This window comes from Geotrypetes seraphini, chromosome 10 (assembly GCF_902459505.1).
Source record: "Geotrypetes seraphini chromosome 10, aGeoSer1.1, whole genome shotgun sequence".
NCBI classification, from domain to species: Eukaryota; Metazoa; Chordata; class Amphibia; order Gymnophiona; family Dermophiidae; genus Geotrypetes; species Geotrypetes seraphini.
The window spans coordinates 27407479-27529374 of record NC_047093.1 but is presented as its reverse complement, the minus strand read 5'-3'; the positions used below and the strand labels follow the sequence as shown (position 1 = coordinate 27529374).

At 45.2% G+C, this 121896-nt stretch overlaps 1 protein-coding gene across 1 annotated transcript; it reads left to right on the top strand.

Moving 5' to 3' along the window:
• The first annotated feature begins 7374 nt into the window (after window positions 1-7374).
• GRIN2C (glutamate ionotropic receptor NMDA type subunit 2C) lies at window positions 7375-89346 on the top strand. The gene is made up of 13 exons (XM_033960984.1): window positions 7375-7506; window positions 17867-18292; window positions 27593-28185; window positions 48708-48822; window positions 49250-49452; window positions 53972-54152; window positions 56148-56301; window positions 66666-66791; window positions 78305-78534; window positions 79796-79956; window positions 82067-82254; window positions 84640-84872; window positions 87853-89346. Exons 2-13 carry the CDS (start codon window positions 17885-17887, stop codon window positions 89344-89346), a joined length of 4086 nt encoding a protein of 1361 aa, XP_033816875.1. The 5' UTR covers window positions 7375-7506; window positions 17867-17884.
• Window positions 89347-121896: the final 32550 nt, after the last annotated feature.

The window sequence follows — 121896 nt, the reverse complement described above, 5'->3', positions numbered from 1 at the left end:
ATAATAAAATTAACCCCCTCTTTTACTAAGGCATGCTAGCCGATTTAGCACACGCTAAATATTAGTGCGTGCTAAATGTTAACGCTTCCGTATAATATAATGGACGCATTAGCATTTAGCACACGCTGTTATTTGGTGTGCGCAAAATCAGCTAGCGCGCCTTAGTAAAAGGACCCCTAAATAAATAAATTTCCCATTTTATTCCAATTTGCACCTATTCCAAAACAAACACAAGATTGCTCATTTCGGCCATGGTTTAATACGAGGCATTGATAGGGTTGATGCCTTAATCTGCAAAGTACAAAAAAGATCCATTTGCAGCTTCCCTTGTTAATTGATGTCATTTATATGTATATTTTTATTTATAACTAGGCCAATTATATATATATATATATATTTTTTTTTGCCAGCATTTAATAATAATAATAACTTTATTCTTCTATACCGCCACAGTCGAATGACTTCTAGGCAGTTCACATCGAAGAAGGCTGGACAATCAGCGAATTACAGAATGCAAGAAGTGGGGATACAACTTATTACATAAGAAGTAGATAAAAGGACAGCATATTACACCGAGATTAACATGGGAAAAATAACATTGTAAGTAGTGAGGCTTCTGTTTAGGAGATGAATTTATCAAACAGTACGGTTTTGGTTGATTTCCGGAATGCACCTTAGGTCAGTCTGGCTCCATTGATGTAATTGCCCAGCCGGGACTGCTGTTTGTTTGCCTGGCAAAAATGGAACCCTAAATCGAGGAGGTACACAAACAAGATAACAAATAAAGAACCTCCCACACCCCAAGAAGTCTCCAAAGCTTAGGGGAAGGAGATGAAGTCCAACTCCAAACTAAGTAAAAATAAGGAAAAATCTATAAATTGAAGAGTATTAAACGGACAAGCCCTCAGTCACACAGCAACCTCTGGAATCTCCAGGGAAAAGCTGTCGCTGGTTTACACCCAGAAAGGTGTTAACTGCGAAACATCCCCGGGCTTGCTCCGGATAATATTTCTAGTGCCTAAATAGTGCAAATGTGCAATGTGTGAAAAACTCAAATGAAAAAAACACACATTATCAAAATGAAGACGGAGTTCATCTCTTACCCCTAAGCTGGGGGCCACGCTGGAAAGTTAGTGTCCAAATCCAACCAAACTCAAAAATGCACAGCCTGAAAGAACTTAGCTTCTCCGTGTGCAGTGGAGGTGATGATCCACAAGCAGTAAGCAAAATAAAGTAAACGGGGATGTTTCGCAGTTAACACCTTTCTGGGTGTAAACCAGCGACAGCTTTTCCCTGGGGATTCCAGAGGTTGCTGTGTGACTGAGGGCTTGTCCGTTTAATACTCTTCAATTTATAGATTTTTCCTTATTTTTACTTAGTTTGGAGTTGGACTTCATCTCCTTCCCCTAAGCTTTGGAGACTTCTTGGGGTGTGGGAGGTTCTTTATTTGTTAGTTTGTTTGCCTGGAACCTGAAGGATCTGTCCAAAAAGGATTTGTACTTGCAGCTTGTGATCTTTGGATATGTAAATAGGTTTCGGTTTCTGGTTGGTCGTGCGGGGTTGTGTAGTATGAAATGTGGTAGTAGGTAAGAAGGTGCTAGGCCCCAGACCTGCTTGAAACAAACACAGGCAAAGTTGAACAATATTCGCGCCTCCATTGGCAGCCAGTGCAACCTTCTATAGTAAGGGCTAATGTGGTCGTTTTCCCTCAATCCGAAGATCAAGCGAACTGCAGTGTTTTGTACTATCCTTAATTTTTGTACCGTTTTCTTTGGGATACCTAGATGAACAATATTGCAGTAGTCCAGTATACACATGGAAGCTGCCAAATGAGGTCGCTCCCTTTTTCTAAGTTTATTTTGCCCATTGGATGTGCTGGTAAATCCTCTTGCGATTGCTGGAATTTGTTATAGGAAATGAACAAAAGACTTGCATTTGGCAGAGCCTTTTATTAAACACTGAAGGCCTGATGCTATACATAGCACCCCAAAATAATTGACACCAACTTAGCGTGATTCTATAAGGTGCGCGTAGCTTTTATAGAATTGCGCTTAGCACCTGTGCGTTGCATAATTTTTAGGCGCTCCCATTTAGGCTAGCTCAAAGCAGACCTAAATGCCCATGCCTAAGTTGTACGTGGATCGGGCGTAAGGGGGTTAAGGGGAGAGTGTGGCGCAGGGGTTAAGGTTTCAGCCTCAGCACCCTGGGGTTGGGGGTTCAAACCCACATTGCTCCTTGTGACCCTGGGTAAGTCATTTAATTCCTCCATTGCCCCAGGTACATTAGATAGATTGTGAGCCCACCGGGACAGACAGGGGAAAATGCTTGAGTACCTGAATAAACTCATGTAAACCATTCTAAGCTCTCCTGGGAGGATGGTATAGAAAATTGAATAAATAGTGTGAAAAGCTTCAGCCTTAGCTGCTATTGTGACATCACAATGCCTCATTCCACCAATGCCTAAGAGCCAACTTCATGAGTGATGTCACAATGGCTAGATTATTCTTTACTTGGCTCACTATTATTACATTTTGATTTCTAGAGTGGAGCAGTGGTTAAAGCTACAACCTCAGCACCCTGAGGTTGGGGGTTCAAACCCACGCTGCTCCTTGTGACCCTGGGCAAGTCACTTAATTCCCCCATTGTCCCAGGTACATTAGATAGATTGTGAGCCCACCGGGACAGACAGGGAAAAATGCTTGAATCCCTGAATAAATTCATGTAAACCATTCTGAGCTCCCTTGGAAGAACAGTATAGAAAATTGAATAAATAGTGTGAAAAGTTTCAGCCTCTGATAACCACAGCTGCTATTGTGACATCACAATGCCGCATTCCACCAATGCCTAAGAGCCAACTTCATGAGTGATGTCACAATGGCTTGATTGTCCTATACTTGGCTCACTTTTACTACATTTTGATTTCTAGAGTGATGCAGTGGTTAATGCTATAGCCTCAGCACCCTAAGGTTGTGGGTTCAAACCCACGCTGCTCCTTGTGACCCTGGGTAAGTCACTTAATCCCCCCCATTGCCCCAGGTACATTAGATAGATTGTGAGCCCACCGGGACAGACAGGGAAAAATGCTTGAGTACCTGAATAAACTCATGTAAACCATTCTCAGCTCTCCTGGGAGAACGGTATAAAAAAATTGAACAAATAAATCGATTAGCATGCACTAAATCAGTTAGTGCACCTTACTCAAAGGACCCCTATGTTTCTTCATAGTATGCACTGGTTTGCAATTGTGTCTTCATCTGTGTGCTTTATGAGCATTGATCATTCCTGTCAGTCAGGTCTTGCCTCTCTTGTCCATATTTAACATTCATTAAATGTCAAGACATACTGAACTTGCCATCCTGGATCTATAATATGTGGATTAATGGTACGTTCCATCCTCCTTTCGTCGTTAAGTGCTATGGTGGGGTTTTGTTTTGTTTTTTATATATCACTCTGGTGATAAAAGTAACTCTATAAAAATGAGGCCTTGTTTCAGGGGATCAGGTTAGTGATTAAAAGGCTTGTTTACACATCTAATTACTGTAGACTGAAGATAGGATAATATGCTCCAGATGTGTTCATTTCATACCAGATACCACTAATCAGCTGACATTATTAGCTGAAGACTCTCCTATTTTTAGCTGCAAGAAGAACCCAGCTTGAACTTTCCATTCCATTCTCCCCACGCCAGGACAAAGCATTTTTTTTTTTTTTGTAACGATGGAAAATTTAATTAAAAAATTGTTGTAAACATAAAAATAAATTTTACCTGAATACTAAGCGTATCCTGGTTGTCAAAGCTGCTACACTTGAGCAATGATAGTTAAGCTCTGGAATGCATTTGTTAGAGGATGTGGTAAGAGCAGTTAATGTAGCTGTTTTTTTTTTTTAAAGTATGGACAAGTTCCCGGAGGAAAAGTCTATAATCTGCTAGTGAGGCAAACATGGGGAAGCCACTGCTTGCCTGGATAGGTAGCATTGAATGTTGCAACCATTTGGGGCTTTGCCAGGTACTTGTGGCCTGGCAAAACCTGTGAAGACTGGTTTCCGTGACGATGGGATACTGGATTAAATGGACCATTGGTCTGATCCAGTAAGGCTAGTCTTATGTTCTTATCACTTTGATGGTATCAGTTCAGAAAGGCCTTAATTGATTTATACTTTTCTCTGATCTCAACCTGTGATTCAGAGGTGTCAGGTCAAAAGCGTGCCGGGACAAAGGTGCGCCCAGACAAGTGAGCGCAGTGCGGAGGTGCGCGCCGCAGAAAATTACTGTTTTTACGGCTCCGACGGGGGGGGGGGGGTGTCGTGGGGGGGAACCCCCCCACTTTACTTAATAGAGATTGTGCCGCATTGTGGGGGTGTTGTGGGGGGTGTGGGGGGGTGTAACTCCCCACATTTTACTGAAAACTTCACTTTTTCCCTGTTTTTAGGGAAAAAGTGAAGTTTACAGTAAAATGTGGAGGGTTACAACCCCCCAAACCCCCCACAACGCCGGTGCGATCTCTATTAAGTAAACTGGGGGGGCTCCCCAACAAAACCCCCCCGTCGGAGCACCTAAAAACTGTAATTTTCTTAGGCGCATGCCTCCGTCTTGTGCTCAGTTGTCGGCGCGCACCTTTGTCTTTCGTGGGGTTGTCTATGAACCGATTCAGAAGCCCTTCACTGGAAAAGATTTGATTCTATATTAATAGCTTTCAAGTATTTAAATATCTGCATCATACCACCCCTGTGCCTCCTCGTACCCACACAATAGAAAATAACCCTGCATTTGAACTGTTTTACTGGAACGGTCAATCGATTTGTACCTTTCTCTGATCTCAACCTGTGTCTCTTTTTGCACCACAGAACCCAAGACATCTCACTGTGGCTCTTTAAGGTCTGCTTCTCCCTCTCACTGACAGAAGTGGAACATGGCAGATCCATAAGGACTATGAGGGGGGTGCTGAAAAGTTCTCAGCCCAACCATCCCACTTCCTAAATTCTGAGCGTTATTTTGCTACTGTAGCTGAAAAGAGTGTTATCTTATTTTGTTAAGTGCCAATTTGCAGAAACAAAATTCTCTGTTTTGATACTTTTTCATATCATTGATTGAACCATATCCATTTCATTCTCTTCTTGGTTGGGGGTGCTGGTTAGCAACATTCCAGAGCTGAGATTATGATGTCATAATGCCTCATTCCACCAATGTCTAAGAGCCAACCTCACCAGTGATGTCACAATGGCTTATCCTATACTTGGCTCACTTTTATTACATATGAGGGGGTGCTGAAAAGTTCTCAGCCCAACCAACCAACTTCCTAAATTCTGAACGTTATTTTGCTACTGTAGCTGAAAAAGAGTGTTATCTTATTTTGTTAAGTGCCAATTTGCAGAAACAAAATTAGGTTTTTGGGGTTATTGGGACTGTCCAGCTACTGTGTTTGATTCCTGTTGGCTTGTATTTGTTTGCCTTTTCTCAATAAAATTTTGAAACTTATTTTTCCGAAATTCAAGCTTTTCTTGCGGGTTTAGAAAATTCCCCAATTTGTATTAAATGTGATAAGGATCTTAGCACATTATCTCTTGCTTTTTGGCTGTGCCCTTTAATCGAGTCTTTCTGGTCTGCCATCCTATTATATTTGGGTTCTTTATGGGGTAGTCCTGTTGTGGGTTCTCCAAGGGGAGTAATTTTTGGTAAAGCAGCAACTTGTGGGGTATTTGGCCAAGGGAAATGTCTTTTATTTCAGAAGGCATGTATAATTGGGCATAAATGTATTATGCAATTTTGGTTACAGAAAGAATCTCCAAGCTTTTGGTACTGGAGGAACCAGTTGCATCGTTTACTTTTATTTGAGATTTGGGAGTTTCGGCGATCATCTAGAAGAACTTGTCTTTTTATGGAAGTTTGGGATCCTTATATTCAAAATCTTTCACCTAGACCTAGAGCAAGAAGTTTAATTCTCAATGATTTACGATGAAGCTAAGGTTGTCTAAATTACATTCCAGATCTTTATTTGATTTCTTTATTTTTGTCAACTTTCATCTTGAGAGGGGGACTTGATTAGGGGGGAGGGGAAGGGGGGAGGGGATGGAATCAAGGGGGGAGGGTGTTGTAAGGAATGGATTAGCTCATATGGAAATTTAATTTGGAGGAATGATATAAATATGTATGGAAATATAATTATTGTGAATCTAATTGTAATGAATATTTCTTTGTATTATATTATTGTATTTTTACTTGATTCCTTCAATAAAATTGTTATAAATTAAATAAATTAATGCAGTTGATGAATGGATACGAAGACAGGACGAAAACAACAAGTTGACTGACTGACAGTGGGGAGGTGGAAGGTGATGCAGAGAAAGGGAGTGGGGAGAGACTTTAAGCCCCCTGACCCCTGGAGGCTGGAACAGACAAAACAGAAGCAGAATCCGATAAAGATCAGAAAAAAAGGAGCTTCTGAGAGAGCTCCAAGCTGGAGCAAAGAGATGAAAATACAGGGAGAAAGATAATGGGAAGACGAGACGGCTATATATAGAAGTGTGTGTATATATAGCTATAAATCTATAAAAAAGGAGAGATTTAAAAATAGAGCCATCAACACAGAGAGAAAGCAGATGACGGGGAGAAGGGAAAGAGAGAGTGGCTGAACCACATGGAGCAAGCACCTTCCGTTTTCAATCTGGGTCTGGCTTCCACACTGCCTAAGCAGGGACAGGGAGGTTTCATAGGAGCCCCCTGTCACAGATGCTAGCAGGGAAGTTAGAAGGCAAAACAGAGCAGCTCCTTTAGGAGCTTGGACAGGGGGGAGAGAGAAAAAGCAGCTATCTTCTTCTGATGTGACAATGTGACTCTTTATATTAGGTTTGGGTTGTGACAGGTGTCCCCTGTATCCTCAGAAGGGGGATGGCTTCTCTAGACAGGGAGGAAGAGGATTGAGAAGGGTCTTGGTGCAAAAGATGATGTGCTGAAATTCAGGGCTACAGACTGTCACCTCCCCATCACTTCTCATCGGCTCTTCAACCTCTCCCCCCCCCCCCAAAAAAAAAATAAATAAATAAATCTGTAATCAAGGAATTTTAATTAAAAATGCTTTCTAAAAATAGATAAAACCTGGAACTAATGCTGACTGTTGTCTCTGGGATTGGATGTTCTGGGACCCCTCCCTTCCCGAAGTGTGGAGACCTGGAGGATGTGCCAAGCCTGCAGGACTGCTGTGACTCTTCCGAGAACTCACGCTCCTTTGACCACCTGTCTGCCAACTGAGGAATTCTTGACTTTGCACAGTAAAAGAGGTTTTGTGTTTATCCTTGTATCTTGTGGGTTTTTTGGTGTGTGTTTTTTTTTTTTTGGGGGGGGGAGATATTTTCCTCCAAAATGGAGCAAAGGAACAGCAGCTGAGCTCCAACATCTCAGAAAGCAATATTTTCAACCTCTGAGGTTCTGTCCCTTGCATGCTAAGCAGTCCAGGTTTTTACACCCCTCTCTGCAACATGGAATGAGAATCCAGCTACATCTGCCCACTGGTAAGTAACAAAGCTGTGTCTCTTGTTTTTCTCTTTACCATCAGGACATGTCTTCGGATTCTGTGGCATTCATGTATTTCTCTAGTTTGCACAAGGCATTTTCAGTTCTCTCCAAACCAGATAACTTTCTTCATCCGAATACTGGTAAAATTAGTTCATCTATGGTGGAACCCCTCCCCCCCTCCACCCCCCCCCCCCCCCCAGTAACCCAGCCTGAATCGATTCTGCTGGAAATGTGCATGTGATAAGGAACCTGGTGGCCGGATAAAAATAGTTTTCAGACTGCTACTTTTCCCATTTCCTTTGCCTAATACGACTTGTTTTCTGTGATGGGAAATTGGGTGGTTGTTTTTTTTTTTATTGTTTTTACTATTCTTAGTTTATGCAAGAACTGTTTTTGTACTAAGACATTTAGTTTATAACATTTTATTGAAGGAATCAAATAAATATGCAATAAAATAAAACAATAAGATATTCATTACAATTATATTCACAATTCTAATTTTTCCATACAAATTTCTATCATTCCTCCAAAATATATTTCCATACTGAGACATTTAGGGCTCCTTTTACAAAGGTGCACTAGCGTTTTTAGCGCACGCTACCCGAAAAACTACTTCCTGCTCAAGAGGAGGTGGTAGTGGCTAGCGTGCTTGGCATTTTAGCACACGTTATTCCGCGCGTTACGGCCCTAACGCACTTTTGTAAAAGGAGCCCTTAAAGTGCGTTGTGTTATTTTTGTGTTAGGATTTGTTTGTGCATTTTGAATTATGAATGTTATTTTTTGTAACCTGCATGGATTTTGGGTATGCAGGGTATAAATGTTTTAAATAAATAAATTGTTTAATGTTGAAATTTGTTTCCCCAATTTCTAATGATTCCAAAGAAACAAACGCTGGGTTTTACTAAACGACGATAGAGGTTACTACCGCAGGCCGGCGAGTTAAATGCTCCGAAGCTCATAGAATTCCTTTGAGCGTTGGAGCCTTTACCTCGCTGGCCTGTGGTAGAAACCTCTACCGCCGTTTAGTAAAAAGAGCCCTAAATTTCTTTTGCTCCATGGACCTTGCTCTGACTCAGCCTGGCTTATGTTTCTAGGTTCTGGGCCAGCCCTACGGCTCTGGCTGTGGAATTGTGCATCAGGGCAGACCCAGGGTTCGGGTCTGCTCTTTGGGAACAGCAGGCTTGGAGTTGATTTGCACAACCCTAGTGAAAGAGGGAAGATAACTGCTTCCAATACACTGACCCCTACTGGTCAACACTTAGCACTGAGAGGTTAGTTTCTAAGCCACCTGGGTATTCTGTGTGAGGTGAGAGCAGTTCAAAAATGGAGGAATGAGCCTCTTTCTGGCATTCCTACTGACATGACATGCTAGGAATAAAATGTGACGCTGTTCCACAATACTCTCTTCTCTAGGGTTACCATATGGCTCCAGAATAAGGACAGATTGAGACATATGGATTTTACTTCCATTGCTTTCAATGAAAGTAAAACCCAGATGTCTCAATCCATCCTCCTCCCTTCCATTGCTTTCAATGAAAGTAAAACCCAGATGTCTCAATCCATCCTCCTCCCTTCCATTGCTTTCAATGAAAGTAATACCCAGATGTCTCAATCCATCCTCCTTACTTCCATTGCTTTCAATGAAAGTAAAACCCAGAAGTCTCAATCCATCCTCCTCACTTCCATTGCTTTCAATGAAAGTAAAACCCAGATGTCTCAATCCATCCTCCTCACTTCCATTGCTTTCAATGAAAGTAAAACCCAGATGTCTCAATCCATCCTCCTCCCTTCCATTGCTTTCAATGAAAGTAAAACCCAAATGTCTCAATCCATCCTCCTCACTTCCATTGTTTTCAATGAAAGTAAAACCCAGATGTCTCAATCCATCCTCCCCACTTCCATTGCTTTCAATGAAAGTAAAACCCAGATGTCTCAATCCATCCTCCTCCCTTCCATTGCTTTCAATGAAAGTAATACCCAGATGTCTCAATCCATCCTCCTTACTTCCATTGCTTTCAATGAAAGTAAAACCCAGAAGTCTCAATCCATCCTCCTCACTTCCATTGCTTTCAATGAAAGTAAAACCCAGATGTCTCAATCCATCCTCCTCACTTCCATTGCTTTCAATGAAAGTAAAACCCAAATGTCTCAATCCATCCTCCTCACTTCCATTGCTTTCAATGAAAGTAAAACCCAAATGTCTCAATCCATCCTCCTCACTTCCATTGTTTTCAATGAAAGTAAAACCCAGATGTCTCAATCCATCCTCCTCACTTCCATTGCTTTCAATGAAAGTAAAACCCAGATGTCTCAATCCATCCTCCCCACTTCCATTGCTTTCAATGAAAGTAAAACCCAGATGTCTCAATCCATCCTCCTCACTTCCATTGCTTTCAATGAAAGTAAAACCCAGATGTCTCAATCCGTCCTCCTTACTTCCTTTGTTTTCAATGAAAGTAAAACCCAGATGTCTCAATCCGTCCTCCTCACTTCCATTGCTTTCAATGAAAGTAAAACCCAGATGTCTCAATCCATCCTCCTTGCTTCCATTGCTTTCAATGAAAGTAAAACCCAGATGTCTCAATCCATCCTCCTTGCTTCCATTGCTTTCAATGAAAGTAAAACCCAGATGGCTCAATCTATCCTCCTTTCCATTTGCTTTCAATAAAGGTAATACCCGAATGTCTCAATCCATCCTCCTCACTTCCATTGCTTTCAATGAAAGTAAAACCCAGATGTCTCTATCCATCCTCCTTACTTCCATTGCTTCCAATGAAAGTAAAACCTGGATGTCTCAATCCATCCTCCTTTTTCTGGAGCCATATGGTAACCCTACTCTTCTCTTCCTTGTGTCTTTCCTTCTCTTGTTCTCGTTCCACATTCTGATCTTTTTCTCTTTCCCCCTCCCTTCCATATCCCTCTTTCTCTCTCTCTGATCATGTTTCATCCTTTTTTTGTATGCTTTCTCTTCTCTTTCTATCCCTGTTTCTCCCCTGTCCCTCTCCATTTCTCTGTTTATTCTTTTCCCTCCTTTTCTTTCTCCTATTTCTCTCGCCCTGTCTTGGCAGATTAGTTTCTCTTTCCTTCCACTTCTCTCTTCTCCTTTTGCTTTATAGATCTCCCTACACTCCCCAGGGTATTTATTTATTTGGAAAGCAAAAATTGTTTACTTTGTACCCTATCCAGACTTTTGGACATAAGATATTATGATTAGGGTGGCTCTACTCGAGGGTTTCTTCCACTTGCACCTATGGGAAATTTAGTCTGACCCCGCATTTTGAACGCAAAAAGCCACTCTGCGAAGCCCTGGGCTTTGGGAAAGTGAACCATCTGTGTTTTTTTAGGACAGCTGAAATGCTGCTTGCTCTCTCCCTCTCTGTATCCGCCACCGAGGCATTTTCAGCTCTGGCCCTTTCAAGGTCTGTTTCTCATTCACCTGAAGACTGATTTATTGGCTGTAAATGTCTCCTGAAAAATAACTGCAGAACCTTTCCTGGCTGAACTCCAAGGTATAAAAGGAAACATTTCTGCCTTTCTCTGTGGGAGGCGTTCAGGGATTGGGAGAATTCACAGAATGAGCAGATGAGGGTTGGGAAAGGTGAACGATGTGCTTTTCTCAGTTTATGGCCTGTCACCCGTATTTAACCTTATTGTGCTGCACCGTTTGTGGGCTGGACCTGACCTGTGGTTGTTCTTCAGGAAAAGGCTTACAAGTATCTTTAGAGACAGTCTTTCTTCCTAATGGTGCTCTATAAGTTATCGTATTGGTTGTAATTGTTATCGATATACTTCATTCTTCGATTATTTTTTTTTTCTTCAAGAGAAGGCAGAAATGATAGCAAGGTTCGATGGAGAGACTGAGGTTGTAAGTGTGTGAGATAAAAGGAGAGATTGAGTCTAGCAAGGAATGGGATAATAGGGAGGCTGATAGAGAGCGGAGAAAGACTGAAAATTAGATTGGATGGAGACTGAGGCTGGCGGAGTGTGAGGCACGAGGAGAGAATAAGGCTGTCAGGGAGTGGGTTGAGAGGCTGAGGCTGACGAGGAACGAGTAACAGGACAGACTGAACATTGGATAGGAAGAAGACTGGATAAGTGTCAGGCATGGGGAAACATAGAAACATGACGCCAGATAAAGGCCAAATGGCCCATCTAGTCTGCCCATCCACAGTAACCATTATCTCTTTCTCTCTCTCTAAGAGATCCCACTGCCTATCTCAGGCCCTCTTGAATTCAGACACAGTCTGAGGCTGGCACTTCTCTGTCTAGTTCAGAGTTATCTTTTTCGAGAGGTGAAAACTGAAACTTCAAGCAGTATTCATGTTCCCTGCTGGGGCACTGCAGAGAACCCAATCCTAAACACTCTTGTGTAAGTCAAAGATAGGTAATTAAAACAGAGGACAAAGAGTCTCAGTAACCCCCCGAACCATCCACCAGGGATCTGTGTTCGCATCAATATGGGGTTCTGGTGTCTATCATTGACTCAAAAAAACTCCAAATAATTCACTATTTTTAACATATAATTTTTATATTTTTTCTATCGATTTTTTAACTTTGTTTTGTCAATAAATATGCTCATTATTATTTTTCATATAAAACTTTTCATTGTGCAAGTTATTCAAAAAACAGTAGGACTTATCTTAGTCTACAGTTGTGACTGTTCAATCAATCTCCATCCCCTACGGGACCCATTTTGCCTGAATCTCCGGCTTTATCAAGGGTCAAAAATACAGGGGAACCCTCACCGTTCCCCATCAATCCTCATCATCTGTTTTACATTTGGTTTTCTGTTCTCTAAATGGATAGAGAGGGTTGAATCTCCTTCCTTTCTTCACTCTGATTCTCTGCAGCGAGCCATGGCAGGTGCTTGCACCTTTTCTGTAGTCTGTATTCGGCTCAGAGTTTAGCACAGTGGCTAGTCCATACCATCGGCAGGGTCCAGGAGTCCTGTTAGGAACCTGTTGCTGGCCTCCACTGCATCATGCAACACATTCTCTGCTCCTGATGTACGCAATAATGCGCACACCACAAAAGAACGAGGAAAACAACCCCACATAGAGCAGACTAAAACAAGTGGGGAATGGGACTGTACACATCAGCCTTGGCAACAATAAAATTTATTAATTGTAATCACAAATAAATATTCAATAAATATATAGGTGCATGAATATAATATCCTTTAAAAGTACATGTTCAGGATATAATGTCCTTTTTCGTTTTGACCCAATACGGTCTGGGTTTCGGCCTCCGGGGGGAGGCCTGCCTCAAGGGTAAAGGAGTCAATCCAGTAGATGGCGCTATAGCACAGAAATGAAAAAGCTCCGGACTTCCCAGCATTCTACTTTCTTTTAAGAACCTCATCTCAAGTCTGCAGCTTTTAAAGGACATTATATTCATGTACCTAAAATTGAAGAAAGAAGAATTGTATATAAATTTTAAAAGACATTTAAAAGCTCTTTTTTTTCCAGTTGGCTTTTTTAAATTGATGAAATGAGTTTGGGACTGCAGTCTGTACTTATGCATTTATTTTTAATAAAACTTTTGGCTTGTATTAATTTTTTTTTAAGTTTATAACATTTTATTGAAGGAATCATACAAATATGCAAGTATACAAAAATATAATATATATTAAACTCATAACAATTAAATTCATAAAAATATTTATCAAAGTTCTATTATTCCTCCAAAATATATTTCTATATTATCTACTATAAATCTCTATACATTCCCAAATTCAAACCCTCTTTTTTCAATTCCATCCTCCTCCCTTTCTTACCCCCCTTTATTATGTGTAAACCTTTTATTAAAGAAATAAAATAACCCCAAAACTAAACCCCACAAACCAAATGAAAGTTGACAAAAATAAAGAATAATAAAATAAAGAACTGGAATTTTAAGTAAATAATCATAACTTCAATATAAATCATTAAGAATTAAACTTCTTGTCTTAGGTGAAAGATATTGAATATATGGATCCCAAATTTCCATAAAAAGGCCAAGAATCTCAGAGAGAGCGAGAACCAGAAGGCCTTGAGCATGCGCAGATGCTCAAGGCCCAGGCAAGAGGCAGGAACTTCTTTCACCAGCACCGGTACGTCCTGTGGGCTGCTTGCCGGTGCTAGATAGGGTAAGGATGAATGCTGTTCGGTCGGGCGGTGCTGGTTCGTGCGGGGGGGGGGGACGGACATTCGCGAGCGGGGTTCTCGGGGGGGGGGGGGGTGGAGCAGCACTGCTGGCCTCGTGGGATGGGAGTGGGTGGGAACATATCAAGCAAGTTTCCCTTACTTCCTATGGGGAAACTCGCTTTGATATACAAGTAATTTGGTTTACGAGCATGCTTCTGGAACGAATTATGCTCGTAAACCAAGGTTCCACTGTAAATGCTGTGTAAGATACATGCATGTTTATAAAATAGAACCTAGACTTGTATTCTAATCAAATACACACATCTGGCAAATAACTCTTAGAACTTTCAAAAAGTACAAAAACCAGGGGACACTCAATGAAATTACATGGGAATACTTTTAAAACTAACAGGAGGAAATATTTTTTTCACTCAGAGAATAGTGAAACTCTGGAACTCGTTGCCAGATGATGTGATTATAGCAGTTAGTATAGTTGGGTTTAAGAAAGATTTGGACAAGTTCCTGGAGGAAAAGTCCATCATCTGCTATTGAGAAAGACAACCTTGCCCTGGATCGGTATCAAGGAATGAACATAAGAACATAAGAATTGCTGCTGCTGGGTCAGACCAGTGGTCCATCATGTCCAGCAGTCCGTTCACGTGGTGGCCCTCTGGTCAAAGACCAGTGCCCTAACTGAGACTAGCCCTACCAGCGCACATTCTTGTTCAGCAGGAACTTGTCTAACTTTTTCTTGAATCCCTGGAGGGTGTTTTTCCCTATGACAGACTCTAGAAGAGCGTTCCAGCTACTACTATTTGGGTTTCTGCCAGGTACTTGTGACCTGAATTGGCCACTGTTGGAAACAGGAAGCAGGGCTAGATGGACCATAGGTCTGGCCCAGTTTGACTTTTCTTATGTTCTAACCTATTTTATAGAATTACCCCCAAAGTGCTGAAAGGGCTTCAGAAAAGTAACTGACAGGCTTCTTGTATGGGGAATATTCACTTTCTGTTTACTTTTCATCATGGATATTTACCAGCTCATCTCTCTCCTGGTTAACAAATGGAACCAGTAGAAAAACAAGCCAATATTAGCCAGCAGAGGGCACTAGAAGTCTGCACTTTGAACTCTCTGGGGAATAAGTATCAATGCGTTAGTACATTCACAGGTAGAAAGGCTTTTCTACTCCAGAGATGTAAGGTGCTTAGTAATTGAACAGTAGGGGGTGCTGTTTGTTAAGCGTAAGACAGAGTTTCCAGAGTCGTGTGTTTGCAATCCTGGAATAACACAACACACATGCTAGAGATGTGTTGAATGTGCCAATAATATTCTGCAGTTTCTACCAGAGGGTCTAGCCTGCACCATCAGTGTCTTTTGTGAGCATTTCAATTTAAACAGCAACATTAGCATGCGTTTAAATGTCAACAAAATAAAATCAATAACATCCCCCCTCCATATAGGGGGGAAATCATCAAAAGGCACTACCGCATTAGTGCATGCTAATTGTATTAGCACACGCTAAGGATTAACATGTGCTAAATGCTAAAGATGTCCTTAGGAATATAATGGTTGTGTTTAGCATTAAGCGTGTGCTAATGAGGTAGCATGCTTTGATGAATCTCCCCTCCCCCCCCAATGTACTTACTTCCTGAGCAGACTGTATTTAATGGGACCAATATTTACAACAACAACAAAAAAAAGCTGAACTCCTAAATTAGGTGCTTAAATTTATACCTTGTTTTCACCTGAAAACCTAACTTTATACCCTGAAGGTCATAATCTTAAAATTTTGCGCTGCCATTCATTTGTTGATGGCCTCTGTTTTTAAATCATCTTCATTGAAAGGGGATAGATTCTGTACGAACGCAAGGAAGTTCTTCTTCACCCAGAGAGTGGTGGAAAACTGGAACGCTCTTCCGGAGACTGTCATAGGGGAAAACACCCTCCAGGGATTCAAGACAAAGTTCGACAAGTTCCTGCTGAACCGGAATGTGCTCAGGTAGGGCTAGTCTCAGGGCACTGATCTTTGATCAGAGGGCTGCCACGGGGTCGGACTGCTGGGCACGATGGACCACTGGTCTGACCCAGCAGCGGCAATTCTTATGTTCTTATGTGTAAACAGCAGCATTTGCATATAAAGATTAGATGCACATGGAAATGCCAGTTCCAGAAAGCTGCTATTTACTTATGGAGATTGCCAGGATGCAGTTTTCAATAGGGGTGTAGCTTAGGTGAGTAAAAATCTATATGTGAAGTCATCATCTTAATAGGAAATATGAACATAAGAATAGCCTCTTACTGGGTCAGACCAATGGTCCATCAATCCCAGTAGCCCGTTCTCACGATGGCCAATCCAGGATCCCTAGTACCTGGCCAAAACCCAAAGAGTAGCAACATTCCATGCAAAATCCCCAAAGAGTAGCAAGATTCTAGAATTCCAAAGTATAGCAACATTCCATACAGAATCTCAAAGAATAGCAAGATTCCGGAATCCCAGAGAGTAACAAGATTCTAGAATCCCAAAGTATAGCAACATTCCATGCTACCGATCCAGGGCAAGCAGTGGCTTCCCCCATGTCTTTCTCAATAACAGACTATGGACTTTTCCTCCAGGAATTTTTCCAAACCCTTCTTAAAACCAGCTACGCTATTCACTCTTACCAAAACCTCTGGCAACGCGTTCCAGAGCTTAACTATTCTCTGAGTAAAAAAATATTTCCTCCTATTAGTTTTAAAAATATCTCCCTGCGTCTATGTTATAATTTTTTTGTATTCAGTATTTCAAATACATCAGAAAATATGTGTAGGGCATATGCAAGAAACAATATGATATAAATTTTAACTGTCAGATTTTGCACCAGCTCAGAGGCATGTACAGATTTTTTTTTAAAGTGCTTGTTTTGCCCAGGGCTTTACATGTGAGATTAACGAAGTAATTCTTAATTTCCCATTAAGTTCCAGCAAATACAAGTGGAAAATTTCAAGTTTTTGTGGTTTATTTTGTGTGTAAAGTTGTAAAATGTCTACTCTTGCTGTGTATGCCAACTAATACACCTGTATTTCATTATGTATATTTTACAAAAGGTTCCGCATTCAACAATCTTTTGTAAAATACTGCTGGAATTGAACATGTCTCAGCCTGGATGACTCAGTTCCAATTAGAGAATGACACGGGGAAAAAAGTTATCACCGTTCCCGCGAGCTCAGTCCCCATCTCTGCCCCGCAAGCTCGGTCCCCATCCCCGCCCTGTAAATTGTCAGATCCCACCCGCACAAGCCTCGAATAGTTATGATTTTATACTGAACTTATTTTATTAAAGTATAAAAAGAGACTATTCTGTACAATTGTCATTTTATAAACAAATAATACAGAGCAAGGATCAACAACACCCCTTTCTCCCCTCCCTTTCACAAATATTACCTCCACTATTGTGAAAACTGAAGAAACCAAATTACTACAGAATGCTACATAGAAAAACCAAGCTAACAGAATACTTCAGTCACACATGGCAGGAATAGTATTAGGGGAGAGCAACTAGGGCAACTGCCCCCTCGTCAGAGAGAGAGCCCTAAGCCAGCTGGAAGCTAAAGAAGCACAGTCTAAGCTTTGCGGTCCCCAGTTATGTCTAATACCAGCTCTAGCAGGATACATATTTCAAATCTGAAATAGTCTAATCACAAAATATAAAATAAATTAATTTTTTTCTACCTTTTGTTGTCTGGTAATTTTATTTTTCAAATCACATTGGTCTCAGGCTTGCACCGAAGTAAAAGCCAGCTATTTTGAGGGAGTTCCCGATATTTAGCACTTAAGCAGCCAGAGTAACCACATCAATGGGTATTTACGAAAGGCAGTTCTATCTACATGTGGCAACGCACAGCCAGTTAAGCTCTTCATACTGAATTAACCAACCATGTGTTAGTTGACGCCACATAAACTGGATATTTAATGCTGACGCCTGAACATGGTTTGGCATTGAATATCCTGCAAAATGTTCACTGCCACCGACTGGATATTGATCCCAATAATTTCAAAATTTCTTGAAGGAAACAAGTAAATATACAATAATATAATACAAATATATATGCATTACTCTTTTTAATGCCAAGAATCTGATGCATTTTATCTTCAGTTAGGTTCTGTATAACTGGATCTAAAGAGAACTCTGATATCCTATTGTGTTTTCTACTGTTGAGTTTTATATTTATACCTGACTTCTTTGTCTTCTAGGCACAGTGCTGGTTGGATATGGACAGAGTGCTAAGGTTGGCTTTGGTGCTGTCCATGGTGCTGAGCTGTGCAGCGGTGTTGATGGATACGTTATTTCCACAAACTGGGGGTCCAGTGGTAAATGTAGCAATGGTATTCGGAAGCTCTTCCTACCAAGTGCAGATCCGGCGCCGTCTGACCCACGAGAGCTTCCTGGACCTGCCCCTGGATATTAACCCCATCACAGTGATTGTGAACGACACCAACCCCAGCACCCTCTTGACCCAGATCTGTGATGTGTTCTCCAGCACCAAAGTCCATGGTGTCATCTTTGAAGACAATGTGGGCACCGAGGCCGTAGCTCAGATCTTGGATTTCATCTCTTCTCAGACATTCATACCCATAATCAGCATCAGTGGCGGCTCTGCTATGGTGCTGACTACAAAGGTGAAATACTTTCCATTTCTATTTCTTTACATCAACCATGTGCTAGATCAGTGACCTCAAACTCAAACCCTTTGCGGGGCCACATTTTGGATTTATAGGTACTTGGAGGGCCGCAGAAAAAAATAGTTAATGTCTTATTAAAGAAATGACAATTTTTCATGAGGTTAAACTCTTTATAGTTTATAAAACTTTCCTTTAACAGTTTTACCTTATGCAAAATTGTCATTTCTTTAATAAGACAACTATTTTTTCTGCAGCCCTCCAAGTACTTTATTTTTTCTGCAGCACTCACATTTAAAGTTTAATATCTTTTCTTTCTTTCTTTCTCAAAACTGGCACATTTCAATCAGTCTCTGGTTGCACTTTATTCTTCTGACTGTGCATCCAATATTTCTTCCCTTCTTTCAGCCTCCTGTATGCTTCCTCTCCTCCAGACCTCATTCCCTCCCCCAACTTTTTCTTTCTTTCTCTATGTCTGTATTTCTCTGATTCTGTGTCCCATTTTTTGCTTTGTCTTTGGCTCTCTGTCCCCCCCCCCCTTCTTTCTTTCTTTCTTTCTTCCTTCCTTCCTGCCCTCCCCCATGCCACCGCCGCGAGGGAATAGGCTGCTGCCACTGCCGCCATCGGGAACAGGCCGAGATCTCCCTCCTTCTCTTTTCCACGGGGCCAACCAACTCTCGCCGCCCGACGTCAATTCTAACGTTGGAAAGGACGTTCCGGGCAGCCAGACAGCGATTGGCTAGCCAGAACGTCCTCTCGACGTCAGAATTGACATTGGGCGGCGAGAGTTGGTCGGCCCCGAAGAGAAGAGAAGCAGGGAGATCAAAGAACATGGTGCCGGCCTGAGAAGGGAAGGGAAGCAGGTTGGGCACCACTGCTCTAGACGAGCCGCACTCTAGGGAGAGCAGTGGACCCCCCCCCTTGGTACGCCACTGGAGCAGCAGCGTGTCTGGCTGGCTCTTCTGTGGATAGCACAAGGAGCCACCAACCTGCGGCTTTGAACTGAACAAGCCGGCCAGAAACGCTGCTGCTCCAAAAGGAAGATAATGATCTAGTCCAGACCGCGGGCCGCAAATAAAATCTGGAGAGCCACATGCGGCCCATGGGCCGCGTGTTTGAGACCGCTGTGCTTGATAGTTTGTCAGTATCAACAAAGAATCCTTACTCTAGATCTTCAGATTATCTGCAATAAGGTTGAAAGGACTAGGAATAATAAAGAAAAAGAATCTCATAACTGCACAATTCCTATACAATCCAAAATGGTTTGGCTTTATAAGAACATAAGAACATAAGAATAGCCTTACTGGGTCAGACCAATGGTCCGTCAAGCCTAGTAGCCCGTTCTCATGGTTGCCAATCCAGGTCACTAGTACCTGGCCAAAACCCAAGAAGTATCAATATTCCATGCTACTGATCCAGGGCAAGCAGTGGCTTCCACCGTGTCTTTCTCAATAATCGACTATGGACTTTTCTTCCAGGAACTTGTCCAAACCTTTCTATGCTCTCTACTCTTACCACATCCCCTGGCAATGCGTTCCAGAGCTTAACTATTCTCTGAGTGAAAAAATTTTTCCTCCAATTAGTTTTAAAAGTATTTCCCTGTAATTTCATCGAGTGTCCCCTAGTCTTTGTAATTTTTGATGGAGTGAAAAATTGATCCACTTGTACCCGTTCTACTCCATTCAGGATTTTGTAGTCTTCAATCATATCTCCCCTCAGCTGTCTCTTTTCGAAGCTGAAGAGCCCTAACTGTTTTAGTCTTTCCTCATACGAGAGGAGTTCCATCCCCTTTATCATCTTGGTCGCTCTTCTTTGAACCTTTTCTAGTGCTGCTATATCTTTCTTGAGATAAGGAGACCAGAATTGAATGCAATAATTCATATGAGGTTGCACCATGGAGCGATACAGGGGCATTATAACATTCTTAGTTTTGTTAACCATCCCTTTTTTAATAATTCCTAGCATTCTGTTTGCTTTTGTGGCCGCCGCCACACATTAGGTGGAAGGTTTCATCGTATTGTCTATGATGACATCCAGATCCTTTTCTTGGGCGCTAACCCCCAAGGTGAATCCTAGCATCCGGTAACTGTGATTTGGGTTATTCTTCCCAATGTGCATCCATATTTTTCCACATTAAATTTCATCTGCCACTTGGACGCCCAGTCTTCCAATTTTTCACAATCCGCATGTGTTTAAACAACTTTGAACAGTTTAGTGTCATCTGCACATTTAATCACCTCACTCGTCGTTCCACTTTCCAGATCATTTATAAATAGGTTAAATAGCACCGGTCCCAGTACAGACCCCTGTGGCACTCCACTGTTTACTCTCCTCCAATTCCTAATCCACAACTGAACTTTGCTACCCATCCCATGACTCTTTAATTTTCTCAGGAACCTCTCATGAGGTACTTTATCAAAAGCTTTCTGAAAATCTAGATACACTACATCAACCCGCTCACCTTTATCCACATGTTTATTCACACCTTCAAAGAAGTCAAGCAAATTGGTGAGGCAAGACCTTCCTTGGCTGAACCCATGCTGACTCCGTCTCATTAAATCTGGTGAATAGGAAATGACATCAGAAGGAGAGCTGAGGTCGGTAGGGGATGCTGCTGGTTCCCAGCAAAGATTTGAGCAGGTGGATGGGAAGAGGAGAGGTGCCTGTGTTCCCGCAAAGACAGCGCCTGGTTTGGTTTGCCCCTCCTTGCTACACCACTCCACATAGGTCTAGTAAGTGGTGGTCCTGCAGGTTAGCTATGGGTACTTTTTATAATATGTTTGCTTGTGTGAGTTTTAAAACATTTTTGGTGTTTGACTTGGGATGGGATTGCAACTGTACTGGGTATTCTGATTGGATTAAGTCATAAAATAGTAGTTATGCGATCGGCAGTCTTGACTCTTCTTTTAAGCAAGGATACAGCTGGTTTTTGAAAGATAATATTGCTTTGTCAAAGAATGCCTGGTGGAATGTTGTATATTTGGTTCGTCACAGCAAAACACTTTCGTCAAATAAAGTGCAGTGGACGGAAACTTCACCAAGAGCCAGCAAACATAAACCAATCAAGCCTGCACAAGTTAAATGCAAAAAAGGAAGAAAAAGCCTCAGAAAATGTAGCACAAGCCAGCCACCACAGCGGCTTAAGGCCTGTCCCATCAAAACCTCATGGGCATAAAAAAAACCCTCCTTTTTGCCAAATTCAAAATGACTCCGTGCAATGCAGTGAATAGTCCCAAAACTACTTATCTTGTCTTATGTAGAGGATGGGCTGTATATTTGGTTTGTAACATTCAACAGTTTAAAAGGGAATGGCTACCACTGGATGCTTTTTTTCCCAACTTGATAATGTTAATGTTTAAGTGTTCTGGGGACTCAATCATTTGAGGATGACGTCCTGCTAGTTGGGGATTGTATGTATTTGAATTTTTCAATAACAATGTTAAACTTTAAAAAAAATGTGTCGGTTCAGCGAATGGCTACCAGGATGGTCTTGGGGCTCAGGGATCTAACGTATGAAGAAAGGCTAAAAAAAACTACGGATGTACTCACTGGAGGAACGAAGAGAGAGGGGAGACATGATTGAGACCTTTAAGTATATCACGGGACGTATAGAGGTGAAAGATGATATCTTCTGTCTTACAGGGCCCTCGGTGACCAGAGGGCACTCGCTGAAAGTCAGGGGAGGGAAATTTCAAGGTGATGCCAGGAAGTACTTCTTCACCGAAAGGGTAGTCGATCATTGGAACGAGCTACCTCAGCAGGTGATTGAGGCCAACAGCATGTCAGATTTTAAGAGAAAATGGGATATTCACGTGGGATCTATAGGGGAGTAAAAGTCAGGGAGTGGGTCATTGGTATGGGCAGACTCGATGGGCTGTGGCCCTTTTCTGCCGTCAATTTCTATGTTTCTATGTTTCTAAATCTGGTCTCAGCACATGGGAAAGTCCTGTGTTGTTTCTGTGCAATTTAGTAAAAGGGCCCCAAAAAATCATTCTGGCATGCAGCTTCCTACCTGTAAGGCAGTTCACGCAATAGCCTCGCCAATAACTTAACCAAGAGATCATAGATGCAAATAGGCTTATATTCATTATTTATTTTTAAAATTTATGAATTGCTTAAATCTAAGATTAAATCCACAATTTCAAACACAAACATCATAAAATGCAATAAACAAACAAGTCAATCTTCCCCACTAATTCCCCTAATGCAGAATTCTCTAAATCAGGGGTGTCAAAGTCCCTCCTCGAGGGCCGCCATCCAGTCGGGTTTTTAGGATTTCCCCAATGAATATGCATGAGATCTATTTGCATGCACTGCTTTCATTGTAGGCTAATAGATCTCATGCATATTCGTTGGGGAAATCCTGAAAACCCGACTGGATTGCGGCCCTCGAGGAGGGACTTTGACACCCCTGCTCTAAATCCAAAATAAACCACCACCACAGGGTTAGAGAAAGGAGTCCACAAATAATGGTGTTTTTAACAATTTCTTGAAAGACACACGATCTTTGCATAATCTCATTTATACCTGGAATTGAATTCCAGAGATTCTTACCGGCAAGTGAGAAAATAGATATTCTAGATTTAACATAACGAATCCCATTTTCTTTTAAACTGATGAGCAACATCCCTCCCTCAGATCTCAAACATCTTGTGGGTCGATAGATTTCTGACAAGTTTAATTCATTAATTTATTCCGTTTTCTATACTGTTCTCTTCCCGGGAGAGCTCAGAACGGTTTACATGAATTTATTCAGGTACTCAAGCATTTTCCCTGTCTGTCCTGCTGGGCTCACAGTCTATCTAATGTATCTGGGGTAATGGAGGGGTTAAGTGACTTGCCCAGGGTCACAAGGAGCAGTATGGGTTTGAACCCACAACCTCAGGGTGCTGAGGCTGTAACTTTAACCACTGCGCCACACTCCCCAGTGGTGCAGCAAGGGTGAGAGGCGCTCGGGGTGGTGGCACCCCTCCCCCACCCTCATCTCCGCCCCCCTCCCCCCTGCCATGCACGTCCCCCTTCCCTTCCCCCTTCCCTCTAGTTGAAGTTGTTGCTCGCAGCGATCAACAGCGTGCTCCTCGCGACCCCGTCAGCTCTCCCTCTGACATCACTTCCTATGAGCGGCACCCGGAAGTCACGTCAGCAGGAGAGCCGACGGGGTCGCGAAGAGCACCTTGTCGACCACCCCAAACAACTTTCAACTAGAGCAGTGGCTCCCAAACCCTGTCTTGGGGGATCCCCTGCCAGTCGGGTTTTCAAGATATCCCTAATGAATATGCATGAGAGAGATTTGCATACCTGTCTCTTCCATTATATGCAAATCTCTCTCATGCATATTCATTAGGGATATCTTGAAAACCCGACTGGCTGGGGGTCCCCCAGGATAGGGTTTGGGAACCACTGAACTAGAAGTATGGGGTGAGGGACGCATGCGAAGAGCAGAGAAATGGGAAGAGGCGGGGTGGAGAGAGGGAGGGGTGCTGAAGCCCCCACCAACATTGCGCCCAGGGCGGACCGCCCCCACCTTACTACGCCACTGCCTCTCCCCATTTGATAGCCAGGTCAGCAGCTGGTATAATTGATTTCACAGATCTGTCTCTGCTCAATGCGCATCTATCTACAGCCATGCTAATGGCCCCCATGGAAACTGTAGCAACAGCCTTGATTCCCTATTATTAATGTGCGCTGACTGTGCTTTTCCAGTTGTCACCCCCCCCCATGGACACCCGCCTCCATCTCCTTTGGTTCTCTGGGAGTCAGTGTTTGGAAGAATCAAGCGCCGTGTCGGCTTCTGCATGCCTGGTGGCCCTTTATTTAGTTTCTCATGTTCTGAAAAGCAGCGTGTTATTTAGCACTTGATTTTGTCGGGGAATAAAACTGCGTTTCTCAGAGGAGTGCAGAGGGAAACTGAGCAATTTGCAGTGGCAATCGGCGTGCCTGACTGTGACCTTCCAGAAATGTAACGATGTAATTCATTTAAGGTGGAATTAGTTGGAGTTATGTCGGTTAACAAGAGGAACAGATGGTTAGGAGGGAGGGGGGGAAGGAAGAGAGATCCCAGAGGGTCTTCGGAAAAGAGAGGTTGATTGCAGGCAGGTGGAGATTCGGAAAATACACCGATAAATTAGACAAACTGTCTTCCTGATCCTCACAATTTAATGATTCCCAGGAAGCAATGGATCTTTCTGAAAACTAGGCTTTAGCATAACTCTGTTTATCCCAAAGCACCCTGTACCGCCTATCTTGTCCCCATCTAATATCTGCGTTGGACTTATAAGATATAGGATAAGCTGTATTACAGAAAAGCGTCAGCGTCATATCTATGTTATATGAATGTTCTAATTTGTGCTTATTAGATGATTCATATGAGTATTATGTCTCCCTTTTAGTATGTATTATAGCTCTCTTATTTGAATTTCAGTGCTATTAATAAGTATATCTTTGAAATTGTTTCATGGTAGTCCTATTTTTAAGTTTCAGTTTACTGATTTTAACTCTACTTCGTTCATTGTATTTATTTATTTAAAAATTTCTATACCACATATAACTATGCGGTTTCCATATCACATACATAAAATTTTGTTTCCCTGCGATTACCACATATCACATAGACATGTAATTTACTTAGATTTCAGCAAAGCCTGGAAAAGAGGAGACTTAGAGGGGGCATGATAGAAACCTTCAAAATCCTAAAGGGCATAGAGAAAGTGGATAAGGACAGATGCTAAGGCCACTTCATAGAAACATAGAAACATAGAAGATGACGGCAGAAAAGGGCTACAGCCCATCAAGTCTGCCCACTCTGCTTACCCACCCCCTGTCTATGCCCTAATGACCCAATTTCCTTATATTGACCCTCGTAGGGATCCCACATGGGTATCCCATTTATTCTTAAAGTCTGGCACGCTGTCTGCCTTGATCACCTGCACTGGAAGCTTGTTCCAATGATCAACCACTCTCTCTGTGAAGAAATACTTTCTGGTGTCGCCATGAAATTTTCCGCCCCTGAGTTTGAGCGGGTGCCCTCTTGTGGCCGAGGGTCCCTTAAGAAAGAAAATATCATCTTCCACTTCGACACGTCCCGTGAGGTACTTAAATGTTTCAATCATGTCTCCCCTCTCCCTACGTTCCTCAAGAGTGTAGAGCTGCAATTTGTTCAGTCTCTCTTCGTACGAGAGACCCTTGAGCCCCGAGATCATCCTGGTGGCCGTCCGTTGAACCGATTCAATTCTGCGCACATCTTTACTGTAATGTGGCCTCCAGAATTGCACACAGTACTCCAGATGAGGTCTCACCATGGCCCTGTACAACGGCATTATGACTTCAGGCTTTCGGCTGACGAAACTTCTATTGATACAACCCAATATCTGCCTTGCCTTAGATGAAGCCTTCTCCACTTGATTGGCAGTTTTCATGTCTGCACTGATGATTACTCCTAAATCTCGTTCTGCTGAAGTCCTAGTTAAAGTTTCTCCGTTCAAGAAGTACGTCCTGCATGGATTTCCGCTTCCGAGGTGCATGACCTTACATTTCTTAGCATTGAAGCCTAGCTGCCAGGTTGAGGACCAACTTTCCAATGTAAGCAGGTCCTGCGCCATATAATTCTGTAAACTGCATTCACTTACTATATTACATAGTTTGGCGTCATCGGCGAATAGTGTTATTTTACCTTGAAGTAGAGAATGACACGGTGGCGGTTTACCCGCGGCCACCGCATTTTAGCCGCGGGTCACCCGCCGAAAACGGGGAAGAAAACTAGCAGTCGCTGCGGCGACGGGGACAAGGCCATTCACCGCCCGCGGGGCGGTGAATGGTCTTGTCCCCCGCAGTGAGGCATGAAGGATCGCGCGGTCCCCGCAGCTCACACCCGCCCGCCCAGTCGATTCCAGTGTCCAGCCAGCTCTCTCCCCTCTCCTCACCCCAGTCCGCAGATCCTCCTCCTCGGCGACCCGCACGCTACCAGAGAGCCGCGCACACCCGCCGCTGCTCAGCCTCGATCTTCTGCTCTGACGCAACCGGAAACAGGAAGTTGCAGCAGAGCAGAAGATCGAACACTGAGCAGCCGCGCGTGTGCGGCTCCCTGGGAAAGCGCGCAGGTTGCCGAAAAAGAAAACCCACAAACCAAGGTGAGGAGAAGGGAGAGAGCCGGCCAAACACCAGGATCGACCGGGCAGGCAGGTAGTGGCCGCGGGGACCGTGCGATCGCTAGTGTTCCCGGCTCAAATTGGAAGGAGGGAGTGAAAGGAAAAAGGCTTATATGGATGCAGCGGGGACGGTGACGGGGCGGTGAATGGGATGGCAGTGGCGGTGACGGGGCGGTGAAAGGGATGGCGGTGACGGTGACGGGGCGGTGAAGGGATCGGCAGTGACGGGGCGGTGCAGAGGATGGTGGGCCGGTGACGGGGCGGTGACGGGGACAGATTTTTTCCCCGTGTCATTCTCTACCTTGAAGCTCTTGAGTCAGATCCCCTACACCAGCCTTAGGCATCTGTACGCATGCATAACTACTTCTGATCAAGGGAAAATAAAAACTAATAAATAGAGAACCGCTTTTAGGAAGCGACACCCCCTTTTTTCCTCCTGTTTTAACCTCCCCCTCTTCCCTTCCTTTTATTTTTATTTTCTCAATGTAATTAAAATCTCCCTTCTCCCCCCTGCGCCTCTCGTATCCAACTTGTCTTAATTTTGTCCTTGTCCTGGTCTCAGTCTCCCCCATTTTTATGTGTATTTTATTTTATTTTATTTTTTTACTATTTTAAATTCTTAACATTGTCAACCGGCTGGATACCTGTGATGGTCGGTATATCAAGCTATAAATAAACTTGAAACTTTAGGCATGAGTCAGATGCCTACATTGATTGGTCTGTTAGATGGTGGTAGGATGTCTACCGCTGCCTACAAGCAGGACACCATTTTGAGAATCAGGCCCTAACTGCCTAGATTGGGGGGGTCCAGGGGTGGAATGTAGGTGAAGTTGGCACTTAACCGATTAGCATTGATATTTAGTCAGCTAATTGGTTAAGTTAGTGGATAGAGTTAGGACAGCTGAAAGGCTGTCCTAACTGGGCACCAGTTTCAATATCAGTCAGTCCCTAGTCAACTTCCGAGTTGCCATGCATACCAAGATATTCAATGCCATTGGCCAAATATGCCCCATCATTGAAAATCTGTGGTTAACTCAACCAATGGCTATGAGTGGCTTACAAGCTGTTTACCACTTCGGGCTGAATGGCAACCCCCTATCTATTCTCACTCATATAACTGGCTTTAACTTGCATTATTTTTCTGTTTGTTCCTCAGGAACCTGGATCTGCTTTCCTGCAACTGGGAGCTTCTATTGAGCAGCAGATTCAAGTCATCTTCAAGGTTCTAGAGGAGTACGACTGGAACGCCTTTGCCGTTATCACCAGCTTATACCCTGGCTATGGTATCTTCCTGGATGTTATCCGTTCGTTTACCGATGCAAGCTACTTTGGCTGGGAGATGCAAACGACCTTGACCTTTGAGATGACCCAGGGTGGAAGTAACTCCAAAATCCAGCGGCTGTTGCGGCAAATTGATGCCCAGGTGATGATTGTCTACTGTTCCAGGGAGGAGGCAGAGTATCTCTTCATGGTGGCAGAAGAGGCCGGTTTGATTGGACCTGGTTATATCTGGATAGTACCCAGCCTCACCATTGGGAACAGGGAGGACCCTGCTACCACCTTCCCGGTTGGCCTAATTAGTGTGGTAACAGACAGTTGGAAGTTGACTTTAAGGCAGAAGGTTCGGGATGGTGTGGCTATCATCGCCACGGGAGCTAAAACCTACTTCAGAAAGCATGGGGAACTCCCAGAAGTGAGTCAGGATTGCATGAGCCAACCAAGTATCACTGGGAACGTCACCTTCCACAGGTCAGAACAAAAAGCAGCTTTCAAGATAGAAAAAAACAAGCTTATATCATCAGGGCAGGATTAACACTGGGCCCCCTGCCCTGCCCCACCCCACCATGTGCCCAGGCGGAAACAGGAAGCTGCGCCAAAGGGAAGCTTTGGGCAAGTAGCACCGCTTGCACAATTACAGCTCCCGTTGCCTTTCTTACCCACGTTGCTTGCTTATCTTACTTTCCGACGATGGGGGGGGGGGGGGGGGGGCATTGCCGATTGATGCTGGAGGGGCCCATCGCCATTTGGAAAAAACAATGTTGATGCCCTCCTTCATCGGGCCCCCCTGACCATTTCGGGCCCTAGGCACGTGCCTACTTGGCCTATTGATTAATCCTGCCCTGTGTATCATCAAAATGTGATTCAATTGGTCAGGAATTCTCCAGGCTTGCACAGAATTGCAGGGCTCAGTACAAATACTCAACGGGCCTGATCGTCAGCGGCAGTTATGTGCTGTTGACTGTACAGAGGCCCAGATTCTATAAAAGCCACCTAAAATTAGACCCTTTAATCCGTGCACCTAGTCGATTTAGGCGCCTAACTTAATTACTTAATTGTCTATTTTATCCCCCCTTTTACAAAAATGTAGAGCATTTTTTTTAGCATGGGCCGTGGCTAAAAACCATACTACAGTTTTGTAAAAGGGGGGGGGGAGAGGTTAGTTTGTGATCACATATTCCATACTAGGTGAAGGTGTTTTCTGTGACCTGTTTGTATGAAAGACATGGTTTTTTTGTTAGCGTTGACTAGCCTTGTTTGGCGAAATGCATTAGGCATGGTTCTTGGGAGCACCTTGAATTAACCCGATTTGAATCTCCTTATTTTTCTGCCAATCTTCTTTTGTTTCATGTTGGATTCTTTGGTGGACTGCTTGCCTTGTTTTGTTGCAAGTTAACATACATGGAGTGGAACGTACTAGAGGAGTTACAGATTTGGTTGTTTATACATACATATGGGTTGCAGTTGGTTGATGTAGAGTGAGTCAGTTGAGAGGCGTTGTAAACTTGGTTATTAACATAGACTTATATTTCAGATAGTATTACTGCTTTACAAATATTTTAACACTTTCATATATGCATGAAGGGGTTCAGAGTTAAATTCCTGGATAAGTAGGTGGGAAGGGAAGGAAGGAGGATTTGTTCAGAGATGTTTGGGGGTTGCAGAGAAGAAAAGCTGTGCACTGGCATACTAATCTTTGTTTTGAATTTTTTTAAAAAAAGGGAAATACAAGTGTAAATAAAGAAGTAAAGAAGAAAACAGATAAATGGGGCCGGGACATGGGCGAGGTGGGGGCGGGACATGGGAGGGGCATTGGGTGGGTTAGGGGCGGAGCAGGGCCAGGGGGGGCCCAATGTACTTGGTGCCTAGGGGCCCTTGAAGAATTAATCCTGCCCTGCTTATACTCTTGTTTCATCCTGGTAGAGCAATCAATTAGAATGGAATTCAACCATATCTAAGGAACTAAAGGGCTGCACGCTGTCACACCTGCCCAGCTCCTGTTCACGGCAGCGAGCTGGAACCCTGTGACTGTTCCTGTCCATACGTGTACCCTTTAACCAGGGTACCCTTCAGGCCTTCTTAGGCGTCTGTCTAAGGTATAATATCAGATTCCCTGACATTACCAAAAGAAAAACAGGCAAGGGAAAAGAAACTCACACCTCAAAATCCAGTATAGTAGAATAATCAAACAAAGGTTTTATTATGTTCACTGGTTGCATTGAACAAAAGGAAAAATGCTTCAGTTTAGCAGACCTCAAAACAAGCACTCAAAACTATGAGGCAAAACACAAGCTGTTCAAACAGAGCAAAACTTTCAAAGAAATCCAGTGTCCAGGTTTTTGGGTGTGTCTCATCTTAACCTATCGTTCCACAGCCTCTGGACTTTGTTAGCACATCTATAAACAGTCCTGTTCACCAGAGTAGTTTGGATTTAGTAACTTTCCCTAAGCTGCTTCAGCTCTGTAAACCGTATTCTCTTCTTTAGCACAGAATTCACAAGGTCCGTGCAGGCTCTCAGCACAGCTCCCTGCTGTGCCTTTCAGGTAATTAATTATGCACAGCTGTGAGGAAGAACGCTCTCGGCTCAGCTTGGCTGCTAGCAGAGAGAACAAAAAAATGCCAAAACATTTGCTAGCTTTACAACTAAAGCTTTCAAGCAGCAATTAACAGTTCATTATCAGCAGGGAGAGAAAGTGTAGTTACTTACCTGTAACGTAGGTTCTCCGTGGACAGCAGGATAGTCAGCCACATATGGGTGTTGTCCCAACACCTCCCAATTTGCGGATAAGCTCTCCAATAGCTCAGAGAGATTTTTTTTTTTTTTTTTTTTTTCTCTGAGCACATACAGTGCCCGGGCCCCACTGGGCATGCCCGAGCCCTACCCATTTCCCTCTGCTTCCCCCTAATCCCCAGGATGTTCCTAGCTGTGGCCGGGTCGGCCGTATGGGGAGGCGGGTGGGTTGTGTGGCTGACTATCCTGCTGTCCACGGAGAACCTACGTTACAGGTAAGTAACTACACTTTCTCCTAGGACAAGCAGGATGAGTCAGCCACATATGGGTGACTCCCTAGCCGAGGGATGTACCGACTGGACCTGCGCCTTAGCGCTTTGTGCATCCCTCGCCTGGCTGTGGAGGCCGAGCCGGGCAGGGTAATCAGGCAAAGCAGGTAAGGTTGTGGAAACAAGGTTTTAGATAAAGTGCTGTGTTAACTGAGCAATAATACTCACAGAACAGTGAACTGGTCAATGACAATCAATGAACAGTGAGAAACCAACTGGTCCAAAGTGACAATTCGTACTTGCATGTGAGAATTCATACTTGCCTATTCCACATTCAGTCTAGACAGGAGTGCTGGAAGACCTACTTAACTCACAGAACAGCGAAACTGGTCAATGACAATCAATGAACAGTGAGAAAACCAACTGGTCAACAGTGACAATTCTTAACTGGTCAACAGTGACAATTCGTACTTGCATATGAGAATTCATACTTGCCTATTCCACATTCAGACTAGACAGGAGTGCTGGAAGACCTACTTAACTCACAGAACGGCGAAAACTGGTCAATGACAATGAATGAACAGTGAGAAAACCAACTGGTCAACGGTGACAATTCATAACTGGTCAATAGTGACAATTCGTACTTGCATATGAGAATTCATACTTGCCTATTCCACCTTCAGACTAGACAGGATTGCTGGAAGACCTACTTAACTCACAGAACAGTGAAATTGGTCAATGACAATCAATGAACAGTGAGAAACCAACTGGTCAGCAGTGACAAATCGTACTTGCATGTGAGAATTCATACTTGCCTATTCCACATTCAGTCTAGAAGGAGTGCTGGAAGACCTACTTAATCAATATCTATAACACCCTACTTGAACAGTGTTTGTCGATATTTATAACACCCTACTTGATCAGTGTTTGTCAAGGCTGTGCTAGTGGTTGCTGTCCCTCCTGGGAGTGAACCTGTGCTTGGTGAAGGTGTGCATGGAGGACCAAGTGGCTGCATCGCAGATGTCCCCTATTGGTGTGTGGTGCAGATGTGCCGTTGTGTTGGCTATGGTTCTGCGCTGGTGGGCGTTGGCTCCCACCTGCGGTTGATGCTGCGCTTTTCTATAGGTGAAGGGGATGCACTCTTATATCCAGCGCGCGCGCCTGCGTTTGGTGGCCGGAAGTCCCGGTCTGTTTTGGTCGTAGGAGACGAACAATTGAGGCTTGTCTAATCTGCTGCATAGTCAGGGCCCGCACACAGTCCAGGAGGTGTTGCTGAGGTGGCAGTGTGCCTCCCTGTGGGGAGATGTAGAGTGCCAGGAGACCCGTTGAAGCCGCCTTCGGCAAGAATCGGGGAAGGGTACTGGGTACCACCCTGTTCTCATGAGGGAGTGTGTCGGTAGACACGATGATCAGGGTTTTCCCAGCCAGGAATACGGGATCTGCCTCCCCCAAAGGTTTGAAGGGGTCGAGGTGAGATGATGCGGCACTAAGTTGAGGTCCCATCCGGGCGGTGGTGGTCTGACCGGTGGGTGCAGATTGGACAGTCCCTTCATGAAATTTTGTGATTACTGGATGCCTCGACACTGGTTTGCTGTCTAGGCCAGCGTGGTATGCCGTGATTGCACTTAGGTGGACCTTGATGGAAGTGGGTTTTAGGTCCCCCTGAGATAAGCTCAGTATGTACTGCAGGATGTCCGGTATGGGGCAGTTGTAGGGGTCTCGCTGCGTGTCTGTGCACTGGTAGCGGAACCTTCTCACTTTCAACCCATAGCGTTTTCTGGTTGAAGGTCTTCTGGCTGCCATAAGAGTGTGCTCCACGTCTTGTGGTAGGTTCATCCTCTCATCATACATGCGGTCAGGGCTAAGGAACGCAGGTCGTGGTGGAGGGGGTAATGAGAACTGCACTGATCTGGAGCGGGGAGAGGTGGGTGAACCGCTATCCCTTGCCAGAACGGGAACCATGGTTGCAGGAGCCCGATCAGGGCAATCATGATCACCGTTGCTCTGTCCTGAAGAATCTTCTGCAGGACTTAGGGTGTTCCAACTCACAGACAGACCGTCGGGGCTGAGATGGCGATGGGTTGATCTCTTTGCGCAGAAGGTCGAGTATTTTGAGTTCGGTTCGGTTGCAAACAGGTCGATGCTCGGTGTGCCCCAGGTGCTGAAGATCTTCTTAATCGCCGCTGGGTTGAGACACCACTCATCGGGATCCAGCTGGTGGCTGAGTCTTTCTGCCAGGTCATTCTGCTCCCACAGGAGGTAAGTTGCCTGGATGGTGCATTGAATGGAGTTGGAGAACTCCCACATGTGGCAAGCTTCCTTGCATAGCGAGGTTGACCCTGTCCCTCCCTGTTTGCTGATATAGTGCGAGGCCACCTGGTTTTCTGTTTGGGTGAGGACTGCCCTGCCTGTTTGAAGGTTTCGAGGGCATTCCCTAAGGCCCTGAGCTCCAGTGGGTGGGTGGTCAGAGGTTGGGTACACTGGTCTCAGTGATGTCTGAGGTGCCCTTTCAGGGATCACATGAGTAGTCTGGTGTGCTGCACAACAAAGACCGGAGCGTGCTGACGATGAGCTGCTGGCAGGGATGCACTGGGCCAGGGATGTCATGGCGTCGATCTGGTAGTCCCGTAGGACGGCCTTGGTCTGCGTGGTGTCGATGACTGCCCAGATGAACGATATCCCCTGGGTGGGTATCAGGTTGGGCTTCATGTAGTTGATGAGGAACCCCAGTTCTTGGAGGAGGGTTATGGTGGTTAACGGGGCTGCCAGCTGTCGAGATAAGATAGGACGCGCACCCCTTGAAGGCGAGGATGTGCCACTGCCACGCACTTTGTGAACGCTCTTGGAGCCGTTGAGAGTCCAAGGGGCAGGACCTTGTACTGGAGGCGTCTGTCTTGGCTTTAGAAGCGACGATGCCTCCTGTGGGCTGGGTGCATGGGATACTAGCCAATACTCGGGCTGTAACAGGGCCAAGACTGTACCCAGAGAGTGCATCTGGACCTTGTGTATGTAACTGTTGAGCTTACAGAGATCCAAGGACGAGCGTTGTCCTTGTCCATGGTGACGCGGGGGTTCCTGGAGTAGAAACCCCTTGGTGAACTCCTCTGTTCGTCACCACATCTATTGATTCTGCCGAAGCAGGTCCTCTCCTTGCTGCAGGAAAGTTGGGTCATCAGATGGAGGGTGCCCCGCCCACTTGGGGGGGGCGGGAGTGGAGATGAATTCGGAATCCCTGCTTGATGATGCTGAGGGCCACTGGTCGATGGTGATCCTGGGCCAAGCCTTCGCAGACAATCTGATCCTGCTGGGCCAGAGGGTGGTCAAGGTTCTATTTTTGTCTTGGGGAGAGGGCTGCCCTTGGATGCCCCTGCCCCTCGGGCGGTGCTTGTTTGCGTAGCAGTTATGTTACTGTTGCGAGTGCTGGGGCACAGACTGCTGCCAGTGTGGACTTGCTCAGTTGTGAGCTGGAGTCTCTATTTTATTTTATTTATTTATTTCCTCTCACTGGCCTCCTGATAAAGCCGCATCTGGAACTGGAGCGCAACAATTCGTGCGCTCAGCATTGCGCCCTCGAAGGTCTTTTTCCCCGTGGAAACCAGGGTTTTTCAAGTCCTTCCCTGACGGGGGTTGGAGGGGGGGGGGTCGTGCTGCCCTGTTTCTCTTAAGCTACCGCAATGTCCATGTATGGCTGCTGCGGGTTGTCGAATCCCTGGGCTGGAAAGATCTGGTACTTCAATCCCAGTCTCCTTGATGTTGGTTGCCCTGAGGAGGGAGTCAGCCAAATCTTGTCTCTGCAGTCCAGGAGGTTCTTGTGGACTGGAATCGCCACTGCCTGCGTGAAGTACTGGTACTGGTAGTTCAGGCCTTGTAGTACTCTGTCTTGGGTACTTGTTGTCCCCCCACGTGGATCTTGAGAAAGGCTGTGAGTTTCTGGAGGGACTTGGGGTGAGTCCTCGTTTTTGTTTTTTTTTTTTAGTAAATATTTATTTATTTTTGTGGGTGGTGACTCGGGGCGTGGCTGGAGGCTGGTGTGTAGCTTGTTCCTCCGTTGCTTGGGTGCATGGCCTGCCGCTGAACCACGCCATGTTGTTGTGCGTGGCTCCCTCTAAAGGGGGGCATTGTGGGGAGTGTAGCCCGCTGAGAGAGGAGTGGGTCAGCAGGAGGATTAACTGTGGCTGCTGGTCCCACCCCTGGTGGTTCGCAGGTTCATGTGCTGCTCCACTTGACTGGTTGGGTGGCTCCATGTACCCCACCACCCTTCTCTGTCCTTCTTGAGAGGGGGGGAGAGCCTGCAGAGAGGGGGCAGGATGCACCCCTTCATCTGTGCCAGTGCTCCTGGCTGCGTTTCCCACTGTGCCTGGAGGCAGAGAAAGAGGAGTGATAATGCCTCTTGAGTGGGCTTCTCCTGCTGTACTGCCTATTGTATATTAAACTGTACAGCGCTGCATATGCCTTTCAGTGCTATAGAAATCATGAATAGTACAGAGTCCCTCATGCTAGCTGGAAAAACACTCTGCCTAGGTTTTATGAAGAGCAAACAGCTTTTTAGACTGAGGAGTTTCAAACCCCCACCCTTGGAGAGGCATGGTCTGACATGCCGCATCTCTGAAGATATCAGCACCCTGCTGAGAAAGGCAGACTCCTCGTTCCCAACCTGAGAGGGGGAGGGGGGAGGGGTGGGAAAGGTGTGAATTGTAGACTCTGCAGGACCCCAAGAGGGAAAGAAACATCGAGTTGGGTTTTTTTTTTGTTTTTTTTCAGCATGTCCTTTATAAGCTGAACTCTGGGGCAGCATGTCTCCTACTGGGGGGAGAGGTCTGCAGGTCCCCTCCAAGGGAAAGAAGCATGGGAGATTCTTTCTCCTTAAATTCAGATTGGGAGGAGGGTGGGGCAGAGCCCTCGGGGCTGCAACAGATTATCAGAGGTTTTCCCAAAAACAAGCAGATAGGACTTACCTTTGAACCCCAATCGGCTCCCTTCAGAGGCCGGCTGTAAGAGGCAGCATGCCGTCTGGAGGGTGAAAGCCCCGATCTGTTGCTTGCAGAGGCTGTGGATTTACGCAGCAGCATGCAAGACTCCTATCGGCTGCCCTGCAGAGGATGGCTGCGTGGCAACATGCAAGGATTCCTGGAGAGATCTCTTGGTCTGGCGAGACTCCTATCGGCTGCCCTGCAGAGGTTGGTTCTAAGCGGCAACATGCAGGGACTCCGGGAGATATTTCTCTACCGGGCCAAGTGCAGGCGGGGGGATTAGCTGAGCCAGGGCATCCTGGAGGCTCCTTGCCACTGTAGCATGTGGATCCCCCGCTGCTGCATTCTGATGAGGATGGCTGCTGGAGGAAGATTCTCGGGCCTCACTTCTCTTCATGCCCTGCGGAGGCTGGCTGTCAGCAGCAACATGCAGGAACTCCTGGAGAGATCTCTCGGTCTGGTGAGACTCCTATCGGCTTCCTGCAGGGGCCGACGGCTAGCGACAGCATGCAGGACTTCCGGGAGAGATTTCTCGACCGGGCAAGTTGCAGTCGGGGGGGTTGACTGAGCCAGGACGTCCTGGAGGCTCCTCACCGGATTCGACTGTGGATCCCCCGCTGCTACGCTCTGATGAGGATGGCTGCTGGAGGGAGATTCTCGGGCCTCACTTCTCTTCATGAAGTCTCTCAGTGCCCTCTTCCTTAGCTTGCGTGCACGTGGTGACATGTGCGCACAATGCAAGCCACACGGAAACCTCGAGCGCCGGATCCAATCAGTGGGCGCACAATTCATGAGGATCCAGTGTGTTCATCCTCCTCCTGCATCCCAGTCGTTTCTTTAGATGATTCAGGCATCTTCAGGTTGAGTAGAAAAGTTGTAATGGAGAGCTGTAGAAAAATCCGACCGATGGGAACGGGCGGAAACTAAAGACTGGGGATTAGGGGGAAGCAGAGGGAAATGGGTAGGGCTCGGGCATGCCCAGTGGGGCCCGGGCACTGTATGTGCTCAGAGAAAAAAAAAAAAAAAAATCTCTCTGAGCTATTGGAGAGCTTATCCGCAAATTGGGAGGTGTTGGGACAACACCCATATGTGGCTGACTCATCCTGCTTGTCCTAGGAGAACTACAACTCCCCTTTAAACTATCACCGGCATAACGGGTAGCTTCACTACTGTGGACACAGGCAATACACATCCCCTTACTGCTTATCAATGTCCATGGACACCTCCTCCGGTCCTACCAGACTCTCCTGGATTTCCATGGGTTCCCCTGGGGTTCCTTCCTCACTCCCTGGGTCAGCAGTAAGCTCTTCTGTGTCCACCATTTGCTAGTCTCCAGCCTCCTCGGGCTGTGGATGAATCTCTCCCGTTTGCCTCCAGGCTGCTTCCCCCCCCCGGAAGCCTCCTCGGCTCCTCCTCCCCTGACTCTCTCTCAGCTGCTCTGTTTTAACCCCCTCTAATTCGCCCCTCCCTGCTCTGAAGATGGGGAAGGGAGAGAAATCTCTCTACAGCTGTGCCTGTCTCAGTCACAGCTTTCTGTGCTGAGACTGGCCTTCTGGGAGCTGTAGTTTCTTAGCTCCTGGGATAGTCCAAGTGAAGTCAGCTTTTCATATTCTGCAGGGCCAACCTGACCAGCTCTCCTGCCTCGGGGACTACCTACCTTCTTCACCACTGTGTCAAAGCTAGGGATAGCGCTAGATTTGTCACAATGGGAACGGAGATCGCGGGAATCCCGCGGGACCCCTGGAGGTCCCGCGGGAATCCACCCCTAACCCACGGAACTCCCACGGGGGCCTCCCTCTGGCCCATGGGACTCCCACAGGGACTCCCCTCTAGCCAACGGGACTCCCACATGGATGGAAGGCTTTGGAAGCAGGGTTCATCCATATAATATAATGGACACATCAGCCTTAGTAAAAGAGGGGGTTTATAAGTTAATTACCTGAACAGAAAACAAAAAAAGGGTTCCACCAAAGAGATTCCACAAGGAAAACAGCAGCGCAAACACAAAAGAAACTGTGGAATTGATAATCCTGTCAGAAATAATTGCTGCTTTTTATGGGGACGGGTGGGGATGGAGGTAATTCCTTGTGGGGATGGGTGAGGACGGAGAGGATCCTGAAGGGGACGGTGGGGACGGAGAGGATCCTGAAGGGGACGGGTGGGGACGGAGAGGATCCTTGCAGGGACGGTTGGGAACGGAGAGGATCCTGGCGGGGACAGGCGGGGATGGGTGGGATTTCTATTCCCGCGCAACTCTCTATAAGGAACTAGAGCTGATGCGATCTATCCAATGCAATTTTCGGAATCAGCGCCCCGAATAACCCCAGGAACAGCTCAAAAAACCAAAGGCACCAAGAAAAATTTTTTTTGTCGGTCTGTGTGATGGTTCTACTTACGATATTTGTGAAAATAACTAGGGAGAATTTTTGATAATGGCCTTCAGAAACTGAACATGACGATGCCTAGAGAATTGGAACTAGCCCATGAAAACCTGATTGCTAGATTTTGACCAACAGTTGTTGTAATAAAATGTGGCCTTTAAAAAAGGAGACAATGCACTGAGCAGAGATATCTGTGAATTCATAGATTAAGGGACTCACTTTCAAGCTAGAAAAATATCCAAAAAGTGGCAGATGGACTTTTTCTCCAAAACGTCCAAATCGCATTTTTTTTTTTTTTTTAAACCCCTTTCCTAGACGGTTTTCTATGTCTGCAGTATGTCTAAATCTCAAGGGGGCATGTTGGAGGTGTGGTTCGGGTGGGTCTAGGGCAGGCTTATGATTTGGATGATTTTTCTGCAATAATTGAACATTGTAGAAAACGTCCAGGGCAAAAATTGGACGTTTGAGGCTAGACCTGTTTCAAACCCTGCTAAGCTAACTGGTTTTATCACATTCTTTGGCAATAAATTCCAGAGCTTAACTGCACATATAGGGGCCCCTGTTACAAAGCCACAGTAGTGAATCCCAGCGCAGCAAATGTGACACAGCCCATAGGAATCGAAGGACTGCGTCACACTTTCCGCACTGGAATCACTATTCAGCTTTGTGAAAGGGGCCCTTAGGGAAGAAGTATTTTCTTTGATTTGTTTTAATTTATAACTTTTTATTGAAGGAATCAAAAAGTATATAATAATATAATACAATAAGATATTCATTACAATTATATTCACAATACTAATTTTTCATACATATTTCTATCATTCCTCCAAAATATATTTCCATATTACCTATTTCATACCTCTATACATTACTCCTATTCCCATCCCCCCTTCCCCCTTCCCCACCCACCCCCATTGTTTTTATTTCAGTTATAACATTGTAATTAGTGAATTAAGCAAATATACAATTCAAGTAAACATAGAAACATAGAAAGTGACGGCAGAAAAGGGCCAAGGCCCATCAAGTCTGCCCACTCTATTGACCCACCCCCCTAGCTACCCTTTGAGAGATCGCACTCTGATGACCCATCCCCTCTTAGAGATCCGAAATGAGCATCCCATCTGTTCTTAAAATCTGGCACGCTGCTGGCCTCGATCACCTGTACCGGAAGCTCATTCCAATTGTATTTCCATACATATTACTATCATCCCCCCTATTCCCTCCCCTCCCCCAGAATGAAAGGTGACACAAATTACCAGGTGTTGAAATGCAATGAATGTTTCTAAAGCTTCATTATAAAACATTAAGAATCATACTTCGTGCTCTAGAGCAGTGGTTCCCAACTCTGTCCTGGAGGACCACTAGGCCATTCGGGTTTTTGGGATAGTCCTAATGAATATGCATGAGAGAGATTTGCATATTATGGAGGTGACAGGCATGCAAATCTGCCCCATTCATATTCATTAGGGCTATCCCAAAAACCCGACTGGCCTGGTGGTCCTCCAGGACAGGGTTGGGAACCACTGGTCTAGAGCACAGGTGTCGAAGTCGGTCCTCGAGGGCCGCAATCCAGTCGGGTTTTCAGAATTTCCCCAATGAATATGCATTGAAAGCAGTGCATGCACATAGATCTCATGCATATTCATTGGGGAAATCTTGAAAACCCGACTGGATTGCGGCCCTCGAGGATCGACTTTGACACCCCTGGTCTAGAGGAAAGATTTTGAATATATGGGCTCCAAATTTTCAAAAAGAGACGAGTTTGTCTAGGAAATGTACGAACCTCCCATACCTCAAATATAATTAAACAATGGAGTTGGTTCTTCCAATGCCAAAAACTAGGAGGATCTTTCTGTAATTTGTTTTAAATGTACTACTTAATAACTTTGTGTGCCCCCTAGTCCTTGTGGTTTTTTTTTTTGATTTATGCCTGTTTTACTCCGCTCCTGGTTTTATAGACCTCTATCATTTCTCTCCTCAGTCATCTCTTCTCCAAGCTGAAAAGCCCTAGTCTCGTTAGCCTTTCTTCATAGAGAAGTTGTCCTATCCTCTTTATCATTTTTATTGTCCTCCTCTGAATTATTTTTTGAGAGGTGACCAAAATTGCACACAATATTCAAAGGATACAAAGGCATTATAATATTTTCAGCTTTGTTCTCCATTCCTTTCCTAATAATTCCTAACGCTCTATGCTTACATTGGAAAGTTGGTCCTCAACCTGGCAGCTAGGCTTCAATGCTAAGAAATGTAAGGTCATGCACCTCGGAAGCGGAAATCCATGCAGGACGTACTTCTTGAACGGAGAAACTTTAACTAGGACTTCAGCAGAACGAGATTTAGGAGTAATCATCAATGCAGACATGAAAACTGCCAATCAAGTGGAGAAGGCTTCATCTAAGGCAAGGCAGATATTGGGTTGTATCAATAGAAATTTCGTCAGCCGAAAGCCTGAAGTCATAATGCTGTTGTACAGGGCCATGGTGAGACCTCATCTGGAGTACTGTGTGCAATTCTGGAGGCCACATTACAGTAAAGATGTGCGCAGAATTGAATCGGTTCAGCGGATGGCCACCAGGATGATCTCGGGGCTCAAGGGTCTCTCGTACGAAGAGAATTGCAGCTCTATACTCTTGAGGAACGTAGGGAGAGGGGAGACATGATCGAAACATTTAAGTACCTGACGGGACGTGTCGAAGTGGAAGATGATATTTTCTTTCTCAAGGGACCCTCGGTCACAAGAGGGCACCCGCTCAAACTCAGGGGCGGAAAATTTCATGGCGACACCAGAAAGTATTTCTTCACAGAGAGAGTGGTTGATCATTGGAACAAGCTTCCAGTGCAGGTGATCGAGGCAGACAGCGTGCCAGACTTTAAGAATAAATGGGATACCCATGTGGGATCCCTACGAGGGTCAAGATAAGGAAATTGGGTCATTAGGGCATAGACAGGGGGTGGGTAAGCAGAGTGGGTAGACTTGATGGGCTATAGCCCTTTTCTGCCATCATCTTCTATGTTTCTATGTTTCTATTTGCTTTCTTAGTGACCGCTGCACACTGAGCAAAGGGTTTCAACATATCATCAATAATGACACCTACTATCACTACCATTTGTTATTTCTATAGCACTGGCAGATACATGCAGCGCCATACATTAAATACACAAGAGACAGTCCATGCTCAAAAGAGCTTACAATCTAATTATCTAGGACACACTGGACAAAAATGGTGAATCAATATATGCTGCTCATGTAAGGCAATACAGAGGGACAAGAGGTAGAGAAGGTGGGGGGACTGCATAGGGAATGACAAATAAATGTGTTGCTTTGCAAATTGGTTAAGACTTAAACACAGTTTCAAAAAAGTGGGCCTTCAGCCTGGACTTGAATATCACCAGAGATGGAGCCTGTTCCAGGCATACGGCGCAGCAAGGGATGGAGTCGGGAGCTGGCTGTTGAGGAGAAGGGTATAGACAAGAGAGACTTACCTGATAAATGAAGTTCTCGGAGTATAAGGGAGAGAAAAGAGCACAGAGATGTTCAGGAACTGTGCCGAGCTCTATAATTATGGAGAGGATGCGGTATATAAACTTAAGGTTTAGTTTAATTTAGTTTATCCTGGACAGTGACTCCTAATGTGGAACCTTGCCTAACGTGACCATTTATTTTTTTCCTCAAAATGGGACAGGACAGAACTCTCCCCCCCCACCCCAGACACTGGACCCCCCCGGTACCTTTTTTAATCCTGGCGGCTGCCTCCTGACCTGATGTCTTCTGGCAGCGGCAGAGCGGCGCACAAGGCAGGCGCGAGCTTTTCGTGCGCCTGCCTGGTTCCGCACCACTCACTGAACGGCTGCCGTCAGCTCTTGTGGGACTCACGAGAACTAACGGCAGCCATTCAGTGAGCGGTACGGGACCAGGTAGGCGCGCCGCTCTGTCACTGCTGGAAGACATTAGGTACCAGGGGGCCTGTATTCGCTACAGTACTTGTTTCTTCAATGGGCCCCTGAAAATGGGACATTTTGGCGTCCCGAAGCTGTGCTTGGGGACAACGAGACAGGCTACCTAAAATCGGGATGGTCCCGTTCAAAACGGGACAGATGGTCATGTTAACCTTGCCTCAAATAGCGAGGGTAAGAGGTGTCCAGGGTAATGGTGCCCCTCCCTTGCCCTTTTCTCAGTCCCCCGCTCCTTCCCGACCCCTCCTGTCGCACGTGTTCCCCCTTCCCTTCGCCCATACCTTTTTAATTTTCCAGGCGAGAGCAACCGCACGAACGTGCTGACCATGTCGTGTCAGCTATCCCTCTGACGCCACTTCCTAGGCCTGGGCCCGGAAGTTGCATCAGAGAGAGGCGACACCGACACGGGCAGCAAGTTCATAATGCTGCTCGCGCGGGAAAAATGAAAAGGAAAGGGAACTTGTATACTGCCTTTTTCATTGGCTTTGGGCCTGGAAGATTAAGTGACTTGCCCAGGGTCACAAGTAGCTGCAATGGGACTTGATCTCACAACCCCTGGGTGCGGAGTCAGCAGCTCTGTCAGTTGAGCCACAGCCCTTCCTCATCTACCAGTTGAGCCATGGTCAAGGGAAAGGAAGGGGGCACACGAATGTGGCAGGGGAGGCAGGAAGGATGGGGTAGAGAAGAGGACGAGTGCCTGAGCCCTTTACAAAGCCTGTCTCCTCCCTGGACCGCCCGCACCCCCTTTACTATGCCAGTGCTTGGCACTTGCTCACATTAAATCTTTATCTGTCTAAATTTATAAGAGAACACCTAAGTTAATTAGGCAGGAAGGTGCCTCTTTTGGCTCTATTTTTTAAAGGCATGTGTCTTTATAAAATCCTAGCACAAATGAAACTATGCAATCAGAAGCTCACAAGAGTTCACAAGGCTGTTTGTAGTGATTTCATTGCCAACGCTTGAGTCAGGATTTTAGTTTTCTCCATAACTGACACCGTTCCAACGAAATCTACTTAGAGCTCTACTCTTCCCAAAGGCAAATGTCCATTTAGAAGATTACAGTCTTCTGAGCCTTCTGCATACTAAGTGTTTTGCTTCCTGCAGTACCTTGGCAGATCTCCTAGACCAGTGGTTCCCCAACCCTGTCCTGGATTACCACCAGGCCAGTCGGGTTTTCAGGATAGCCCTAATGAATATGTATGAGAGAGATCTGCATATAATGGAGGTGCCAGGCATACAAATCTGCTCCATGCATATTCATTAGGGCTATCCTGAAAACCCAACTGGCCCGGGGGTCCTCTAGGACAGGGTTGGGAACCACTGTCCTAGACCTAGACCACAGGAACCATCCAATCCAGGGGTGCTCAAGGGCCACAACCCAGTCAGGCTTTCAAGATTCCCACAACGAATATAAGAACATAAGAAGTTGCCTCTGCCGGGTCAGACCAGGGGTCCATCGCACCCAGCAGTCCGCTCCCGCGGTGGCCCATCAGGTCCATGACCTGTAAGAGATCCTTTGTCTAAAACCCTTTAATCCCCATTTTTCCTCTATCTATACCCTTTCACGATCCTATCTCTACCTCCATCTATATCCCTCAATCCCCGTATCCTTCAGGAACTTGTCCAATCCCTCTCTGAATCCCCTTAATGTACTCTGTCTTATCACTTCCTCCGGAAGCTTGTTCTAGGTGTCCACCACCCTGAGTCTAAGTGAAGAAAACTTTCCTAGCATTGGTTCTAAACCTGTCCCCTTTCAATTTCTCCGAGTGCCCCCTTGTTCTTGTAGTTCCCAATAGACTGAAGAATCTGTCCCTTTCCACCTTCTCTATGCCCTTCATGATCTTGTAAGTCTCTATCATGTCTCCTCTGAGTCTTCGCTTCTCCAGGGTGAAGAGCCCCAGCCTTTCTAGCACAAGATTGATTTGCATTAGGGTTACCAGACATCTGGATTTCCCCGGACATGACCTCCTTTTGAGGACATGTCCGTAGGTCCGGACAGCTTTTCAAAACCCGGCACTTTGTCCGGGTTTTGAAAGCCTCCTCCAATCGCGTCGGGCAGGGAGGAAGTCCGCGCATGCCACGCGATGACATCACATGCACGCACACATGTGTGGACTTCCTCCCTGCTCAACAAGAGCAGGCAGCGGTGGGGGGGGGGACTGGAGCGGGATTAAGGCGTTACAGGGCGGGGATGGGTGGAACTGGGCGGGCCTGAGGGCGGGTCTAGGAGTCCAGATTTGCATACCATGGAAGCAGTCCATGCAAATCAATCTTGTGCATTTTCATTGTGGAAATCTTGAAAACCCGACTGGGTTGCAGCCCTCGAGGACCCTGATTGCCCACCTCGGACCAGGCAGGCCTTGGGACAACCCTAAGGAAATCCAACCAGTAAAGCTGAGCACTGGTAAAAATGGGAAAACAGGTGCATCAGAAGCAAGGACGGATCACAAATTTGTGGGTCCCTGGGCCAACTTGCGCATAGGGCGCCCTTCCCTCTTCCCATTCCAAATGCCAAATAGACGATATAGTTTTACGATCCATTACACAAGGAACACAATATAAGTGCAAGTGTGTTAAATTTATACAAGTGCACGTACAACATCAAGTCATGTGTTAAGGATCTAGCAAGACTCTAGCTCACTGGCTGTTGTACATGTAATTAGTAATTGCTATCTAACAAATTACGGTAACAGCAGGCCTTTTGCTGGAGTAGAGGCTGTCACTTTGCTATTCTCCACATTGCAAAGATCAGGGGTGCCCACACTTTTTGGGCTTGCGAGCTACTTTTAAAATGACCAAGTCAAAATGATCTACCAACAATAAATTTTTTTAAAAAACACAAAGCACACTGTACGCAGAGAAAATGTTAATTATCGTTTATATTCCGCAGGTTTTCAAAGAGGTCAAGGCAGATGACTCTATGCAATATCACCTCAGTAACAACTATACATAATATAGACAAATATACTCCCCTACCTTTTTACTAAACCACGATAGCGGTTTTAAGCACAGGGAGCTGCGCTGAATGCCCTGCGCTGCTCTCGATGCTCATAGGCTCCCTGCGCTAAAAAACGCTATTGCGGTTTAGTAAAAGGGGGCCATAGTGCAAAATATAGACAGCAGATAAAAATTCTCAAAACGGACACATTTTGATCACTAAATTTAAAATAAAATCATTTTTCCTACCATTGTTGTCTGGTGATTTCTTGAGTCTGTGGTTGCACTTTCTTCTTTCTTTTTTACGCAGAGGGTGGTAGACACATGGAACGCGCTTCCGGAGGAAGTGATAGGCCAGAACTCTGTACAGGGATTCAAGAAGGGTTTGGATAGGTTCCTGGAGGATAAAGGGATAGAGGGGTACAGATAGAACTTGAGGTAGGTTATAGAAGTGGTCAGAAACCACTTCACAGGTCGCAGACCTGATGGGCCGCCGCGGGAGCGGACCGCTGGGCGAGATGGACCTCGGTCTGACCCAGTGGAGGCAACTTCTTATGTTCTTATGACTGTGCATCCAATACTACTTCCCTTCTTTCAGGATGGAGTCTAAAATGGTGCGTGGTCTTCATCATAAGGTGTATGGGGACAGACTTAAAGATCTCAATCTGTATACTTTAGAGGAAAGGCGAGAGAGGGGAGATATGATACAGACGTTTAAATACCTGCATGGCATAAATGCGCATGAGTCAAGTCTCTTTCATTTGAAAGGAAGCTCTGGAATGAGAGGGCATAGGATGAAGTTAACAGATGATAGGCTCAGGAGTAATCTAAGGAAATACTTTTTTACAGAAAGGGTGGTAGATGTTTGGAACAGTCTCCCGGAAGAGGTGGTGGAGACAGAGTCTGAATTCAAGAGGGCCTAGGATAGGCATATGGTATCTCTTAGAGAGAGATAATGGTTACTGCGGATGGGCAGACTGGATGGGCTGTTTGGTCTTTATCTGCCATCTTCCTCTATAATAAAACCCTAAGCGTGCATGTGCACTTACAATGCCTTGATCCCTGACAGCGTGATTTGTGACTCCGTGGCCTTGTTTGATTTGTGGCGTGTGCAGTGGCTTGTGGCGCATGCAGCGGCTTGCGGCATGTGCGGCGGTGAGAGCAACGGCAAGAGGGTGTCCTTTGAGGTGCTGTGAGGCATCTGGCTGCTACTGCTGCACAAGGAAGTGGAGGGGGAAAAGGGGCTGCTGGGATGAGCTGGGGAGCAGGCAGCAATCTTGGTTTGCTCGGGGGGGCCAGAAAGAGATAGACAGGGGGCCAGGGAGAGAGACAGACAGAAAAAAGTAGAGGGGGAGAGGGAAAAGGGACTGCTTTGGGGGAGGGGTGTGCTGGGGGGCAGGCAGCAATCTTGGTTTGCTCGGGGGGCCAGAGAGAGATAGGCAGGGGGCCAAGGAGAGAGAGAGAAAGAAAGACAGACAAGGGGCCAGGGAGAGACACAGAAAGAATGACAAACAGACAGGGGGCCAGAGAGACAGACAGACAGACAGCAGCCAAGGAGCGAGAAAGAAAGAAAGATAGGCAGACAGGGGGCCAGAGAGAGACACAGACAGACAGGGGGCCAGAAAGACAGACCGACAGCCAGCAGCTAAAGAGAGAGAGAGACAAAAAAAGACAGACAGCGGCCAAGGAGAGAGACAGAAAGAAAGACAGACAGACAGAAAGCGACCAAGGAGAGAGAGATACAGAAAGACAGACAGACAGCGGCTAAGGAGACAGAGAGACAGAAAGACAGACAGACACATCTATTCTAGCACCCGTTAATATAATGGGCTTAAAGACTAGTGTTATTATGTTTCTATAGCACAACAGAGGAGTTGTGAGGATAAGGTGTCAATAATTCAGCCATGGGTGTAAAATTCAAGATGCACTTTATTGATTGTAGCACTGCGAGGACTCGAAGACTCAACACTGACAATGTTTCAGCGATTATGCCTTTGTCAAGAGTCTCAAAGGCTTATTACTCTATCACATGAATAGAGCATTCAACACAAGTCAATGTAAGGAGTGAACAGAGCAAGTAACTGGTGTCCAACGCAAAGCTGAGGGTCACGAGTAATTATTGACATCTTATCCTCTGTTGTGCTTTGCTCTTCTCATCGGTGAAGCCGCCTTGGACTTTTTTCTTCATTGTCACTATGTTTCTATAACCATAAAGTTCTATGACATCACAATGTAAGTGTTGAGAGCTGTGGAGGGGCATAATAACAAAAAAACGGCTGAGTCCATTTTTGGCCTAAGTATCTAGGTGCCCAAAGTAGGCAGCAGGGAAATGTCCATTCTCAAAAAAAACCCATCCAAAATGGGTTTTTCGAAAATGGCATACCTGTACTTTGCAGGCGTTTAATCGCCCAGACCCCACTACATCTACCTTTAAGCCCTATTCCCGAAAAAAAATTCACCCAAGTCCCAAACATCCAAAACAAGACCTTTTAGGTGTGGGAGGGACCAGTCCTTTGCCTAAAACCACGATTCTCTAACCGTCTGTCATAAGCGCCAGTTAGAGAATCGTGGAACTGCCCCTCCCCATGATTGCCAGCAGGAGGGATGCCAAATCTCTCTTGCTGACACCCACCAAAGTTAGCCCACGCAGACCCCCAAAGCCCACCCATACCCCCCTAACCTTTTTTAGATGGACAGATGAGACGGGTCCTTCCTGCGTCTGGCTGGCAGGCCCGCCTTCGCTGGAATGGTGGGCCTGCCTCTTCCTGGTGCCGGGGAGGGGCCTAAGGCCTGATTGACCTAGGCACAAGGCCCCTACTGTAAGAGGGGCCTTAGGGACCTGAGCCAACTGGAATCTTAGGCCTGTCTCCCAGTGCATTCTGAGATGTGTTGGGAGTGGCCTAAGATTCCGATTGTCCAGATTACTTAGGCCCCTACCCGGTGCATCCCAAGATGCAGCGAGAAGGAGCAGGCCCACCATTCCAGCGAAGGCAGGCCTGCCAGCCAGACACAGGATGGACCCATTCAGCTGGCCATCTAAAAAAGGTTAGTGGGGTCCGGGTGGGCTACCTTTGGTGGGATGGGGGTGTTAGCAGGAGGGACTGGGCATCCCTCCTGCTGGTGAACTTTCAGGGTGGGATGTCAATAGGAGAGACTGGGCATCCCTCCTGCCAACAAAGGTTGCAAGGAGGTTCAGGGGTGTCCGGCAGGAGGGACAGCGTCCTTCCTGCCTCTCCACTCCCTCCTCTTCCCACTCCTCCCCTCACCATGCACGCCTCCCTTCCCTTGTACCTCTAATTGAAGTTGTTGATGGTGAAGGTCAACAATGTCCTCGGAACCCCTTTCTCCCGCTGATGTCATTTATGGGTGTCACACACAGGAAGTGAGGTCAGAGGGAGAGCTGATGTAGTTGCAAGGAGCACATGGTTGACTACCACGAGCAACAACTTTGACAAGAGGGAGGGGGAAGGGAAAATAAGTAGGGGGATGCACATAACAGGGGTGATTGTGGAAGGAGTGGGGAAGGGCAGAGATGAGGGCGAGGGGAAGGGCGCCACCACCCCTCGCTACGCCACTGGATATAATGTACATCTGTTTTCCAGCCTGCCTAACATTGTGGATTTCCTGTTACCCAATTACAAATGAAACAGGCAGAGGGATAAGATGAATTCTGACATCTGTTGTGATAGGTTATTTTTTTTAAGGTCTTGTTTCTTCTTTACCTTTCCCTCATTCCTCTTCTTGCTCACAGACATATGTTAAATGTGGTATGGGAGCGGAGAGACTTCTCGTTCAATGAAGATGGATATCTATTGAGACCCTCCATGCTGGTTATATCATTGAACCCTAAGCGACTCTGGGAAATGGTAAGGAGCCATGACTGGTCCATTAATATCAGGAGGAATCGAGTCCATATATCTTGTCCCACGGTCTCCATATCTCAAATACCTTCCCCAAGAGAGGCCTCAGCAGATAACATTCCTAGACCTGTCTTGGTAGAGACATTTAGGATGAATGTATATTAGTTATAGATTCTACACTGGTGAAGGCTCAGGGACTCTTCTCAATACCTTCTTTATATCTATAGTATTGAGCAGAAGCAATCTCAGTGTGAGCTGCATCATATTGCTTATAGCCCCCAGTAATATTATCATTCCTGACACAGAGAAGCCCTGGCTTATATAGGGTGAAAGTGCAAATATGTATAACTGAGTGTGTAGTATTTAGGGACCCGGGAAAGGTGCTCCAAGGCACTTCTGTGAGTAAGGGTGTGTTCTGTCTGATAATCCGTAGGTGGGTCTGTACAATAATGGTAAGATCCAGATGAAGTATCCAGTGTGGCCTCGCTACGGCTCCTCCTTGCAACCGGTGTCGGACAATCGACATCTGACGGTTGCCACTTTGGAGGAGAGACCATTTGTGATAGTGGAAAAGACAGATCCTGTCACTGGTGGCTGCGTCCGTAACACTGTTCCCTGCCGCAATGGTACCAACAGGTAAGCTTCTGCTTGGAACTGTTGCTTTGTCCACCGGACACACATTCTGCCTTCTTATGCTAAGGTATATTTCAGTTGATAACTAACTGTTAGAAATCTTTTGACAGCAATGTACGATTTAAAGTTTGATTGTATTTCTAAATTGATTGAATTTGTGCTCTAATAATAATAATAATAAGTTTATATACCACAGGGCCATAAAGTTCTATGCGGTTTACAAAAATTAGAAAAATTACAATTAAAAGAAAAGTTAGATAAGCAAATAATTAAAAATAATGCTATAATGATCTAGATCAGTGTTTTTCAACCTTTTTACACCTATGGACCGGCAGAAATAAAAGAATTATTCTGTGGACTGGCATCGGTCCGTGGACCGGCGGTTGAGGAACACTGGGCTAAGTCATGGGCCAGACCCCGCCCATCTCTACCCAATGTCCACCCCAGATCCCACCCCCATAATAGTACTAATTGCACCTTGCATGTCCCTTGCCTCATCTGGAAACCTTACCTCTGACGTTGCAACGTCAGAGAGAAGGCTTCCGGTTCAGGCGCAGGACGCCCGTAGGAGCCGCTGTCCGTGGCTTTGTGCACTGAATCATTTAGCAAGAGGGAGCTGGCTCGAAGAGAACGCCGCACTGATCGCGCCGTGGACCGGCGGTTGAAGAGCACTGTTTTGGGCCTGATGCACGTGCTGGCCCTGTGGACCGGCAGGAAATTTCTGTGGACCGGCACTGGTCCATGGACCGGTGGTTGAAGAACACTGAGCTAGATCACACATGTCAAACACAAGGCCCGGGGGCTGAATCCAGCACTCCTGGCTGTTTTATGCAGCCCGCAGTGACTGTGCTGCATCTAAGCACCTGATCATGCAGCCCCAGTCCCAGTGGTGCTCCAGACACTTGAATGTGCTGCCCCACTCCCAGCGGCGCTCCAAGCTCCTCGCCACGCTGCCTCAGTATCCATTTGCAGGCAGAAGGATCTAGTCCCAGTGTAAAAGGTAGGTTGGAGCAAGGTGTGCCACACAAGTGCCTGACCGCACCACAGGAGTCTGAGGGTGAGGAAGGATCTATACTTCTACTAAGACTAAGGGCTCCTTTTACTAAGGTGCGCTAGCGTCTTTAGCGCACGCACAAAATTAGCGTGTGCTATAGCGTGCTAGCTGAAAAATGACCGCCTACTTAAAAGGAGGCGGTAGCGGCTAGCATTTGTGGCATTTTAGCGCGTTAAAGCCCTAACGCACCTCTTTAAAAGGAGCCCTAAGTATCTTAATAAAAATTTGGCCCGTGACTTAGCCTGTGTTTTAGATTTCGGCCCCTGATGTGATTGAGTTTGACACCCCTGATCTAAATGGCCCATTACAAAGTCCTTGCCAGTTAACTGCCTAAGTGTTTCGTCAACAAATATGTCTTTAAATGCCTCCTAACAGGGACTATTAATGATGGTGTTTAGACATGTCTATGTTATATGTGGTAATCGCAGGGAAACAAGATTTTATGTATGTGATATGAAAACCGCATAGTTATATGCGGTATATTAATTTTTTAATAAATAAATAATAAGATTAATTGTAAAATCCATCAGAATGCCGTCAACCAAGCTGAGCTGGTACTGGGCATACGAGTGTTTATTTATTTGGCTCATTTTATATCCCGTCCTCCCCAACAAGCTCAGTTACAAAGTTAACATACATAACCCCCCCCCCCCCCTCTTTAGCGTGGTTTATAGCGCCAGCTGTGGCGGTAGCAACTCCGATGCTCATAGGCATTCTATGAGCTTCAGAGCTGTTACCGCCGTGGACGGTGCTAAAAACCGGGCTACAGTTCTGTAAAAAGGGGGGATAATGCATAGACAGATTGTAAATTTAAATGTGTCCTGTAGTCTTTGGTCGTCTTGGTTTGACAGCGGGTCAAAGTTAGCATACAATCTGATCATTTTAAGTTAGCATGCATTATGTAAGAGGCTGGGACCTGTGCTGGGTTTTGAAAAGCCATCCGGACGCCCAGACAGGTAGATCCATACATCTGGTAACCCTACACATGGGTGCCTACGTTGCCTTTTTAACCTGGGCCTGCAAAAGGCACCTTTTCAGACATCTCACATAGGTGTCTTAAGCCTTAAAATGACAGGAAGTGAGGAATTGCAGAAGGAACCTGAGAGACTTGGAGACTGGGCATCTAAATTGCAGATGCCAATTTAATGGGAGAAGGCAAAGGGATAAATTTAGGGAAAAAAATAATTCCAATTATAGGTACGGAATGCTACATTCTGAGTTAGGAATCACAACCCCAAAACAGATCTTGGAGCAAATTATAGATCATCAGTCTCATATTCAGACTGTGGAGATTGCCAGCGATCTCCACCGATCTATGGCAACACCGGATATCCAAATACCATATCCAGCCACTGGCATTGAATTTCTGCTCTATTTTTGGCCAGCCGAGACATAGCCAGCTGTTCCCGGCCGTCTAAACAGCGTTTTCGGGCCCATCATGTTGACATTTCTAGCCCAGTGTGCTCATTTTATCAAAATTCAAATAGAATGTTAGGGATTATTTGATAGAGAAGAGAGAGAAAAAAAATGAGAAAATCATTATAGTTCTGTATAGGTCCCTGGTGCACTTGACTGCACGAGTACGGTGTGCATTTCTCCAGCTCAGAAAGGATATAGAAGAGCTGGAGAAGAATCTGGAGGATTCTTTCTTATAAAGAAAGGGGTTCATAGACAACCCCGCGAAAGACAAAGGCGCGCGCCAACAACTGAGCGCAAAGCGGAGGTGCGCGCCGAAGAAAATTACAGTTTTTAGGGGAACCGACGGGGGTTTTTGTTGGGGAGCCCCCCCCCCCAGTTTACTTAATAGAGATCGCGCCGGCATTATGGGGGGTTTGTAACCCCCCCACATTTTACTGTAAACTTAGCTTTTTCCCTAAAAACAGGGAAAAAGTGAAGTTTTCAGTAAAATGTGGGGGGTTACAACCCCCCAACCCCCCCCACGCCCCCCCTGTCGGAGCCCTAAAAAAAGTAATTGTCTGGGCGCGCCTTTGTCCCGGCGCGCTTTTGACCTGACACCATAGAAAGGCTAAATAGGTTAGGGCACTTCAGCTGGAAATGACTGAGGGGATATTTATTTATTTTTCGTATTTTTATACCACTTATAGGCACGTGGCTTACGTTCAGGTGTTCAAGCATTTTTTTGTTTCTCCGAAACACAGACCATGTTGGGTCCGGACTCCATGTATATGAGAGCCATCCTTTGGAAGATAACCTTTTATTGACTTTTAATTAGAAGTTCCTGTACCTTGTACATTTCCCTCTGCAGTTTCTTTTTTGTTTCTGGAAAAGTCCATAACAAATTATTATCCAGGTCCACTTAGGAAAGTCGTTGCTTATCCCTGGAAATCATCTATGAGAAACCAATCGGCTTTTTGGCTACCAGTCATTCATAGAATTACTCATAAACTATGTACAATTATCTTTAAAACATTAGAAAATAAGACTCCAGCATTTTTATTTGGGTTGCTCATCCCCTATTCAATTCAAAGAATTTTACGATCGAGTGAACGGAACCTTTTATCAATTCCTTCGCTTAAAATTATTAGTACAAGAAGACAGTTTATCTTCTCATGTACAGCTCCTCAGACTTGGAATGCGCTTCCCATGTTTTTACGGGAAGAGAAGGTGTTTGGGAAATTTAAAAGCGAGTTAAAAACCTTTTTGTTTAAAGATGCATTTGCAAATTAATTATAAATTTTATTTTATTGAGTTATTTTAGTGAATTATTTTGCTTTTACTTGTCTTCCTACTTCCTTTTGTATTTTCCTTGTATGTTCTCTCTTTACTAGAAAAAATGTATTTCACCCCCTCATACCTTTTGTTTATATTATAATTAATTAAGTGTATGTTATGTTTTGGTTTCCTTAAAAATGTATATTTTGCTGTACATCGCTTAGAAATCCGATTAAGCGATTCAACAAGCCAATTAATAAACTTGAAACTTGAAACTTGAATCTCTGGGAATTTGTGACTCGGACTGGCCACTGTCAGAGAAGGGACACTGCCTCGATGGGCCTGAGTGTGTCCCAGCATGTCTTGTTTTATGCTCATTTGTCCTGAAGGCTGTGGCGTAGTAAGGGTGAGTGGCGCTCGGGTTGCTGTTGCCCCTCCCCCGCCCTCTTCCCCCACCCCTCCCTTTTTAACTTCTCCGGCGTGAGCAGAATGCCCACATCGGTGTCGGCTCGCCCTTTGACATCACTTCCCAGGCCGCGAGTCCCAGAAGTGATGTCGGAGAGAGCGCCGACGCAGGCAGCAACCTCGCGACGGGGAAGTAAAAAAAAAAAAAAAGGTACGGGGCAAGGCATGGGGTGCGCTTGCGGCAAGGAGAGCAGCGGGGAGGTGTAGCGGAGCAGGGGTGCCGCGCCTTAGCAAGACGCCGCCCAGGACGGATTTCCCCTCCCCCCCTCACTACGCCACTGCCTGAAAGTTTTATTAAGTGTGCTCTGATTAGATTCCCTCTTGTTTTAGTTCTGGCTTCAGTGGAGATGGTCAACTGGACCCGTATACCAAGCTTTGCTGTAAGGGCTTCTGCATTGACATTCTGAAGAAACTGGCCAAGACAGTCCGATTCTCCTATGACCTGTATCTGGTCACCAATGGCAAGCATGGCAAGAAAGTACGAGGAGTCTGGAATGGTATGATTGGAGAGGTAGGTAGAGGCCTTTTCCCACTGCTTGATCACCATTTCACAATATAAATCTCTTCATCCTTTTCTTCAGATTCATGGATGAACGTGCTTTATTAGATTCTGGTCATTCTGGACTGATATAGAGGGTAGGGATAGAAAGTAGGTGGACAAGATAAAAGATATAGGAATCAGTGTTAGGGCAGGGGTATAGCAACCATGAAGCAAATCCAGCAGAGGCCACCTGAAATTGTATCCTCCCTTCCCTCCTTCCTGTGCTCAGATAAGAGCTAGAGAATTACACGGGGACAAATTTTTCCCCGTCCCCGTGGAAACTAATTTTCCCGTTCCATCCCTGTGAGTTCTTTTCCTGTCCCTGTCCCTGCCCCATTCCTGCAAGCTCCCTCCTCATCTGCACAAGCCTCAAACACTTTAGAATCATAAGTAGCAACATTCTAGAGCTCAGATTGTGATGTCATAATGCACCCCTTCTCTGCTCCCACTGTCCAGCAGTAGCCCTTCTCCCTTACTTTTACCTCCCCTTGTCCAGCAGCACCCCTTCCCTGTATTTCTTTCATTCTTTAATTTCTTTCTTTCTGTATGTCTATCTTTCTTTCTCTCTCCCTGCCCCCTTTCTTTCTGTCTCTCTCCCTTGCCCACTGTCTATCTGTCTTTTTTTCTTTCTCTCTCTCTCTCTCTCTCTCCTTGGCTGCTGTCTGACTGTCTGTCTTTTTTTCTTTGTCTCTTTCTCCTTGGCCACTGTCTGTCTTTTTTTCTTTGTCTCTCTCTCTCTCCTTGGCCGCTGTCTGTCTTTTTTTTCTTTCTCTCTCTCTCCTTGGCCGCTGTCTGTCTGTCTGTATTTTTTTCTTTGTCTCTCTCTCCTTGGCCCCCCTGTCTGTCTTTCTTTCTTTCTTTCTTTCTTTCTGTCTGTCTCTCTCCCTAGCCCCCTGTCTGTCTTTCTTGCTTTCTGTCTCTCTCCCTGCCCGCTCTCTTTCTGTGTGTCTGTCTTTCGTTCTCGTGCGCTGCCTGCCTGTCTTTCTGTCTCTCTCCGTGGCTCCCTGCCTGCCTGCCTCTCTCTGTGGCACCATGCCTGCCTGCCTTTTTTTTTGTCTCTCTCCGTGGCTCCCATATGTCTCCCCCCCCCGTGAGCAAACCAAGATTGCTGCCTGACCCCCAGCACACCCCTCCCTCCAAAGCATAGCAAGTTTGCTCCCTGGCCCCCTTTCCCTCTCCCCTTCCACTTCCCTGTGCAGCAGTAGCAGCAGCATTTCCCGCCCACCCTTCCCTGTGCAGCATCAGCAACATTCCCTCACCTTCTACTTCCCTGTGCAGCATTTCTCTTCGTCTTGGCAGGGTCCGATGCAGGGAAACCGCGGCACACAAACTATCGCAGGCTCAAGGTGAAAGAAGTTCAGGAAAGCGCCACACATGCCGAACACATGAACGCAACACACGCTGTACTACCATGTCTCTGCCACGGAGCTACGGATCACGGAGGCAGGGATCACGGCGTTAGAAGTGCGCATGCGCGCTTAGGGCTTTATTATGATTGATTCTGATCATATTTCAATAAAACAAACACAGGAAGACGTTAACAGACAGTATCATTTTCAAAATCTTCTTTAAATTCATCCTACTAAGATAAGAGTCACAAAAAACCAAAAAGACGTTAACAGGCCCAGGAAGGCATTAACAGAGACAAGCATTAGCACAGGAAGGCATTGAATTGCCTCCTAAGTTTGTACCTGAGGCAGCAGTGGTAATAAATGTTGGGTTAAGTGATTTGCCAGGAGTCACAATATGGCCATTTAGTCAAACTGGAGAAATCGTATCTGCATAGACTGGATGAACTAATTTGATCTTTTTTTTCTGCCATTATTAACTGACTTTCCAACTCCTGTGATTCACACAAACATCCCAGCATACGCCTTCCCTGGGACCATGCATGTAAGATTTTGCATTCTGCATCCAGTTTTCATCTCCGCATTCACCAGGCTGTCCCATTTGTTGACCTCCCAGGTGTATTACAAGCGGGCAGACATGGCCATAGGATCCCTCACCATCAACGAAGAGCGCTCAGAGATCGTAGACTTCTCGGTACCCTTTGTAGAGACAGGGATCAGTGTCATGGTGGCCAGAAGCAATGGCACAGTTTCACCCTCAGCTTTCCTAGGTGAGTGGACTATAACTTTGTCTTGCTTTTGTTGAACTTGAAGTGCATGCAGACATCCCAAATGCAGAGTCATACAAAGAAATATGCTTTATGTGAATTAGAGAATGACACAGTGACAAAATTCATCACCGTTCCTGTCCCATAATCCCATGTCATTTTCTAGTGTCTATTTCAACCTCGGTCCTTCTACGCCAGCATTCTTCAAAGCAAAGCTTGCGGGTCAGTGGTTGTGGCCATTCATACTCTGATTCTTATGGGAGCCAAGGATAATGAAGCCATTGTGACATCACTGATGTGATTGGCTCTTAGGCACTGGTGGAATGAGGCATTATGACATCACAATATCTGCTCTGGATACCAGAGACTGTCATTCTGTAGTGTCTATTTCAACCTCAGTCCTTCTACACCAGCATTCTTCAAAGCAAAGCTTGTGGGTCAGTGGTTGTGGCCATTCATACTCAGATTCTTCCCTCTCTCCTTAAAGAATGACATGAAGATGGTTTCCCGCGGTTATCCACGGGGACGGGAACGGTGATGAATTTTGTCACCGTGTCATTCTCTAATGTGAATCTTCAGTCATTCACCTTTGCCTTGCTCTGCCCAGCACCTTCCATTTCTTTTCCTAACCCTCACCTCCAGGTCTATCAAAATCTCCCCTTCCCTACCCACAGATCCTCAGGTTTGGTTACCAGATTTTACAATCATAAAATCCGGACCCATGGCCCCGCCCCAGGCCTCTCAGTTCCACCCAGCCCCTCCCCGTTCTACCTAAGTCACGCCCTGTTCCGCCTCAGCCCCACCCCCTCCAACCTCTTCTCGTGCTCCGAGCCGCATCGGGAGTGCATCTGCGCATGCGCAGACGTGACGCGATGATGTCACTCAGATGCGCACATCACCGTGCTGCATCCACACAGGTGCAGGTGCCCACCCTAAGCTGGAAGCTTTGCAAAACCCGAACAAAGTGCCGGGTTTTGAACAGCCGTCCAGATGCCTGGACAGTCATCTAAAAAGAGGAATTGTCCGGGTAAATCCAGACATCTGGTAACCCCATCATCAGGGGGTCCATCATCTCACAGAAACATAGAAACATGATGGCAGATAAAGGTCAATTGGCCCATGTAGTCTGCCCGTCTCCCTCCTTCCCTTTCCTCCAGGGCCATCTCGAGGGCTGTGCGGACTGTTCATCCCCACTGAGTGAAAGGGAAATGATGGCATAAAAATAACTCCCCAATGGGAGAACAGTATAGAAAATTGAATAAATAGTAATTTAATGTAATGTAATGTAATTTATTTCTTATATACCGCTACATCCGTTAGGTTCTAAGCGGTTTGTAGAAAATATACATTAAGATTATAAATGAGAAGTAAGAAGGTACTTAAAAAATTCCCTTACTGTCCCGAAGGCTCACAATCTAACTAAAGTACCTGGAAATTAATAAAGAAGAGAAAATAAAGATGGTTGAAAAAAGAAAAATTCTATGTGAACTTATAGGATGGAAATTAAACTGACAGTGAAGAACTGTATGAAAAATACATATGGAATGCAGTTAGAGAGGGTAGGTTACAATCTATTTATGGTATTTGTTTAATTGGAAGGTGTTAAGGTGGGTCATTTGGGGGAAGGTTATCTGAAGGTAGGTGAATCTTCTGGAGGTAAAAGAGGAGGGGTTAAGATATTTGGATGGATTTTTTGAAAAGCAGGGTTTTGATTTCTTTTCTGAATGTTTTGAAGTTGTCTGATATTGTCATAAGATTGGAGATGGAATGGTTGATTTTTGCTGCTTGTGTTGCCAGAAGTATGACCAGTATGACCAGAGTTGATATTGTGACATCATAATGCTTCATTCCACCAATGCCTAAGAGCCAACCTCCTTAGTGATGTCACAATGGCTTGATTGTCCTATACTTGGCTCACTTTCGCTACATTTTGATTTCTAGAGTGGTGCAGTTTAGAGAATGACACGGGGGCAATTTTTCCCCGTCCCTCCAGGAACTCGATTTCCCCGTCCCCATGTTTTGTCGCTGTCCCATTCCTGTAAGCTCTGCCTTAACCGCACAAGCCTCGAACACTTATAATTTTAAAGTGTTTGAGGCTTGTGCAGATGAGGTTACAGAGCTTACAGGGACAGGAAAAGAACTCGCGGGGACGGGGAAAATTTTGTCCCCGTGACATTCTCTACTCCCCATCCATTGCCTTTCCTGCGGTGACTGCACTGCAGTGGGTGGAGCAAAAGCACTAAGGGGCTGATTCTATAAGCAGCGCCTGGCATCACAAATAGAAATATGACTAGAAAGGGTCCTAGGCGCCGGAAATGTAGGCCAGGGTTTTACAGGCCTACATTTCTGGTGCCTAGGGTCTTTGCAGAATCACAGCTAGTGGCACCGAAGTCCGGCGCCATCCCTAAACATGCCCACCTCCGGGCTATGGTGTCACTAGGTGCTGCTATGCACCATGGACCCAGGCACTAGTCCCGGAGGCCACCTAGCGGCACCTAATTTTTTAAACAACTTTTTAATGGTGCAACCAATTATTGTGCCACTTAAAACCAATTAAAGCACTTAAGTTAGGTGCTATCTAAGCATCTGCTGGCGCTTAACTTTGGCGACTTTTTTCAGAATGCAGCCCTAAGTGACTAGTCATACAGGATTCCAACTCAGAACACTCCTGCCCCCTCCCCCTCTTGAGATGAGTGCAGATTCTCAAAGGCCCGCCACTGATAGCAGTTTTAAAGGCCGCTGTTGGTTTTTTTAAATTAATGTAGAATTTTTCAAAGCCTACATACAATATAACGCAGTAAAAAGGAAATAAACAATAACCAAGTCCACGTTAAGGAGGACAGCAGAACCACAAAGCAAAGAAAAGTACCACAAGCTAAAAGTAGCATCTGTAAATCTACCAGTGGCATGCCCCACCCCCTAAAAGCCCTGAATTTGATTGGTCAAGCAGGCAACAGACAGATACTGCTCAGCCAATCAAATTCAGCCAACCAAAGTCAGGCCCTTCAGATGGGGTTTGGAGAATATCCAGCCCAAGAGCCTTGTTTTTGTGGGTTTTTTTGGGGGGGTGGGGATTAATTTTTGTTTGATGCAGTTTCACTGGTTGAGCAAGCTGCCTATTCAACAAATCAAACTGCATCATGCAAAAAGTAAACAAAAAAAATTAAATAAATAAATAAATTTAAAAAAAGTGGGGGGGAAGAGCTGGGAATTCAATGAATCCCCTAAAAGCCCTCACTGCATGCTTTGAAACCTACAATGCCACTTATACACTAAATAAAGTAGACCTATAGGCTTGCAAAAATTTGTTACGTGCATATGAGAGTGTGACTCGAGGTTGTTTTTCATCAGTTGCATCACCTTTGCAGAATTTGACACGATGAAAACTATGGGGCCCTTGTACGAAGCTGCAGTAAGCACCAGCACGTGCTTCCTGCGGTAAGAACCTAATCTGTGCGTGCAAACTGCATGCTAAAATAATTTTTTATTTTCTGGGTGTCTGGGCTCATTTGTGTGTTTCCATGCTAAACAGGGCTCCTTTTACAAAGGTGCACTAGCGTTTTTGACGCTATAGCGCTAGCTGAAAATCTATCACCTGCTCAAAAGGAGGCGGTAGCGGCTAGCGCACACGGCAATTTAGTGCACGCTATTCCATGCGTTAAGGCCCTAGCGCGCCTTTGTAAAAGGAGCCCTTAATGTAGCTATATTACCGTGCACTGATTAATACAGGATTCTCTTGTGAATCCTTATCGCCTACAAATAGATATCGGTAAGTGCTCAAACGCTCAGTGGTGTAGTAAGGGGGGGTGGGAGTGGACCGTCTAGGACGCAGCTCCTTCTCCGACCTGCACGCACCTTCCCTTTCCCCATACCCCCGACCTACTGCTTGCGCTGGCCTTGCCTGACCCTTTAAAGTCACTTCCTGGTCACGGGACCAGGAAGCAATGTCGGAAGGAGAGCCGAGGCCAGCGCGGGCAGCAGGTTGGAGATGCTGCTCACACTGGCGAAGTTAAAGAGGCTCGTGGGAAGGGAAGGGGCACAGACAGTGGGGTAGGGGGGGGGAGACAGGGAAGTAGTGGAGTTTCCAAGTTTCCCTTATTTTTGATATACTGTTTACCTTATTTTTTATATTCCTTTATTTTTGACATACCGTTTCCTTTATTTTTGATATACCGTTTAACAATATAATAATTTTTTTTTTTTTAAAGTAATATAGGGCTCCTTTTACTAAGCTGCGTTAACATTTTTAGTGCACACAGCAATTTAGCATACGCTATTCTGTGCGTTGATGCCCTTATGCAGTTTATTAAAAGGAGCCCATAGTATCTAAGGCTAAAATGAGGGGAACATTTACGCAATGACGTACATGAAACGAAAGGGACATAGGGGGAGGGACGATGATTAAATACATCAAGATAGAAAATAAAAATAAAAGGAGGTAAGTGGAAACGGGAAAGACATTTGGGTAGGGCTCGCTTCAAAAAAAACGTTTTGATTTACCAGAGAGGTTTCTGCGAAAAAGCAAATGAATTATCAAAGATAGCATGGATTAATTTATAACATTTTATTTTATCTAGCCTGGATTAAAGAAAGGTCTTGAGTTTAGTGGAGAAGAGGGAGGGTGGGTGCCACCGTCCCGGGCACCTCCCACCCTCATTACGCCACTGCAAACACTAATTTGTTTTTTAACGGCTACATGCTAATGGCACCCTTAGGGCACGTACTCATGTAAAAAATAGTTACCACTTAATATGACAAATACACTGTGTAAGTATCCTAATCTTATTCAGGAAACAGGGCCTCAGATTCGGAGCATACGCGTAGTCCTATCATGGACTCGACTGTCAGCGTATTCTTATAGCTCCATACTCCAGTCATAGGCCAACAACCTAAATTTGCATACACTTTGTATATGTTTCAACCTTTTAGTATCTAAGTTTCACCTTTAAAAGTTTTGGATTTTTTAATCACTATATTTAAGCTCTCCTTAAGAAAAGTTTCAAAAAAATTAAATTTAGGTTGTTGTCCTATGACTGGAGTATGGAGCTATAAGAATACGCTGACAGTCGAGTCCATGATAGGACTACGCGTATGCTCCGAATCTGAGGCCCTGTTTCCTGAATAAGATTAGGATACTTACACAGTGTATTTGTCAGATTAAGTGGTAACTATTTTTTACATGAGTAAGTGATATTTTGACCACTTGGGTTGATTACCCTTAGGGCACGACCATGAATTCTAATAATGGAAAATCAGCCATTTCAGTGCTTCAGTAAAAATGGCGTCAGCACGTGGGAAAGACCCAAGTAAGGGCGCACTAAGGCCACTTTTGACTGGGCCCCTATTTCTGACAGGATTGTGCACAGTCAAAAACTATGTGGTTCATAGTCAGAGTTTTTAAAAATTTTCCTGCTTTTCAGGTGGGTTTGCTTTCCTGTCTGTTTCACACATTTGTTTATACTGTGTACATTTCGGGCCATATTCCGTTAACGCCGCCTAGACGTGTCAATCACGCATTAGGACATCATTAACAGAATTGTGTCTAGGATACCTGAACTATGCTTAGGCACCCAAAGGCTTCCTGAACTTTAGACATCCCTAACTTTCAAAAACGCCCCCAATCTACCCATAATCATATCTACTTGTTGGTAGGCACCTACCATTTAGAGAATCGTTCCAATCGACTTTGGCGCCTGCCACCCAATTAAATTTGTTTTTCAATTATGAGCTTGTTAAAATTCATAATTGAAGCCAATTAGGCCAATTTACTAATTAATGTAGATTAGAGAATGACACGGGAACTAATTTTGCCCCATCCCCACGGGAACCCATTTTCCCATCCCCTCCCCGCGAGTTCTTTTCCTGTCCCTGCCCATTCCTGCAAACTCCGTCCTCATCTGCACAAGCCTCAAACCCTTTAAAATCATAAGTAGCAACATTCTAGAGCTCAGATTGTGATGTCATAATGCCTCATTCCACCAATGCCTAAGTTCCGTCCTCATCTGCACAAGCCTCAGACACTTTAAAATCCTAAGTAGCAACATTCTAAAGCTCGGATTGTGATGTCATAATGCCTCATTCCACCAATGCCTAAGCTCTGTCCTCATCTGCGCATGCCTCAAACACTTTAAAATCATAAGTGTTCAAGGCTTGTGACATTAAGGCAAAGCTTACAGGAATGGGACAGGGACAGCAACAATATAATTTAATCTAATCTAGTCTTCAGTTTATATACTGGATCATCTCTCGTCGGAGCTCGACTCGGTTTACAAGAAGTCAAGAGACTAGAATATACATAAAAGAAGGAGAAATAAAAGATAATAAAAATTAATTTAGTCTATCATAGAAGGAAATAATTGCAATTGGTCTATCATTCTAATAAGTCCATTGCAAATCTCTACCAACTCGAAAACACATCTTTCTTCAATCTCTATTTATCATTGTAAATTTTTTCTTTTTCTTTTTTTTAACTGTTATAAACCGAGTCGAGCTTTCTTTGAATGATGACTCGGTATGTAAAACTAAGTTTTAGTTTAGCTTTAGTTTACTTTAGACTGACAAAGTTTCCCAGGGGAAAAATTAGTCCCCGTGTCACTCTCTAATGTAGGTGCCTACACGATTTAGGTGCCTGTATGAAGGTGCTTCTTATAATATTTGCCTGTTTATGAGCACGAGAACTTTTTAACACGTGCAAATTAATGTACGCATACAAATTTATAGGTTAACGCATGTATAATAGATTTCACGTGCACAGAAATTAAAACATCCAAACAAAGCAACTGTGTGTTAATACATGCACTTGCTTAGTATCTGACTACTGAATCAGAAGAAGGACAGGCATGGAGTGAATTATTTCACTAGGCTTTAATAAGGCAGATACGCGCAAGCAAAATATAGCGTTGGCTCAGCGAGGCTGCTAGTTTCATTGCCTTCAAGCACCCTCCAGATCTGACATCATCTGATGTACCAATCTGAAAACAGAATGTTAACAATTCAAGTTTCTTTCTCCCCCCCCTCCCCCTCCCCCGGCTCCCTGAGCTAATGAAATGCATATGATGCGATCAGATAAAGTTTCTCTCCTGCTGACAGTGAAGGGCATGCTGACAAATGCGTTCGCCTGCTGTATTTCGAGGGACCGAATTAATGCCATCCTTCAGCCTGTCCTCTGACAACTGAATTCCGTTGCTCTGTTTTGTCTCGCGCTGTCACAAAAGAACTGCCTCCAGCTCATCCGCCCTGTCTCCCTTCCCCCCTCCCGCATGCCACATGTCATTTTAAAGAACTTTGACAAGTTGCGCGAGTGGTGTCAAAGTTGCCGGATTAGGTTTTATTCGGCACGTCAAGGCTGTAGGCAGCTAGCATCATACAGCTGTAACATTGCAGGATATAATTTAGTTAACATAGATTAAGGGTTTTGATTGTGCCCTATGTTGTAATCATTTTATTTCCTCCTTCCTTTATTAAAAAAAAAAAAACCTTTAATTTTCCGGTTTTTCTTTTTGTATTTGTTTTCTTGAGCTCTTCAGACCCCTTCAAAGTTTCTTCCATTTTATCACTCTGGCACACTCATTATCTTGATACCCTATATATTGTTTCCACTAAATGCATAGACTTCACAGGTTTGATTTCCCTTGAGAAACAGGGCCGTGCCAGGATTGCATTAGCCTGCCATGAGAGAGTGAATGAAGCCAGTTGGCAGCACTGGTCTTCTCATTCCTACTCTGGAACTACTCCATGCCAAAGGATAACTGAGACATAGAAACATGACGGTAGATAAAGGCCAAATGGCCCATCCGCAGCATCCACTATCTCCTCCTCTCCATATTGGCTAAGGATCTTTATACCTGCATTGTGAGGTCATAGAACTTTAGCAACATAGGAACATGTTGGCAGATAAAGGCCAAATGGCCCATCCACAGCATCCACTATCTCCTCCTCTCTCTATTGGCTAAGGCTCTTTACACCTGCATTGTGATGTCATAGAACTTTATGATTATAGAAACATAGTCAACACTATAAGCTAGGGAGATTCAAATTACCCAATGGTGATAAACTCACAGCTCTATCACTGATCACCTAAAATAGATAATAATAAATATAATATATATAATAAAACTACACTATCAAACAGGCTTCAAAAAGTGCGATTAAGTGAACGCTCAGACCCACAACCTGAACTCTAGTGATTTTTCACGGAGTCAGTTGCAAATGAGACCATCATAGCATGTTCACTGTCAGATAAAGGCCAAATGGCCCATCCAGTCTGCCCATCCGCAGTAACCATTATCTCTTCCTATCAAGTACAACCATAGAATAATTCTCATCCACTCGCATCCCAAACTCTCCAGCTGTATCATCAACTCCCCAAACATTAGTATCATCACCGTAACAATGCTCAGAATTTTTCTATAACGTGCCTTTAAGATAACGTGCCTCTCTTTTCTTTAAAAAATAAATAAGTCCCCCCTGTTAAGAGAATCAGGTTTGTCCTTCCTTGCTTCCTTGTAGATCAAGAACCGCAGTCTTTTTGACACCTGCAGAAAAGATGCGTCCCCTTTTCTAGACCGTCCACTGCCCTTTCAAGCTGACTGGCACTCCCCGGGGTTGGCAAGTTCTTCCAGTTTAGTTTGGGCCCGATAGTCAGAGAAGCTCAGCTTCTAAATTTGTGCCTATTTTCAGCTACGTTTAAGAGCACATGTTTTCAGATTCCTCTTGGTTTGGGAGATTTAAAGTTAAGCTTTTAAATTTAGGCTTGCCATTCATTTGCCTACATTTATGAACCTAACCTATGAGCCTAGTGCTAAGCTTGTGCTTTATGCTCCAGCATCTAGGAGTTTAGTGAAATATTGAATATAAAGTTGGGCACTCAGGCCCTGATTCTATAAACAGCGTCTAACTCCTAGGTGCCATTAGGCACGGTTGTCAATCAACCACTAGTTGCCATTTATAGAATCTTAAGATGCCACTAGGCATGAAAATCCTTAGGCATACTCCATATAGGCTAGGGTTTTCTTGACCTAAATGAATGCACCTAAGGCAGGCACCAACCAGCACATAACTCAATCCTCCAGCCCATATCCGCCCCTAACCGCACTTACCTGCTGTGTAGGTGCTGGTAGGTGCCTCATAGTGATGGGCACCTACCGGCAAATTTGTTTTTTTAAGTTGTTGGGGTTTTTGTTTTTTTAATGGTACTTTCATGTCTCTTTCATTTGAAAGGAAGCTCTGGAATGAGAAGGCATAGGATGAAGTTAAGAGGTGATGGGCTCAGGAGTAATCTAAGGAAATACTTTTTTACAGAAAGGGTGGTAGATGCATGGAACAGTCTCCCGGAAGAGGTGGTGGAGACAGAGACTGTGTCTGAATTCAAGAAAGCTTGGGATAGGAACGTGGGATCTCTTAGAGAAAGGAAGAGATAATGGGCAGACTGGATGGGCCTTTATCTGACATCATGTTTCTATGCTTCTATAACCGTAATACTCTATGACCTCACAATACAAGGATTAAAAGCCTTAGCCTATAATCATAAAATTCTATGACCTCACAATGCAGGTGTAAAGAGCCTTAGCCAATATGGAGAGGAGGAGATAGTGGATGCTGCGGATGGGCCATTTGGCCTTTATCTGCCATTATGTTTCTATGTAAATAAGCCAAATTAAAAAAAATTAAGTGAAGCACCTAGATTGGCTAGGCGCAGTGGAGTAGTAAGGGGTGGGGCGACCTGCCCCAGGTGTCGTATTGGTGAAGGCACTCATCCTCCTCTCCGTCCCCCCTGCTCCATCCCTGCCCCCTCCCCCCCATACATGTGTGCCACTTCCCTTCCCCGTACCTTGGTAATGTTCCTGGCATGAGCAGTAACTCCCAACCTGCTGTCGCGCCAGCATCAGCTCTTCCTCTGATGTCACTTCCTAGACCCACGCCTAGAAAGGGATGTCAGATGAAGAGCCAACGCTGGTACAACAACAACTTGGGGATTGCTTCTCACGCCAGGAACGTTACAGAAGTACGGGGAAAGGAAGTGGCGCATGTGCGGCAGGAGGGGGCGGGGATGGAGTGTGTGGGGATGGGGGGGTGGAGAAGAGGACAGGGAAGGGTGCCACCACCCCAGGCACCTCTCACCCTTGCTGCGCCACTGGCTAGGCACGCCAATCTTGGTGCCTAACTGTATGCGTATTTTATAGAATCAGAGCTTCAGCCTTAGTACATTTTACGGAGGTCAATTTAGGAGCATAACTCCAAAAATTAGACATGTAAACTCCTTGAAAATCAGGCCCTTTGTGCCCAGGAATGGTACATCTCTATGGCATGAGCAACGACGCTTGCTGGCCTACGGTTGCTTCACTGATGAGGTCTGCCTTGTCTTTCAGAGCCGTACAGCCCAGCTGTGTGGGCGATGATGTTTGTCATGTGTCTCACTGTGGTGGCTGTCACTGTCTTCGTCTTCGAGTATTTCAGCCCCGTTGCCTACAACCAGAATCTCACCAGTGGGAAACGTAAGTTCCGTGGGCTCAGCAGGACACAGAGGGAGAGTCATGAAACCTTTAGAGCTGACAAGAATGGGCAACTGTGAAATAATATGAATATGGCTTATTCCTCCAGTACCTTTTAACTTTAATGCAAAGGCTGTTGAACTTTAATGCAAAGGCTTGTTGAAGTTACGTGGAGTAGGTTGGACAAAGAAACATCAGCTTGCATCTTTGTAGTCTTTCAGTCTCATGCCTGTCTCCTCCACTTTTTCTGTCTCATGTCTCTCTCCTGTTAGTTTTGTGCTTTGTGTTCCAAATAGTTGTACCCTTGATGAGACCCCAAATTATGACCATGTTTCCTTATGTTCCTCTTCCCCCCCCAAACCTCCCCCTCTCCCCAAAAAAGTCATATTTTCAAGCCCCATCAAGCAGAGGGAGCCATCCCCAGGAAGTGGGCATCCCCTGGTTTCTACAGCTCTGCTCTTCGTTTTTCCTAAATTATCCCTTTATTCTCAGTCTCTTGGCGTTCTTTCAGGTCTTCTTCCTTTCCCTGGTAGCATCTTTCCCAGGTTTGTCCCTTGTTTTTCCTCACACTGCGCTTCAAGACTGGTCCTGGAAGGGAATCTTTCTTTTCGTCACCGATGATCCACAGAGTACAGACACTCCTAATTTTGTGGTTGGGGGGGGAGAGGGTTGGAAGTCTCTAAAGTAGGGGGGGTTCTCATCCCAGTCCTCAGGACACACCCAGCCAGTCGGATTTGCAGGACATCCACAATGAATATGCATGAGATAAATTTGCATGCTCCACCTCCACTCTATGCAAATCTATCTCGCACGTATTCATTGTGCATGGTCTGAAAATCTGACTGGCTGTAGGACTGGATTCAGAACTCCTTCTCTGAACAGCGCTAAAAATATGATGATACATAAACCCTTATTCTAATGGGAATGAGCAAGATTTTAGAATCCATCAGCCTAATCATCGCCATCGCTGTCTGCATGGTGAAGAGACAGAAAGAGAGTAGTTCATAGTTAGATAAAGAAGGCAAGGCACATATAGTTTGGACATTTACCCTTCATGCTGTATTACATACCCTATTTCCCTGAAAATAAGATCTATCTCGAAAATAAGCCTTAGCATGATTTTTAAAGATGCTCCTAATATAAGCCCTTCCCCAAAAATAAGCCCTAGTTAAGATCGACCCCCAAAGCTCCCCCCTCCCCAAAACTCCCTGACACCATCCCTGACACTAGTGCTTCTTGATTTGCCGAAAAAAATTGAACTCATCAATTCAGCAACCCCCACCCCTGCTGCTTTAGGAGGCCTCGAAGCGGAGATATATGTCTGTCTCATGGTGGGAAGGTCGGTGGGGTTCTGCTGCACAGGGGGATGGGAGGGAGGGATAGAAAGGTGCTGTACAAGGGGATGAAAGATGCTGCACATGGTGGGGGAGGGAAGGAAAGAGGAAGAACTGGGGTGGAGGAGAGGAAGAGAGAGATAATTGTTTTACATGAAAAAAATAAGACATCCCCCCAAAAAAGCCTTAGTGCCTTTGTTGGACCCATAATGAATATAAGACACTATCTTATTTTCGGGGAAACACAGTAGTAACATAGTAAATGATGGCAGATAAAGACCTGAATGATCCATCCAGTCTGCCTGTTAGTTATACTCATTAAAAATACATGATTAAATTAACAGAGGGTAGGGTTAAATGGTCATTTTTCTCAATGGAGGAGAGTAAACAGTGGAGTGCCGCAGGGGTCTGTACTGGGACTGGTGCTATTTAACTTATTTATAAATGATCTGGAAATTGGAACGACGAGCGAGGTGATTAAATTTGCAGATGACACTAATCTGTACAAAGTTGTTAAAACGCATGTGGACTGTGAAACATTGCAGGTAGACCGTAGGACATTGGACAAATTCAAAGTGACGCACGTTGGGAAGAATAACCCGAATCACAGTTACCAAATGCTAGCATCCACCTTGTGGATTACTACTACGACTATTTATACTACTTATCATTTCTATATGTTTATGTTTATTGTTCATATGATACCCTGCTTACCCCCCCCCCCCTTTTTTACTAAACCGCAATAGCGATTATTAGTGCAGGGAGCCGCACTGAACGCTCAGGAGCAACACAGAGCATTCAGCGCGGCTCCATACACTAATAACCGTTATCGCGGTTTAGGAAAAGGGGGGGGGGGTTAATGCAATAGATCTAAATTGCTTACAAATTACAATTTTTTTTTTTAATCTTTATTAATTTTTCAAATATTAACAGTGCATTGCAAAAATTTTAAACATAAATGAATCAGGAAAAGCAGTTTAAATATACAAACATTCTGAAAACAATCATTTTCTCCCCTGCTTCCAGCCATAAAAGTATAACCATATATAGAATTTCAATAAACTAAATACAAGAAATAATGATGCCTTCCCACCCTGGATGTGTAAGGAAATTAAGTAAAAAGAAAAGGTACATGACAACTAATGTAATTCAACAAATGATGTCAACGGGCTCCACACCCTTCTAAATGCATTACTATATCCCAAAAATTCAGCTTTCATTTTTTCATATTTGTAACTGGAACATAAGTTCGCCCACCACAAAGTATAATTAAGTCTATCATAACTCTTCCAATTGCGTGTAATCATCTGCATTGCTATTTCTGTCATTATTAAGAAAAGCCGGCTTTTATAACAATTCAAAGAAGGTTTAACACAGTGGTCTCAAACTCAAACCCTTTGCAGGGCCACATTTTGGATTTGTAGGTACTTGGAGGGCTCAGAAAAAATAGTTAATGTCTTATTAAAGAAATGACAATTTTGCATGAGGAAAAACTCTTTTAGTTTATAAATCTTTCCTTTTGGCTAAGTCTTAATAATAATATTGTCATTTATAGCTAAAGAGAAATATGATCAGGAAACTGTTTTATTTTTCTTTTGTAATTATGATAAACATACCGAGAGCCTCAAAATAGTACCTGGCGGGCCGCATGTGGCCCCCGGGCCGCGAGTTTGAAACCACTGGTTTAACATGTAGTAAAGAACCACAAATTATGGCTTCACAAGTCAATGGTATTGATGACCCAAGTACAACATTAATTTGGCCCCATATCGTCACCAGAGGAGGAGCTCAGCCCTTAACCAGCCGTCCTCATCACCTCCAAGTTCCGGAATCCTACAAAATGCAATCTTATGGAATATAAATCTATATATATAAAATCGGAGGTATGTATGTGTGTATGTATGTGTGTGTGTATGTGCTGCGATCACGCAAAAACGGCTTGACCGATTTGAACAAAGCTTGGTATGCAGATCCCTCACTACCTGGGATGATATGTTCTGGGGGTCTCGCGGCCCACCTGCACACGTGGGCAGAGCTACAAACAGATAATCAGATTTCACCCATTCATGACAATGGAAAAAATGTAAAAAGCTGCCATTCTCACAGTAATTCAAAAACGGCTTGACCGATTTGAACGAAACTTGGTATGCAGATCCCTCACTACCTGGGGTGATATGTTCTGGGGGTCTCACGGCCCACCTGCACACGTGGGCGGAGCTACAAACAGAAAATCACATTTCACCCATTCATGTCAATGGAAAAAAATGTAAAAACCTGCCATTCTCACAGTAATTCAAAAACGGCTTGACCGATTTGAACGAAACTTGGTATGCAGATCCCTCACTACCTGGGGTGATATGTTCTGGGGGTCTCGCGGCCCACCTGCACACGTGGGCGGAGCTACAAACAAAAAATCAGATTTCACCCATTCATGTCAATGGAAAAAATGTAAAAAGCTGCCATTCTCACAGTAATTCCAACTAAAAAAACACTTTCTATGACACTATAACCACTAGGGACATCATTTCTATTCTACCACGGACACCATACATATAGAGTTTGTATGTTCTAACTGTGTTTGTAACTGTTTCCTTCATGCACCCCAGTTCATAATGTTATTACATTACATGAGTACTCACATAGGCTGAACTAGGAACACAGGTTCCATTCTGAACCGGGAAAAAACTGCATGGAGTTTCTTTTCAACCTGAGTTTCCACATATTGAGTTGTTTAAATCAATACTGAAACTTTTGGATGCCACTTATTCCAACAGATCTTCCTTTTCAGTTTAAGAGATTGCAAATTCCAGTGCGACTTGCATTCTCTATCACAATCAACAAATCACAGGGACAGACTATTACATACTGTGGAGTGGATTTAAGATCCCCCTGTTTTTCCCATGGATAACTCTATGTTGCTTGATCAAGGGTGGGTTCACCCAAGAATTTATATGTTCTTACTCCTGGAGGTGAAACTAAAAATGTTGTTTATAATCAAGTTTTGTGTTAGTTGTATTGTATTCATTTTGTCAAATATTTCACATTATAATTTGAATATTGTACTTTTTATAAAGCTGTAAAAAAATAATTTCATTCACCACTATAAGGTATCTTTATTTCAATCCATTTACTGTGTTATTGCTATAATTAAATACCCGTGCAACGCCGGGGCATCAGCTAGTTAAAAATATTTATGTTCCACATATCATCTCTATGCGGCTTTCAAAATAAAATGAAATTAGGAACTTGAAAAACTTTCCTATCTGTCCCAAAGGCTCACAATCTAGATGAGGTACCTGATTAAAATAAAAACATATAATAAAATTCCAAAAAACCAAAATAAATCAAAATCACACACACACAGATGCACACAGCGTTGTACATTAACATGGAAGAGACAGTTCTTGCTCAAAAGAGCTTACAATCTAATTGTGACAGACAAACAGGACAAAACTGGTGAATCTAAATGCACTGCCCAGGTAGAGAATTACAGAGGGAATGATAATACAGATAGGATTAGGTGCTATAGAGAGAAATCATTCATTTTCTTTATTTGTTCAGTTTTCTATACCATTCTTCCAAAGGAGCTCAGAACAGTTTACATGGATTTATTTAGGTACTCAAGCATTTTTCCCTGTCTGTCCCAGTGGGCTCACAATCTATCTACCTGGAGCAATGGGGGGATTAAGTGACTTGCCCAGGGTCACATGGAGCAGCGTGGATTTGAACCCACAACCCCAGGGTGTTGAGTCTGTAGCTTTCACCACTGTGCCACAAACAGATGTGGATGTGTTGCAAGTGGGTTGGAGTTAGGACTTAAAAGCAGCTTCAACACATGGGATTTTAGCATGGATTTGAATACCGCCAGAGGCACAGCGTGATGTACTGAGTCAAGCAGTTTGTTCCGGGCATATGGAGCAGCAAAGTAGAAGGGACGGAGTCGAGAGTTGGCAGTAGAGGAGAAGGGTAATAATAATAATAATAATAATAACTTTATTCTTGTATACCGCAATACCATGGAAGTTCAATGCGGTTAACAATAGAAGAGACTGTACATTTACAGCGATGATACATATTACAGTGTTGTTACATTTACAGTGGTGTTACATAAATAGCAGTATTAAAAAGGCATATACTAAAGAAGAGACTGTACATATACAGCGATGTTACATGTTATAGCGGTGGTACATTTACAGTGATGTTGAATGTGAGGCAATGAAAAGGCAGGGCAGTTAGATAAAACAGAGATTGAGAAAGAGAGGCCAAAGTGGCTTGGGAGGGGGGCGTAGTCAGAGGGAATGGAGGGATGTCGAGGTCAGGAGGGTGCAGGGAAGGAGGGAAGGCAGCGTTAGCGGAATTTGTCGAAGAGGTAGGTTTTTAGTGACTTCCTGAACAGGTGGTAGGGCGGGGAGTTGGAGATGAGGGCGGTAAGGCAATTGTTCCATTTGCCCGCTTGGAATGCTAGGGTTCTATCAATGAATCTCTTGTAGAGGCAGCCTTTTAGGGAGGGAAAGGTGAATAGGTGGGCGTTTCGTGTGCGGGAGGGGCCTGAGAGACTTACCCGATGAACAGAGTTTCCAGGGAGGAGCATATAGGAAAAGACAAGACAGGAGAGATACTGAGGAGCTGCAAAGTAGATACACTTGAATATTAAGCATATTACTTCAGAGACCCCCCCTTCCCATTTCATCCTAGCATCTTGCGTCTTAATTTAGAACTTCAGTAGAAACAAACCCTTGTTTGACTAGGTAGAGAATCTGAATTCTACAGTACATCCCCTTCCCCCCCCCCCCCCCCCCACACACATCCTGTTTGTCTGTCGAGATTGTAAGCGCTTTCAATCACGGGCTATCTTCTTCGTGACTCTGTACAGCGCTGCGTACACCTGCTAGCACTCTAAGAATAATTAATAGCGGTAGTACAAATTCCCCATTCAATGGTACTTTTTAGTTAGTGTCATTTTAATTCCCTGAGATCCTGACTGAGTCATGACAGCTCGTTGCTGTTTAATAATCTACACTGCAAGCTCTGAAAGGCTCTATGTCCACCCTTCTCTTTCCCCTCCCCCCTCCTCCGCGCCTCCCTCCATCCCCGGCCCTCCCTGGGCCAGGATTGACACCGCAGCAGCTTTCCAGTGGTGCTCAGCTGGCTCTCGTCTGTAAAGGTCGCCCGGGGTTCAGATGAGCTTGTCCGCTTTGTGGTCTCATGGGTTAGTTTTGGCCACAGCACTAGAACTTGGTCAAAGGCATTTTCACAGCTGTCTGGACAAACTGAACGTAGCAGCCTAACCTTTTTAAACGGTGGCCTCAGTTTACATGTATTGACAAGCATGTAGAAACAAGGTTTCTTGAGCTATAAAAATAAATTCCTCTGTTTTTCCTGGTTCAGGGTTTATACACCCTAGCAGTGGTATAGTAAGGGGAGGAGGTGCCTGGGGCAGTGGCTCTCTCCATGCTCCCTCCCCCCCAACGCCCATGCTCCTTCCACACATGCCCACTCCACATTAGAGAATTGCACGGGGACAGAAATCCCACCCATCCCCATCCGTCCCCGTCAGGATCCTCTCCGTCCCCACCAGGATCCTCTCCGTCCCCACCCGTCCCTGTCAGAATCCTCTCCGTTCCCACCCATCCCCGCAAGGAATTACCTCCATCCCTGCCCATCTCCATAAAAAGCAGCAATTACTTCTGACAGGATCATCAATTCCACAGTTTCTTTTGTGTTTGCACTGCTGTTTTCCTTGTGGAATCTCTTTGGTGGAACCCTTTTTTTTTTCTGTTCAGGTAATTAACTTATAAACCCCCTCTTTTACTAAGGCTGACGTGTCATTTATATTATATGGACGAACCCTGCTTCCAAAGCCTTCCATCCCCGTGGGAGTCCCATTGGTTAGAGGGGGGTCCCCGTGGGCCAGAGGAGGATCCCCGTGGGAGTCCCTTGGGTTAGGGGGGATTCCCACGGGACCCACGCGTGATTCGCGGGATTCCCGCGATCCCCGTTCCCATGCAGACTTCTACTCCACATTCGAGCTCTCCCTTCCCCACAGTGTGAGTGGCTTTTTTCCAGCATGCTCCTCACGCCAGATTTAGATTTCCCTCTGACGTCACTTCCTGACCAATTGACCCAGAAATGATTCAGAGGGGAAACAGGTTACCGTGAGCAACAGGCAGGAGAAGTTGCTCGCACTAATGAAGATCTACAGAGAGGAGGGAGGGATGGCGCGAGTGTGGCAGGGCGGAACGGAGAGGATCTGGCACCTCCCACCCCCCACTCCCACTTTACTATGCCACTGGACCCTAGGAGATTCCTTGCAATGGTAACCTTGTGGATCAAACTAGAAGAGAGGCTGGGTGGAATCCAAAAAAGGTGAGGTAAATTACTTGGAAAAGGAAGGAAGGAGGAAAATGTGGTTAAAGCTATAGCCTCAGCACCTTGGGGTTGTGGGTTCAAACCCACGCTGCTCCTTGTGACCCTGGGCAAGTCACTTAATTCCCCCATTGTTCCAGGTACATTAGATAGATTGTGAGCCCACCGGGACAGACAGGGAAAAATGCTTGAGTACCTGAATAAACTCATGTAAACCATTCTGAGCTCCCTTGGAAGAACAGTATAGAAAATTGAATAAATAGTGTGAAAAGCTTCAGCCTTAGCTGCTATTGTGACATCACAATGCCTCATTCCACCAATGCCTAAGAGCCAACTTCATGAGTGATGTCACAATGGCTAGATTATTCTTTACTTGGCTCACTTTTACTACATTTTGATTTCTAGAGTGGAGCAGTGGTTAAAGCTACAGCCTCAGCACCCTGAGCTTGGGGATTCAAACCCACACTGCTCCTTGTGACCCTGGGCAAGTCACTTAATCCCCCCATTGTCTCAGGTACATTAGATAGATTATGAGGCCACTGGGACAGACAGGGAAAAATGCTTGAGTACCTGAATAATTTCATGTAAACCATTCTGCGCTCTCCTGGGAAGAGCAGTATAGAAATTTGTATAAATAAAAATACATTAGATGATTTCATTTTATCTCATCTCATCTCTACTCCTCTCCTTGTACAGTTTTTTTTTCTCTCTTTTTTAACTACTATTAATTATTTCTATAGCACTACCAGATGTACACAGCACTCTACAGAGTCACAAAGAACACAGTTCTAATTTGTATTTTATCTGTATCCCATGTATTAGCTCACCTTGTTCTGAACCACCTAGAACTTTTGTGGTATGGCGGTATATAAGAATAAAATTATTATTATTATTATAATTGGAAGCAAAGATACATGCATTGGCTTACAGGTCAGTTTTCATAGGGTTTAGGCACCTGTCTTTTCTGACATTTCTGTGGGTTGTAATATTATCTTTTCACTATGTAATATTATCTATGTAATAGATAATATTACACTATGTAATATTATTTCACTATGTAATATTATCTTTTCACTATTCTGAGTTTTATATAAATTATTTTCCATATGCTTGATGGTGGGAATAAGGGTGAGCCAGGATCTATATGGAGAGAGTGAAATTTAGCCGCTCTCCAGACAACGCTAACTTTTAAGTTAGGTCAGCAAAATACAGTAGCAGGCCTAACTTGAACAGAAATGTATATTCAGTGGCACTATTGTCAAGTCTAGTTTCACGGAATATCTGGCATCTGATTTTTCCTCTCTGAAAAGTGAGCGCCTAAATTTTGCTGTCTATTTTCCCTGGGGCAGAAAAAGAAAGATGGCCAATGCTGAAATCCAGTGCCAGGACTAGGGTTACCGGATTTTACTATTGTAAAAGCCGAACCAATGGCCCCGCCCCGCCTAGTTCTACCCCAGTCCCACTCCATTCCGCCCAAGTCACGCCCCGTTCTACCGCAGCCCCGTCCCCCTCAACCTGTTCTCATGCTTGGAGCCGCATCGGGAGGGCATCTGCGCGAGCACGGGTGTGGCGCGATGATGTCACAAGCTAGTGCGTGGTGCCACCGCGTTGCATCCGCCCATGCGCAGATGCCCTCCCGACGCGGTCCCGAGCTGGAAGCTTTTCAAAATCCGGACAAAATGCCGGGTTTTGAAAAGCCTTCCAGACGCCCGGACATAGTCTCTAAAAAGAGGACATGTCTGGGTAAATCCAGATGTCTGGTAACCCTAGCCAGGCCCTAACTTGGGCAAGTGAACAACAGGCCCAAAATTAAACAGCTCAGTTTTAGGATCTTCCATTACCGAATTTCATCCTTGGCTAATTTTAGCTGAAATTTCACCAAAACATAGGTACCCCAGACTGTTCCTTCTATCTTGCTGCTCCCTATGCTCGGGATAGACTTTCTGAGTCAGTACGTCAAGCTCCATGACCTTATTCAAATCTAGGCTAAAAACTAGGGTTACCATCAGTGGCTTAGAGATTGTGAGAAGTGTCCAGAGTTGTGGTACACCTCCCACAACTCCACCCGTTCCTTCCCAATCCCAACCCCCTCCTGCCATGCATGCCCCACTTCCCTTCCACCCCAAGTGTCATCTTGGTGAGGGCAGACACCCGTTCTCTTCTCTGCCCCCCTCCCTGCTGCCGTGTGTGTGCGCCACTCCATAATGTTCCTGGTACGAGCAGAAACCCCCAAGCTGCTGTTGCACCAGAGTCCGTTCTTCCTCTGACATCACTTCCTAGACTCAGGTCCAGGAAGTGGCATCAGAGGAATAGTCGATGCTGGCGTGACAGCTGGTTGGGCGTCGCTGCTTGCGCCAGGAACATTACAGAGGTACGGGGAAAGGGAAGCGGGACATGTGCCTGCGCCATCACCAAGACGATGCCTGGGGTGGACCGCTCCCCCCTTATTACGCCACTGGTTACCAGATTTTATTGAACCAAAAAACGGACATGGTGGCCCTGCCCCAAGTTCCATCCTGTTCTGCCAACGTCCCTCCCCTGCCCCACCCCATTCCGCCACCACTCTGTCCCTGCAAAAACCTCCTCATCTCTTTACTCGAGCTCATGGCCGCGTCTGGACAGCCTCCGAGCATGCACGGATGTGACGTGATGACATTATGTGCTTACACACAGGTGTGTGATATCATTTTGTCTTACCGTGCATGCTCGAAGGTATTCCAGTCGTGGCCCCGAGCTCGGCATGCTTTGAAAACATAAGAACAAAAGAATAGCCTTACTGGGTTAGACCAATGATCCATCAAGCTCAGTAGCCTGTTCTCACGGTGGCCAATCCAGGTCTCTAGTACCTGTCCAAAATCCAAGGACTAGCAACATTCCATACAGAATCTCAATGATTAGCAAGATTCCGGAATCCCAGAGAGTAACAAGATTCTAGAATCCCAAAGAGTAGCAACATTCCATGCTACCAATCCAGGGCAAGCAGTGGCTTCCCACATGTCTTTCTCAATAACAGACTATGGACTTTTCCTCCAGGAACTTGTCCAAACCTTTCTTAAAACCAGCTACGCTATCCGCTCTTACCACATCCTCTGGCAACGCATTCCACAGCTGTTTTTTAAAAATCCGTCTGGTCACTGGGACAGTCCTCCAAAAAGAGGACATGTCTGGGTTTTCCCTACTAAAAACCCACGTTTTTGAGGTTGCTTTTAACTCGCATTCCCTAATCCACCTGTTCAACATCTATGTGTTTTAATCATTCCCATAATAAATGTATCTCCCTAATCCCTTATTTGTCCTGTTTCTCTGTCAAGTAGGGCCCATTTCTTCCATGTTTATGTAGCAGTGCTACATATGTCTAGTAATGCTATGGAAATAGCCCTCTTCCTCGCCCCTTCCCTTCCCCTATATCTCTTTAACTGCCCCAGCGTCACTTCCTAGGTGTGGGACCCAGAAGTGACCTCAGAGAGAGAGCCGACGGCGGCGCGAGCAGCAGGTTGGCGTTGCTGCTCGCAGCAGCACAGAGCTAGAGGTACGGTTTGGGGGAGGGGGAGAAGTGAAGGCGCGTGCATGATGAGAAGTGGAGTAGGAAGGAGCGGGAGAGGGGGTGGAAAGGAGATGGGATGCCTGCGACCCTACCAAGATGGTGTCAAGGGCAGACCGCCCCACCCCCACCCACCCTTTACTACACCACTGCACTGAGATATCTAGGACAGGAGCCCATTAAATAACTACCTGCTGAGGTTTTTGTTTTTTTTTACTAGAAAGTCCCCCCTGGTCCTGTACTTCCTCATATCCTCTTCTTTATTCCCTTTCCAGGAATTGGGGGTCCGACCTTTACCATTGGCAAATCTATCTGGCTTCTCTGGGCCCTTGTTTTTAACAACTCCGTGCCTACCGAGAACCCCAAGGGCACCACCAGCAAGATCATGGTGCTGGTCTGGGCATTCTTCGCAGTGATTTTTCTGGCAAGTTACACGGCCAACCTGGCAGCCTTCATGATTCAGGAGCAGTATATCGACACGGTATCCGGCCTCAGCGACAAGAAGGTGAGGGGAAAAAAAAACGCAGGGAAACCAGAGCCCTCGCTCTGCTTCATAAGCAGAAACTTACACCATGCTGAGAATGTAGACGGGCAGACGTGCATGGTGATAGGGCTTAGGACAGAGCTGGTGGGGAAAGAAATAATTAGGAATGGAAACAAAAGGAGTGGAATGAGGTAGAGAGAATAGTGACATGCGAGCGGAAGGGACTTCTGACCTGTTGCGTCTATCTGTTCCCTTAAACCACTGGTTCCCAACCCTGTCCTGAAGGACCACCTGCCAGCCTAATGAATATGCATGAGAGAGATTTGCATTTAACTGAGGTGACTGGCATGCAAATCTGCTCCTTGCATATTCATGAGGGCTGTCCTGAAAACCTGACTGGCTGATGGTCCTCCAGGACAGGGTTGGGAGCTACTGCCTTAAACTCTCAGCGCCTTCCTGCCATTTTCCTGTGCTCAGATTGGGCATTATGAGAATTTACTGGGTGTCTGAACTTAGTCCTTGCCAGTTTGGGTTTTCAGGATTTCCACAATAAATACGAGGAACGTAGGGAGAGGGGAGACATGATCGAAACATTTAAGTACCTCACGGGACGTGTCGAAGTGGAAGATGATATTTTCTTTCTCAAGGGACCCTCGGCCACAAGAGGGCACCCGCTCAAACTCAGGGGCGGAAAATTTCATGGCGACACCAGAAAGTATTTCTTCACAGAGAGAGTGGTTGATCATTGGAACAAGCTTCCAGTGCAGGTGATCGAGGCAGACAGCATGCCAGACTTTAAGAGTAAATGGGATACTCATGTGGGATCCCTACGAGGGTCAAGATAAGAAAATTGGGTCATTAGGGCATAGACAGGGGGTGGGTAAGCAGAGTGGGCAGACTTGATGGGCTGTAGCCCTTTTCTGCCGTCATCTTCTATGTTTCTATATTTGTATGCAAATAGATTTAATACATATTCATTGGAAAAAATCCTGAAAACCTGACTGGACGGAAGGCCTCAGTGACTGAGGATAGACACCCTAGACTGCATAACCTCTGTGCAGTGAAAGCCTCAGATAATTCTACCCAAGGTATCAAAGGTCTAAGTGAATCATTCACACCCTTAACTCTGTGTCAAGCGGGTTGGACCAAACTCATCAATCACCTAAAAACAATATGGTGCCCTTCACCTTGGGATGGTGAGAAAGCAGGATATAATTCATGATGCAATGTGAAGGGGATAGTGATCTGCACATTGATTGACTCTTTGTCCTTGGTCTTCCAGTTCCAGAAGCCCTTAGAGCAGTATCCAGCCTTTCGCTTTGGGACCGTCCCCAACGGCAGCACGGAGAGGAATATTCGCAGTAACTATCCCGATATGCACACACACATGATAAAATACAACCAGCGGTCTGTGGAGGATGCGTTGAACAGCCTCAAAATGGGGTATGCAAGAATATTTAGGGATGCACATGTTCGTCTCGGAGCAAGGACATTTTCTTCCATTTGAAAAAGAGACAAGGTTAGGGAAGCAATCATGCCTAAAAGGATGTGTAGCAAAACGTTCTGAATTACTCTAAAGAGAATGAGGTCCAAGATCGTTCAAGGACAGCATTAAAATAATTGACTGTATGGGCACAGAACATAGTCCGAAAACAAACAAGCAAAAACATTTTACTGATAAAATATAGAAAATGCAATTCAGGATTTTTTTTCACCTAGCAGTTTCGCTCTGTCCCTCTGGTCTCTCAATTCGATGGAAAGAAAGGCTGAACTTTGGTGTTTTTAGCCTTCATTTGCAACTATCTAGGAATCCCCCCTCCCCCTATTTGTATATCCCCTCTCAAGTTTCTTTGTTTGGTTATTGCCAATGACAGCACTGGGGACTAGATGTACAAAGCATAAACACTAAGACCGTGAGGGTCGCTGTTGGCCAGTTTCCAAACCGTGATCCATGCTCAAAAGGCTTCCAGTGCAAATGAGTTGAGTCGGATGTCTACCCTAATCCCACCCCACCAGTCATTGGAAAACTAACTCAACACATGCGCAGAGAATCCCGAACAGCTGAGCTGCAGGAGAAGCGCTGAAGCAGCTTCCTGCCACTTAGCTGTTCAGGGCAGGAAGCCTTTTTTTAAGGGCACAGATCTTATGTGTGTGTTACACACGCACAGCATCTGTCCCCATAAAAAAAAAAATGCAACCCCTCTCCCTTGACTGGTCCCCCCTGCCCAATGATCCCAGTACCAAAAAGTCAGCAGGAGGGATGTCCATTCACTCCTGCCACTGCCGCAAATCCCCCCCCCCCCCCGCACCAGCCCAAATCAGCCCATTCCCTCCTGCCCCCATCAGGAGCTCCACGAATTTACCCCTCCCCTTTCCCTTCCTTAAAAAAAAAATTCGGCAGGAGGGATGCCCACTCCCTACTATTACTAGATGCCCCCACATATCCCCAGTACCTATTAATTAATTAGATAGCAGGAGGGATGCCAAGTCCCTCTTGCTCGCAGGCCCACCACTCCAAAGTAGTGGACCTTCCCCTTCCTGGGATGCACAGGGAGAGGGCTAATGCCTGGTTGGCTCACACATTTAAGGCCCTCCTGTCAATTTTTTAGTAACAGGATCATCAAGGGGTGTGGGGGGGCAGTACGGCATGGCATTTTTTTTTTTAATGGGCACATCTGTTACCGACAGGTCAAGGAGTTGGCTTTTCCAGGTCGATTCTGGCATGCAAGTTAAGGGCATCGATTGGATGCCTGGTTTTAATATTAACGACTTCATTTGCATGCCAGAATCGGAGAATGTAGGACCGCATGGAAAGCCATGCGATGAGCCTGTGTAGAGCATTGAGTCGGCAAATATGATCGGTCGCTAAACCAGTCAAACCAATTTAGTGACGATCGTTAAACGATCAGAGGCTTTAGTGCCTTTAGCCCTGGATCAGGGACCATGCAGCAGGAAAGCCTGCAAGCAGGAGCTGAAATCTGAGCATCGGGTTTTACCAATCCTTAGTGGCTCACTCCTCCTTGCATGCTGTCTCCACAACACCCACCGCTGACTAAGGAAGTGGAAGATCTGAGGCAGGAAGCAAAGCTGGGACTCTCCACATGCCAGTGTCTGGCAGAGCACTAAGGGGGCCTTGTCCAGTTTGGAGAATGATTGCTCACATCTTTCAACACTAATACAATGTTTCCACACCAGTGTACCCTGAGGAAGGTGTTCACACGCCGAAACTAGGATCCTTGTAGGGACTATACTTTTAAAGACTGTTTTATTGGCTGAAAGGATGCCTCCCTTGCCTTTCTGTTGTACTTATTGCCAGCGTTCTGTTTTAGACCATGCCCTATCCTACATTATTGCATAAGTATATATAATCTTCATGTTTGGCCATGAATACTCCAGTTCCTTCCTCTTTCCATGCACTTATTAGCCTGAATGCTAAATAAATAAGTCTTAGCTGGGTCTGTTATCTCCCTGCCATTCATCGCACGTTCCAAGCCCTCTAAATTGTGTCCACCCTGACCCCTTCAGCCTCATCGATTTTTATTCTTGGCTCCAGGAAGCTTGATGCATTCATCTACGATGCTGCAGTGCTCAATTACATGGCTGGGAAAGATGAAGGCTGCAAGCTGGTGACGATCGGTAGCGGAAAAGTCTTCGCCACTACTGGCTATGGCATTGCGCTTCAGAAAGACTCTAAGTGGAAGCGGGCCATTGACTTGGCACTGCTACAGTTTCTTGGAGATGGTGAGTGCTGGGGCTGTGCCCTGAAACAGTTTTTGAATCCTTTCCTTGGTGGTTGGTTTGCATGTTTTAACACGAGTTTCATATCGAGTATTTTTTATTTATTAGTGTACACTCTTCTACTTAAGGCACTTTATTTATGTTAGCATACACAAAATAAGAATAGTGCATTTTATAATTTATGTATTTCTTTTTTAATGGCTTTTAATTGCTGTTTTTATATAACTTGTACTGTTTGTATCTTATCCAATTGTTGTGAACCGCTTAGAACTCCCGGGTAATTTATTATTATTATTTATTTCGTTTTATATCCCGTTCTTCCAGGGAAGCTTGGAACAGGTTACTAGTTTACATACATAACAAAGCATGGTAAAGACATAACATGACAAACATGGTATGGTATGACATAGCATGACAAGCATTGTATGACAAAACAGAGGATGTCAGCTTAGCATGGCAAAATGTGCAAAGAGTGGAGATGTCCAAAGTGTGCTTGTTTATTTCAAAACTCTGCTTTATTTCCACGATGACTCAAAACGCATGTGTTTCGGCCTATCCGGCCTGCCTCAGGAGTCTTATTAACACAATGTGTTCTGCAAAGTGAAATGTCTCGTAGTTGCCATGTTGTGACAGATATTTTTTACCATGCTTTAGTGCCTTATCAGTACCATGCCAGTCCCCTGAGGAAGGCTTTTCTGCTGAAACTGGGATCCTAGTTGGCACCATTACATTACATTAGTGACTTTTATTCCGCCATTACCTTGCGGTTCAAGGCGGATTGCATAAGAGGTTATCTGGACATTTCCAGAAGAGTTACAGAGTTGAACAGGTTACTTCCGGGGACTGAAGTGCTTCCTGCGGTGTTAGTTTGTTTTGCTGGATTTCTTGAATAGCAGGGTTTTTATTTCTTTACTGAAAGTTTTGTAGTCTGGTGTCATGGTCAGTAGACTGGATAGTTGGCGGTCTAGTTTTGCTGCCTGCCATCGTACATTTTTTTGCATTTGACTCCTCTGATTGGGGGGGTGCATGAATGGTGTCTGGGTTCTCCTTTGCCTGGTTGTGGTAGTTCGGATAAGGCAGTAGTTCATATAAGCTGTGCTGTCTCCATTCATGGCTTTAAATAGTAGACAGTAAAATTTGAATAGTATTCTTGCTTGTATTGGGAGCCAGTATGAATCGAGGTAAGTGGAGGTGATATGATCGTATTTCTTCAGTGAATAGATCAGTCTCAGGGTTGTGTTTTCTACTGTTTGTAGTTGTTTTATCATGACTGCGGGGCAGGGGAGAAAGAGGATGTTGCAGTAGTCTAGAAGTCCTAGGACTAGTGTTTGGACCATGAGCTGGAATTGTTTTCTGTCGAAGAATTTTCGGATTTGCCTTATGTTTCTCATGACCGCAAATGATTTCTGTATGTTTTGTTGATTTGTGGTTGCATGGTACAGCCTCTGTCTATCATCACTTTCAGAAGTGGACACCTGGAATGCGCTTCCAGAGGACGTGATAGGGCAGAGTACAGTAATGGGGTTTAAGAAAGGATTAGACAATTACCTACTGGAAAAGGGGATAGAGGGGTATAAATAGAGGATTACTGCACAGGTACTGGACCTGTTGGGCCGCCGCGAGAGCGGACTGCTGGGCACGATGGACCTCTGGTCTGACCCAGCAGAGGCACTGCTTATGTTCTTATGTTCTTATGTTCTTAAGTCTTAGGGTGGGTTGAATGGAGTATGTGATTGAGTTGATTACTAAGTTTGTTATAGTTGGGGTTTTGCTTTTTTCGAGAAGTATAAATTTTGTTTTGTCTGTTTCATGGACTAATAAAAACATTGCATTTGGTTGGTTTAAGACCTCTCTCTTGCCTCTCTTTGTATATTTGGTGTGTTGTTTATCAAGGCTGGTTTGGTGCTTTTCTAATTTTGTCGCTAATCAGACCAACATCATAGCAGGTGCTCTTGGCTTTCACTTTCTAGCAACTGCGGAGTTCGCAGGTTCACGTCGATTTCTAAGAGCGCCTGCTATGATGTTGGTCTGATTAGCCACAAAAAATTAGAAAAGCAGCAAACCTGTCTCGATAAACAGCACACCAAACATACAAAGAGAGGGGGGGGGGGGCGGAGATGAGGGGGAGGGGCGCCTCTTGCCCTCACAACGCCACTAAGTTTTCCTTTCAGCTTATGCCCTACTATTGGTAGAGATGGTGCAATAGGTACTGAAGTGATTGAGTGGTATTCTCCCAGTGGGTGATTGAGCAACATTACAGATTCCCAGTCTATATAGGAAATCTCTTCTGCATGTTAATTGGGTTGGTTAGTGGTTTTTCTCTGTGATCTGACTGCCACACATAAATCACTGTGGTGCCCCTTTCTTTGCGCACGTGCTCTGTTCCAGGGGACACACAGAAGCTGGAGACGGTGTGGCTGTCGGGGATCTGTCAGAATGAGAAGAATGAAGTGATGAGCAGTAAGCTGGACATTGACAACATGGCGGGAGTGTTCTACATGCTACTGGTGGCCATGGGACTCAGCCTGCTGGTTTTTGCATGGGAGCACCTGGTGTACTGGAAGCTGCGCCACTCTGTATCCAAAACTCAGAAATTGGACTTCTTTCTGGCTATTAGCAGGGTAAGTGAATCATACTCCCCCTGTGCGGTCCTGTAAATGCGCAAACAAATGTGATAAATGAAGGCCCTAGACCCGTGATGGACCTTTAGAGGCCGTGACTCCAAGCAAAAATTTCACAGAGGACCCCCAGTGTTGGGGAAAATCATCCCCTTGTGATCAAGGTGTGATTTTTGAACTCTCTATGGCAGTGGTTCCCAACGCTGTCCTGGAGGAACACCAGGCCAATTGGGTTTTCAGGCTAGCCCTAATGAATATGCATGAAGCAAATTTGCATGCCTATCACTTCCATCATATGCAAATCTCTCTCATGCATATTCATTAGGGCTAGCCTGAAAACCCGATTGGCCTGGTGTTCCTCCAGGACAGGGTTGGGAATCACTGCTTTATGGCATATATGCACATTAGGCATGTCTCTTTCAATTGAAAGGAAGCTCTGGAATAGAGGACAGAATAAGGGGATAGTCCCGTGAATAATTTAAGGAAATATTCTTCATGGAAAGAGTGGTAGAAGCAAGACTGCATCAGACTGAAGAGGACGTGATGCAGGCACATGGAACCTCAGTGAGAGGAAAGGATAGTAGATGGTCTGGATTAGGGTTGCCAGATTTTACAATTGTAAAATCTGGACATCCTAGACCTGCCCCCCCCCAGTCCTGCCCATCTCTGCCCCAGTCCCACCCTAGCTCCGCCCCCCGCTGCCTGCTTTGGTCGGCCAGGAGGCAATCTGCGCTTGTGCGGATGTCATGCAATGTGAGGATTGCCTCCTGCCCAATGCGATTGAGAGGAGGCTTTTCAAAACCTGGACAAAATGCCGGGTTTTGAAAAGCTGTCCAGACCCCCGGACATGTCCTCAATAGGAAGTCATGTTCGGGGAAATCTGGACATCTGGTAACCCTAGTCTGGATGGGAGGACTGGAAGGCTGTGTGGTCCTTATCTACCATCATTATATGTTTTAATGGGGGGGGGGGGTGTCAGTTTGTTTATTAGATAGGAAAAGAAGTGGCCAAGTTATTAGAGCGAGGGCCTGAGGAGCAGGGAAGCCAGGATTCAATTCCTGTTTCTGCCACTGGCAGTCCTTATCTTCTATCACCTCAGGCACCCACTTAGACTATAAGCTCTTTAGGGAATGGACATGGTAGGCCTGAATATTTATCACCACTGTGCAGCAGTATAGATATATATAACGTACTGTATGATGACATCACTCTCCCTTCCCCCAACTGCTGTTGCCACTTGCACCTCCTCCTTCCTCCAGTCCATACAGGCTACATATACCATCTCCTTCCAACCACACTGACCACTGCCCCATCTGCATGCTCTGATTGTTCTCCTCAGAGAGGGGCCCGGAATCAGCCCACGAAGCCCACTCTGCCTCCTCAGGGGACAGAGGGAAGCTGGAATGAAATTCTGCAGCCTTTTACATTCTCCTGCCAACATTCCTTGCAAGGGCAGCAAAAGGTGGGACTTGGCAGAGCCTTTTATAAAATACAGGCGAGCTTGTCTCGACTGAGACCTCTATAACCTATTGAAAAAGGGCCAATCTGATCCTCCCAAGGGCTTCATCAGCAGTGAAAGGTTAAACTAGGCATGTACCTGGTCCCTTCCCTTCTTATATTAATAAAGAGCTTTGAACTTGACCCATTAGGTCCATCTATACTCTGACTCTTCACTGTGGGGTCTCAGGTAGACCATGAGCATAAGAGACAAAACAGGCATGAACATTGAACTTGGATGATTGTGAGATCGTTGGCTTAGCTTGTGTAGGAACTAACAGATTTCTTGTAAAACTTATCTGAGATGCAGGATGCACTTTCTGCTCCCTTAGAAAGAAACATGGATTTTCATTTGTAAATAACACCCCCCTTTTACAAAACCACAATAGCAGTTTTTAGTGCAGGCTGGCGCACTGAATGCTCCTGACACTCATAGAGTTCCTATGAGCGTCGGGAGCAGCGCAGAGCATTCAGTTTCATGGTTTTGTAAAAGGGGGTAAATGCATAGTCATACTTGAAACCGACAGTTGGAACTTTTGTGCCACCTGTAAGGGTTGACCCCCAAGTTCTATATATGGTGCTAAAAATTGCATGCAAAAATTTGGGTGCACAATTTAAATGAATAACAAGCCAATTACCCATGATAATTGGGTACTATTATCAGCGCTAAATAGCATTAATTAAAATTTACGTACGCAATTTTAGCCACCAGGATATGCACATATATTTTATGTGAGGCTCAAAGAAGGGTGTGTGGCCAAAGGAGGGTCATGGCCGTATTAGGGGCGTTCTTTCTTTTTATTACATTACATTACATTAAATTAGTGACTTCTATTCCGCCTGTACCTTGCAGTTCTAGGCGGATTACATTTGAAGATAACTGGACATTACCAGGAAGTTACAAATTAACGATTGGATACATAGGAGAGGCTATAGAATAAAAGAGGATAGGTAGAAATTTGAGGAATACCTTTAGGGGAGTTGCGGTTGAAGGGGAAGGTTACAGGTTAAAGTCATTGAGGGGGAGTTACAAGAGGGGAGGAAGTCGACAGGAGAATTGCAAGGAAGGGGGGAGAAGAGAGGAAGGGTTGAGAAGGCTGGATATATTTTTTGAATAGCATAGTTTTGATTTCCTTTCGAAAAGATTTAAAATCAATTGTTGCTGTCAACAGGTTGGAGATGGAGGGGTCCAGTTTTGCTGCCTGTGTTGCTAGGAGGCCATCATACATCTTCTTGCGCTGAATGCCCTTGTGTGCTGTTATAGAGTAAGGGAGATCTGCACCTAAATTAGGCAAGAGGATTTACACCAGGGTTTAGTTGGTGTAAAACCTTGCATCTAAATTTAGGTGCAGATCTTGGTGTTATGCACTATTCTATAAACAGTGCCTAACATTAAATGTATAACTTTAAAGGTTTAAATTAGACATTTAAACAGCAGCCGTGCCACTAGCTATTGACCTCCAAGTGTTTGGATTTCTCATTTCAGGCCATTTACAGCTGCTTCAGTGGAATACAAAATCTTGAAAGCCCAGTTCAAACCCACACCCCCGATGTCACTGCCAGCTCTGCCCAAGCCAACGTATTAAAGATGCTTCAAGCTGCCAAGGACATGGTGTCATCCGCTAGTGTTGAAAGTTCTTTGGAAAATGCCACACGTACCATTGAGAACTGGACACAACGGAGCGAGACTCTCCAGACCACATTCTCGCTACGGACACCGCAACTTGTTGTCCAAAACACTGCAGGCCCCAAAAGGTCATCTGTCCCTCCTAGCATTGCTACAGAAAAACCTGGAAGAATCTGCTTGCAGAAAGTCACTACACCAACCCATCTTGCATCCTCCGGCCCCTGTGTAGACTCCACCCTGCAAGGAGCAAATGAGCAACCACAACTACTCCATCCCCTCCAATTACAAGATGCCTATGGTGCTGACGGTGTTCTTCCATCATCTTACCTGGGTAGTTTCCCTCACCTTTCACTGCAGCCACCCTCCCACTCCCACCACAGAACTCGCCTCAGCTCCTCTAGCTCACAATTTGAGGCTTATAGAGAGTTGCCTCCACCTGAAACCCACACCGAACACAAACGTCCCATAAACAGAGTGGATGGGAAGCATCAGTCCCACATAAATGTCCAGCAGGCTTTAGGGGAAGGACTTAATGCTGAACCAGCCAAACTTACAAGGCCCATCTCCACAACTGACAAGAGATCAGTCATGGAAAAACGTCTCTCATGCGTCAAAAACTCTTTCCCAGAAGTAGAAAGGACTTGTAGACCTTCCCCTGCCATGCCCATTGAAGCAGGAAAAACAGTAGAGCAACCTCAGTTAGAAAAAGAGAAAATTCATAGGCAAGTTGCCTTCATCAGGGCCCCGAGGGAACAAAATAAATTAGAGGCCCCAGAGGTCCATATATGGGATGAAAAAATGGGCATTCATAGAGAGATGCCAGATTTGTTCCCCAAAGCTTCAGGGTCAAAAGTGACCTCAGCCTCTTTCCTACCCCATACTCATCAAGCATTCAGATCAAGCTACACTTGCCCCAGCGTGTCCTGGAGAGAGCAAAAACCACAGCAGTCACAGTCAGCGCACCAGCCCCCATACCGAGCAATGTGCCTACAGCATGGTTCCAATGCGTCACATGCCCCCGTTCTGTTGCACAAATGCCATACATATGAGAACCCTTACAGCAGCCTGCCAGTGTACATGGGAGAGTTATGTCCAACACCACATCTGCTATACCAACGTTCCAGAACCATCCAACCTTGTTTTTCCCATACTCACTGGACATCCAGCAACTGGAACTTGCCAGCCAAGGAAGATTTAACTTCTGTATATTGTGACTACAGAGACTACCGAAACAGAGACCACCAACTCCTGGTGCACTCAGATGAAAGAGACCTACTGGGTGCTCACAGAATGGACACTCTTTATCCCCCCAATTCCTGGCGGAGAATATCTAGCTTAGAATCAGAGGTCTGAAATCCACATAGGGAAGGAAGGTGAAAACCATTTCTGATCACTGTGCATCTCTGAGATATCAGTCCGACACCAGCCTGGAGACTATAAACAGCTTTTGCCTTCACAGAAAAATCAGTGAAGTAAAGATGAAAGTTGGCCAAATACTTATCCACCTCTTCTTCCATGACTATCATCTACTCTGTAAACACTTCTGGGAGATGTTATATCCCACAATACCTCCCACTGACCTCTATGACTAGACAACTAAGTGGCTTTCCTGGTACTTCATCTACTTCGGGACTAAGCATGACTAACATAAGCAGGGGAAGAAGGAAAAAATTATCTCTCTTAAGGCCTAACTTCTAATGTCTTCCACTTTTAAAGTTTTGCCTCATCCCAAAGGTCGGGCATCACTCCATGTGAAAACCACTGACAGGATCTTCCAACAGAATCACAAGCTGCAGATGGTTGTAAAATTAAATATATATTTATGTCTCACCATTTGGCATTCAGAGAGCTTGCTTCATAGCTAGGGAAACACCACTTTCTCCGACTCAAATTCCTTCCTCATTCGGTTTGCATGGACAAGGTGGCATCTATTGCTGGACGCCGGTTAAAGCTATATGATAAGTTATGAGCCGGCTTCTTCCATGTACGTTGGCTCACTGAATAACTTTCTAGGGATAACTTATCTTATTTCTTTATCTGTAGAACTCTTTACAGAGAATTTAAGCTCTTCTGACTTTAAAGAGAGCAGTTCTATAACATACGTGTGCATAAATGTTTAGAATACTAATATTTATGCATATAAGCAGGCTGTGCACATACACGCAAAGGGCCAGATTCTGTATAGGATGCCACATTAGGTGCCGCTAGGTGCTCTAACCAAGGACGCCTAGCGACACCTAACTTTCCCCCCCTTTTACAAAACCGTAGCGTGGTTTTTCGCGCCGGCCACAGCGGTAACAGCTCCGACGCTCATAGGAATTCTAAGAGCGTCGGAGCTGTTACCGCCTCGGCCGGTGCTAAAAAAACATGCTACGGTTTTGTAAAAGGGGGGGGAGGGGGTTTGGAATCCGCGTGCAACTTTTTTTTTTAATTGGCCAATTTTCAGCCAATCAAAATATTTAAATGAACAAGAGTTCAGCGCCGAACTCGTAGGACACCTAGCAGCACCTCAATCGAGGTGTCCTCTGACGCCTAACGACGCCTATCTGAAAAGTAGGCGTGGTTAGGGGGGGGCGGAGAATAGGCGTGATTGACAGGCTTTGCTAGGCATCTGAGTTAGGCGCCAGTATATTAGGCCAGGTATACCGGCGCCTAACTCTAGGATGCCTAGCAATGCCTAAGCATGCTTAGGCACCGCTAGGCGGGATTCTACAGTTTAAGCCATGCTTAGTGATTGACAACCGTGTCAAGCAGTGCCTACACTGCTAGGTGCTGTTTATAGAATCCAACCCATATTGTACATATCATCATTCTGCCTAAGCGCTATTCTGTAAATAAGCGCATATCTGGGATATTTGCAAGAGGCTCTATAAAGGGACAGAGCCAGGGCAGAACAGAGTATACTACAAGTTATGCGTGCATTCAGGGCAGGGTTAACCTTGAAGAATGGTCTGAAATTTGGCAGGTAAGATTTAATGTTGAGAAATGCAAGGTCATGCATTTGGGCTGCAAAAGACCAGAGAGAAGGGTACAGTTTAGGAGGTAAAGAACTTTTGTGCATGAGAGAGGAGCGGGACTTGGGAGTGAAAGTATGTGATGATCTTAAAGTGGCCAAACAGGTTGAAAAGCTAGAAGGATGCTTTGGGTGCATAGGGGTAAGGCCAAAAGGAAAAAGGAGGTATTGATGCCCCTGTATAAGAGTCTGTTGAGACCTCATTTAGAGTATTGTGCACAATTCTGGAGGCCACACCTTCAAAAAGATATAAACAGGATGGAGTTGGTCCAGAGAAAGGCTACTAAAATGGTTGGTGCTCTTCATCATAAGACATATGGGGACAGACCTAAAGATCTCAACATGTATGTTTTGGAGGAAATGCAGGAGAGGGGAAATATGACTCTATTAGACTGACAGGCCAACTACAACTATTTCGTAAAGCCCTGAAAACTCTCCTGTTCACACAATACAGAAACGGCTTAACTACAGTATCAACAAAATGATAATAATAGAGCTCCTATTTTCCCCATGCTTTTCTTTTTATGCACTCTAGTCTTAATTACATGTGAACCGAGTCGAGCTCCGTTGGGAGATGATCCGGTAGATAAACCGAAGACTAGATTAGATTAGATACGATAGCGACGTTTAAATACCTACTTGGCATAAATGAGCATGAGTAGGGTTGACAGATGACCGAGTTTCACCAGATATGTCATCTTTTTGAGGATTCTGTCGGAAGTCTGGGCGGCCTTTTCATTTTACAACTTATGTCTGGGGAAACTGGACATTTAGTAACCCTACAGTAGCTCGCACACCTAAATGGAATCCTATTCCTCCCTCCCCCTCGCACACCTATCCGGAGTCCTCCTCCCCCTCCTCCCAGGATCCTGTGCTTGCTCACCCAGCGCTGATCTAATTCTCCATGCCATCGGCAGCATGAGTGAATTAAACACACTGCCTTTGGTGACCGGAAGATTTCTCTCTGCAGAGAGTGTTTAGTTCACTCACGCTGCCAATGGCACGAAGAGTTTACAGCAGCGCTGAATAAGCAAGTACCAGATCCTGGGGAGGGGAAGGAGGAGGGGGAGGGGGGTGGTAAGAAAGATGCTTGACTGCGGGGATGGGGAGGAAAAGGAAGGAAAGATGTCCTAGACCTGCAGGGGAAGAAAGGGAAGGGGAAAATAGAGATACCAGATCATGGGAGGAGGGAAAGGGAAGGAGAGAGATATCAGACCACTGGATGGGGAAGGGGGGGTGGGGGAAGAAGAGAGAGATGTCAAACCAAGGAAAGGAAGGAGGAGGGATGGATTCCTGACTAAGGCAGGAGGAGGGAAGAGAAACACAGAGATGCCAGACCACAAAGGGGGGGGGGAGAAAGGAAAGGAAGGAGGGGTGAGACCAGACTGTGGGAAGGAGAGGAGAAACACAAATGTCAGACCATAGGATAGGCCCCATCTCTGCAAACTCTGCCCTCATCTTCACAAGCCATGAACACTTGACGTCAGAGGGAAGGCTTCTGTGTCAGCTGCAGGCAGCGTGAAGAAGTAAATGCGGCTTTGTGAAGAAGCAAGTGCAGCTGGAAGGAAGGAGGAGGAGAAGGCCTACCTGGACATCTGAGCCAAGAGACAGGTACACCATGAGAACCCTGCAAGAGCTGCTTCCATTCTGTGACACTGGGGGAGATCCCCAAAGGATCCCCGCAGACCCAGATGGAACCTCACGGAATCTTCTGACCTATGGGCCTAGGTACAAACCTAAGTGCCTTTTAGATACTTTGCTGTGTGCTAAAGGACATTAGGATGTGTTAAGTGCCCTGTGGCCTACAGGTATGAAATAAGATGCTCAGCACTTAGCATGCGCTAATATCCATTAGCACACGCTATGCTTTATAAACCCTTCAATGACAGGAAAAACCTCATATACCTAATTTAACAGCTACTACTGAAAAAAGAAAAAAGATGTGAGCAAAATCTATATTCTCTCCCCACCCCCACCCCATTCAAATTTCATGACACTTGAGCCAATAGAAGCCAAGTTTCCATCACAGTGGCCACCTTTTCAAAATAATTGAGGAAGTTGTTAAAAAACAAATTACCCCTCCCTGGGGTACTTGAATAGCCATAGAGCTGGCACCTATGTTTACCTACTATTAGTGCATCACCTTATAAAATATTAAGCACTATTGATTTTTAAACTGTATCAGGGTTATCATATTTGTGAAGAGAAAAAAAAATGAGGACACTTGACCCCACCCACACTTTACCCACAGCCCCGCCCACCTTTTGTCCATTTCCTCAGTTCCCTTTCCCATCCTTTGTAATTTTTTAGAGGCATATTCTCAAAACTAAAATCTGCCTTTAATGTGCTCGCTAAACCGGTTCCAGCCGGTTTAGCGTGCAAGTATTTTTGCGGCGGATTATCAAAATGGCTTACCAAGATCTTTTCCGAGCTTTCTAGCAGTCTCCGATGCTGCCGTGCAAATGTCGTACAATGAGATCATTAATATTAAAATGATCACTCCAAGCGATTCTCTATAATCGCCGAGTGATTCTCTAACCTCGTTGTGCCATAATTGCGGCCAAAATTTGCCGACAGGTCTGAGCTGATGTTGTCTTGCTTTCTGATCAGTGCCTGAGCGCTGATTTCTCAGGCACTGATAGGAAAGTAAGGTGTGACAGCTCAACCTCCCTCCTCCCCACAAATTAAAATAAAATAAAACCCAGACAGGCTCCTCATTTTAAAAAAACAACAACATCCGGGCCCCCAGAGAGTCCTTTAAAAAGAGGACATGTCCAGGTTTTCTCCGATATATGGTAACCCTAAACTGGATGCTATTTCCAACCTAACAGCTTCCTATAGTATGAAACTGCATGCAGCATTCACAGTTCAGAGCTTAACCTTTTAAAAAATAAATAAATAAATAAAAAGTACACAGCAACTCTATTTCAAAAATGTTTTACCTTAAGAATGCATTTCACATTGCATTACTGTGAGGAACAGAGGGATAAGAGGTATCTGCATGGTGTCTTATATATTTATTTAAATTAGTCAAGAGTTTTATGAAGAACTCTTTTTGCACACCGTATTAAAATACTGAATCTGTATGCAGGAAATGAGTCTTCATGGCGCATTGGCAGGAAGGACGGAACAGAGGGACTGCTGCTCCTTGTAGATGATTGTACGCACGCTGAGCTTTTGAGGCCTTTATCTCATCATTACAGTTTCATCAAGGGCAGTAGAGGTGCCAACATTTGAATGCTGTTAATGAGCAGATTGGGGGGGGAAGGAGGGGAATGGGGGGAAGGAGGGGAGGGGGGGAAGTGACGAGTGAAGGGGAAACATTCATAGTTTTCCACTGAAATGAAATAAGCTAACTTCTTAGAGTGAAAAGGTGAAAAAGTTGTACATCTCTCTTCAGAAGAAGTAAAGACAAGCTTGCCCACCTAAAACGAGAGCGTCAGAGCACACCAGATACCTTTAAACACATTTCACTTTCAAAATGTTTCATCTTTCATGCCAAGGGCTGGACGAACAAAAGGATTTATCTATACAGACAAAATATAAAAACCATTTTATTCAAACGTCTCAACTTTTATGTACTTGCGCAGTGGCACAGCCAGGGTAGGAGGCATGCGGGATGGTAGTGCCCCCTTGCGCTTTCCTCTCCACTCCCAGCTCCACCCCTGCCCCCCATGACATACTTGCGCCCTCCCTTCCCCCTGTACCTCCAAATCTTCGCCAGCACGAGAAGCTTTTCCAGCCAGCTGCTCGTGCCGCCGTTGGCTCTCTCTTTGATGTCACTTCCTGGCCCCACGGCTCGGAAGTGATTTCAGAGGGGAGCCAGGCCGGTGCGAGCAGCAGGCCAGAGAAGTTGCTCATGCTGGGGAAGATTTAAAGAGGGAAGGGGGGAAGGGGAGGTGCAAGTGTGGCGTGGGGGGGGGGCAGAATGGTGCCAGTGCCCCCAACAAGATAGCACCTGGGGCGATCCATCCCCCCGCCTCCCCCTCCTAAGTGGCTTACATTCAAGTACTCAAGCATTTTTTCCCTATCTGTCCTGGTGGACTCACATTCTATCTAATGTACCTGGGGAAATGGGGGATTAAGGGGGTCTTTTACTATGGCACGCTAGCTGATTTAGGCCTCCTTTTACAAAACTGCGATAGCAGTTTCTAGCGCGGGGAGCCATGCTGCTCCCGACGCTCATAGAGTTCCTATGAGGGTTGGGAGCAGCATGGGGCCACTCAGCGCAGCTCTCTGCGCTAGAAACTGCTAGCGCAGTTTCGTACAAGAGGAGGTTAGTGTGCGCTAAATGCTAATGCGCACATTATATTCTATGGACGCGTTAGCATTTAGCGTGTACTAAATTGGCTCGCTCGCCTTGGTAAAAAAAAACCCTAAGTGACTTGCCCAAGGTCACATGGAGCAGCATGGGATATACTTTCCTTGATATACTACAAAATGTTGAGGACATTCATAGTGCTTTACAATATTATTTGGATTACTATCACCTTGTAATTTTTATTATAACAATAAACAAGGGTGGTAATAATAAATAGAGAAAGTCAAGTCTACAATCTACTGAGGATTGAAAGCAAGAGACAGTAAATATTGTGAATCGTTCAGCCCAAATCGGCCTATCATGCCATATTGACAGCCTTATTTTGTACAAAAATGATTTAACACATATTGACCCACAAATTAGTCCCCGTTGAATTTAATGCATACAAATGGATTGTAAGAGGCCTTTGTTTTAAAACCTTATGAACGTTACTGTGTGGAAGATTTCAATAAAGCTTTTGAGTCCTTCATGGGCAGCTCATACATAAACTCAGTGGGCTACAGATAGGACATTGAAGCTAGGAAGTAGTGAACTGGATTGAGAACTGGTTGACGAATAGACAGCAGAGGGTGGTAGTTAATGGCTCCTTGTGACCCTGGGCAAGGAAACCTAATCCTCCACTGCTCCAAGTACATTAAATCCAGTGCCCTGGCCAGAAGGCACCTGGAAGTGTGTGGATGTTGACACGATGACATCACGCTCATGCGTGATGCTATCTCGTCAACGTCCGTGCATGCGCAGAGGCCCATCTGGTCGTGACCCACTTCGGTGGAGGGATCTGGGAGGTGTGGGGAGAGGAGGAGAGTCCTCTGTGCCGGTTGACTTCCTAAAGGACGTGCCTCTTGCTGCGAGAGGCACGTCCTGTAGGCAGTCAGCCGGCACGGACGACTCTCTTCTTCGCCAGTGTGTGGCACACAGTTTGCGACACACTGCATTAGATAGATTGTGAGCCTGCTGGGACAGATAGGGAAAATGCTTGAGTACCTGATTTGTAACCTGTTTTGAGTTCTTTTAGAAGGATGGGCTAAAAAAAATCAAATAAATAGTTAGGCTGCATATAGAGAGGTGTAGCCAGCAGAAGAAAGGACGTGTTGATGCTCCTGTAGAAGTCATTAGTGAGGCCCCACTTGGGGTACAGTTCAGTGGAAGGTGATGAAAATAGTACAGGATTTGTGCCATATGATGTACGAGAAGAGACTGGAGAACTTGAATATGTATATGCTGAAAAACAGAAGGGGGTGGGGATAAGATTCAGATCTTTAAGTATTTGAAAGGTATTAATATTCCAACAAACCTCTTTCAGAGACGTAAGGGCATTAGCACTAGAGGACATGCAAGGAGGTAGACTGGGGAGCAAAGTCAGAAATTGCTTTTTCACGGACAGGGTGATGGATGCTTGAAACGCCCTTCAGAGAGAGGTCGTCCAAAATTGTGAATGAATGAAAAACTGCACAGGACAGACACAGAGGACACAAATAGAAAGAATATGGACATGCAAAATGGCCACTGGTGTTACCTTGGGCAAGAAGAGCGGGAGCCGAGGCTGAGGCAAGACAGATTTCTATGGTCCGTGTCCTGCACGTGGCGAGAGACAGAGAAGAGTGGCCACATCCAGCATGGAGAAACAGAGCCTGATGCTGGACAGATGAAGGTTCAGCAACTCCAGTGTTTTGATCATTTTATTAAACGTCTAAATGGGAAACTTCTAATTACATTAGGTGATTCTATTTATATAGAATATTTACTTATCACCCCTATCTATTATGTTTTGCTCGTTCATTGGGATATGCTCTTCCTGATAAAATCGACCTATTAGACACTACTGTTGCAATATCCACAGAGATTAAATATTTAGGGGTTTTACTAGATTCTTGTCTGACGTTCAGGGAGCATGTATGTGCAATAGTAAAAAGGTATTTTTTAAATTGCATCTGTTGAATAGTTTACGCCCATATTTGTCTGCCTCTATGTTTAGGACTGTCTTGCAGAGTGTGGTATTATCATGCTTAGACTACTGCAATTTGGTGCTTCTGGGTCTACCTGCATCAGCACCGAGTGCAGATGCAGATATATATATATATATATATATCATTATATATATATATATATATATATATATATATATATATATATATATATATATATATATATATATATATATATATATATATATATATATATACCGGCGGTTGAAGAACACTGTTCTTCAACCGCCGGTCCGCAGAAAATTCCTGCTGGTCCGCGGAGGGCAAGCGAGATCGACGTGGTTAAATTTCCCATCGGCATCTCTTCCCCTTTCCCTTCCAGGGCTTAGGATCGGCTGCGGACAGCAAAAAGAAACACAGAAGCCACGAGACTTTTCCTCTTGCCTGCATCGCTATAGGCTCTGCCGATCCTGATCCCGCCCCCCTCTGAAGTGACTTCCTGTGTTTGAGGGGCAGGATTAAGACCGGCAGAGTTTATAGCAAATAGCAATGCAGACAAGAGGAAAGGTCCCGCGGCTTCTGTCTTCGTTCAGAGTTCTGGGCAAGGGACCTGTAAGTAAACTGTTAAGAACCAGGCTGCTTCCAATTTAGTGTCAGTTATGGTGAGACCAGCCATTGTGACACTGGAGTCACTCTGGGGCCAGCAGCCAAGGGAGGGATTAGGAGATGCTGGATTCCCACGTGTTGTGGGAAGGGGATAGTAGAACCGGGGGGGGGGGGGGATTGCTGTGACAGAAGGGAGATGGTGGATCCCCTTGGGGGAGGATAGTTATTGGAACTAGGTGGGAGTTGGAAGAATAGGGACACCAAGACAGATGCTGGACCTTGCAGGGGGCAGAGAGACATGGAAAGTGCTGAACAGGAGGGTGGAGTATGAAGACAGAAGTAAGATGTTGGACATGGGTAGAGGGAGTAGGAAGACAGAGGGGATATGCTGGACATGGTGAAGGGGGAATAGGGAGACAAGGAGAAGATGCTGAATAAGGAATGGAGGGAGTAGGGTGATGGAAGGTATCTGCTGGATTAAGATGGGGAAAAGAGGGGAGGTACTGGAATACGTTCAATATAAAATCATAATTGAGGCTTGTGCGGATGGGATCAGATGGTTTGCGGGGACCGAGCTTGCGGAGACGGGGCGGAAATGGTTTTTTTTTAAATTTCAGTCTTAGTAGTTTGCCGGTCCACAAAATAATAATTTTATTTCTGCCGGTCCACAAGTATAAAAAGGTTGAAAAACACTGTATTAGAACATTGAATCCTTTATAAATTACTGGTCATGGTGCATCTTTGTATACACAATAAGGCTCCGTAACATTTGATCGATAGCATTCTGCCATATGAACCACAGCGTACGCTGCACTCGCTGCCTCACGATGACCTACGTATTCCGACAGTGAAACAGCTGCGGCTAGCCGTGTCTAGAGCTAGCGTATTTTCGTGTGCATGTCCTCGGGAGTGGAATAAGCTTCCGGGATATTTACGGCAGCAATCAAGTTGTAGTAGTTTTAATAAAATGTTGAAGAAACATCTCTTCTGTAAGATGAAATATGGGACTTGATTGATAGTTTTTTGATGCGAGGCGCTGGTAGCCTCTTTGTAATTTTAAGAGGCTTTATATTATTACTATTATGCTATGTTAATGTTCAATTTGTAGTACTGTATGTGATTTTGTTTGTACTCTATTGTGATCCACCTTGGGAAAGTCAAGGTATACATAGATATAAATAAATAGATTTAAAAAAATCAAACACTCCCTTATATCTCCCACTCAACTTACAAGTGAATCTGTGAAGTGCTCAGACCCCAAACCATAATGCTTAGTGCAATAACACAGCACAGATTGTTATAGAGACCATCTTAGCCTTCACTGTCTCTGACCCCCAAATAATCTAACGTACATCATAAACAAAGGTGGCTTATCTGTATTTCTTTGGTGGTGATCTTGCAATATAACAACTGCGCCAAACAGAAGATGAAATCAACACTGCCTTGTGTACTGTGTTCTACAAAATGTCTACTGCCTTGACCCCCATCCCCTCAACTTGAGTTTTACAAGCTGGTGCTTCTTCAGGAGGGGACATAATTCTCGGACGACCACGTCCGGACTAACACAAACACCATTTTATTGTCATATACAGTGTTCCCCCGTGAATTCACAGTTCACAAATCATGGACTCACTAATTTGCGGCATTCTCCGACCGCCTCTTCCTGTACTAAATTCAGGCTATACCAATCAGGAGCTGTGTGTCAAAGCAGCTCCTGATTGGTGTAGCCTGACTTTAGCAACAGAAAGAGGCGGTCGGAGCATACCGCGAGTGATTTTGCACCTTCTGGTGCCCCAGCTGCCCTCTCCTGCCTATAAAAACCATATGCATGGTTTTTCAAAATTCGCGGGTGTTCCTGGAACAGAACCCCTGTGAATTTGGGGGGAGTACTGTACTATGAGTGGGGGAACTGTGTAACTTAGGAGCGAGGGGAAGGCATCTTGACTGGTAAGTTGAATACTGTCAGCAATACACCACACTCGAGTTATCCCCAACATGTCTGGCTGCATATCTGGTTGGCATGGTGGTGGCTTCCCAACCAGCATTTAAACATGGGTGACCTGAACCTATATGGAATGGTGGGTGATGCTCTGGTCACCTTGTTGGGCAGACCAGAAGGACCATAAGGGTCTTTTCCTACCGTCATTTACTATATTAAAATACCCAAAATATCAGGAACAAAGCCAAAGGAAATCATATTTTCAATTTGTTTTCATCTGTGCACACCTCTAACCACCTCCCTTTCAAGACCACAACTATAACTTTGTCTTTTTGTCTTATGCAGAAACATAATAAGGTGTAATCTAGAAGTGTATGTGTGTGAGAAAGTGCAACTTTGCTTTTCTTTCTGGGGGGGGGGGGGGTTTCTAAAGCATTCTTGTTACTGGATGGAATCAGTGGAGCTTTCAATACAGAACAAATTATCTGTCTTCAGAGTTCCCATAGAAAGTATACAAATCTGATCCACACGGCAGGGCAGCTACTGACCTCGGGCAAAATTGAGAAATTCAAGAGCCTTGGCGTTACTTTCCAACCAAACATATTTCTAACATTCCTAATCCATCATGGAATGATCTATTAACTCCAGAAAGGCAGTGAGACCAGACTTAGGGCACCTGAGATAAGGGAATGATATCATATTCCCAAAGATTGAAGTAAATTCAAAGTCCCAGAAACAGTTAATTCATTAAAGTCTTTTTCCTTCTTTTATCATTGATGGTTGGAGCACATAGCAGGGCTGGCTTAACTACTGGACCAGGTGAGGCACTGGCTCAGGCCACCGCCTATAAAATGTTCCAAAATCCCCAGCCTCTGGTGTCCCCTGATTTAATGGTTCCTTTCTCCCTCCTTCCTTTGGGTCCAGCATCTCTTCCACCCTCCGATTTAGGTCCTGTGTCTTTCCCCTTCTCTCCGTATCATCCCAGCCTGGTCTCTCTCTTTCCCTTCTGTGTCCACTTGAAACTGCATCACAGGAAGCAGGAGCATGCAGAGAGAAAACCTATCTATAGTAATAATCCAAGAGTCACACAACAAGGGTGCAACTAGGTAAAGGCAGCATCGTAAACACTTCAGTGAGCACTAGAACATCAATACACCCATTGTAAAACTAAACAAGCCAGATTAATACAGGTCATTCCTGTGCAGTCAATGCTAACAGATAACCATATCCTTTTCATACACACAGAACACAGAATCTTTGCTCAGTATAGAATAAGTAATCACAAACTAAAAATAAAAAGAGTAGACAAACTGAACCGCCAAGAAGCCAGACTCTGCATACAACACCACAGGAACAATGTCACATGTCCCCTAATACTATGCAAAAATTAAAAACAGCAAATGTACAATTGAAAAAAACTGACAAATAACAATCATCACTTTCAAAATTAACAAATAGAAATATACAAAATAATGGAAAATAAGAAAATACTATTTTATTGGACTAATCCATTTTCAATTATTTTTCAGAGGCCAAAACCTTCTTCAGATCAGTACAGTATACTGCTGTTACGCTATCCTGTCCTGACCTGAGGAAGGGGGTTTTGGTCTCCGAAAGTTAGAAAAAAAAGGAATTAAAATTAGTCCAATAAAAAGATTACCTTATTTCCATTTTGTATTTATAAACATTTATCAATACAGTATAGTGCCAGAAGATTGGAGTGTGGCCAATGTGATGCTGATTTTTAAATAGGGTTCCGGAGATGATCCATGAAATTATAAACCCGTGAGTCTGAAGTCAGTGCCAGGCAAAATGTTAGAGACTATTATAAAGATCAAAATGACAGAACATATACATAAGCATGGATTAATGAGAGAAAACCAACATGGATTTAGTCAAGGAAAATCTTGCCTCACTAATCTACTGCATTTCTTTGAAGGGGTGAATGAAAATGTGGATAAAGGTGAGTTGGTTGATATTGTGTATTTGGATTTTCAAAAAACATTTGACAAAATAACTCATGAAAGACTTCTGAGGAAATTAGAGTCATGGGATAGGAGGTAATGTCCTATTATGGTTGAAAGGCAGAAAACAGAGAGTAGGTTAAAATGGTCAATATTCTGAATGGAGAAGTGTAAATAATGGGATTCCTAAGGGGTCTGTGCTGGGACCACTGCTTTTTAACATATTTATCAATGATCTAGAAATGGGAATAACTAGTGAGATAATTAAATTTGCTGATGACATAAAGTTGTTAAATCGCAAGAGGATTGTGAAAAATCGCAAGAGGACCTTGTGATATTGGGAGACCGAGCATCAAAATGGCAGATGACGTTTAATGTGAGCAAGTGCAAAGTAATGCATGTGGGACAGAGGAACCCAAACTATAGGTATGTGATGCTCTGACATCTAATCTCCTTCCTTTTCCTCTCTCCCTCCTTTCCCCCTAATCTGGCTTCTCTGTCCCCTTCCCTTCCTCCATGCCCTGGCATCTCTCCCTTTACCTCCTTGGTCTGGTATCTCCTGCCTTCCTTCCTTTCCCTCCCCCCTGGTCTGGCATCTCTCTTTCCTCTCCTCTCTTCTCCTTTCTCTTCCCTGATCTTCCTTCTCCCCCCCACCCCACCCCCTCACCCCCATCATCAGCACAGCCTTCCCAACTTGCTGGTGTCAAGCCTTCCTTTCTGCTGACAGGTTCCAGCAATCTCCTGTTTCTGTGAAGGCTGGACCCGGTAGAGAGGAAGGCCCAATGCTGGCAGAGCAGAGAATTGTGAACACAGATGCTACTGGAAGAATTTCCCAGAGTTGGACCATGACGCCCTCTTATGGGCTGCACCTGGGGTAGACTGCCCCTTCCCTTGGCATGCCACTGGATATGTGCATGATCAAGAGTGGTCTGAGACGTTAAGGTCCAAGAAGCAGCAAACTGATCTAAATTGTCTTAGGGCCCATAAACATGTACCCACATATGAGATTTGGGCTGATCATTTTAACTTCCAAAGTACTATGTCTTTGAATTTATTTACAGTTCTATGTTAGTGCCTTAATCCTAAGTGAGTCAATGCAATACACTCATTTATGTCTAAAGCCCCTACACCAATCACATGTGTCATGGGTTAAAAGCAGGTAAGTGAGCTTCTTTTGAAATTTCTAAGTACAAATATCAATGACAACATTAAGGGCTCTTTTTACTAAGCTGCGCTAGCAGTTTTAGCGCACGCTAGACACTAACGCCAGCATTGAGCTAGCGTGCCTTAGTAAAAGGAGCCCTAAATTGCGAATCTGTGCTAAGTCCAGGAGACCCTGTGTTTCAGTTATGTTAATGCCATCTTCATCTCTGCCCCCTCCCTTCCTCTAGTTTCAGTATAGTTGTTGAAGGCTCTGAGCGTAGGCAAGCATGACTTCAGGGAATGGGGGGCGGGGGGTGGGGGGAAGAGAGATGTTTGAAAGCCAGAATGAATGCGTGGAACTAGCTATTAAGATTCATGACCTGGAAACTAAGGTTGTCAAAGCTTTATTTCCCAATATTGAATAAACGCACCACTGGTATGATGATCAGCGCATGGAAGGCCTCCCTTAGCTCAGCTCTGACTCAAGAACAACTGCTTTTCTTCTTCCTAAAGATTCACATAGATTGTTATACGGTTATTAACTTGCAAAGCTCCATAAAGTGCACACTGACAGCTTAACATAATTAACGAGAAGGAAATGAAGTATCTGTGTCTAAGAAGTCTTCCGTTGAAGTACAAGATACCTAAGACCTCAAGCTGAGGGGGAGGAGAGATGACAGGGAAGTAGGGGATGAGGAAAGCCATAATTAGGGCCATTTTATTCCTATTATAAGTAGCATATTGACATTCGTGTTCCTCTATAGTATTAAAGTCACTGCATGATATGAAATATCGGCAACTGAATGGGGAGAGGAGAGGTATGGCCCAGTACCTTTAGCACTTCTTTCACATCTCATTTCACAAACAAGCCAACTATTTAATTATTATGACTTCCTCTCTAGCTATAACCTATGACATTCTTCATCCAGCCCCACAGTAGTATTATTGTGGATGCAAAAACTGGGCTGGTCCAGCAAGTCATAAGAACATAAAAATAGACTAGCCCAGTAGCCCGTCCTCACAGTGGCCAATCAAGGTCACTAGTACCTGGCAAAACCCCCAAGAGTAGCAACATTCCATACAGAATCTCAAAGAATAGTAAGATTCTGGAATCCCAGAGGGTAACAAGATTCTAGAATCCCAAAGAGTAGCAACATTCAATGCAACCGATCCAAGGAAAGCAGTGGCTTCCCCCATGTCTGTCTCAATAACAGACTATGGACTTTTCCTCCAGGAAATTGTCCAAACCTTTCTTAAAACCAGCTACGCTATCCGCTCTTACCACAACCTCTGGTAACAGATTCCAGAGCTTGACATGCTCACGTCCTCCCTTCCCCACCTCTACCTCTATCTCAATCTCTTTACATCTTCGTCAGCGCAAGCAACTTTTCCAGCCTGCTGCTCATGCCAACTTGGCTTCCCTCTGAAATCACTTCCAGTTCATGGGGCAAGGAAGTGACATCAGAGGGAAATCCAATGTCGGAGGAAAAAGGTCGGAGAAGCTGCTCACATTGGCGAACATTTAAAGAGGTATGGGAGGAAGGGAGGAGGTCACTGGGGGGGGGGGGGGGTGGGGGGCACTGCCCCGGGCACCTTCTACCCTCGCTATGCCACTGCACACATACTTCATATATGTGGAAATTACCCACAGATATCCACACCTGCTTTTTTTGGTAGCTCCTTTTGAAATTGAAGTTAACACAAATAGATTTTGGAGCTGCAATCCATCAGTGTTATTTTCATCCTTGATCTAAACACATCCCTCAGGGATAATTAAAAGAAAGCCCTTTTGAAAATTATTCTTTAAATCCTTGTGATCCAAACAATACTTCCTCCTGACTTGAATTTTCTTAAAATAAAGGGAGTAACTGACAGCTATAGCCACTTCCTGTCAAGTATCTAAAAATAGACACTGCTTACTAGAAAATCATTCTAAAAACAGTACTGAATACTGTACATATAGTTAAAAATCAGGTTGCTTCATTTACATTTGATGTGACACTTTGTGCCCATCTGTTCCTTATTCTTTCAAGCTGATCAAAAGAGAGAAATGCTGCCCCCACGTATAAGCTTTATTCTTCTGTCACTTGTTTTCCTGGGCCCCCCTTTCACCATTCTCTTCCCGCTCTCCCTTTCCCTCTTCACTCCTTATTCTCCCTTTCCTCGACCCTCTTTTCCCATTTGCTTCCCACTGTTCCTTTCCCAGGCTCCCCCTTGGTTCGTTCTCTCACTTCCCCCCTCTTCCTCACCGCTTCACATGAGGTTTATGCGGTGTCTCTACCATGCTCCACGGTGATCTTTATTAGAACAGCATGGAAGTAGGGGATGTCACAGCTCAAACTTCCTGAGACCCCCCATAGAGTCCTGAATCCACAGCAGAATGATGCTAAGTACAGGGCGCGTCCTTTAACCTTGCAGAGCATCCATGATGACCAGTGCGATGGACGACCATGTTGACCTTAGATGACACACCTGCGGCAAGCAGCCTGTCTACCCCACCCTAGGCCTGATACACTGGAGACAGAGAAAGTAAAACCTATTTTTTAAGCATAAAATGAGTATATTTAGAACTTATTGGGGGGGGGGAGGGGGGAAGCTAGGTATGCCATACAACAAGAACACTAACTGATCTCATTGCAAAAACAGTAAACCAGAGAAAAGAACCAGAATCAGCGCCTGGGTTTGTCAGCCCTGCCAGTCTCAGGGGTATTACCGACAGGAATTGCTAAAGAATATGAATTTTAACTTTCTCTGAAGCAGGTGGAGATGTATATGTGTGTGAGGACCTTTTGCGTTATATGACTTTTTAAAATCTGACCATGATGAATGCTTTGGGCATGAGTTCATTTCTCAAGCACAGTTGCCCTTTTGGGCAGGCAGATTTAAAATAACTCAGCTTAACAGAGTTTGCTTGATTGTTTGCTTGTTCCTGAAGCCTGAGCCTGAGGGGGGTGGGGGGGGTGGGGGTGGGGGTGGGAGGGAGAGAACTGGTGTTGGAAGCTCTCCGCTGGTTGAATTCTAGTGTCAGAAATTCTTCCTGTTTATCATAAGAACATAAGAATTGCCGCTGCTAGGTCAAACCAGTGGTCCATTGTGCCCAGCAGTCCGCAAAAGAATTAGTAAAAGCCTTTACCCCCCCCCCCCAATAAGTATAACCCCACAACTCAAGTGTTACAAAAATTTTAATAGTAGTAATAATGGGGTTTCAGTACGGGCTCAATCAACCCTTCGAATCATAGTTAGCCCCAGACAAGTGTTTATAGATGACTAGCACTAGACCAAACTTTTAGCTGAATCCTCTCAGGTTCGTGTCACCACTTATCTCCAGAGATTCACGAACCTGCCCGATCGGGCCCGATCCAGGCAGAGGTCCGATGAATTCTGCAAACTTCAATATGCAGATGGGGGCGATCGGAGGAACGCCCCCATCTACCTGCCCGGATCGCTCTATAGCGATCCCAGCGCATGCACAGACCATCTGTAGACCTCCGGGTCCGGCAGGGGTTCCCCCCCCCTTTTTTAACTACATTTTGGAGCCCATGGTTTTAACCCGCTTAAGCCCTCGGGTTAAAACTACAGGCTTGCACTGCGGGGAAGGGTGGGAGAGTCGGGGTAGGCAGGCAGGCGTGTTCAGGGCAGGCAGGCAGGCGTGTTCAGTGACGGGCAGGTACTACTCTCATACTCCTTTTCCTTGTGTGGGTGTATGCCTCTGTCTCTCTTTCAGACTGAATTTCTTCCATGCACTGCTTATCTTCCTCCTGGTCGTGGTGGCTGACTTCACCAGCTCTCTTCTCTTGCAGGCAGGAAGGCAGACGTGTTTGGGGCTGCAGGAGATCGGGGCTGACAGGGCAGAGAGCAGGGCGGCAGAAGGCAGGGCAGTCACGAAGGGCTTCAGCGACTGGTCCTCAGCAGTTGTTTGGGAGTGATTGGCCAGCCCAGTCGGTGTTGCAGGGTTTTGGTTTGTGAATCGGATCCCTGCCTACTTTGCATTCTGTTGCCCTCATTTGCATGAGCAGATCGGAGGATGGTCGGCAGAGAGGTAAGTGAATCAGGCCGGAGGTAAATTTGGTCACTAAGGGGTCACAAACCGATGGGAAGGGGTAAAACGTGGACCTCACGGACCTGACGGACCTCGCGGATCTAAACCCGTACTGCCTTAAAAATCTGAGGTCCGTGTCCGTGGCACTTGTAGTTTCTGTCGCTGACAGATCTTGATGAGATTTTAGCGCTGACGGATCCTTCTCAGCAAAGGGTGGGAAAAGTGGTAGGATCCGTCAGCGCTAAAATCTCTTCGAGGTCTGTCAGAGCCAAAGACTAGTGCTGGAGTTTGGAGACTTCTTTTTCCCGCTCTCTTGGCTTCTGCTCTGCCGCTCCAGCACTAGTCTTTGGCTCTGACAGACCTCAAAGAGATTTTAGCGCTGACGGATCCTACCACTTTTCCCTCCCTTTGCTGAGACGGATCCGTCAGCGCTAAAATCTCATCAAGGTCTGTCAGCGACAGAAACTACAAGCGCCACGGACACAGATCTACACGGACCTCAGATTTTTAAGGCCGTACGGGTTTAGATCCGCGAGGTCCGTCAGGTCTGTGAGGTCCGCGTTTTACCCCTTCCCCAAACCGATCGGTACACGATCGGTTTGCTTAGTGAATCTAGCCCCAAGTGGTGGCGGCACGAACCTGAGAGGATTCACCTAAGTTGAATTGTATTTCAGCTGTTTTATTTCAAAATGTGACTTTTTGGATTTTGTATATACTGTATATATTTTTTCAGATTATTATTTTTGATTGAAATTGGACTTTCGGGGGTTTAAAGCACCTTACAGATTTCCCCTCCCCCTTTTTTGAATGCACACTCGAACTTTATATTTATTTGCACTATATATTTTTTGAAGTGGGGGAATTCATGATGTGCGGGGCAGTGTTTATTTAGACCAGTGGTTCCCAAACCTGTCCTGAAGGACCCCCCAGGCCAATCGGGTTTTCAAAATAGCCCTAATGAATATGCATGGAGCAGATCTGCATTCCTGGCATCTCCATTATATGCAAATCTCTGTCATGCATATTCATTAGGGCTATCTTGAAAACCCGACTGGCCTGGGGGGTCCTCCAGGACAGGTTTGGGAACCACTGATTTAGACCTTCAGTCTCGTGCTAACACTTGCCTGGGGCTAACTATGGCTCGAAGGGTTGATTGAACCTGTAGGGGTGTCCAATGTCGGTCCTCGAGGGCCGCAGTCCAGTCGGGTTTTCAGGATTTCCCCAGTGAATATGCATGAAATCTATTAGCATACAATGAAAGCAGTGCATGCAAATAGACCTCATGTATATTCATTGGGGAAATCCTGAAAACCCGACTGGACTGCGGCCCTCGAGGACCGACATTGGACACCCCTGCTGTACTGAAACCCCATTATTACTACTATTAAATTTTTGTAACACTTGAGTTACGGATATTATTCTTATTGGGAGGGGGGGGTAAAGGCTTTTACCAATTCTTTTGGATTAGTTTTCTATTTTATTGGTAATTATTATCCCTATTCTAACATTTAATAAACAAACATTCATTCCCTTCCAGTGTCACCTCGTTTGGGGATTAGAGATATGATGACAAAGGTAAAAGTATTCTATTTTCTGGTGTGGATTTAATGAGGCAAAGGCAGCCACCCAGAGACATTGCTAAGTACTTAACACAGTACAATAAACTGAATTTTTGTTTTTTAACTGCCTTTCAATCGCTGCCAAAGCAGTGCACATACACATATAAACATTTTCGTTTTTAAGAACATAAGAACATAAGCAATGCCTCCGATGGGTCAGACCTGAGGTCCATCGCGCCCAGTAGTCCGCTCACGCGGCGGCCCAACAGGTCCAGGACCTGTGCAGTGATCCTCTATTTATACCCTTCTATTCCCTTTTTCAACAGGAAATTGTCCAACCCTTTCTTGAACCCCAGTAACGTACTCTGCCCTATTACGCCCTCTGGAAGCGCATTCCAGGTGTCTACCACTCGTTGGGTAAAGAAGAACTTCCTAGCATTCGTTATGAATCTGTCCCCTTTCAACTTTTCCGAATGCCCTCTTGTTCTTATATTTTTTGAAAGTTTGAAGAATCTATCCCTCTCTACAAGGCTTTAAACTAGGTATGTTGGGGGAGGGTACAAGCACAAACACAAACAACCTATCTGACGAGATATGTCATCAATATTTCTCTGAGACTGGGGTAAGCAAACACCGCAATTCTGGGCCTGGGAATGTGATGAGTAAACACATTTCTAAGTATGGGGCGAGTACACACATTTCTAAGTCTAAGGTAGGTTCACACTGTAATTCCGGGTCTAGGGAGGGTACACACATTGCAAGCTGTACTAAAAGAATTAAAGTAGCTCAAACAGTTATTCCCCCACAAGAGTACAAACACTTTCGAACCTAGGGTAGGTACACTTTGCAATAGTGGGTCTAGGGAAGGTACACAAACTACAAGTAGTACTGAAAAGGTCCACGCAGCTCAAGCAGGAACAGCCCCAGGGAGGCATAGCAAACATGCTACATGGAGGGCTATGTACGTCAACGCCCATAGTTTGGGCAACAAGATCCTGGAACTTGAGACTGAAATGAGAAACGCTGACCTGGATGTAGTGGCGATATCTGAGACCTGGCTCACCGACTCCCATGGGTGGGACATGGTGATACCAGGATACAACCTCCTTCGCCAAGACAGGGAGGGCAGAATGGGAGGTGGTGTAGCATTATACACTAAGGATGATATTAAAGTCACCAGAATCACAGATATCAGGTACACAGGGGAATCCCTTTGGGTAAATTTGGCCAGGGGGAATGACAAATGCCTGTATCTTGGCATAGTTTACAGACCCCCAAGGCAACAGGATGACATAGATATAGAACTAATCAGTGACATAGAGAATATTACCTTGCGTGGGGATACAGTGTTGTTAGGAGACTTCAACATGCCTGATGTGGATTGGAACACACTTTCCTCTGCATCCAGCAGCAGCAGGAGACTATTGAACTCCATGAAGGGAGCTAAACTGAGGCAACTGGTATTGGAGCCAACGAGGGAACAGGCAATACTGGACCTATTGCTTACCAATGGTGGAAGTGTCACTGAGGTCTCAGTGGGCGACAAGTTGGCCTCCAGAGACCACAATATGATATGGTTCAAGCTCAGGAAGGGTTTCGCCAAAACTAACACATTGACCAGAGTCCTTAACTTCAAGAATGCCAACTTTGAGGGTATGGGGGATTTCATCCATCAAGCACTACAAAACCAAGCAGGAACAGATAACGTAGAGGAACTGTGGTCAACTCTGAAAGCTACCATTCAGGAGGCGACAAATCGGTATATAAAATCAGTGAGTAAACGGCGTAGGAACAATAAGCCACAATGGTTCTCTGCGGAGATCTCGGACCTCATAAAAGAGAAGAAAAAAGCGTTCATCTCCTACAAACATAAAGGATCTCAGGACTCTAGAGAAGCCTATTTGACTAGGGCAAGAGCCGTCAAAACAGCAGTTAGAGAGGCCAAAATCCGAATGGAGGAAACTTTAGCAAAGAACATCAAGAAGGGCGATAAATCCTTCTTCAGGTACATTAGCGACAGAAACCGCAGCACAAGCGGGATAGTACGCCTTAAGAAACCAGACGGGACCTATATAGAAGCAGACTCGGAAAAAGCTGAACTGTTAAACGAATACTTCTGCTCGGTATTCACCCGCGAGGCGCCAGGTTCCGGCCCTCAACTACAAAAAAAGGATGGCTCAGTAGACCCGTTTAGTAACTTCAAGTTCACAACAAGCAGTGTCTACTGTGAGTTGTCAAAACTCAAGGTTAACAAAGCAATGGGGCCAGACAACCTACACCCCAGGGTCCTCAGGGAGTTAAGGGACGTCCTGGCGGAACCAATATCCGTGCTCTTCAATTTCTCCCTTAGTACAGGTAGAGTCCCGTTGGACTGGAAAACGGCCAATGTCATTCCACTCCACAAAAAAGGTTGCAGGACAGAGGCTGAGAACTACAGACCAATGAGTCTCACATCAATAGTGAGCAAACTAATGGAAACTCTAATCAAACACCAATTAGATATGATCCTGGACGAGGAGAATCTGCGGGATCCCCGTCAGCATGGATTTACCAAGGGGAAATCCTGCCAATCCAACTTGATCAGCTTCTTTGACTGGGTGACGGGGAAGCTCGATGTTGGAGAGTCCTTGGACATTGTATACTTGGACTTCAGCAAAGCATTTGATAGTGTCCCCCACCGCAGGTTATTGTGCAAAATGAGTTCTATAGGATTAGGTGACACTTTGACTAAATGGGTTGGGGACTGGCTTGGTGGTAGGCTTCAGAGGGTTGTAGTAAACAGCACCCCCTCTGTAACGACGGCAGTGATCAGCGGAGTGCCGCAGGGCTCGGTCTTGGGCCCAATCCTTTTCAATATCTTTATAAGAGACTTGACTGAGGGGCTTCGCGGTAAAATAACGTTATTCGCCGATGACGCCAAACTGTGTAACATAACAAGCAAGAGCACAACGGACAATATGAAACACGACCTACTCCTATTGGAGCAATGGTCTAGGACCTGGCAACTGAGCTTCAATGCCAAGAACCTTAGTACCTCTCCCTTAGTACAGGCAGCGTCCCGTTGGACTGGAGGACGGCTAACGTCATTCCACTCCACAAGAAAGGCTCAAAGATGGAGACAGCAAACTACAGACCAGTGAGTCTAACATCGATAGTGAGCAAACTAATGGAAACTCTAATCAAACACCAATTAGATAAGATCCTGGATGAGGAGAATCTACGGGATCCCCGACAACATGGATTTACTAAGGGGAGATCCTGCCAATCCAACCTGATCAGCTTCTTTGACTGGGTAACGGGGAAGCTGGATATTGGGGAGTCCCTGGACATCGTGTACCTGGACTTTAGCAAAGCATTCGATAGCGTACCACACCGCAGGTTACTGAGCAAGATGAGTTCTATAGGATTAGGTGACACATTGACGAAATGGGTTGGGAGCCGGCTTGGAGGTAGGCTCCAAAGGGTGGTGGTGAACGGCACCCCCTCCGAAATGACGGAGGTGATTAGTGGAGTACCACAGGGCTCAGTCTTGGGCCCAATCCTATTCAACATCTTTATAAGAGACTTGGCAGAAGGGCTTCGAGGTAAAATAACATTATTCGCCGATGACGCCAAACTGAGTAATGTAGTGGGCAAATGCACAACAGACGAAGATTCAGTGCCCGACAACATGATGCACGACCTACTCCTACTGGAGCGATGGTCTAGGACATGGCAACTAAACTTCAATGCCAAAAAATGCAAAGTTATGCACCTGGGCAGCCAGAATCCATGCAAGTCTTATACCCTTAATGGCGAGATCCTAGCAAAAACGGTAGCAGAATGAGACTTGGGGGTAATCGTCAGTGAGGACATGAAGTCTGCCAATCAAGTGGAGCAGGCTTCGTCCAAGGCAAGATAAATCATGGGCTGCATACGAAGGGGTTTCGTCAGTCGTAAGGCGGAAGTCATTATGCCATTGTATAGATCCATGGTGAGGCCCCACCTGGAGTACTGTGTGCAATTCTGGAGGCCGCATTATCGCAAGGATGTGCTGAGACTGGAGTCGGTGCAAAGAATGGCCACCCGGATGGTCTCGGGACTCAAGGATCTACTATACGAAAAACGGCTTGACAAATTGCAGCTATACTCGCTCGAGGAGCGCAGAGAGAGGGGGGACATGATCGAGACGTTCAAGTATCTTATGGGCCGCAACGAGGCGGAGGAAGATATCTTCTTTTTCAAGGGTCCCACGACAACAAGAGGGCATCCGTTGAAAATCAGGGGTGGGAAACTACGAGGTGACACCAGAAAATTCTTTTTCACTGAAAGAGTGGTTGATCGCTGGAATAGTCTTCCACTACAGGTGATTGAGGCCAGCAGCGTGCCTGATTTTAAGGCCAAATGGGATCGGCACATGGGATCTATTCACAGGGCAAAGGTAGGGGAGGGACATTAAGGTGGGCAGACTAGATGGGCAGTGGGCCCTTATCTGCCGTCTATTTCTATGTTTCTATGTTTCTAAGAAATGCAAAGTCATGCACCTTGGCAGTCAAAATCCATGCGAGACTTACACCCTAAATGGTGAGATCCTAGCAAGGACTGTTGCAGAACGGGACTTGGGGGTAATCATCAGTGAAGACATGAAGGCTGCCAATCAAGTGGAGCGGGCTTCATCTAAGGCTAGGCAGATCATGGGATGTATACGTAGGAGTTTCGTCAGCCGCAAGCCTGAAGTCATTATGCCATTGTATAGATCCATGGTGAGGCCTCATCTGGAATACTGTGTACAATTCTGGAGGCCTCATTACCGCAAGGATGCACTGAGGCTTGAGTCGGTCCAGCGAATGGCCACCCGGATGGTCTCGGGACTCAAGGATCACCCGTACGAGGAACGGTTGGATAAATTACGGCCATACTCACTCGAGGAACGCAAAGAGAGGGGAGACATGATCGAGACGCTCAAATACCTCACGGGCCGTATCGAGGTAGAAGAAGATATCTTCTTTTTCAAAGGTCCGACGGCGACAAGAGGACATCCATGGAAAATCAGGGGCGGGAAATTGCACGGCGACACCAGGAAATACTTTTTCACCGAAAGAGTGGTTGATCGCTGGAATAGACTTCCACTTCAGGTGATCGAGGCGAGCAGCGTGCCTGATTTTAAGAAGAAATGGGATCGTCACGTGGGATCTCTGCACAGAGATAAATAGGGGAGGGTCATTGGGGTGGGCAGACTAGATGGGCCGCGGCCCTTATCTGCCGTCTTTTTCTATGTTTCTATGTTACTCTCTCTCTATGCCCTTCATGATCTTGTAAGTCTCTATCATATCCCCTCTAAGTCTCCTCTTCTCCAGGGAAAAGAGGCCCAGTTTCTCCAATCTCTCAGGTTTTCCATCCCCTTAATCAGACGTGTCGCTCTCCTCTGAACTCTCTCGAGTAACGCCATATCATTCTTAAGGTACGGTGACCAATATTGGACGCAGTACTCAAGATTCGGACGCACCATTGCCCGGTACAGCGGCAGGATAACTTCTTTCGTTCTGGTTGTAATACCCTTCTTGATTATACCTAGCATTCTATTTGCTCTCGTAGCGGCCACTGCGCACTGTGCCGTCGGCTTCATTGTCATGTCCACCATTACCCCCAAGTCCCTTTCTTGGGTACTCTCATTCAATAACATCCCTCCCATCGTGTAATTGTACCTCGGGTTTCTGCTTCCCACATGCAATACTTTATACTTCTCAACATTGAACTTCATCTGCCCTCTCGCTGCCCATTCCCCTAGTTTGTCCAAGTCCCTTTGCAATTCTTTGCAGTCCTTCTTTGTCCGAGCTCCACTAAATAGTTTGGTGTCGTCCGCAAATTTTATTATCTCACACTTCGATCCTGTTTCTAGATCATTTATGAATATATTAAAAAGCAGCGGTCCAAGCACCGAGCCCTGCGGAACACCAGCTTGATATAATTTATATTAAAATAGCATAATCCAAGCAATAAGAAAGAAGGGACAAGAGGAAATGGTGCAAAGAAGCAATTTCTCTTTGGAACACTCCACAAAACTGAGTTTAAGCCGTTGCAAAAAAAAAAAAAAAAGACAGATCTTCAAGTCTTGAGTTTTCCTAACGAACTTTCGATTCCATTTCCTAGATAATGTGGTAGGGAGTTTCAGAGCACAGGAACTTGATTAAAAAAGTGTCACAATTACTTGAAAAAGTGCTGAGGAAAGAGAAACAGGGGATTAATAGATTTTGATAAATATTCCAGCTTTCCTAGGTGAAGTGCTTTAAATATGAGAACAAAAATTTTAAATCTTATTTTTGTGATCAAGATCCAAGGCTCAGCTATCAAAAGTGGTAATATAGATCAACATGGTTTTAATATTACATAATAATTTTACTGTGGTCTGAACATTGATAAAGGTTTACTGATAAAGCCTTCCTTTTAATGATTAAACTCAGCAATTATGATCAACTGCCCCCTCACAAGAAAAATCTGTAAAAGCAAAAAACATCAATGTAACAGATTCTACTAGTCCAATAACATGAACCAACCACACTGGAAGAGCCAAGGTCAGGGATATATTACATTAGTGACTTTTATTTCACCTTAACCTTGCAGTTCTAGGTAGATTACAAAAGAGGTTAGCTAGACATTTCCAGATGATATAGAGGGTCCGGTCCAATGTACCAGGACTGTGACATTTTCAGATAATTTACAAGATCAGGGATAATTATGGAATGGCATTAGTTTGTCTTGACAAATTTCCAGAACAACAGGGTTTTTAGTTCCCTTTGGAAGGTTTTGTAATCAGGCGTTGTAAGTGGTACATTCGAGAGGTGGTGGTCCAGTTTCGCTGCCTGAGTTGCTAGTAGACCATTGTATATCTTCTTGCGCTGTATGCCGCTGATTGGGGGTGAGGGGTGAGTACATGGAGTCTGAGTTCTCCTTGCTCTGATTGAGTTCCGGATAAGGTGATCATTCAGGTAGGTATGGGTGGAGCCGTTCAGGACTCTGAATAACATAAAGTAAAATCTGAATAATCTTCATGCTTTCATTGGGAACCAGTATGTGTCTAGGTTTGCAGTAGTGATATAATTGTGCTTGCCCACTGAGTAGATCAATCTGAGGGCTGTGTTTTGTACAGTCTGTAATTGTTTTATCATGACTGCAGGGCATGGTAAGTAAAGGACGTTGCAGTAGTCTAGCAGTCCCAGGACTAGGGACTGACTAGGAGTCAGAATTGCTCCCTTTCAAATAAATTTCGAATTTGTAGCAAGTTATACCGAATTGTGAAGGATTTCTGGATGGTCTTGTTGATCTGCAGTTGCATGGTGCAGCCTCTGTCTATCATCACTCCGAGAAGTTTTAGGGCGGGTTGCATGGGGCATATGACACAGTTTATTTCTGTCTTTTATGGTTGGAGTTCTGTCTTTTTTTGAGCAACAGGAGGGGCCTATGGAATCTGGCCAATCGGAATCTTAGGCCACTCCTAGCATATCCCAGAATGAACTGGGAGATAAGCCTAAGATTCTGGTTGGCCCAGGTGCCTTAGGCCCTCCCCCTTGCATCCTGGTGCCCATAATTCCCTCCTGCTGCGATCGTTGCAGGGGGAGGGGACGGTTCCACGATTCTCTAACCGGTGCTTATGACAGACGCCAGTTAGAGAATCATGATTTTAGGCAAAGGACCTGGTTCCTCCCACACCTAAAAGGTCTTGTTTTGTGCATTTGGGACTTGGACAAATTTTTGTTTGGGATTAGGGCTTAAAGATAGACATAGTGGCAGTCTGGGTGATTAAATGCCTGAACGTACAAGGTAGACCATTCTCGAAGGAAACCCCATTTTGGATGTTTTTTTCGAGAATGGACATTTTCGAGAATGGGACTTGATTTATAGTTTTTTGATGCGAGGCGCTGGTAGCCTCTTTGTAATTTTAGGAGGCTTTACATTATTATTATGTTATATTGATGTTTGATTTGTTGTATTGCATGTGATTCTGTTTGTGTATGTACTTTACTGTGACCCGCCTTGGGACAGGCGGGGTATAAATAAATACAAATACAAATTTCCCTGCTGTCTACTTTGGGCACCTAGCGCCTTACTAAAGATGACATTAAGGTCACGAGAATCTCAGATGTCCAGTATACTGGGGAATCCCTTTGGGTTAATTTGGCCAGAGGGAAGGACAAATGCTTGTATCTTGGCGTAATTTACAGACCCCCAAGACAACAGGATGACCTGGATATGGAAATAATCGAAGATATAGAAAATATCACCTTGCGTGGGGACACAGTATTGCTAGGTGACTTCAACATGCCTGATGTGGATTGGGTTACACTTACCTCTGCTTCCGGCAGCAGCAGGAGGCTATTAAACTCTATGAAAGGAGCAAGCCTCAGGCAACTGGTGTTGGAACCGACAAGGGATCAGGCAATACTGGACCTGATACTTACCAATGGAGAAAGTGTCACAGAGGTCTCGGTGGGCGACACATTGGCCTCCAGTGACCACAACATGGTATGGTTCAATATCAGGAAAGGTTTCACTAAATCTACTACACTAACCAAAGTCCTCAAATTCAAGGACACAAATTTCAAAGAAATGGGAGACTTCGTTCACCAGGCGCTACAAAGCCAAGAAGAAACCAATAACGTGGAAGACATGTGGTCGACTTTGAAAGCAACCATACAAGAAGCAACAAACCGCTATGTAAAATCAGTAAGTAAACGGCGAAGGAACAATAAGCCACAGTGGTTTACTGCGGAGATCTCAGACCTGATCAAGGAGAAGAAAAAAGCATTCATCTCTTACAAACAATCAGGGAAGCAGGACTCTAGAGCAGACTACCTGGCCAAATCAAAAGCCGTCAAAACAGCAGTCAGGGAGGCTAAATTCCTCATGGAGGAGTCTCTAGCAAAGAACATCCAGAAGGGAGATAAATCCTTCTTCAGGTATATCAGTGATAGAAGAAAAAACTCAGGCGGGATTGTACGTCTTAGGAAACCAGACGGAGACTATGTGGAAAAGGATTCGGAAAAAGCCCAACTATTAAATGAATACTTCTGCTCAGTCTTCACCCGAGAAGCGCCAGGGCTCGGCCCTCAGCTACAGACAAGGGTTGGCTCAGTTGACCCGTTTAGTAACTTTGAGTTTACGCCCAGCAGTGTCTACGGTGAGCTGTCAAAGCTCAAGGTTAACAAAGCAATGGGGCCGGACAACCTGCACCCCAGGGTGCTTAGGGAGCTGAGTGATGTCTTGGTGGAGCCACTGTCCGCGCTCTTCAACCTCTCCCTTAGTACAGGCAGCGTCCTGTTGGACTGGAGGACGGCTAACGTCATTCCATTCCACAAGAAAGGCTCAAAGATGGAGACAGCAAATTACAGACCAGTGAGTCTAACATCGAAAGTGAGCAAACTAATGGAAACTCTAATCAAACACCAATTAGATAAGATCCTGGATGAGGAGAATCTACGGGATCCCCGACAACATGGATTTACTAAGGGGAGATCCTGCCAATCCAACCTGATCAGCTTCTTTGACTGGGTAACGGGGAAGCTGGATATAGGGGAGTCCCTGGACATCGTGTACCTGGACTTTAGCAAAGCATTCGATAGCGTACCACACCGCAGGTTACTGAGCAAGATGAGTTCTATAGGATTAGGTAACACATTGACGAAATGGGTTGGGAGCTGGCTTGGAGGTAGGCTACAAAGGGTGGTGGTGAACGGCACCCCCTCCGAAATGACGGAGGTGATTAGTGGAGTACCACAGGGCTCGGTCTTGGGCCCAATCCTATTCAACATCTTTATAAGAGACTTGGCAGAAGGGCTTCGAGGTAAAATAACATTATTCGCCGATGACGCCAAACTGAGTAATGTAGTGGGCAAATGCACAACAGACGAAGATTCAGTGCCCGACAACATGATGCACGACCTACTCCTACTGGAGCGATGGTCTAGGACATGGCAACTCAACTTCAATGCCAAAAAATGCAAAGTTATGCACCTGGGCAGCCAGAATCCATGCAAGTCTTATACCCTTAATGGCGAGATCCTAGCAAAAACGGTAGCAGAATGAGACTTGGGGGTAATCGTCAGTGAGGACATGAAGTCTGCCAATCAAGTGGAGCAGGCTTCGTCCAAGGCAAGACAAATCATGGGCTGCATACGAAGGGGTTTCGTCAGTCGTAAGGCGGAAGTCATTATGCCATTGTATAGATCCATGGTGAGGCCCCACCTGGAATACTGTGTGCAATTCTGGAGGCCGCATTATCGCAAGGATGTGCTGAGACTGGAGTCGGTGCAAAGAATGGCCACCCGGATGGTCTCGGGACTCAAGGATCTACCATACGAAAAACGGCTTGACAAATTACAGCTATACTCGCTCGAGGAGCGCAGAGAGAGGGGGGACATGATCGAGACGTTCAAGTATCTTACGGGCCGCATCGAGGCGGAGGAAGATATCTTCTTTTTCAAGGGTCCCACGACAACAAGAGGGCATCCGTTGAAAATCAGGGGTGGGAAACTACGAGGTGACACCAGGAAATTCTTTTTCACTGAAAGAGTGGTTGATCGCTGGAATAGTCTTCCACTACAGGTGATTGAGGCCAGCAGCGTGCCTGATTTTAAGGCCAAATGGGATCAGCACATGGGATCTATTCACAGGGCAAAGGTAGGGGAGGGACATTAAGGTGGGCAGACTAGATGGGCCGTGGGCCCTTATCTGCCGTCTATTTCTATGTTTCTATGTTTCTTAGGCCAAAAAGGGACTTAGACTTTTTTTTTTCCCGATTATGCCCCTCTTCTTTTCTATAATTCAACTAACTTATACTATAGCTGAGAAGTCAAATGCAGATATTAGAAGGGGACAAGATGAGTGGGACAGAGTGTGTTGGGGTAAACAGATGAGAGATAGATCAGACAGACAGACAGGGCAGCATTAACCAATAGGCCAAGTAGGCACGTGCCTAGGGCCCGAAATGGTCAGGGGGGTCCGATGAAGGAGGGCATCAACATTGTTTATTCCAAATGGCGATGGGCCCCTCCAGCATCGATCGGCAACGCGGGCCCCCCCTCCCGATCGGGAATGCGGGCCTCACCCCCATTGGCAACGCAGCCCCCCCCATCAACAGAAAGTAAGACAAGCAAGCAATGTGGGTAAGAAAGGCAACAGGAACTGTAATTGTGCAAGCGGTGCTGCTTGCCCAAAGCTTCCCTCTGATACAGCTTCCTGTTTCCGCCTGGGTGCATGGTGGGGTGGGGCGGGGCAGGGGGGCCCAGTGTACTTGTGTGCCTAGGGGCCCTCGACAAATTAATCCTGCCCTGCAGACAGACAGATCCAAATAGTACAAAACACAGCAGCTAGATTTCTGATGGGAAAATCAAAGCAGATTGAGTGCCACCCCGCTACCGAAAGAGTTACACTGGCTCCCGATTGAAAGCAGGGTGAAGTTCAAAATCATGTTGTTGACATAGAAAATCATCTATCAGAACCACAATACCTAGCAACTAGACTAGACAAACATACACCAACACGCAACCTAAGCTTGAACCAAGAATACCTACTGGAAATACCCTCCTTCAGAGACATCAAATACAAAAGCATCAGGAAAAGAATGTTCTCAATGATGGTTCCAATGTGGTGGAACTGCAGTTGAAGCAAGCCATTCCGAAGGGGTTCCCTGATTGGCGAAATCTCAAAAATCAGTATAGCTTGCCGGTTCTATGCTTCCAGACAGATTTGCTAGGGCATCAGGCTGCCTAGTGGTATAAATTAATATCTGGTTATATGAATAAGAAATCAAAAACAAGTTTGAGAGATATTTGGAGCATAGAGATTAAGCAGCAGATTTCTGCTACTCAATGGCCACGAATTTGGTCTTGGAGGATGAGATGTACAGCATCAGCATCTATGAGACAAACCTGGGGTTTTTTGTTGCAAAGAAGTTTTTGGACCCCTGTTCGTTTGCAGAAATTAGATAGTTCAAAATCTAATAGATGCTTGCACTGTCATCTGGATCATTTATTATTCTATTGTCTTTTGAATCTCAGTTTTTGGAGATCTATATGGGGACATATTACTCTGATTTTGGAGTCTGCGGTTCCGCTGTCATATGACGCGGTAATATGTGGGATATCTCCTATTCCTCCAACAGACAGACATAAAAACAGGTTATTGGGTATAATAACTGGGGTAGCCATCCAAATGATTACAAAAAAATTGGAAGAATTGTGACTGCTTAAATTTCACTTTTTGGTGGAATTCGTTATGCTTGTATTATCGATATGAGAAAATGATTTCTGAACAAAAGGGTAATATTAAATGGTTTCATCTGACGTGAGGTCCATTGACTAATTTGATTGATTCTAATTGAATGGTTTTCCCTTTTACTTCCAGTTATAATTTACACATCCAGGGAAGGAGGGTGGGTGGGCAAGAGATGGATAGGGTACAGGGAATGGTGTCCTAATGATTTGTAAAAATGGTTATCTTGAAAACATTCAAACGCAAAGACAAAGTTTTATTAGCAGCAAGGCTGTGGCGTTTTTCATTGCTTTTATAACATTGTATAGAAGCAGCATTTTGCTTGAGCTGTGCATTTTCTGGTTCGTTTTAATGCACACCCGAAGACTCCTGATGCAGGCCGGGTAGGCCGAAACATGTGCATGTCGGGTCATTGAGTCACTGTATGGATTGATGGAACTTTGGATGAATAAAGGCATTTGGATCTATCAGATGAGTTGAAAGACACTTTTTTTTTGTGCACCACTCTGATTGGGACAATTCCACTGGGACATTGGACGGATTCCTGAGGGATAAAGGGATCGTGGGATACTGAGAGAGGTGCTGGGATGTAACACAGGTATAGAAAGCTAACCAGGTAATAAGTATAGAAACCCAACAGGTCGTGCATGTGCAAGACCGGAGGGTTAGGACTACGATGGGAAGATAGGACTTCAATAAGAAACCAAGGTGGCAAGGGAGCCCCTTCTGGTGATTCAGACAGGTCGTGACCTGTTTGGGCCGCCGCGGGAGCGGACTGCCGGACAGGATGGACCTATGGTCTGACCCGGCGGAGGCACTGCTTATGTTCTTATGTCTTTGCGTTTTAATTTTTGTGGTTTTGTTTCCCCTGTTCTTTTGTTTCTTGAAAACATTGAAATCAGGTGGGGGAGGGGGGCGAAAATTATTGTTATGTATTTTACTGATGGATTTAAGTGCTGGGGTTTTTTTTTTTCAAATAACTTGTATTAATTCTTATATGCAGTGTTTTTGGACTGAAAATGAATAAAGATTTTTTTTAAAAGTGATTTTTCAAGAAAGGAATAAAGACAATACTCTTCACAGAACACTTTAGCAAATAAAGAAATGTTTAGAGCAGGGATCTCAAAGTCCCTCCTTGAGGGCCGCAA

Excerpts from the sequence above, each read along its gene's own strand:
- GRIN2C (XM_033960984.1), top strand. The coding sequence starts at position 17,885 with ATGGACAGAGTGCTAAGGTTGGCTTTGGTGCTGTCCATGGTGCTGAGC. Across the intron at positions 18,293-27,592 it reads CTATGGTGCTGACTACAAAG|GAACCTGGATCTGCTTTCCT; the intron begins GTGAAATACTTT and ends TTTGTTCCTCAG. Across the intron at positions 79,957-82,066 it reads TTGAACAGCCTCAAAATGGG|GAAGCTTGATGCATTCATCT; the intron begins GTATGCAAGAAT and ends TCTTGGCTCCAG.